The 120291-nt window shown below is 46.6% G+C and overlaps 8 protein-coding genes across 15 annotated transcripts in view; 4 read left to right on the forward strand and 4 right to left on the reverse strand.

Annotated features, from left to right (window-relative positions):
- Window positions 1-6526, forward strand: part of LOC311590936 (uncharacterized protein) — a gene marked incomplete at its 5' end in the record, with an annotated part of 12358 nt that extends 5832 nt beyond the window's left edge. The window contains 2 exons of the mRNA XM_084770228.1: window positions 531-626; window positions 4913-6526. Of these exons, the coding sequence (XP_084626354.1) occupies window positions 531-626; window positions 4913-5154 (338 nt within the window). The 3' untranslated portion in view covers window positions 5155-6526. The remainder of the gene's footprint in view (window positions 1-530; window positions 627-4912) is intronic.
- A 4351-nt stretch (window positions 6527-10877) lies between these two features.
- On the forward strand, window positions 10878-19519 carry AURKC (aurora kinase C). 2 transcript variants are annotated; one of them, XM_084770646.1, is made up of 7 exons: window positions 10878-10998; window positions 11616-11705; window positions 11959-12147; window positions 12483-12621; window positions 15187-15335; window positions 18841-19015; window positions 19223-19519. In XM_084770646.1, the coding sequence occupies exons 2-7, from the start codon at window positions 11683-11685 to the stop codon at window positions 19391-19393; spliced, it is 846 nt and encodes a 281-aa protein (XP_084626772.1). In that variant the 5' UTR covers window positions 10878-10998; window positions 11616-11682; the 3' UTR covers window positions 19394-19519. The 2 variants fall into 2 exon arrangements, with proteins under 2 accessions (XP_084626772.1, XP_084626773.1); XM_084770647.1 differs by lacking the exon at window positions 10878-10998 and adding an exon at window positions 11005-11161.
- A 121-nt stretch (window positions 19520-19640) lies between these two features.
- LOC311591212 (uncharacterized protein) lies at window positions 19641-36549 on the reverse strand. 3 transcript variants are annotated; one of them, XM_084770603.1, is made up of 4 exons: window positions 36281-36549; window positions 34856-34982; window positions 30912-32747; window positions 19641-22022 (listed from the first exon to the last, which is right to left on the reverse strand). In XM_084770603.1, exons 1-3 carry the CDS (start codon window positions 36293-36295, stop codon window positions 30919-30921), a joined length of 1971 nt encoding a protein of 656 aa, XP_084626729.1. In that variant the 5' UTR covers window positions 36296-36549; the 3' UTR covers window positions 19641-22022; window positions 30912-30918. The 3 variants fall into 3 exon arrangements, with proteins under 3 accessions (XP_084626729.1, XP_084626730.1, XP_084626728.1); XM_084770604.1 differs by lacking the exon at window positions 19641-22022 and having other exon boundaries at window positions 29141-32747; window positions 36241-36549; XM_084770602.1 differs by lacking the exon at window positions 19641-22022 and having other exon boundaries at window positions 29141-32747; window positions 36281-36548.
- Window positions 36550-47513: 10964 nt separating this feature from the next.
- LOC311590937 (vomeronasal type-1 receptor 4-like) lies at window positions 47514-49422 on the forward strand (the record flags this gene model as incomplete). The annotated part of the gene is made up of 2 exons (XM_084770229.1): window positions 47514-47534; window positions 47904-49422. The coding sequence occupies 2 exons, from the start codon at window positions 47514-47516 to the stop codon at window positions 48870-48872; spliced, it is 990 nt and encodes a 329-aa protein (XP_084626355.1). The 3' UTR covers window positions 48873-49422.
- A 12251-nt stretch (window positions 49423-61673) lies between these two features.
- Window positions 61674-72961, reverse strand: LOC311591218 (uncharacterized protein). Of its 2 annotated transcripts, none has more exons than XM_084770623.1 (4): window positions 71095-72961; window positions 65042-65168; window positions 64485-64571; window positions 61674-63703 (listed from the first exon to the last, which is right to left on the reverse strand). In XM_084770623.1, exons 2-4 carry the CDS (start codon window positions 65073-65075, stop codon window positions 62496-62498), a joined length of 1329 nt encoding a protein of 442 aa, XP_084626749.1. In that variant the 5' UTR covers window positions 65076-65168; window positions 71095-72961; the 3' UTR covers window positions 61674-62495. The 2 variants fall into 2 exon arrangements, with proteins under 2 accessions (XP_084626749.1, XP_084626748.1); XM_084770622.1 differs by having other exon boundaries at window positions 70304-72961.
- A 135-nt stretch (window positions 72962-73096) lies between these two features.
- Window positions 73097-80326, reverse strand: LOC311591222 (uncharacterized protein). The gene is made up of 5 exons (XM_084770632.1): window positions 79748-80326; window positions 77550-77588; window positions 76312-76438; window positions 75419-75517; window positions 73097-74768 (listed from the first exon to the last, which is right to left on the reverse strand). The coding sequence occupies exons 1-5, from the start codon at window positions 79823-79825 to the stop codon at window positions 73858-73860; spliced, it is 1254 nt and encodes a 417-aa protein (XP_084626758.1). The 5' UTR covers window positions 79826-80326; the 3' UTR covers window positions 73097-73857.
- A 9177-nt stretch (window positions 80327-89503) lies between these two features.
- LOC311591220 (uncharacterized protein) lies at window positions 89504-108237 on the reverse strand. Of its 4 annotated transcripts, XM_084770628.1 has the most exons (5): window positions 107958-108237; window positions 96857-97022; window positions 95010-95136; window positions 93058-93144; window positions 89504-91892 (listed from the first exon to the last, which is right to left on the reverse strand). In XM_084770628.1, exons 2-5 carry the CDS (start codon window positions 96920-96922, stop codon window positions 90883-90885), a joined length of 1290 nt encoding a protein of 429 aa, XP_084626754.1. In that variant the 5' UTR covers window positions 96923-97022; window positions 107958-108237; the 3' UTR covers window positions 89504-90882. The 4 variants fall into 4 exon arrangements, with proteins under 4 accessions (XP_084626754.1, XP_084626755.1, XP_084626756.1 ...); XM_084770629.1 differs by lacking the exons at window positions 96857-97022; window positions 107958-108237 and adding an exon at window positions 107499-107589; XM_084770630.1 differs by lacking the exons at window positions 96857-97022; window positions 107958-108237 and adding an exon at window positions 106232-106309.
- On the forward strand, window positions 107802-116391 carry LOC311591221 (uncharacterized protein). Its single transcript, XM_084770631.1, has 5 exons — window positions 107802-107930; window positions 111113-111151; window positions 112271-112397; window positions 113048-113146; window positions 113584-116391. The coding sequence occupies exons 1-5, from the start codon at window positions 107853-107855 to the stop codon at window positions 114507-114509; spliced, it is 1269 nt and encodes a 422-aa protein (XP_084626757.1). The 5' UTR covers window positions 107802-107852; the 3' UTR covers window positions 114510-116391.
- The last annotated feature ends 3900 nt before the right edge of the window (window positions 116392-120291 follow it).

The following is a 120291-nucleotide window of genomic DNA, read 5'->3' on the forward strand; positions in this document are numbered from 1 at the left end:
GGGCAGCCAGAGCTACATACTGAGACCCTGTCTTGAAAAGAAAAATTGTAGCCGGGTGGTAGTGGTGCATGCCTTTAATCTTAGTACTTGGGAGGCAGAGGCAGGCAGATCGCTGTAAGTTCGAGGTCAGCCTGGTCTACAAAGTTAGTCCAGGACAGCCAAGGCTGTTACATTTTGTAAAATTTTGCATGCACACGTGCACTTGCAGGCTGCAGCGTGGTGTGTTTGAAGGTCAGAGAACAAGTGGCGGGAGACGGCTCTCTTCATTCCACCCAGGAATCGAACTCAGGGCCTTCGTTTTGGCAGCAGGTGCTTTTACCTACTGCGGGATATTGACAGCCAAGTGTCAGTCTCTGATGGAGTGTTTTGTATAGCACCGTAAACTTAGTCTCTGGGTCGTGCGTCACCTTTCATGTGTGTGCGTTGATGGGAGCAGCTTCATTCCAAGGTCCTGACCAAATCCTGTGAGATTGAGGGTCTTTATTTTGTTTCACCAAAATCCCCACACGGTTTTTTTTTCTCCCTCAAAGGCATCCTGTTCCCAAACTGGAGCTGTTGTACCACCTGGAACAAGTGCAGGAACCCTGTGGACAGTGGCAGAGCTCCCTTTGAGATCACCTACTTAGGTAAGAGTCCACACATGACGACAGCGGCAGTGGTGGCGCACGCCTTTAATCCCAGCACTCGGGAGGCAGAGGCAGGCGGATCGCTGTGAGTTTGAGGCCAGCCTGATCTAAAAAGCGAGTCCAGGACAGCGAAGGCTACACAGGGAAACATTGTCTCAAAAAAAAATAAAAAATAAAAAATAAAAAATAAAAAAAGAGGCCACACATGTTTGGACTGGTGAGAGGGCCTGGAGGTTTGGACCACGGATCTCTTGGGAAGCTTTTTTTTTTTTAATTCCCTAAAGGTGTGATTTTATTTGTGTGTCTGTGGGTATATGCCACACATGTGTAGGTGCTCTCAGAGGCCACAAGAGTCTACTAGATAGAACCCCTATAGCTGAAGGTACCTTGAGTGCTGGGAACTGAACTCAGATCCTTTGAAACAGCAGCGTGTTGGCGCATGCCTTTAATCCTAGCACTCGAGAGGCAGAGGCAGGCGGATCGCTGTGAGTTCGAGGCCAGCCTGATCTACAAAGTGAGTCCAGGACAGCCAAGGCTACACAGAGAAACCCTGTCAAGAAAAACCAAAAAAAAAAAAAAAAAAAAGAGCAGCAAGGTTTTTTAAAAATTAGATTTATTTATTTATTTATTATGAATACAGCGCTCTGCCTGCATGTACACCTGCAGGCCAGAAGAGGACATCAGATCCCATTATAGATGATTGTGACCCACCATGTGGTTGTTGGGAATTGAACTCAGGACCTCTGGAAGAGCAGCCAGTGCTCTTAACCTCTGAACCATCTCTCCAGCCTGAGCAGCAAGTTCTTAACTGCTGCGCCATCTCTCCAGTCTCCTGGGACGCTTCTTTTTTTTTTTTTCTTTCCTTTTTTTTTCTCCTTTATTAATTTATTCTTGTTACATCTCAATGGTTATCCCATCCCTTGTATCCTCCCATTCCTCCCTCCCTCCCATTTTCCCCTTATTCCCCTCCCCTATGACTGTTCCTGAGGGGGATTACCTCCCCCTCTATATGATCATAGGGTATCAAGTCTCTTCTTGGTAACCTGCTGTCCTTCCTCTGAGTGCCACCAGGTTTGCCCCTCAGGGGACATGGTCAAAGGTGAGGCACCAGAGTATGTGAGAAAGTCATATCCCACTCTCCACTCTACTGTGGGGAGTGTTCTGCTGGGACGCTTCTTAGTGCATCACTTGAGGATTTGGAGCCCTGGAGCCCTGTGATCTCCGGGCTCTTTTGAGTCTCCCAGCCCCTCCCCCACCGTCACCGCTCCTGGGAAGGACTCAGGTTCATAAGCTACTGTCCCAGAAGGCCCTCCCTCCACCTGCGTGGGCTTGCAACCTGGCTTCCTTCGTCACCAGTTCTGTGGCTCTAGTGACGCTGAACGATACACTGGTGGTTGTAAGTGTATTCATTACTGTCCTACTGCTGTGCTAAAACACCATGACCGAGCGACTTATAGAAGGAAAGGGTCTATTTGGCTGACGGTTCATGAGGGATAAGAGTCCCTCATGGCAGGAAAGGAAGATGACAAGCAGCAGAATTGGCAGCTGGAGCAGCTCAAGTCTTGAACCACAATCCGGAAGCAGATAGCACACTGGGAATGAATGGCGCAAGGGCCTTGAAACCTCCAGGTGATGCGCTTCCTCCAGCCTTGTTATACCTCCTAAGCCTCCCTAAACAATGCCACCAGCTGGACACATGTTTTCAGATGCGTATGGGGCGGGGGTGGGGGTGGGGGGATGCTGTCATTCACACCACCACAGTAAGTGTGACTGAGCAGTAAGCGCCATGTCAGACTGCAGGCTCAGTGGCTCAGCATGTAACCTCTCCTCACCCGTTTCAGTGTCTGCGGACAGCTGAGAGCTTTGTGGCACACAGCTGCTCAGGGACTGTCACACCTTCTGTCGTCAGCCTGTTGCTGTAAGGTTGTCCTGCCATCTTCAGGCTGTCCAGAGACTGTGAGAGTAAGAGATGTCATGCACACTCCCAAGAACACCAGTTTTTTTTTTTTTTTTTTTTTTTTTTTTTGGTTTTTTGAGACAGGGTTTCTCTGTGTAGCCTTGGCTGTCCTGGACTCGCTTTGTAGACCAGGCTGGCCTCGAACTCACTGTGATCTGCCTGCCTCTGCCTCCCAAGTGCTGGGATTAAAGGCATGCGCCACCACGCCGGGCCTTTTTTTTTTTTTTTTTCTTCTCGCAGCAGTTTATTCAGGAACCTTGACTACCGGAGTGACCAAGAACATCAGTTCTATTCAGAGAGCATTTGCCCTTCCTGGGGCCCCCAGGGCTGCGGTATGTGTGTAGAGGAATGTTAAAACAGAACATGTACACCGGGCGGTGGTGGTGCACGCCTTTAATCCCAACACTCGGGAGGCAGAGGTAGGCGGATCACTGTGAGTTCGAGGCCAGCCTAGTCTACAAAGTTAGTCCAGGACAGGCAAGGTTACACAGAGAAACCTTGTCTCGAAAAACCAAAATAAATAAATAAATAAATAAATAAATAAAAATAAAACAGAACATGGCTGCTCTGGAAAGAGATCATATATCTAAAGACCTATGTCTATGTGATCTGGCTGGCAAGAGATATCACATCCAGGGGGGGCTGGAGAGATGGCTCAGTGGTTAAGAGCACTGCCTGCTCTTCCAAAGAACCCTGGTTCAATTCCCAGCACCCACATGGGAGCTCACAACTATCTGTAACTCCAAGACCTGACATCTCTACACCAACACATGCACATAAATTAAAATTAAATAAAATATTTAAAAAAGAGAGAGAGATCACATCCAGAGATCTAGGTCCGTGTGATCCAGTTGGAATACAAGCACGCCTTTAATCCAGGAGACAGAGGCAAGCAGATCTGAGATCAAGGCCAGCCTGGTATAGAGCCAGTATCAGGTAAAGAAAAGTTTAGATCCAGGCATAGTGATACATGCCTTTAATAAACAAAGGTAAAGTTAAGTTTGTAGGAGGAAGCACCCATGTTTGCAAGTGATGTCTAATTGAGTGGCAGAAAAAGAATCAGAGAAGATTTGACACAATAGGATACGCCCAACTCTCACTAGAAGAGAGAGGAAAGGGAAGCTACTTAAGAGGCTGTTCTACACAGAGAAGAGGCAGCAATAGAGATGGATTACAGAAAAACAACTCAGGTGAAGACGGAACAAGCCAGAATGAGAAGCCAGAAGATGAGAGCAGGTTGCTGAGTTAGTTTGAGGCCAAGCAGAGCAGTTCCAGGCCGAGAGAGAAGCCAGATTGAATAAGTCAGCTGGGAGAAGAGTTTGAGCCAGAACAGCTGAGCTGAACCAGGCAGCCCAGAGCTCAGCAAGAACAAGTAAAGGGTGAGCTTGCTAAGCAGTAAGTCTCAGGGGCTGAAAACATTCTAGGTCTAGATTACATTGTACAGAGGCTAGGAGCTTCCAGGACTAGGCCTAGGTTAGCAGAAGGAGGCAGTTAGCCTCCAAGACAACAACTGTTTTTTCGTTGTTCTTGTTGTTGTTGTTTTGGTTTTTTTGTTTTTGTTTGTTTCTTGAGACAGAGTTGTGTAGCCTTGGCTGTCCTGGACTCACTCTGTAGACCAGGCTGGCCTCAAACTCACAGAGATCCGCCTGCCTCTGCCTCCCAAGTGCTGGGATTAAAGGCCAGTGCCACCATGTCCGGCTCCGATAATGAATTTTAAAAGGAATTTTGGGCACCTCTGGTACTTGAAGGTTATTTCCTATGATGCTGGGCACTGTCTTTTGCCTGAGGTATTACATGTCTTCCATGGGGTATGGTATCAGGTTATTACCTAGAGGACTTCTACTCCAAGGTGTCTGTCACTCTGCCAGCCACAGCCAGCCTGTAAGTGTTAAAACAACTTCTTGAAAGGGCCCTCCTCAAAAACAAAACAACAACAACAACAAAAGAAAGGGCCCTCCTCTAGCTGCTAGCCCAGTCTCCCCCACAGCAAGTCCTTTACACAGTATTTATAGAGTCCAGAGAACAGGGCAAAAAGAGCCAGGCCTTTAATCCCAGCACTCAGGAGGCAGAGACAGGTGAATCTCTGAGTTCAAGGCCAAGTTCCAGGATAGCCAGGGCTACACAGAGAAACCATGTCTTGAAAAACAAACAAACAGATAAAAAAAAGAAAAGAAAGAAAAATGCTAACCTAGGCTGAGAAGATAATATAGCAGGCATCGAGGTACTATTTTTAGCTTCTTGGCGGATGTGTTTTCAATAGCACGATGGTTTTGGTGTTTTCTGTGTTATCTTTACTAACCATCCCTGTTGTGTGTTGAATCTGTTTTAGGTGGCAGTGGAAAGCCCCAGGCCACAAGACCCCCCACTTGTAAGGCCAAACTGTCCGAGGGACCCTCACTCCAGGGAGAGTTAACACCAAGAACCCCAGGAGGCTTGCAGTGGGTGCAAAGCAAAAGCCAAGATGGCCCATCAGAGGCTCAAAAAAGCCTTTTTAGACAAGAGACAGAGGGCTGGGGGGGACAAGCTCCCTGGGAAAACGAGTCCCGCACAGGGTGGTGTAGGGACAGCTGAGAAAACGCGCCCAGTGCTCGGTCAGGAGGAAGCGGAAACTATCTTCAAATGCAGTGACTGCGGGAAGGCATTTAATAAGAAACACCGCCTTGCCGGATACGGGAAGAACCACTCTGGAGGGAAGCCCCACGAGTGCCCGGAGTGTGGCAAGACCTTCAACCGCAGCTCACACCTCGCCCAGCACCTGCGGATCCACAGTGGCGAGACGCCTTCTCAGTGCAGGCGAATGCGGCACGTCCTTCCCCCATCGCTCCAATTTTGTCTTGCATAGCGGGAGACATACTGGAAGAGAAATCTTTCGAGCGTGCAGGATGCGGACAGGCCTTCCGACACAGGGGAGGCTTCCTCAGACATTACGTCATCCACGGTGGACAGAACCCGTATTATGAGCGCCTTGAGTGCGGATGGGTCTTCAAGCACAGGTCATTACCCGCTGTGGCACCAGCGGACTCCCACTGGGGAGCAGCAACCCTATGTGTGCAGCGAGTGTGGGGAAAGCGTTTTTGGAGGGAGGGCATCCCTGACCCACCACTATGTGATGCACACTGGGGAGCAGCCCTATGTGTGCGGGGAGTGTGGCTAAGCCCTCAACCACAGGTCATACCTCAAGAGGCACCAGCGCATTCACAGCGGGGAGCAGCCCTATGTGTGCGGGGAGTGTGGGAAGGCCTTTGCCCGCATGTCAGGTCTTACAAGGCATAAGCTGATTCATGGGGGCGCGCGGGGGGGGGGGGGGCGGGGGGAGCCTTTTGAATGTACCGAGTGTGGGAAATCCTTCTGCTGGGGCACGAACCTCACCCCGCCACGCCGTCACTCACACTGGGGAGAAGCCATGTAAGTGCAGTGCTTGTGGGAAGGCCTTCAGCCGCAGCTCATCCCTCCCTCAGCATCGAAAAATGCCCGGTGATGTCAGATGAGGGACGGCCTTTCCCAACCATGCGTGCCTCAGTTACCCTCCGAGAAGAGTTCTTGAGTGTAGCCACTGAGGGGAATCTGTTGTCACAAGAAACACCTTTCTCAGCATCCGATCGCTTATACCAAAGAGAAACTCCACAAGTATCTTGACTGTTAAAAACAAAAACAAAAACGAAGTGTCGCAGAATATTTTCTGTCATCTGAAGCGCAGCACTGGCAGCAGACCCAGCTTGTAGCCTTATTTCCCATCTCAAAATTCACCCATGAAATAGACTCGCGCTGGGCTGGAGAGAACGCTCAGTGGCTAAGAGCACCAACTGCTCTTCCAGAGGTCCTGAGTTCAATTCCCAGCAACCACATGGTGACTCACAACCATCTATAATATGATCTGATGTGCACAATATGCATAATAAATAAATCTTAATAGAAAGAAAGAAAGACTCGTACTTTGGAGGTTTGGGATTTTGTGTTGTTTTCACACAGGAAAAGCTTCAGCCAATCTCCTAGTTGACACTGCAGTGTTATCTCAGGGATTGTCTTACAAAGGGGCCAATGCAGAGAAAAAGAAAAGGTCAGGTCTCCTCAGACCTCCCTGCCGAACCAATGGCTCTTTGACATCGATTGCTCAGTAAATGTGGATTGCATATTTTATGTCCTAAGGTATTATTATTAATATATATATTTGGGGGGGGGTTCGAGACAGGGTCTCTCTGTGTATCCTTGGTTGTCCTGGACTCACTTTGTAGACCAGGCTGGCCTCAAACACACAACGATCCACCTGCCTCTGCCTCCCGAGTGCTGGGATTAAAGGCGTGCGCCACCACGCCCGGCTGTCCTAAGTATTCTTTATTCTTGAGACTAGTAGCTTTTATGAGGAATGGGGGCACTTGAGCCATGAAAATACTTCATATTGAAGGCACTAAGGATCCATATTTTGTCTAAGTATATCTGTACTCTTGCAAATCCCAACAGCCTTTTCCTGTTTTCCCTTCACCAAGAGGCACCTTGCTGTGTGTATATCTGCGCATGTGTGTAAGCGTGTGTGTAAGCTCTTATCTGATGAGTCATTTCTCCACCCCCTTAATCACATAAATATACAGCTTTCTCCATAACATAGAGCTGAAATTTTTGCCCTTCTTGGTGGGGTAAAAAAATCAGAACGCCCAGCCGGGCATGGTAGCGCACGCCTTTAATCCCAGCACTCAGGAGGCAGAGGTAGGTGGATCGCTGTGAGTTCGAGGCCAGCCTGGTCTTCAAAGTGAGTCCAGGACAGCCAAGGCTACACAGAGAGACTCTGTCTCGTAAAACCAAAAAAATAAAATAAAATAAAAAATCCAGAACGCCGCCGCCGGGTGTAGTGGTGCATGCCTTTAATTCCAGCACTCAGGAGGCAGAGGCAGGCGGATCGCTGTTTGTGGCCAGCCTGGTCTGCAAAGTGAGTCCAGGACAGCCAAGACTACACAGAGAAACCCTGTCTCAAAAAACCAAAAAAAAAAAAAAAAAAAAAAAAAATCAGAAAGCCTGTGCTTTCAGCTGACTCAAATATTTCTCAGGTTAAAAAAATGCAGGGGAGCCAGGTGACACAGGCCTTTAATGGGAGGCAGAAGCAGGATGATCTCTTGAGTTTGAGGCCAGCTTGCTCTACGGAGCGTTCCAGGACAGCCAGGGCCACACAGAGAAACCCTGTCTCAAAACAAAACAAACAAACAAACAAAAAATAAATAAAGGAAAAGAAAAACTGCAGCGGGGTAGGGGTGGGGTGGAGCACTCTGGTAAGGTGTAGCTCAGTGGTGCAGAGCATGGCTTCTCTTGAAGACCGGAATTCAGTTGCCAGGCACCATGTGGAGCAGCTGACAGTCTCCTGTGATCCCAGTTTCAGGGGCATCCCTACCACACGTGTTTGCACTCCTGCACAGAGGAAAAAAATGGCTCTGCCAGGTGTACCTGAGTAGTTTTTTTTTTTTTTTTTTTGGTTTTTCGAGACAGGGTCTCTCTGTGTAGCCTTGGCTGTCCTAGACTCACTTTGTAGACCAGGCTGGCCTCGAACTCACAGCGATCCGCCTGCCTCTGCCTCCCGAGTGCTGGGATTAAAGGCGTGCGCCACCACCGCCCGGCCCTACCTGAGTAGTTCTACAACACATCTTTTCTTTTTTCTTTTCTGAGACAAGGTCTGTCTGGACAGCCCTGTAGCTGAGCTAGCTCACGGTGTTATGAGAACTCGTTGGTCTTCCAGAGTCCTGGGTCTGGTTCCCGGCATCTGCACGGTGGCTCCCAACCACCCACAGCTCCCATTTGTAACTGACCTCGGTGGGTACCAGGCGCGCATGGAGTGCACATACATACATGCAAGCAAAACATTCAAACACACACAGAGGGGGAAAAAAAACCCCACCAAACTTTTTAAAAAAAGAAGCCAAATGTAAGGCTAGTCCCTGCCTCCAGGGAAAAAGAGGAAAAAGAAGTGACCAAGTGTAGTGGGGTGTGCCTACAGTATCAGCATTCAGGAGGCTGAGGCAGGAGGATTGTGTAATGTTGAGGCCAGCCTACTCTGCATAGTCCCTGGTATCCGTGGGCTACGTGATAAGACCTTGGCTTCAGCTGGGCGTGGTGGCACACGTCTTTAATCCCAGCACTGGAGAGGCAGAGGCAGGCAGATCGCTATGAGTTCGAGGCCAGCCTGGCTGACAGAATGAGTGCAGGACAGCCAAGGCTACACAGAGAAACCCTGTCTTGAGAAACCGTATCTCGAAAAACCAAAAAAAACCCAACAACAACAAAAAAAATTCTTGGCTTCACAGTAAATACCAGACCAACCTGAGCTATAGAGTGAGAAACAAAACCCTAAGCAATAAACATTAAAAATGGAAGGCTATACCCATTTTGCCTTAAGATATATCTCTTCTATTGGTGAGAAAAGTAGAGAAGAATGGGGAAATACAAGGAGGATCCAGAGGGTCCTAGAAACCTATAAGAAGACCATCATGACGGGTGGATCTGGACCCAGGGGGGTCTACTCAAACTACTGCACTAACCAAGGACAATACATGCAGTAAACATCAAACCCCTACTCACATCTACCCAACGGACAGTACATTCTCCACAGTTATGTGGAGAGCGGGGACTGACTCTGACATGAACTCTGGTGCCCCATATTTGACCACCCCCCCCCTTTGACCAGGTGGGGAGGCCTGGTGGCACTCACAGGAAGGATAAGCAGGCTACCAAGATGAGACTTGATAGCCTATGACCATATGGTGCAGGTGGAGTGGGAAGGGAGGGAGGAACAGGAGGATATAAGTGAGGGGGAAACAATTTAGCTGTAATCTGAATAAATTAATTTTTAAAAAGATATATCTCTTAGGTGGGTGGAGGGGGGGGAGGGGGACACACCTTTAATCCCAGTACTGGGGAGGCAGAGGCAGGTGGATGTCTCTGAGGTCAAGGCTTGGGAAGGCCAACACAATGGGACACAAGTGTACCTGTTTATTCTCACTCAGGTGATGGTCATTTTTTTCCCCCAGTGCCTGGGTGGGACCTCACAACATTGGCTAGTCTGAAAAGAGCAGAGAGTAGAGAAAGGGGAAAGGGTCAATGGGTGCTCCAGGCCATCAAATTCCTAGAAGAAAGCTGTGAGTCTTGGTGCCAACTAAAATCTTACTGGGCTGCCGGGCATGGTGGTGCACACCTTTAATCCCAGCACTCGGGAGGTGGAGGCAGGCGGATCTCTGTGAGTTCGAAGCCAGCCTGCTCTACAAAGCGAGTCCAGGACAGCCAAGGCTACACAGAGAAACCCTATCTCAAAAAACCAAAAATAAATAAATAAACAAATAAATAAATAAAATTTAAAAATTTCTGGGTAGGGAGGATTAGACACTTGGATTGGCCAGGTGTAGTGGAGCCAGTATAGTAATCCAACCAATGAGAACAGAGTAAGTGCACCACAAAGACACGTTCCTAAGGAAGACTCCTATCCCTAAATCCCAATTAGTGGGGAAATGTAACTGTAACCTGGCCCAGATGTTATGGATTTCGGGCTTAAATGCTGACATTATGGCTGGGGATAGGGGGTGGGGGTGGGTCACAGTTCAGGTCTGTTTTGTGGCCCTGATCAATCATTAATGGCCTGAGTACAATAAAATTTTTTGTCATCTACTTATGAATGCTCGAAGATGTAGTCAGCTCCCAAGTCTGGTTCAATAATTAAGATCTTGTTTTGGACTTTTGAACCCCAACAGTTTGTTTTTCCAGAGAGGTGTAGACCAGGCTGTCCTCAAACTTGGAGATCCGCCTCTACCCTCCTGAGTGCTGAGATTACAGGCCTGTGCTACCACCTTCCACTATGGGCTGGGTTTTAAAATTTTAGATCCTTCTTCTAATAAACACGAGTTTTGGCTATTTGATTGAAAGGGCGTATATTTACTATTTCTTTCTTTCTTTTAGATTTATTAATTTATTTATACAGTAGTCTGCAGGTGAGCCAGCAGGCCACAAGAGGGCACCAGATCTCGTGATTAGAGGATTATGCGCCCCCGTGTGGTCGCTGGGAATTGAACTCAAGACGAGTTGGAAGAACCTCTGAGCCATCTCTCCAGCCCCATATTTATTCATTCTTACAACGGGGTCCTTGAGGCTCACTGACAGCCATTTGTGCCCGGCACAAGCACACCACCGGGCGCTGACCTCATCTCGCTAAGTGCATTAACTTACTTACCTTTTCTGAGACTTTGGGCTTCCAGGGGCGGGCTGGTCCCGCCCCAACCATCCTATTGGCAGAACGCCCTCGTGGCGGAAGTTCTTGCTTCTCAAGCTACCCTATTGGGTGAGCCCTTGATTTCAGACAGCTCAACCAATGGTTATCAGCTGGAATCGGCTATTCCCGGGCGAGGCGCGGACTACAAAGCGGTGGAAAGCTGTTCTAGTGGCTTACCGGTGAGTGGGGTCGCGGGGTGGCACATCCTGGGCGGTTGGAGCCGTCTATCCCTTTCTAGGGGCCCCTGGACTCCAGCACCTAGCAGGACTTCAGCGTGCCTTCACCTCTTACGAGATTAGAGAAGACGGAGAACGCCCTGGGTCGCAGCTTCGCCCACGACAAGTAAGAGGGATGCAAACCGGTACCCAAACTCAGGGTGGTTGCCAGTGTGTTGTTAGCCCAGCAAGGAGGAGGTTAAGGCAGGAGGATGGGCGCAGTTAGAGGTCATCCTGGGCTACTGTGAAATCCTGTTTTAAACAGAAACTGGACACTAGCCAGAGGAGGGGCAGAACGTACTGGGATCTGCCGCCAGGGTGCAGTGCGTGGGCACTGAGGACTTCAGCCCCATCCTCTTGGGCACCATCCTCCTCCTAGGCTCTCTCTCCCATCCCTCCCTCTCCTCCTGCAGTACTTTTCTTTCTTTTTCGTCCTCCTCTCCAACGCCCCTCACTCCTCCTCCCTTCCCCCTACCCTCCCATCCTCCCTTAGTCTCTGTTAGGATCTCTTGTACCCTAAATGGACTTCAAAGTGGAGGATGACTTTGAACTTGTGATTCTCCTGCCTCCACCTCCCACAGACTGTGATTGCCAGCGGGGCATCGCCAACGCCCATTTTCCCTCCATCTCTGTTCAGCCACTGGCCAGATGGAGTCCAGCACTTTAACCAGGTGAGTGCCTTGCCATGGTATCCAAAAGAAGAAAGAAAACAGGACTCAGGTGTAGAGCAAAGTGGGCAAGTGGGGCGGGGCGGGGGTGGGGCGGGGCGGGGGGTGGGGCGGGGCTAATGGATCCAAGGTGCTATTTTCCCTGTGCAATGCTGGGATTGTGAGCAGAGTGAGTGAGGAAAGGGGGAGCTGGTGGGATCTGTAACTTCTTCCTAGTCTCCGAGATGAGATTATCTGTATGCCTTCTCTTTGGCAGGCGGTTCACCAAAGACGACTTTCAAATAGGGCGGCCTCTGGGCAAGGGGAAATTTGGGAACGTGTACCTGGCGCGGCTCAAGGAAAACCATTTCCTTGTGGCCCTGAAGGTCCTCTTCAAGTCCCAGATAGAGAAGGAGGGGTTGGAGCACCAGCTTCGCAGAGAAGTGGAGATCCAGGCGCACCTACAGTAAGCATGGTCAGCGTGGGACTGTCCCTGGCCGTCCTGTGGATCGGGCTGGTCTCGAACTCAGAGGTCCGCCTGCACTTGCCTCTGGAGTGGTGGGGGTTACATTTGCGCACCACCTCGGCCCAGCGTTTCCTTTTTTTATTTAATTAAGCGCCGGAGATGGCACAGGGGCCACATGCGAGTCACAGCCCACACGTGGAGGGCCGCTTGCGTGGAATTGGTTCTTCCCTTCCACAAACGGATTCTAGGGACGGGACTCAAGCTTGGCGGGCTTGGCAGCCAGTGTCTGCGTGCCGCGCCGCCTTTCCTGCCTTGACGCTCCCTTCCTTCTTCAGACACCCGAATATCCTCCGCCTGTACAACTACTTCTACGATGCTTCCCGGGTGTTCTTAATTCTGGAATACGCTCCACGGGGCGAGCTCTACAAGGAGCTCCAGAGAAACCACAGGTTAGACGAGCAGCGCACAGCCACGGTGAGGGGAACTCTAGGACCAAGGGTCCGCTATGCGATGGTGGTGGTGGTGGTGATGATGATGATAGTGATGACGATGAAGATGATGGCTGAGATTGTGGCTGCCATTGTCCTCTTCCCAACTCTTCTTAATGTACTATTATGTGTATATGTGTGTGATGTGTGTGGAGGGGGTTAGCATACATGCCACACTATGTAAGTGTGCACACATGTAAGTGTGCCCATGTAAGAGTCATGAGACAACTTGGGAGGAGTCTGTTTTTCTCCTTCACCCTTTATGTGGGCTACAGGGATGGGGCTCAGGCCACCAGGCTTGCACAGCAGGCTCCAACTTGAGACATCTTGCTGGCCTTCATTCTTTTTTTGTCTGAATCGAGGGACTCTTGCTATATAGCCCAGACTAGCCCAGAATTCCCTAGAGTCTCCAAGATGATGTGGAGCGTGTGAAATCCTGGGTGAGCCTCAGAAGTATTGGGATTGTAACACATGAGCCACCATGCCTGACTCGGGGTGCTGTATTCCCGCTAACCTCCCTCACCTCCCCCCTCCTCCTGCCCCCCCACCCCTCCCTGCTGAGGCAGAGTCTTTCTAAATGGCTGAGAATGAGTTGGAACTTCTGAATAGCCCAGGATGGCCTCTAATTTTTAAATTTTAAGGTGGCAGGCATGTGCCAACACACCCAGCTTTGGACTGTTTCTGTTAGCTTGCTCTTCCTTTTTTTTTCCCCCTCCTGGGGTGCCTAGATGTAACTCGGTGATCCAGTTGTTGTCCATTATGTGAGAGCGGCCTGTGGTTTGATTCCCCAGTGTAGCTCCAGAATATTAGCATTGATAAGATTTGATATTGTGTGTGTGAGAGAGAGACAGACAGACAGGGATAGTGTCTCCCTGTGTAGTCGTGGCTGACCTGGAACGATACATGTAGACCAGGCTGGCCTCAAATTCATAGATCTTAACCCTCTTGCCTCTGCTTCCTGAGTGCTGGCTGCCACATCATACCTGGTATTGTTTATATCAAACATACATCAGAGTCTAACGTATGCTGGAAGGGTGGCTCAGTGGGTAGTGCTGCTTGCTGCCAAGGCCGAACACCTGCCTCCTGGCACCCACAGAGCAGGAGGGAACAAATCCGGAAGGTTGTCCTTGGGCCTAAGCACATACTCATCTGTAGCCACAGAGAAGCAACAAATAAATGTAATAAAAATAGTATTTTTTATTTCTGCTACGCAGAAAAATGAAACCATCAGCATATGTTGGAAGGCGAGCTGGGTGGGGTGTTGCTGGCCTATAATCCCAGCACTTGGAAGACTGGGGCTGAAGGATCAGGAGTTCAAGGGCAGCTTGGTCTACATATCAAGTCCCAGGCCATAGGGTTACATAGTGAAACCCTGTCTCAAAAAGGGAAAGAAAGAAAGAAAGAAAAAAAAGCTACCTAGAAATTTACATGGCACTAAAAAGAAAGCCATAGCAGGCCAGGCTTTATCCCAGGGGCAGTACCCGGCTCCACTGCACAGCAAAAGGACTGACTCCTGTGCCTTCCCTCAGGATCCTTTACAGGGATGATCTGATTAGCTCAGCACAGGTTCTGTGTCTGGCTACTTCTTCTGCTAAGTCCACAAGGAGGACCTGCCTATTTTATTGTATATTGCAAAACTATAACAATGGGGCTATTTAAAGAGATCGGGCAAGCCGGAGGACATGGTGGAGCACACACTTAACCCTGTCCTCGAGGAGGCAGAGGCAGGCAGAGCTCATGAGTTCAAGGCTAACCTGGGCCATCCCGCCACACCCTGTGTTCAGAAGGACAAAGAGCCAGGTGGCGGCAGCAGCGGCTCACGCTTTTAATCCCAGCACTTGGCAGGATCTCTGTGAGTTCAAGGCCAGCCTGGTCTACAGAGTGAGTTCCAGGACAGTCAGGGCTACACAGAGAAACCCTGTATCAAAAACCAACCCTCTCCCCTCCAAAGAAACCCAACCCAACCCAAACAAACACAACAGAAAGACAAGGTGAGTGGACACTAAGGGACTGTCCACTGTGCTCCACACACACATGTGTACGCACATCAAGAGATGTTAAGAGTTATTGGTCAGCTGGGCATGGTGGCGCACGCCTATAATCCCAGCACTCGCGAGGCAGAGGCAGGTGGATTGCTGTGAGTTCGAGGCCAGCCTGGTCTACAAAATGAGTCCAGGATGGCCAAGGCTACACAGAGAAACCCTGTCTCGAAAAACCAAAAAAAAAAAAAAGTTATTGGTCAAGGGCCGGGCGTGGTGGCACACTCCTTTAATCCCAGCACTCGGGAGGCAGAGGCAGGCGGATCACTGAGTTCTTCGAGGCCAGCCTGGTCTACAAAGTGAGTCCAGGACAGCCAAGGCTACACAGAGAAACCCTGTCTCGAAAAAACCAAAAAAAAAAAAAAAAAAAAAAAAAAAAAAGTTATTGGTCAAGGAATGAGATTGCATTGCAGCCCTGGATTTCATAATGCCTGTTCTCCATCAAGGGGAAGCCATGAGAGTCTCCCTGCCCCCACCCCCCACCCCCAACCAGATTGCTTTCGTTCACACAGATCATGGAGGAATTGGCTGATGCCCTGACCTACTGTCATGAGAATAAGGTGATTCACAGGGACATCAAACCAGAGAACCTCCTGCTGGGCCTCAAGGGCGAGGTGAAGATAGCAGACTTCGGGTGGTCTGTGCACACCCCCTCTCTCAGGTATGTAGGTGGGATGGGGCTGGGTGGGCCCCTCACACCATTGAAGCTTTTCTTAGTGAAACCCATCTCACAAGTAAGACCCAGATACAAACTAGGGTTGGAGCCGGACGTGGTGGCGCAAGCCTTTTAACACCAGCACTCAGGGGATAGAGGCAGGCGGATCTCCGTGAGTTCGAGGCCAGCCTGGTCTCTAAGAGAGAAATAAGTGAAAAAGAGCTTGCCTTAGGTGGGTGTGGTGATGCATGCCTGTAATCCCAGCACACAGGAGGCAGAGGCAGGTGGATCGCTGGGAGTTTGAGGCCAGTCTGGTCTACAAAGCAAGTTCAGGACAGCCAAGAAGACACAGAGAAGCCCTGTCTCGAAAAAAAAAAAAACCCAAACAAACAAACAAACAAAAAACAAAAAAAACAAGCATGGCAGTGCACACCTGTAATCTCAGCACTCAGGAGGCAGAGGGAAGCAGGTCTTTGTGAGTTCGAGGCTAGCCTGGTCTACAAAGCGAGTCCAGGACAGCCAGGGCTACACAGAGAAACTTTTTTTTTTTTTTTAGAATGAGCCTGTCTCAAAATTTCATGGGCTCAGCAGTTAAGAGCGCTGTCTGTTCTTTTAGAGGTCTTGAGTTCAATTCCCAGCAACCACATGGTGGCTCACAACCATCTATAATCAGATCTGGTGCCCTCTTCTGGTATACATGCAGATAGAGCACTCATATGCATAAACTTTGGGGGGAGGGTTGTTTGTTTTTCAAGACAGGGTTTCTCTGTGTAACCTTGCCTCTGGACTCACTTTTGTAGACCAGGCTGGCCTTGAACTCACATCAGTCCTCCTGCCTCTGCCTCCCAAGTGCTGGGATTACAGGCGTGCGCCACCATGCCCGGCTTACAAAAACAATTTTTTTTTTAAAAAGAAAATTAAGCTGGGCGTGGTGGCGCAGGCCTTTAATCCCAGCACTCGGGAGGCAGAGGCAGGCGGATCTCTGTGAGTTTGAGGCCAGCCTGGTCTACAAAGCGAGTCCAGGACAGCCAAGGCTACACAGAGAAACCCTGTCTCAAAGAGCCAAAAAAAAAGAAAGAAAGAAAGAAAGAAAGAAAATTAAAATTTAAAAACGTCATTTGCAGATTGAAAGAATTTGGTGGGGCGACCACTCAGTGGGTCAGAGCCTTTCTTTGTAAGCACGAAAACTTAAGTTTAGATCGAAAGCACCTGTATAGAGACAGGACTGGGCTGGCCTTGAACTTACAGCGATCCACCTGCCTCTGCCTCCCAAATGCTACAAATTTCTTTAACCCTGCACTGAGGGGTGGAGACTGGCAGATCCTGGAAGCTGGCCTGACAGCCAGAAATGACTAAGGTGGAGAGCACTGAAGACACTGAATTCCTCCTCTGTCTCTGTGTGTGTGTGTCTGTGGGCATGCACACACACACACACACACACACACACACACACACACACACACACACACAGCCCAAACAGAGCTTTCCTTTTCTATCCTTTACTAGTATTTGCTTTTGCCAAAAAGATTCCACGTAAAATTGGTAAACATTCCAGGAATGAAAAGTGTCATGTAGATAAACTCCATTTTTCTCCCTCTCTCTCTCTCTCTCTCTCTCTCTCTCTCTCTCTCTCTCTCTCTCTACAGGGTTTCTCTGTGTAGCCCTGGCTGTCCTGGACTCTCTTTGTAGACCAGGCTGGCCTCGAACTCATAGAGATCCACCTGCCTCTGCCTCCCGAGTGCTAGGATTAAGGGCGTGCACCACCACCGCCCAGCTTTTTTTTTTTTGGTGGGGTTTGTTTGGGGTTTTTTGTTTGTTTGTTTTTTGTTTTAATATTTTTTATTTAATTTTAATTTATGTGTATTGGTGTGAGGGTGTCAGATCTTAGAGTTACAGACAGTTGTGAGCTGCCATGTGGGTGCTGGGAATTGAACCCCGGGTCCTTTGGAAGAGCAAGCAGTGCTCTTAACCGCTGAGCTATCTCTCCAGCCCAGGTTTTTGGTTTTTTGAGACAGGGTTTCTCTGTGTTACCTTGGCTATCCTGGACTCACTTTGTAGACCAAGCTGGCCTCGAACTCACAGAGATCCACCTGCCTCTGCCTCCCAAGTGCTGAGATTAAAGACCTGGGCCACCACTCCCGCCCAGCTCTGTTTTTAAAATTTTTATCTCATGCGTAGTGATGTATTGTGTACATGTAGCACTTGTACATCCTTTGTTCGCGCCTGGTGCTCTTGGAGGCCAAAAGAGGGCATCAGATCCCCTGGACCGGAGTTGTAGATGGATGTAAGATGCCAGGTGCAAAGTCTGTCTCCGGCCCTTTAGAAGAGCTGCCAGTGCTCATGACCACAGAGTCCTCACTGAGGCCCAGCCTTCCCTGATTGACAGGTTCTCACGTTATAGCCCTGCCTGGCCCAGAGTTCATTCTGGTGCAATCTGTGTGTTTATCCATGTGTGTGTATGTGTGTTCACGTTGTGTGGCTGCAGGCACACCTTTGTCGTGTGTGTGTGTGTGTGTGTGTGTGTGTGTGTGTGTGTGTGTGTACGAGGTGTCAGAGGACAGGTGTGGATCTTGACCTCTCACTTTTTTTTTTTTGAGACAGGGTCTCTCTGTGTAGCCTTGGCTATCCTGGACTCACTTTGTAGACCAGGCTGGCCTCGAACTCCCAGCGATCCAGCTGCCTCTGCCTCCCAAGTGCTGGGATTAAAGGCGTGTGCCACCACACCCGGCTCATCCTCCCACCTTCTTTGAGACGGGGTCCTTTGCTGCTTCATGGTTGCCTGGCTGGTCCACAGTCTATGGATTCTCCTGTGCCTCCCATCTCACTGGAGGAGTGCACCGAGCTCTATGTGGGTTCTGGACGTAGAACTTGGGTCCCCAGGGCATTCACTGCAAGTGCTTTACCCACCGAGGCACCTCACACAGCCCCTCTGATTTGTTTTGTTCTCTTTTGAAACAGGGTTTCTGTGTGTAGCCCTGGCTGACCTGGAACTCGCTTTGTAGACCAGCCTGGCCCCGAACTCAAGAGATCCTCCTGCCTCTGCCTCCCGGGTGCTGGAATTACCAGGCGTGAGCCACCACAACCGCCTCGCCCCTCTGAGTCTTGATCCATATTGACAGTTGGTGTTTCTGTTTATTTGGTTTGGATTTTTGAGACAGCGTTTCTCTCTCTCTCTCTCTCTCTCTTTTTTTTTTTTTTTGGTTTTTTGAGACAGGGTTTCTCTGTGTAACCTTGGCATCCTGGACTCACTTTGTAGACCAGGCTGGCCTCGAACTCACAGCGATCTGCCTGCCTCTGCCTCCCGAGTGCTGGGATTAAAGGCGTGCGCCACCATGCCCCAGCTGACAGTTGCTGTTTCTGAACCTCCCTCCCTCTCTCCCCCCACCACCCCCACCGGCTGCTCAGGAGGAGACTCTTAGCACGTCCCTGGATCTCCCATTTCCTCCAAACAGGGAGCCGTTCCCTCATTCGGAGCCTATTCAAAGTGCTTCCCTTCTGTGTCCTGCCGTAGGAGAAAGACGATGTGCGGCACTCTGGACTACTTGCCCCCAGAAATGATTGAGGGGAGAACATACGACGAGAAAGTGGACCTGTGGTGCATCGGGGTGCTCTGCTATGAGCTGCTGGTGGGAAATCCGCCCTTTGAGAGCAGCACTCACAATGAGACGTACAAGCGCATCGTTAAGGTGAGATGGCCGCACACAAGGGGCCACTTAGCAGGGAGCCGGGCGGTGGCGGCGGCTCCTGGGCCTTTGGGACCTGGAGTGTGTACAAAAGATGATCTGCTGCTAGCAGATGGTGGAGCCGATGCCCCAAAGAGACAGAAGAGGGAAACAGTTAACCAAAGAGATTAACTAGCTCCTCCTCCTCCTCCTCCTTCCCGGCCTCCTTAGGTGGATTTGCGGTTTCCACCATCAGTGCCTTCGGGGGCCCAGGACTTGATCTCCAAGCTTCTTAAGTACCGCCCCTCAGACCGCCTGACCCTGGCCCAGGTCCTGAAGCACCCCTGGGTCCGGGAGCACTCTCGGAGGGTGCTGCCTCCCTGCGCTCAGATGGCTTCCTGAGCCCAGTCTACCTCTGTTCCTAAGTGGTTTCTTCAGGGAGTTCTCCAGGGCTCGCTCTGTTCCTGCATCTGGTTTGCTTGTGGTCTCTTTTAAGATGCTAATTAAAAGTGATTAATTTAATGTTAATCTTTCCGCTAGTGCGTCATTGGGTATGTCGATTGTCCTGTGTGTGTGTGTGTGTGTGTGTGTGTGTGTGTGTGTGTGTGGTGGGGGTGGAGGCCAGGGGTCCACAGCAGGTGTCTTCCCTCGGTCGCTCTCCATGTCACGGTGTGAGCTGGTGGGTCTCTGAGCTGAACATGAGACCCACCGATTTGCCTGGGCTGCCTGGCCAGTGAACCACAGTGACCCGGTGGGAAGATCACAGGTGTGCTAGTGTGTGCCCGGGGATCACAAACTCAGTCCCCGCGTTTCCACTCATGGGCGGAGGCACACCCGTGCTCCCACACATACAAAGCAAGTAGTAAATGAAAGGGGGAAAGATGATATATGTGTAGGAGTTAGGGGTCCTGTAGAGCACCCAGTTTCACACACACACACACACACACACACACACACACACACCCCAAACCCCACTCTCCATTTTACATAGAATTGCAGTGTCACCCAGTGCCTGACTCCTCCAGAGCTGTGTGCACTGTTACTGGGTGGGGTCTGAAGTATTCAGAAGGCTGAGGCAGGAAAAATCTCAGTTTATGGCCAACCCAGCCAACTTACTGAGATTGTCTCAAAAACTAAAACAATTTCAAATAACAATAACAAATAGGTATATCTAAGGCATGACGTTGGCGCTGTCCTCTGTTTTAGACAGAGACTTAAAAACACTTGGCGGGGGGGCCTGGTGTTGCCAGCAGCAAAGAACTACGTTACCCAGAAGGCACAGCACATTAGTCATGTGGCCTGCTTGGCAAATGAAAGGCCTAAAGGGGCGCCCTCTAAGATCTTAGCTGAGTTCCCTATATCGCCTTGGAAGAGGAGGAGACAGGCAAATCCTGGACACTGGAACCGCTGGGCTCGTTGACCTGGGCACAGCAGTCATCAGCCAAGGCCACCTGTGAGGGTCTACCAAGCCCAGGGGGCCCCTCCTGGTCCACAGCCCGCAGGGTCGCAGAATGGAGTCAGCACTGATGGACTTGGGGCGGGGCAGGTGGTTTGGCGGAGATTTTGATGCCTCCTTGACTTGCAGAGCCTTTCCTTTTGTCTTTGTAATTGAGTTTATTTAGGAAAAGTGGCTCTGGATGGCCACCCAGTTTATCTCTAGTTTCATCCTTTTAAAAAAAAATTCTATTTATTATAACTTATATTACTTTAAGAAAATTGTACTTGTAATTTATTCCCATTACTAATGTGTCCCCTCAGATGCTCTCAGTTCTACAGGATAGCTTTGAGAGACATCTAGCTACCCTCACATTTTTAGTTGAGGCTTTGTATTTTTTTCATCCCTTTAAAAAAACGTTTTCCTTTTTGCGTGTTTGGGTATGCATGCACCACAGCATGCTTATGGAGATCAAGGGAGAGCGTGAGGGAATCAGTTCTTTCCTTTCCTTTTATGGTATCTGGGGACCCAAATCAGGGTATCAGGCGTGGCATCAGGTACTTGCTGAACCACCTCATTGGCCCCTTTTCATCAATTTATGATATCATATGCAAAGTCAGTTTCTCATGAATACCATATGTCTGAGCCTTCATATCCATTCTGTATCTTTATCTTTTGTTTTTTGTTTTGTTTTGTTTTGTCTTTGAGACAGGATCTCTCTGTGTAGCCTTGGCTATCCTGGACTCATTTTGTAGACCAGGCTGGCCTCGAACTCACAGCGATCCACCTGCCTCTGCTTTCCCAAGTATTGGGATTATAGGCTTGTTCCAGTGCACCAGGCCCACTATTTAGTTTTTTTTTTTTTTTTTTATTGAGGATGGGTGTTTTGCTTGTGCGTATGTCTCTGCCTCGAGTGCATGCAGTGCCCTCGGAGACCAGAAGACGTCTACAGATCCTTTGGGACTGGAGTTTCTGTCCCTAGCCACCATGTGGGTACGAGGCACCGAACCTTGGTGCTCGGATAGAAAGTTACGTAGAAGAATAGAAGGTCTGTGGTGAATTTATGGAAATACAGATTAGCACATTGCTGCAATCTGCCTGTCAAACTCTGTCTGTTTCCTCCTCCGTTGTCAAGCACACATGCTCTTTGCACCTGGGCTGTGTTGTGTCGTTTCCTTCCTTGTCTTTCCTTCCTTTTATCCCACAGACATTTCATGATTTTTTTTTTTAAATCACTATCACTAAAATTAGCAGAGGTCCCGTTTGACCTCCCAACTCCCTTTTATTTTGGGGCCTATATTTTGCCAACAACCTCCCTGCCTTAAAGGTATTTTTCTGACTTTTGTCGGGTCTTGTCTTTATTCTGTAAAGGCAGTATGCCTTTCACCCATGAAGCAGGTATAGTCCCTAGTGCTTTCCCGGCCATGGGTTGTTTAAGTTTTTGTTCACGTGGGAGCTGTTCCATCTCAGGGTGTTTGCTTTTGGTGACATGTCAGGTTTCTCTGAGTGCAGCCTTTCTCTCGTCCATGGTCACTGTCCATCCTTTGGCCTGTTCTGTGTGATCACACCTCCTGTGCCTGGGTGTGGGGGTCCACCCTGTGGCCACGAAGAGTAAGGCTGAGTAAACCAGTGGTATAATCATCAAGCAAATGTTCAGCTCTTGGGTATCCTGCGCCCTCTTCTGGCTGCTGAGAGCACTGCACTTGCGAGCAAATCCGTACACTAGCTCACACGTATGTATACACCTGGTTAAAAAAAAATACAATCTGGGGCAGGAAAGATGGCTCAGTGGATAAGAGTACTGGCTGCCCAGCACTCGGGAGGCAGAGGCAGGCAGATTGCTGTGAGTTTGAGGCCAGCCTCATCTACAAGGCAAGTCCAGGATAGCCAAGGCTACACAGAGAAACCCTGTCTCGAAAAAAAAACCAAAACAAAACAAAAACAAAAACAAAAAAAGTGCTGGCTGCTCTTCCGAGGGCCTGGTTTCAATTCCTAGTACCCTCAGACTGACTCCCAATCATCTGTGATTCCAGTTTAAAGGAACACACGGCCTCTGTGGCTTCTACCTGCACCAGCACGGAAGTGATGCATAGCCATACATTCAGGCAAACACCCAAATACGATCAACCAACCAACCAACCAACCAACCAATCAATCAATATTTTTTATAAACAAAATAAATCCTGGCTGGTGTGGTGACACATACCTTTAATTCGAGCACCTGGGAGGCAGAGGAAGGTGGGTTTCTGAGTACAAGGCCAGCCCAGCCCAGCCTATACAGTGAGTTTGAGAACAGCCACTACTGTGGGGAGAGACCTTTTCTCAGAAAAGAAAATTCAAAATTTTTTACGCATTTTGACCTATTGAACATATTCCTGTGAACAACAAAAAATGCCTTGCTTTCTCTATTTGATAGAAGAATGTGAAAATGTATTTTTTCCAAGACAGGGTTTCTCTGTGTAGCCTTGGCTGTCCTGGACTCACTTTGTAGACCAGGCTGGCCTTGAACTCAGCGATCTGCCTGCCTCTGCCTCCCAAGTGCTGGGACTAAAGGCGTGTGCCACCACCGCCCTGCTGTGAAAACCTTTTAAAAAGTAATATTTTGATACATTTGTGACTATTTTCTTTTTCTTTTCTTTCTTTTTTTTGTTTTTTGTTTTTGTTTTTGTTTTGAGACAGGGTGTCTCTGTGTGGTCCTTTCCTGGATTCACTTTGTAAACTAGGCTGGCTTCACAGTGATCCACCTGCCTCTGCCTCTTCCTCCTGAGTGCTGGGATTAATGGCATGTGCCACCACACCCGGCACCAAGTTGTTGTTGTTTACATTTATTTATTTATTCATACAGTGTTCTGCATATATGTATAACTGCAGGCCAGGAGAGGGCCTCAGATCTCACTACAGATGGTTGTGAGCCACCATGTGGTTGCTGGGAATTGAACTCAGGACCTCTGGAGGAGCAGTCAGTGCTCTTAACCTCTGAGCCATCTGTCCAGCCCAGATTTATTTCATTTTGTGTGTATGAGTGCTTTGTTTGCATGCATGTTTGTGCCACGTATATGCCTAGTACTTATGAAGTGGTGAGCCTCCATGTGGTTGCTGTGACTCAAACTCAGGTTCTTTGCAAGAGCAAGTACTCTTCACCATTGATCCAACTCTCCAGACCCCTATTTGGCCTTTATGTAAATATGTCTTTTAATAGCATCAAAGTAATTTCTTTGGTTAAGTTATTTGCCTAGTAATGCCATTAAGTCATGTTTGTGCTTTGATTACTAAAGCTTAATGTTTTAAATAAAAAGTTCTACACTCTCCAAACATCTTTTTTTTTTAAAAAAGGATTTTGTTGTTTATTTTTTATTTTGAGTTTTTTGAGACAGAGTCTTACTTTGTAGAGCTGACTGGCCTGAACTCATGTGTACACCAGGCTGGACCGGAATTCATAGTGATTCGCTGGCCTGCTGAGATTAAATTGTGTACCAACAAGATTTATTTTTATGATAATTTTATTTTTTATTTTAATTTATTTATTTATTTATTTATTTTGGTTTTTCGAGACAGGGTTTCTCCATGTATCTCTGGCTGTCCTGGACTCCATTTGTAGACCAGGCTGGCCTTGAACTCACAGAGATCCACCTGCCTCTCCCTCCCAAGTGCCGGGATTAAAGGTGTGCGCCACCACACTCAGCTGCATCTCGGTTTTTAAATCATTAAAATTGGTGCCAAAACTCAAAGGGCGATTCCATCATCTCCACAGTGGAATCCCTCCCTCTTTACTGTCTACAACAAATTCCTCTAAGTCTACCGCTCTACTTTTGCTGCGGGCTCTGTCTAACCCAGCTGCACTTGGCTCATACCACCTGTGAGGCCTCCTTCCCGACATGAGCTGTTTTGCAACGATCCAGCTCTTCAAGATTGCCACTGAGGCACACGGATGCCCTCTTTTTCTAGGTTTGCGCCCATGCCTGCAGCCTAGACTCAGCCCCTAGGAGCACTCAGGCACTGGGCTTCCTTGCCCCTACTGAGCTCATAAAATAGAGGACCATTTTACTCTGATACAAAGGCCCCAAGAGTGAAGTCTATTAGGTTTTGAAGAACTAAAACCTTCCGCCCCAGGACTGGTAGATGCAAAGCAGCTCTCCCTGGACCCCAGAAGCAGGAAGTGAAAAGAATAAGCCATGTGCTGGCGACCTCTGAGACTTGGCATTAACCCAAGTGGCCAGAAGGAGTCAGAATCACAATAAGGCTGGGTACAGGGAAGAAACTACATTACCCACAATCCTATCCCAAAGGCGGTACTGGACAAAGCTGTACTTCCTAAGCCACAATTATGAGGTCTGGACTCTTGGTGGCTCTGTTCAAACTGGTTTAGGAGTCTGGGGCCAGGTCACTTCCCACCAGCGCAGACTAGCAAGAGGATATGAGATCACAGGACCTTTCCCCACGCTCATGGGACAGCCTAGAGTTCCTCTTCCGGCAGTACCTAGAGTCAGTCACCTAAGCTTTGTAGGAGTTTCTGCACCGGACAGGCTAAGGGTACCCCAAGTGTGGGTTTGTATGTGAGCCCCGAGCTGCCCACCAACATGCCTGCTTCACTGATGGACCGCGCGCAGGTGATTAGACGTTCCCTCAGCTTCTCGCCCACACACAGCGGTTTGTGTGTCCCGGACGCCTTGCTTTCGTTGCTCCATCCTCCTAAGTGTCGGCACCCAGTGGACGGTCCAGGGAACTACAGGTCCCCTTCTTAGCTAAGGCAGGGTGAAACATGGAAGGCTTTCAAAGGCAGCAGTGCTTGGATGTAAGAGGGAGTTAGGAGAGTTCCAGAAAGCTCAAGTGCTTGTGTCTGACCGGAACTGAGAGCAGGGGAATCAGGTTCCAGAAGAGAACCGCAGCCTGAGGAGCTGAGTTTCCTTCCTGAGGTTGAGAGGAGCCTGGGACATTTAGTGCAGAGATGGACGAGCCAAGGCACGGGTTTCACGGGAGGGAGGGAGAGAGGGAGAGGGAGAGGGAGAGGGAGAGGGAGAGGGAGAGGGAGAGGGAGAGGGAGAGGGAGAGGGAGAGAGAGAGAGAGAGAGAGAGAGAGAGAGAGAGAGAGAGAGAGAGAGAGAGAGAGAGAGATGCTCTAAGCCATCTCACCAGCCAAGGCACGGGTTTCATGGGAGGGAGGGAGGGAGGGAGGGAGAGGGAGAGAGAGAGAGAGAGAGAGAGAGAGAGAGAGAGAGAGAGAGAGAGAGAGATATGCTCCAAGCCATCTCACCAGCCCTGACCATCTTTCAACCTTACTATGTGTGTGTATGTAAGTATGCATCTACACTTGTGTACCAAGATATGTGCATCACAGAATGCATATGGAAGTCGGAGGAGAACTGAGCAGGATTGGGTCTGTCCACCTTTATTGCAGAGTCTAGGGATTGAACTCAGATCCTCAGGCTTGCAAGGTGAGAGCTTTGCCCACTGAGCCCTATCTACTGTCTAGAAGTCGGCACTCTCATGCCCCTGGTCGTATAAGGCAGAACTGGGGTTTGGCAGGGAAGGAGGTCTAGGATGTAAACAAATCCGTGAGAACTGAGTGCTAGGCCGGGCGTGGTGGCGCACGCCTTTAATCCCAGCACTCGGGAGGCAGAGGCAGGCGGATCGCTGTGAGTTCGAGGCCAGCCTGGTCTACAAAGTGAGTCCAGGACAGCCTAGGCTACACAGAGAAACCCTGTCTCGAAAAACAAAAACAAAAACAAAAACAAAGAGAGAGAGAGAGAGAGAGAACTGAGTGCTAGGGGAGTGTTTGAGAGCTTTCATGCCAGACTGTATTTAAATAGATTTAATTATTTTCCCTGTGTGTGGGGGTGGGGGTGGAGCTGGGGCTGGAGGGGGGGGGGGATGCATGTGCCCTGATGCATAAGTGGAGGTCAGAGAACACCCTGTAGGATGTGGGGTTGTTGAAGAGCTTTTCTCATTCTGTGGGCGGCCATTCTGTCCTATTGGCAATTTTTTGCTTTATAGACGCTTTCTAGTTACCAGTTGTTGATCTCAGAGCCTAAGCTGTTGGCGCTCTGTTCAGGAAGTTGTCTGCTGTGCCAATGAGTTCAAGGCTCTTCCCCACTTTCTCTGTTAGATTTAGTGTATCTGTTTTGTTTTGCTTTGTTTTTTGTTTTGTTTTTGTTTTTGTTTTTTTGAGGGGGGAGTGTGTTTAGAGACACGATTTCTCTGTGTGATAGCCCTAGCTGTCCTGGACTCACATTGTAGACCAGGATGGCTTTGAACTGCCTTTGCCTCCTAAGTGCTGGGGTTACAGGTTGTGTGCCACCATGCCCGGCTGTGCATGCAGTTTGATACTGAGATATTTGATCCATAAATCTACAAAACAAACAGAAATAAATAAAGAACGACAGAAAGAAGGAAGGAAAGAAAGAAAGAAAGAAAACATCAGACAAGATAAACTCTCACAGCTGGGATCCCACTACTCAGGACACTAAGACAGGAGGGCTGTTTCAAGTTCAAAGCCAGCCTGGGTTATGTAGTATCAGACCTGCCAGGTCTACATATCAGGACACTATCAAAAAACAAAAAAAGAGAAATCCAAAAACTTTCACTGCTGGCATATCACGAACTTTTAAACATTACAGACAAAAGACATGAATATAGCTCAACTGAAAGGACGGATTATGAACGGTTCAATTGGTAGCAGATCGCTAATCAGAAACCATAGAGGAGAAAAGGAGTGGAAGGGATGGGCTGGTGCTGACCAGGCTTGCCCACACTGCATCCTATGTACCATAAAAACTGCACCCAAGAAAGAGGGGCACCCTTGGATGCAAGAAAACGAGAATGCCACCAGCCTAACACAGACAAAATTCACTCGTTAGATAGGAAATATTAACAGCGTTTTTTTCAAGATGATAAAACAAGCAATGGAAGGGGAACAGGTCAAAGTGAAGGAAGCAAGGTGCCTGTACACCACAGTGTTAAAAGTTAAACTATGCTGGGCTGGAGAGATGGCTCAGTGGTTAAGAGCACTGTCTGCTCTTCTAGAGGTCCTGAGTTCAATTCCCAGCAACCACATGTTGGCTCACGACCATCTGTAATGAGATCTGGTGCCCTCTTCTGACAGGGCAGGCACACATGGAGGCAGAACACTATACATAATGAAACAAATCTTTAAAAAAAAAAAAAAGTTATACTATGCTAAGGCAGGGGTCGGTTTGGTTAATGGGACGCAATCTAGCCTCGCCTACGGAGGGAGGTTCAGCGAAGGGCTGTGTACGTCACGTTGGCCTGTTGGCATGTCTGTGAGCAATCACCTTCATTATAGTGACTCGAGTGAGAAGACCTGCACATTATGGGCGGCACCATACCCCATATATAGGGAATTCTGGATTGTGCCAGAGTGGAAAAAGGGCGTGAGAGAGATGGCTCAGCATTGGAGAGTGCGTGTTATTCTTGCAGAGGACCAAGGTTCAGTGTCTCGTCCCCGCATGGTGGCTAGTGACAGAAACTCCAGCTCCAGAGGATGTGAATCTTCTGGTCTCCAAGGCCACTGCATGCACACAGGGCAGAGGCATGCGCACAGGCAAAACACCCATGGCCGTAAAAATCTAAGAGTGCAGTGAGCAGACCACATACCTAGTTCACTGGTTTCTGCCCTTTCCTGTGGATGTAATGTGGTCAGGCACTTAATGGTCACTTCAAGTTCCTGCCATCCTGCCTGCCTGCAGTGAGGCACTGCATCATGAGACAATAAAACCTTTATTCCCTTAAGTTGCTTTTGGCAAAGTATTTTATCACAGCAATGGTGGGGAGAAACCCAAAATATAGGATAAATATATATATACATTTTTTACATATGTGTATGTATGTATACTCACATATGTGTATATATATAGGTATGTATGTGTCTATATATACACACATTAATAAAGCAATGATTAAAAATTTAAAATACAAACAAAACAGATATATAAAATGGAATCCTAAAAATTGTTCATGTAAATCCACAGGAATAAAATGAATGATAGAAACAGCAAAAACTCGCATGATAAATGGCAACCCTAGATGCCATGACATGTCAATGTTTTGGGTTTTTGAGACAGGGTTTGTCTGTGTAGCAGAGCCCTGGATGACCTGGACTCGCATTGTAGACTAGACTGTCCTTGAACTCAAGGACACCACCTGCCTCTGCGTCTCAGAGTGCTGGGATTAAAGGTGTGTGCCACCGCACCTGGCGTGATGATGTGTAAAAATGATGATAAAGGGCCAGTGAGATGATTCAGGAGGCACAAGCCACCTGCTGCCAGGCCTGATGACCTGATTCTCGTCCCCATGAGAGGAAAGAACTGATCCTCTCAAGCGCTCCCTTCATCATCACATACACGCCATAGTGCATGCATATGCAAATACACAGAGCAGGATAAAAAATATAAAGCATCGCCTAAAAATGCAAGGGTCGCTGGATGCCTATCAGAGCTATCCTGCAGAGCTGAGAGTATTTAAGGGGACACAAAAGGATATACCAAATGTGCAAACACACCAGGAAGTCTTAGCAAACATACAGGTCTATGTACCAAAAACAGAGGAGGGGTTGTGTGAAGGAAAACCAATGGAGGCAGAGGCAGGCTGATCACTGTGAGTTCAAGGCCAGCCTGGTCTACAAAGCGAGTCCAGGACAGCCAAGGCTACACAGAGAGACCCTGTCTCGAAAAACAAAAAACAAAAAACAAAACAAAAACAAAAACAAAAACAAAAAAAGGAAAACCAATGGAACTTGTAAGCAGGGACAGATTAGTCCATATATCTTTCACCAACTGACAGACCATCACCACGAACACAAAAATGTCAGAGTAGTTGGGGCTGGAGAGATGGCTCAGTGGTTAAGAGCACTGCTTGCTCTTCCAGAGGTCATGAGTTCAATTCCCAGCAACCACATGATGGCTCACAACCATCTGTAATGTGATCTGATGCCCTCTTCTGGCCTGCAGGTGCACATGCAGGCAGAGCTCTGTGTATGCAATAAATAAATAAATAAATCTTAAAAAAAAAATGTCAGAGTACCACAACAAACAGCCACATGGCCACTCACAGAAATTCCACCAGTGACCACACAACACACATGCTTTGCAAGCAGCACCCCAGGCTGGGGGAAGTGGTGGGAGGTGGGGGGGGGGGGAAGTGGGGGAGGAAGTTCTAATACAGCAAAGCAAAATAACAACAAACAGCAAAAAATACTCTGACCCCCAGAAACTGAACAACACATCCCTAAGTAGCCTGTGAGTTAAGAGGAGAAATCAGGATGCTTCATAGGTGAACGCAACAGAGTTAAGACACAGTGAACTTGGATGGCGGTAACAATATTGTGACATGCCAGGCGGTGGTGGCACATGCCTTTAATCCCAGCACTCGGGAGGCAGAGGCAGGTGGATCGATGTGAGTTCGAGGCCAGCCCTGTATACAAAGTGAGTCCAGGACAGCCAAGGCTACACAGAGAAACCTTGTCTTGAAAAACCAAAAAAACCCAACCAACCAAACAAAAAAAACCAACAACAACAAAAAAACAAAACAAAACAAAAAAACCAATATTGTGACATTATTAACTTTCTTTAATAATGTTGTGATATTGGTTTTTTGTTGTTGTTTGTTTGTTTTGTTTTTTCGAGACAGGGTCTCTGTGTGATATTTTTAATACCTTCATACATTAGAAAAAAAAATGTCAAAAATCAAGTCTAAACCTCATACTCCAGCAATGTCTAAGAGCCAAGCACAATAAATCAAGTAAAAGAAAGAATAGAACACAGACCAAAGCAAGAATCAATAAAATTGGGAACAGACAAAGGAAGGTGGTGGTGAGGAATCTGTGGCAGAAGATTCAGATTAATTTGAATTGACCAAGAAAATTAACAAATGTTTTACTTTTTTTTTTTTTTAAACAAACAACTGAATGACTATATTTCTAAAATGAGGACTAAAGCTACATTTGAGTATAGATCCTGTGGTGATGGAAGGTTAGTAAGAAAATATGTTAGGGCCAGTAATTCCAGCACTTGGGAGGCAGAGGCTGGTGGATCTCTGGGAGCTCTAGGCTAGCCTGGACTACACAGTGAGTTCCTGAACAGCCAGAGCTACATACTGAGACCCTACCCAGAAACAAAACAAAACAAACTGCAGGATGATGGTTGCTCCATAAACAATACTCACTTAGCTTTGTGTTGGTGTCGCTTGAAAACATTAACAGATTTCCCCCTTTTTTTTTTTTTTTTTTTCCCTCTGAGACAAGGTTTCTCTGGGTAGCCTTGGCTGTCCTGGACTCGCTTTGTAGACCAGGCTGGCCTCGAACTCACAGCGATCCGCCTGCCTCTGCCTCCCTGAGTACTGGGATTAAAGGCGTGCGCCACCACCGCCCGGCTTCCCCTCTTTCATAAAAGGCTTTTTCTCTAGGATAATTTTTCTTTGTGTGAGACACATTTAAGAGATACCGCCAAACGGCCCGCGTCCTATGGCACTCACGAAGACTTTATTCCGTATGTGCTCTCTGATGCCGCCCAAGGTTAGAACTATCTGCGTAGGCTTTTCCACACTCCGCGCAGACGTAAGGCTTTTCTCCGGTGTGAACTCGGCGGTGAATGACGAGGCTAGACTTTCGACTGAAGGATTTCCCGCACTCACTACACATATAGGGCTTTGCTCCAGTGTGAAGTCTTTGATGGAGAGCGAGGCTGGAGCTGTGACCGAAGCATCTCGCGCATTCACTGCACTCGTAAGGTTTGGCTCCTGAGTGAATTCTCTCATGTTCAAGAAGGTTGTACCTCCGCCCGAAGAATTTCCCACACTCGCTGCATCCGTAGGGCCTTTCCCCGGTGTGGATTTTCTGGTGCTTCGTCAGTGTGCCCTTGCGGCTGAAGGCCTTCCCACACTCGCTGCACCCATAAGGCCTTGCACCAGTGTGAATTTTCTTGTGCTGAATAAGGCGGGAACTGGTAATGTAGGTCTTCCCACACTCGCCACACACGTAAGGTTTGGCCCCTGAATGAGTTCTCTGATGCTCACCAAGGTCGTATCTGTTTCTGAAGGATTTCCCACACTCACCGCATCCGTAAGGCCTTTCTCCGGTGTGGATTTTCTGGTGATTCGCGAGCGTGTCTCTGCGGTTGAAGGCCTTCCCACACTGACCACACTCATAAGGCCTTGTGCCGGTGTGAGTTACCTGGTGCCTAACCAGGGTTTCTTTGGAGCCAAAGGCTTTCCCGCACTTGCTACAGACGTAGGTCCGAGCTCCGGAATGGGACCTCTGGTGTCTTAGAAGGCTGGGTCTATGGCTAAAGAATTTCTGACACTCAGTACATTCGTAAGGCCTGCTTCCAGTACGAGTTCTCCGGTGCCCAAGACGGTGTGAACGTTGACTAAAGATCTTCCCACATTCACTGTACTGATAAGGTCTTTCCCCAGCATGGAATCTTTGATGCTGGGCGAGTGTGTCTTTACAGCTGAAGGCTTTGGCACATCCACTGCACTTAAAAGGTCTCTCCTCCGCAAGAACTTCCTGGTACTGGATCAATTTGCCTTGGGGGAGGAAGATCTTGCCACACTCGGGACATGCGGGGTGTCTTTTCCGAGTGTGAAATTTCTGGTGCCTCCTCAGATGGGATTGGTGGGTGAAGGCCTTCCCACACTCCTTACGCGCAGGAGATGGCTCTCTGGTGTGGATGTTTCTGTGGCTGAGAAGAGCTGAGATCTTGGACGCATGTCCACCTGGACGGCGCCTCAAGGGTTTCCCCTCAGGAAGAGGTGGCAGATTGTCAAGAAAAGCAAAGGTGTCCAGGGAGGCGTTCCCATTACCCATGACTTTGAGCGTCATCCCATCACTCTCTGCCTGGTGTTTCCCAAGACTGGGAGAGGCACGTGTGAGAGGCTCCAGGCGCTCAGTTTTTTCATGTAGATTTACCACACTGTGTGCTCTGCGTTGTGTCTGGCCCAGGTGAGGGCTAGAGCTGCTCAGCAGACCCGTCTCTTCTCCTCTGCGTGGCAACGGTGTCTCTAACACATGAAGTGCACTCTTCAGGAGTGGGTCCTCTCCTCCCTCACCCCATCCACAGAGATGTTGCCTGTGAGGCGGCGAAGGCTCTGCGGCGAGCAAGAAGCCCCTCCTGTGGAGCCCGCCTCCGTGCAGCTCAGGGCAGGAGCCACCGTGTCCAGCCAGGTGCAAAATGATCTTCAGGAGTGGGTCCGACCCCTCACGAGGGCGTGCTTTTGGCATCGGGAGACCCGAGTCGGCAGTTCCGGTCCGTGGCGTTCCTTGGACTGAGACACAGTGTAGCTCCTCGCTATCTTCTTCACGCCAGCGACCTGAAGGCAGAGAAAGCGGAAGAAGCTGTCCCCACATCCTAATGACAGCCTAGCGGGTTATCAGGGTTGTCTGAGGAGCAAGGGTCAGTGTACGAGGTGGTAGTTAGTACTGGGCATTGAAGGGTTATAGAATGGGGAAATTTTAACACTGAGTAGCGGTCTAATAACGGTAAGTGGGTACAGAAAAAGGGGGAAATCACTAATTCTCATGGGGGGACGGGGCTACGAAATGGTTTTTGCAGGATGTAGGCTTGCTCCGTAGAAGGGTGACTCCCACTCAATGAAAACCTGCCTCCAAACAAAGTTTTCTCAAATACCCAAAGCTCTTTCCCATTAAGGCAGGACAGTGTTGTAAAACGACATAGGTAAAAGAGTACCTGAGGGGCCGGGCGGTGGTGGCGCACACCTTTGATCCCAGCACACGGGAGGCAGAGGCAGGCTCATCGCTGTGAGTTCGAGGCTAGCCTGGTCTACAAAGTGAGTCTAGGACAGCCAAGGCTACACAGAGAAACCCTGTCTCAAAAACAAAACAAAACAACAAAAACAAGTACCTGAGAACCACAGAACAAGAAAGGGGACAATAACTAAGGGATGCATGACAGGAGAGAGGGACAATTGGGCAAAGGGCCAGGAATGGGGAAGAAAGAACACAGGTCATATAATACGCTGCAACGGCAGGAAATAAGGCTGAGGTTTCATCTGAATCCAGTTCCAGTGACACCCCCTGCAGCTCTGAGCCTTGTGAGCGGAACCTTCTCCAGGCCTATCCCGCTGTGACTAAGGTAACTGGTACCCTGCCACACTGTCCTTCTCCAAATAAGCAAATACATGAGGTCTTTAAGAAAAAAGCTCCACCCTGGTCTACAAAGCGAGTCCGGGACAGTCAAGGCTACACAGAGAAACCCTGTCTCGAAACCCTCCCCCCCCCAAAGAAAAAACAAAACCAAACAAACAAAAAACAAAAACCCAGGATTGGTGGTGTACATCTTTAATCCCAGAACTCAGGAGCCAGAGGCAGGAGGATCTCTCAGTTCCAAGCCAGTGTGTTGTATAAAGTGAGTTCCAGAACAGCCAAGGTTCCATAGAGAAACCCTGTCTTGAAAGGGGGGGGGGGGGGGAAGGTATCTCCTTTGTTTGTATGTCCCTGCCTGAGTATATGTGTGTCCACCATCTGCATCCAGGTACTTGGCAAGGTCAGAAGAGAGTGTCAGCTGGGACTGCAATTACAGGTGGTGGTGAACCACACCGGCTGTGGGTGCTAGAAACTGAACCTAGGCCCTCTGGAGAAAAATCAAGTGTTTTTTTTTTTACTGCTCGGACTTCTCTCCAGCTGCAACAATTGTTTTTTTTTTTCCCCCACTAAGAGACTTGGAAACAAAAAGACTATTATGTTACCTACAGAAGGGACATGACTAGATATTTAAGATATTAAAGTGAGCTTCATGACAGGATAGCATTGAAACAGGACAGGAAGAGCTCTATAGAGCTGTAGAGAATCCCTGTGTGGGGGGCTGGAGAGATGGCTCAGTGGTTAAGAGCACCGTCTGCTCTTCTGAAGGTCCCGAGTTCAATTCCCAGCAACCACATGGTGGCTCACAACCATCTGTAATGAGATCTGGTGTCTTCTTGAGGTGGGCAGGCACACGTGTGGGCAGAATACTGTGTAAATAATAAATAAATCTTAAAAAAAAAAAAGAGAATCCCTGTGTGTCAAATACACACACACACACACACACACACACACACACACACACACACCACACCCTATCCCTGAGATATGAGCAAACACTGACCAAGTTGGTATGAAGGCCTGTGGATGGCAGCCTGAAAATGGCATTTCATCTTGGAGGTCATCCCTCAGTTACCTGCTAGAACGGAAGTCACCTTCCATGTTCTGGGAAATCATGCCCCCTGTTCAACAACCACATCCTCGTGAGCAGATCCTTCCATGACGGCAGAGGTCTGCCTGACAGCTGGACCGAAATCCCCTGAGGCTCTTGAGCAAGCAGTGCCCACAATCCAGAGGCATTAGCACGGATCGATAACCTTTCAGTGTATTAAACCATTGCATCTGGAGTCTGCCAGGTAGCAATGAGCCAGACACTTACCGAGTGTGGCCACAAGGGCAAAGTTCTCCAGCATCACTCGGAGGTACAGGAGCCTCTGAAGATCGTCAAGGAGTTCCCACTCCTCCCAGGAGAAGTTGACGAACACATCCTTGAAGGTCACACAGCCCTAGCATGACAAGGGAAGAGTTAGGCCCACCAGAAGCATCCCCAATAGGGCACACCCTTTGGTCTGTCTCACATATCTACATCTCTTATTCCCCCTCCTCCCGAAGCCATGAGGCCACTGATGCTCACTCTTTAACCAGGATGCTCACTCCAGTGTCCGGACCCCAGAAGAACTGTCACGTGCAAAAAGGTATCATCTACACATAGGGTCTTAGCCCAGAGGGATGGTCTGCCTTGTAAGCCCGATGACCTGAGTGCCCAGAACATGGAAAAGTGAAAGAACACCAACTCCACAAATCTGGTCCTCCCCCCCCTGCCCCCCCCACACACATACAGTGAAAATAATTAAATCTACTTAAACACACTCTGGCATGAAAGCTCTCAAAGACTCTCCAAACACTCACTTCTCTTAGATTTGTCTACACTATAGATCCCTTCCCACCAAAACAAAACAAAACAAAACATAACAAACAAACGGAAACCCTCAGCTTTGCCTTCTCCTAGCCGCCAACAATACTAGGGAAGTTAAGATGATCAATTTCTAGATAGTAGATATGGCTCAGGGGACAAAGAAAGCCTCGTGACCTGAGTTCAATCCCTGGAATCTGCATAAAGGAGGGCAAGACCCTTTCTGGGGCATGCACGTGCCTTGGTACACATAGGTAGACGCACACTTACTTACATACACACAATTTGAAATGACTGTCGGGGCTGGAGAGATGGTTCGGTGCTTAAGACCCTGTATTGCTTGTGCAAAGTGCCTGAGTTCAGTTCCCAGCACCCACATCGCGCAGCTCACAGGCATCTAGATGCGGGGGTGGGGGTGGGGTGGGGGGAGGAATCTGACACCCTGTTCTGGCATCTGCACTTAAATATACACCCACACCCACCCCCACCCATTTGCCCCCCCCCCCCCCCGACTCTAGGGAACTGATGTGAAACCTGTGCCATGGCTCCTCCAACTCTGCACTAAATGTCCCAGGCTCCTCTCAACCTCAGGAGGGAAACTCAGCTCCTCAGGCTGCGGTTCTCTTCTGGAACCTGATCCCCTGCTCTCAGTTCCGATCAGACACAAGCACTTGAGCTTTCTGGAACTCTCCTAACTCCCTCTTACATCCAAGCACTGCCGCCTTTGAAAGCCTTCCATGTTTCACCCTGCCTTAGCTAAGAAGGGGACCTGTAGTTCCCTGGACCGTCCACTGGGTGCCGACACTTAGGAGGATGGAGCAACGAAAGCAAGGCGTCCGGGACACACAAACCTCTGTGTGTGGGCGAGAAGCTGAGGGAACGTCTAATCACCTGCGCGCGGTCCATCAGTGAAGCCGCCAAGTTGGCAGGCAGCTCGGGGCTCACATATATACCCTCCTGTGGGGTACCTTCAGCCCGCTCGGTACAGAATCTAGGTAAGGCCAGGAGAGGAACTGCCAGCTGTCACACGAGAGAGGAGAAAGGTCCTGTGGTCTTGTTATCTTTCCTCTTAGATTCCGCCTGTGAGAAGTCATGTGGCTTGCAGACTCCTAAAACCAGTGTGAATTTAGAGGACACAAGCTCAAACGTCACAAGTATGGCGACAGAAACCCTGCTTTTTCCATCGGTGCCCTTGGCATAGGATTGTGGGTAATGTAGTTTCTTCCCTGTACCCAGCCGTGTTGTGATTCCCGACTCCTTCCCGCCACTGTGGAAGGGAAGAAAGATAAAGAAAACAGTATTTAAGCCCACCGCCCTCACATTATGTGGAATTCACTCTAGTTTATCAGGCCACTGGGGTTAATGCCAAGTCTCAGAGGTCGCCAGCACATCGCTTATTCTTTTAACTTCCTGCTTCTGGGGCTCAGGGAGAGCTGCTTTGCATCTAGCAGTCTTGGGGCTGGAAGATTTAGTTCTTCAAAACCTTCATCTTGGGGCCTTTGTGTATCAGAGTGAAACGGTCCTCTATTTCATGAGATCCAAATTTGGGTATCTTAGTCGACAGAGTCAGCATGATGTCCAGTTGCTTATGCCAGTTCTGAGGACGTGGAGCTCGCTTAGGGGCTAAGAACACTTGCTCTTGGTGAAGATTCAAGTTGAATTCCCACCTTCCAGCAATACTAAGGGTTGCTCAGCCACCTGAAAACTTCAAATCCGGGGGGGTCCCTGATGCCCTCTTCTGGCATCTGAAGGCATTGCACTCATGTGTACAGACCCACAGACAGAAAGACATAATTTAAAAAACAATCACTAAAAAGAAATCTTGAAAGCCAGGCATGCTGGGACATGACTTTAATCTCAGCAGGCAGGCAGGCAGATTGCTATGAATTTCAGTCTAGCCTGGTTTACACCGCAAGTGCCAGGCCTGACAGGACTGCAAAGTAAGACCCTGTCTCAAAAAAGTAAAAAAAAAACCAAACAACCAAAAACCTTCAATAAACAACCTTTACAAGTTTAAGCTTTAGTGATAGGAAGTCCAATGTTATAAATGTGACATGACTTGCCAATTTTATTAGAGAAAATAATTTAGCTGAAGAAAATGACGCTGATGGCATTAAAAGATACAAGTAAATAAAATGACTTATTGGAACCAGGGATTGGCTCAGTGGTGAAAAGCACTTTTTCTGCAAAGACCCCAAGTTTGATTGCCAGCAGCCACATGCAAACTCACCACTTTCATATATATATATATATATATATATATATATATATATATATATATATATAGTTTATCAAATGAGCATGGGGGGAGAGGAAAAGGGGAGAGGGGTACCCCCAGAGAGAGAAGCTAGAGAGAGGAGAGGAAGTAGAAAGATAGAGAGGAGAGAGACAGAGAGAGAGAGAGACAGAGAGAGAGAGAGAGAGAGAGAGAGAGAGCAAACTCACCACTTTCATAGGCACCAGGCATGCATGTGACACAGATACATACAAAATAAAACAAATCAAAAAACATTTTAAAATACACATATTTATATAAAGGCGGAAAAAAAATGTTCCAGTGTTTTTCTTCGCCCATTGGCTCCGTATCTGTCATAGTTACTGACAGTGCCCTGTTTGTGGTAGGTAGAAAAGAGAGACTTGTAAACCTTACAGAAAATAAGGACACACTCATAGGCCTTCTCCCCAGTGTGGCCGCTAAAGTGGGTCAGATGAATCCTTTCTTCCTTCAAACGCTTGTGCCAGGAAATCTTATCACAGCCATAGGAAGCAAAGCTGAGACAAGGCATGATATGTCAGGGTGAAGGGCAGAAGGCTTCTCTGCAGGAACTTTAGAAAGTAGCAGACAAAGAACACAAACTGGGTTGTGACAAATTCTGTCTGGGACTTCACAGGAATGACAAAATAGTGATAATGGCAATCGAACCAAGACCAATAATGTTAAGCACAGTAATTCATGTTTTTTTGTGTTGTTGTTGTTTTTTGGGTTTTTTTGTTGTTGTTGTTGTTTTGTTTTTTGTTTGTTTGTTTGGTTTAGTTTTTGGAGACAGGTTTTCTCTGTGTAGTCTTGGCTATCTGGACTTGCTTTGTAGGCGAGACTGGTCTCTTGAAATCACAGAGATCTGCCTGCCTCTGCCTCCCAGGTGCCCGGATTAAAGGTGTGCACCACCATGCCCGTCTTGAGAAAAGCAGTTCTTGAGCATCGTTGGTCCAGCTTGTTTCCTGCCCAAGTAGAAAGCTTCACAGGTCCTCGGTTCTCAAGTCAGTCTCCTACAGTTTCAATCCAGACTCCTGAAACGACCACTGGTTCTGGGCCACAGAACAGCCTGGGGGAGCTGAACTGTGTCAGCAAGGCAGAATGTTGCCAACTTTTTGAGCCTGAAATCTATAACATCTGTGCCAAGTTACACCTACGTCTTCTCGCCAGTCAGGATTTAGGGATAGGGGACTTCCTGCAGAACACATCTTTGTGGTCTATTTATCCTGTTCCCGTGGGTTGGGTTATTGAAATGTGGTAAGGTGACTTGCCTTAGCATTTATGTCTCAACTTGCCAACCATGATGTCAGTTACTCAGGGAGGTCTTAGGAGCTTAAACTTTATTTGACCCCCTATTCAAAATGGAAGTTGTATTCAAAATGGCTTCAGTTTGGTTCCTTCCTACAAAACAAACGAAAAGTTCCACTTTTACACCTACCTTGTAAAAAGACCTTTGGGGGAGTATTTTTGTTTCTTTTTATTTGCCATTTCACCTCCTCCTAGTCCTGCCCCCTCCACCCCTCCCCCCCCCATCTCCCAAAAAGGATCTCGGTTTTTGTTTTTGTTTTTTGTATTTCTGGCTGTCCTGATAATCATTATGTAGATCAGGCTGGTTTCCAGTTCACACAGAGATCTTCCTGCCTTTGCCTCCCTAATGCTGGGATCAAAAGACTGTGCTCCACTACAACTGGCCAATCTAAGTGTTTAATCTTCCCTACCTGGTAAAATTTTAGTTGGCACCAAGGCTCACGGCTTTCTTCTAGGAATTTGATGGCCTGGAGCACCCACCTGGAGCACTGACCCTTTCCTCTTCCTCTACTCCCTGTTCTTTTCAGACTAGCCAAGGTTGTGAGGTCCCACCCAGCCCCTGAGAAGAACCACAACCGTCACCTGAGTGAGAATATACAAGTACACTTGACGCTCATTGTGTTGACTTTTCCAAGCCTAGAACTCAGAGACATCCACCTGCCTCTGTCTCCCCACTGTTGGGATTAAAGGCGTACCCCCACTTCTACTCAGCTAAGAGATATATCTTAAGACTGTTAAACTGTGCTTAAGCCAAAATGGCTATAGCCTTCCATTTTTAATGTTTATTGCTTGAGATTTTATTTTTCTTTAGAGTTAGTTTGTTTTTTTTGACAGTGTCTCACTCTGGAGACCCTGGATTTTACTATAGAGCCAAGGTCTTGTTATGTAGCCCATGGACACCTCCTGAATGCTGGCATTGTAGTGACACCAGACTACACTTGGTGGCTTCATTTTCCTCTTCATTTTATTCTGGGGGCAGAGTCTCACTATGTGGCCCCAGCTGGCCTGGACTTCAAAGATCCAGCTGTTTCTACTTTTGTGTGTGTGTGTGTGTGTGTGTGTGTGTGTGTGTGTGTGTGTGTGTTTGTTTTTTGTTTTTTCTAGACAGGGTTTTTCTATGTAGCCTTGGCTATCCTGGACTCGCTTTGTAGACCAGGCTGGCCTCGAACTCACAGAGATCCACCTGCCTCTGCCTCCCAAGTGCTGGGATTAAAGGCTTGTGCCACTGGCTGGAGAGCTGGCCCAAGTTCTTAAGGATCCAGGTTCAATTCCCAGCACCCACTAAGAAAAACAAAAAACAAAACAAAACCAAAAGTTGAGCCAGGCGTGGTGGCATACGCCTTTAATCCCAGCATTTGGGAGGCAGAGGCAGGCAGATTGCTGTGAGTTCGAGGCTAGCCTGGTCTACAAAACGAATCCAGGACAGCCAAGGCTACACAGAGAGACCCTGTCTTTAAAAAAAAGAAAGAGGGCTGGAGAGATGGCTCAGTGGTTAAGAGCAGACATGTCTGCTCTTCCAGAGGTCCTGAGTTCATTTCCCAGCAACCACATGGTGGCTCACAACCATCTATAATGTAATCCTATGCCCTCTTCTGGACTGTAGTTGTACAAGCAGGCAGAGCACTTTATACATAATAAATAAATACATAAATAAATAAATATTTTTTAAAAATGAAAAAGAAAAAACACCAACAAAAACAAAAAAACCAAGAGTGCAAATTTCCTAAGGTTCAATGTATTGTATGACCACAATTCCTTAGAAATTTAGATGATGTCTATGGCACTATCCATCACAAAAAACAAGGACTTGGAGCTCCATCCTCAGGTCCCAGCAACATCCAGGTTAGATCCCTCTGCAAGGGCCCTGCAAGGAATATTCAGATCTCCCTGGGGCACAGTCAACAGAGCAGAGCAGTGCCTTTTTCCCTGAGCTCATTGTCAGGCTAATGGATCAGCCTGCCTCAGGAGCTTTCAGCCAACTCCAGGGACAACCAGATAGCTAATCACCAGTGTAAACATACAATCAACAAGAGGCAGGGCAATATGGCATCTTCAGAGCCCAGCTGTCCTAACTACAGCAATCCCTAGATAGTCAAACACAACTGACACAGAAGATGACCTTAAATCCCATCTCATTAAGATGATAGAGGTCTTTAAAGGGGAAATGATGCACGCCTTTAATCCCAGCATTTAGGAGGCAGAGGCAGGTGGATCGCTATGAGTTCTTGGCCAGCCTGGTCTATAAAGCGAGTCCAGGACAGCCATGGCTACACAGAGAAACCCTGTCTCAAAACACAAAACAAAACAAAACAAAAAACAAACGAAAGCAAAGCAAAACAAACAAACAATTAAACAGGTGAAGGAAATGAATAAATCTGTTCAGAACCTGAAAGTGGAAATAGAAACCGTAAAGAAAAACAAACCATGGGAATCTCAGAAATGGAAAACAAACAGAAACTGCAGACACAGAGGTCACCAACAGAACACAAGAGATAGAAGAGAAAATCTCAGGCACTGACAATATGAATGAAGAAACTGTTAACATCACTTAAAGAAAATGTTAAATCTAAAAAGTTCCTGACACAAAACATCCAAGAAATCAAGGACACTATGAAAAGACGAAACCTAAGAATAATAGAAATAGAAGAAAGAGAAGATTCCCGGCTTCCAAAATCATACAAGAAAAATTCCAAAACCTAAAGAAAAGGATGCCTGTATACGTGCATGAAGCTTACAGAACACCAAATAGATTGTACCAGAAAAGAAAATTATTCTGACACATAATAATCAAAACACTGAATCTACAGAACAGTGACAGAATATTAAAAGCTGCAGTGGGGGAGGGGGGAAATGGAAGGCTAAGTAACATATAAAGGCAGACCTATCAGAATCACACCTGATGTCTCAACAGAGTCTCTAAAAGCCAGAAGGGGCTAGGAAGATGTTTTTCAGACCCTAAGAGATCAGAGCTGTCAGTCCAGACTACTATACCCAGCAAAACTTTGAATCACCCTAGATATAGAAAACAAGATTTTCCATGACAAAACCAAAGTTAAGCAATATATATCAACAAATACAGCCCTAGAGAGGATACCAAGGAGAACTGCAACCCAAGGAGGTTAACTACAACTAGGAAAACACAGGAAACCAATAACTCCACTCAGCAAAATAAAATAACTGAAGCATACACACACAGAGACACATACACACACACAGATACACACAATACCACTATCAACATGAAAATAACAGGAAATAATAGTCATTGGTTATTAATATCTATCGACATCAATGGACTCAATTCCCCAATTAAAAAAAAAAAACACCAGCTACCTGAATGAAACCATAAATAGGATCTATTGTTTTACTGCCTACAAGAAACACACCTCAGCAACAAAAGTAGACATTACTCAGGGTAAAGGGCTGGAATGTGTATTAAAACAGACATTCAACCAAAATTAATTAAAAGAGATGAGGAAGGACACTATGAAGTGTAATCACCAAGAGGATATCTCAGTTCTGAACATCTATGCCCCAAATACAAAGTCACTCACAACTGTAAAAGAAACATTGCTAAAGCTTAAACCACACATTGAACCACACACATTAGTAGTGGGAGACTTCAGCCTGGTGTGATGGAACGTGCCTTTAATCCCAGCACTTGGGAGGCAGAGGCAGGTGGATCTCTGTGGGTTTGAGGCTAGTCTGGTCTACAAAGTGAGTCCAGGATAGCCACAGCTCTTGCTACAAAGAAGATCCTGTCTTGAAAAAACAAACAAACAAACAAACAAACAAACAAACAAACAAAAATAGTGGGAAGCTTCAACACCCCATTCTCAGCAATGCACAGGTCATCAAGATAGAAACTAAAGAAATAACGAAACTAACAGATGTCGTGAATCAAGTGGACTTAACAAATATCTACGTAACTTTTCACTCAAATGAAAAAGAATATAGCTTCTTTTCAGCACTTTACAAAACCTCCAAAATTGACCATACAGTTAGTCACAAAGAAAGCTTCAAAAGATGTAAGAAGTTGGAAAAACAAAAAACAAAAAAAACAACCCCTGGATCTTATCAGATCACCATGGATTAAAGCTGGACTTCAACAACAGAAACAAGAGAAAGCCTACAAATTCATGGTAACTTAACAACTCCCTACTCAAGGACTACTGGGCCACAGAGGAAATGAAGAAATTAAAGACTTTCCAGATTTCATTAAAAATGAAGGCACAACACACCCACCCTTATGAGACACAATGAAATCAGCGCTAAGAGGAAAGTTCATAGCACTAAGTTTCTACATAAAGAAATTGGAGTTTTCTCATACCAGCAACTTAACAGCACACCTGAAAGATCTTGAGCAAAAAAGAAGTAAACACACCTCAGAGGTCAAAATGGCAGGAAATAATCAAACTTCGGGCTGAGCTCAATAAATTAAAAACAAAGAGAATAATAATAATAATAATAATAATAATAATAATAATAATAATAATAATAGTAATAATAATAACAATAATAATAATAATAATAATAATAAAACCAAGAGCCTGATCTTTGAGAAAATCAATGAGATAGACAAACCCATGCAAAACTAACTAAAAAGCAAAGAGACAATATGCAAATTAAAAAAAATCAGAAATGAAAAGGGAGCATTACAATAGACACTGAAGAAATACAAAGAATAATTAGGTCCTAATTTAAAAGGCTGTACTCATCAAAATTAGAAAATCTAAATGAAACTGATGTTTTTCTTGATAGATTCCCATGTACCAAAGATAAATGAAGATCAGGTAAGACATTTAAAGAATCCTATAACCCCTAAGGTAATGGAAGCAGCCATCAAAATTGCTAGCAAAGATGTGGAGATCTCCTCTGTAATGTCTTTCCATCCCCCCAGAATAATTTAAATCTCTATACCCCATTATCCCCTTTAATAATTTTGAATGGCTGTGTTCTAGCAAACACCCTTTAACTCTACATTTTTAACTTAACTCCTGACCTGTATATTCAAAGTGAAACACAAGTAACTCAAGATTCAAAGCTGTCTACCAACTAGGGAAAATGGGCAATGTTTGTCTAAACTTGTGGGTTACCACGTGCGGAACGACTTGCTTCTCAGCCATCCATTTGCCTACGAACTTCATATTTCATTTTGCTTAACAGATAAATAAGAAATACCCTATGGTATAAACGTCCGTTATCCATTCATCACCCGATGGGCATTTAAGCCGTTTCTATTTCATGGCTGTTGTGTGTACAGCAGCAATGAACGTAGGGGGTTCTCCATAGTAGTAAATAGTAGTTAAGTTTGCCCAACTCATATCCTTGTCGGCATGTATGGAATTATATACTTATAGATTTCTTATACAAAACAGCACAGTCTATTATACTTCTGATAAGGCTCCAAGAGCATCTCAGAAAACGAGTCATGATCTGTATCAAAGCAAATGACATTGGGATAACCCAAGGACTCATGGGAGAAGAAACACTGGCTTCAGTTGTTTGTTAGATTAAAAATCTCCTTGTCCACACATGGGACAATACAAGGCTCCAGATCACAAACGGAACGGTCTTTGTGGAAGGACTTGGTGTCAGCGTGATTTTTCAAGACTGAAAAAGTATGATGTAACGCACCCGCCCCCTCCTGGAAATACACATAACTAATCCCTTGATCTCCCTTGGAGTGCACCTCTCCACACCTGATGACATCACCAGTTCAGAACTTAGATTCTACCAAAGGAAAGAAGGAAAATTTCTCCCAACTCCTGCTCCGTTTACTCATTAAAATCTAACACACGCTTGGGCATCATCATAAATTACCACAAAGTGAAAATGGTGATTTGCTCTGGGGATAAATTTTTTTTTTCTGTCAGTAGAGGTTTTCTGGCACCCCCATAAGGACATAATCAGTGACACCACAGATGACATAGTAATGGACTCTCTGGGGCATGTCAAGCCCGAGAACCGTCCCTTTATGAGGTCTGGTGTCTGGCTGCACTCAGTGATGTGCACAGCACTTCCTGGACAATATGGGAGAGGTAGGCATTTTTTTTTTCTATCCTGTCTGAGGAAATAGATGCCCAGGGAGGGGAAATCGGAGCTCTGTTTCTGCAGCAACTGTTCAGGAGCTGGCCTTCATCCCTGTAAGCAACCCCATCCTTGATGGGACTGGGCAGGTGAGATTTCCCTGCAACAGTAGATTTCTGTTTGAAGGTCTCTTCTCCCTCCCACAATCCACAGTGTCCTTTGAAGCCATTAGAACAGCTCCATTTCTGTCTCAGTGATGTACTGAATTATGTCAAGGATTTCATCAACCTAAAGAAATTTCCATTTCATGGCTCAGCACTCATCTAAAAATGTCCTTTAATGTGACATCCGTATGTGCAATGACAGGTTTTTTTAGCTGTTGGATGGAGTTGATTGTTCCCTTGGAAAAAACAAAATAAACCAAGTAAGTTGCAGACTAAACAGGAGCTTTCAAAAACTGAGTCTCAAATAACCTGTGTGTGTGTGTGTGTGTGTGTGAAGACTTTCATGATGACGGTGTTAATGGTTTTGTTGTTGTTGTTGTTGTTTTGTTTTTTTGTGGGTGACAAAATCTGGAGATGAATCAAGTGTGTGTCCAGCACCAGATTCTTTAGAAAAACAGGTAAAACTCAGAAAATTAAGAATCAATGATATGCTTGGGTCCCTTGCATATCTACTAGATGGTAAATGTTTAAATCAAGGCTTTTCTGTGTAAACAGAAAACTAGTGACTTTTTCAAAAATATTTTGGATTCTATCACGACGATGAGTAGTTTAAAAATATATCAACCCTAGATGGCTTATTTGGCGGGGGCTGGGGCACAAACTTCAATCACGTTCTTTGGTAAAGTATAAAATCTTAAATTATATCATATTTTTAAAAATATTTATTTAGGACTGGAGAGATGGCTCAGAGGTTAAGATCACATTGGCTGCTCTTCCAAACGTCATGAGTTCAATTCCCAGCAACCACATGGTGGTTCACAATCGTCTATAATGAGATCTGGTGGTCTCTTCTGGAGTGCAGGTGTACATGCAGGCAGAGCACTGTATACCTAATAAATCTTTAAAAAATATTTATGTTTATAGTATGTGCATCGGTGTTTTGCCTTCATGCTTAACTGTCAAGGTACTGGATCCCCTAGAATAGGGGTTACAGAGAGTTGTGAGCTGCCATGTGGGTGCTGGAAATTGAACTCGGGTCTTCTGGACGAGCAGGCAGTGCATTTAACTGTTGAACCATCTCTCCAGCCCTGTATTATGTATGTATGTATATATATATATATATATATATATATATATATATATATATATATATATATATTCTGTTTTACTTTTTAAAAATTTATTTATTTTCAACTTATTCACTTTACATCCCTATTGTAGCCTCCTCCCTTGTCTCCTCCCCGTCTCACCTTCCCTCCTTCTTCCCACTTCCTCCCTTCCCCTAGCCCTCAGAAAGAGGAAGCACTTCTTACTTACCCATCTGACCCCAGCCTCATCTGGACCATCCGACCCCAGCCTGTCAAGTCTCATCTGGACTGCCTGTATCCTTTTCCTCTGTGGCCTGGCAAGACCGCCCTGCCACGGGGAAGTGATCGATGAGTGGGCGCCAGAGTCCGTGTCAGAGGTAGCCTCTACTCCCCATATTATGGGAACCACAAGTAGACTGTGCTGCATATTGGCTACATCTGAGCGGAGGATCTAGGTCCTCTCCGTGCATGGTCCTTGCTTGGTCCATCAGTCTTCTGCAGGTCCCCCTGGGCCCAGATTTGTTGCCTGTGCTGTTCTCCTTGTGGGGTTTCTGTCCCCTATCAGGTCCTTCTATCCCCCAACTCTTTCACAAGACTCCCCTATGCTCCGCCCTGAAGTTTGCCTGTGAGTTTCAGCATCTGTTTCCATCATCCCCTGCTGGGTGGAATCTTTCAGAGGACCTCTATGGTAGGGTCCAGTCCTGTCCCCTCTCTTCAAGCACTTCCAGTGTCTGTTCTATTTGCCCTGCTGGATGAGGATTACGTTTTCTCTCTAGGGTCCTCCTTATTATTTAGCTTCTTTTGGGTCTACGGATTGTAGCTTTGTTATTCAGTATTATACAGCTGATATCCACTTATAAGTGAGTATGTACCACGTATGTCTTTCTGGGCCTGGGTTACCTCCCTCAGGATGCTCTTTTCTTATTCCGTCCATTTGCCTGAACATTTCAAGATTTGTTTGTTTTTTAATAGCTGCGCAGTATCCCATTGTGTAACTGTACCACAATCTCTTTATCCATTCTTCAGTCGAGGGACGTCTAGGTTGTTTCCAGATCCTGGCTATTACAAATAAAGCTGCTATGAACATAGTTGAGCAAAGGTCCTTGTTGTGTGGTGGAGCATCTTTTGGGTGTGGTGATCAGGAGTAGCATCACTATTGCCAACTTCCTGAGAAAGCTCCAGATTGGTTTCCAAGGTGATTGGACCGGTTTGTTCTCCCACCACCTGTATTGTATTTTTATGTGTATGACTGTTTTGCTTGCACGTGTGTCTGGAAAAACATGGCGTTCGGTGCCACAAAGGCAAATAGAGGGCATTAGATCCAGAGCCACTTCTGTAACACCAAATTTCTATCTCTTAACATTGTTATAACCTGAAGAAAAACTCTCGTCTGTTAATGTTAAATGTATAAATATGCAGAACCCATGCGGTGTTTGAAATGTGTGTCATGTTTTTTGAGCACCTAAGGTACAGTTGCATCACACACACACACACACACACACACACAGTTCCATCACGAGGCAAGAGAAAGTCAATAAGTGTAAAATCAGATACTCTGGAGTGTTTTCCAGGCAAATTCGTGTAGTGTGCTAAAGTAGTGTTGCCCTTCTTGGGAAAAGAAGACTCCAAAAATCATTGAAAAGTCCAGACAATTGAGAAGACTGTTATAGACCAAACAGGTCAACAAGATCATTACTACACTGGCCAATGAAACTTTCTCCATTTTGTGTCAGAATGAAGCCCTGAAAACGACAGCGGAAGTGGCTCTTCAGATCTTCTTGCTCTGCCAGCTTGGGGTTGGGACTGTGGCCAACGTCCTTCTGTTTGTGCATAATTTCTCTCCTATCTTGACTGGCTCTCACCCGAGGCCCATACAGGTCCTTTTCACCAACTTAGCTGTGGCCAACGCCTTGATTCTCCTCATCTTGGCGTTCCCAAGCAATGTGACTGTTGTTGTTCCAAGGGAGCCCCCAACTGACCTCAAATGTAAACTTGGGTACTTCCTCCATGTGGTGGCTCGAAGCACCGACTTGTGCTCCACCTGTGTCTTAAGCATTTATCAGTTTATCACTCTCGTTCCTCGTAACTGGGGTAGAGTGATGCTCAGAGTACTAGCACCTAAGATTGTGAGCTATTCTTGTTACAGTTGTTGGCTGTTCGGTGTCTTAAATAATGCTTACATCCCAATGACCATCACTGGTCCACAGGATACAGGCAATGACACTGGTTCCCAAAGCAAGTGGGTCTGCTCCACCCCTGCTTTCAGTGTAGGCATGGGTATCTTGCGGTGTACCCATGACACAGTGTTCATCAGCATCATGGTCTGGGCCTGTGTCTCCATGGTGATTCTTCTGAACAGACACCACCAGAGACTGCAGCACATTCATACCCCTAACAGGAACCACAGAGGCTATGCTGAGATCAGAGCAGCCCACACCATCTTGATGCTGGTGGTCACATTTGTGAGCATGTATATTCTAGACTGTATTAGTGCTTTCTTTCATGCTTTTTTTGTGGACTCTCGTCTCTGGTTTAGGCGTATCAATGTCGTTTTAGCTGCAAGCTTTCCTACCATTTCTCCCTTGCTGCTGATCATTAGGGATCCTAGGACTCTTTGTTCTGTGCTTTTCAGCGGATGAAAAAAAAAAATCACAGTCCAGATGATAAAAGCCGATGATAGCTTTGGTGACAAAAGCACATGATTGCTTTGCTGACAGCCGCCAATATCCTATTCTATAAGAATATGTTGAAGATCGACCTTTATGAACCAAGTATGGTGCCTCACTACTATTATCTCAGCACTATGGAGGTTGAGGTAGGTAGACTCCGATGCAATCTATGGCAGCTCATACTAAGAAAAGAAACCGGGGGAAAAAAAAAGTAAGAAAGCTAGTCGTCTCAAAAAATTCTAATTATTTTAAGGAAGTAATTGCTTTATAAGAATAAATGTGTTAGAGGACCAAATATACTCCAGACATCCATATGCTTTAGAGTGTTTTCTTCCGCTACTGTGCCTGTCCGAACCAAATTGTTCTTATTATTTGAAGAATTTCCAGAAAAATTTACCTCAAATCTATGAGTCTAATAAACCATATGCAATTGTCAGTTGGTCGATACAAGTTTCAGTGGAAAACAAGGATGTGTGCTTATCATAGAGCAGTATAAGATACCTGATCAATAAACGATATGCTATCCTCTTTTTGTGTGCTATTTCCACATATATTAATCACAAATGACGGCATGTTGACTATAAAATGTGCCGTGCAACAAGAGCTTGGTCTTCACCATCCAGGCTCACTGCTTTTGCCTTAGAAAGACTTGCTGCAGGTTAGAATGTCAGCGAAGGCATAAAAGCTTCATTTCTTGACTTTATCTCATGAGTTTTTACTTTTCGTTATTGAAAATCAAAACGAAGTTCCTAGCTTTCTATTAGATCTATTTGCCTTTCCTTGTCTATTCTGGATTTCTCTTCATGGGATTTTAGCTTTGTCTTGTTTTGGCATACAATATAATTTTTGGTATTATAATTGTTAAAAAAAATTTATTATGTATATAATGTCCTGCCTGCATGTATGCATGCCTGCCAGAAGAGGGCACCAGATCTCATTATAGATGGTTATGAGCCGCCATGTGGTTGCTGGAAATTGAACTCAGAATCTTTGGAAGAACATCCAGTACTCTTAACCTCTGAGCCATCTCTCCAGCCTGGTATTATAATTTTTTTTAAAAAAAATTGTGATATTTGGATATTTTTTTCATATTTGACATGAGAAATGAAAGAGTACTCTAGACACTGGCCAGAGAAGCAGCCAGACTAATTACACACCTTCACCTCTCCTTCTGCTCCTCCAAATCAAATCCCTGAGGTTCATCCCCAGAACTGCAGCACAATGCCTGCTCCAGCTTTTCTTTCCCTCATTGCCACTATTACCAGTGGATCACACAGATCTTCCCCCTCCTGACCACCCCCCCCCCATACAGATGCTTTGTTCCAAATGACTACTCCAGCAAGCACTCCCTGGGAACCCACAGACCACTCCTGACAGAAAAAGTGGGTAAGTTAACTACAGAGCTCAAATCTCCCTTCATTCCTCCAAGTAGAACTGCCCTGTCACATCTCAGAATACCTGCTGCAGCCTCTCTACCCTTCCGCACCTGTCTTCATGGGTTAACACAGGGCTTTCACGTCAATTTTCCTTCCCCTCACTATTTGCTTGGTACAATCCCCCAACTCCAGGAGGCACTCCTAAGAACCATACAGGTCAACAGAATCCAAGGAACCAAACTCACACTCAACAAAGGTAAGATCAGATATCAGCACCTAGAATTACAAACTTGCCAGTGTCACATGCCTAGGTGACAGAATAAAAACAAAATACACAACAGCAAAGAGCGCCACTAGAGCTCAGAAACCCTACCACAACAGGTCGTGAATATTCCGACATAACTGAAGCACAGGGAAAAGACTTTGTAAGAAATTTTAGGAATATGATAGAGGCTCTCAAGAGGAAATAAATAAACTCCATAAAGAAATCTATGAAAGGGGCTGGCGAGTGGTGCCTTTAATCTCAGCACTTGGGAAGCAGAGGCAGGTGGATCTCTGGGAGCTCGAGGCCAGCCTGGTCTACAAAGTGAGTCCTGAACACTCAAGGCTACACAGAGAGACCCTGTCTCGAAAAAAACCAAACCAAAACAGCAGCCTATAGACTGGGAGAAGAACTTCACCAACCCTACATCTGACAAAGGGATAATATCCAAAATATATAAAGAGCTAAAGAAATTAAACACCACCAAACCAAATAACCCAATTACAAAATGGAGTTCAGAGCTACACAGAGAATTCTCAACAGAGGAATATTGAATGGCTGAGAAACACTTAAAGAAATGGTCAAGTTCTTAGTCATTGGGGAAATAAATCAAAATGACTCTGAGATAATTACATCTTACACCTATCAGAATGGCTAAGATCAAAACTCAAGTTATGGCACATGCTGGCGAGGATGTGAAGAAAGGGGAACACTCCTTCATTGTGGTGGGAGTGCAAACTTGTACAACCACTTTGGAAATCAATATGGTGCTTTCTCAGAAAATTGGGAATAGTGCTAACACAAGACCCAGGTATACCTCTCCTGGGGATATACCTGAAAGATGCTCCACCATACAACAAAGACATTTGCTCAACTATGTTCATAGCAGCTTTATTTGTAATAACCAGAATCTGGAAACAACCTAGATGTCCCTCAACTGAAGAATGGATAAAGAAATTGTGGTAAATTTACACAATGGAATACTACTCAGCTATTAAAAACAGGGAAATCATGAAATTTGCAGGCAAATGGATGGAAGTAGAAATGATCATCCTGAGTGAGGTAACCCAGACCCAGAACGACACACATGGTATGTACTCACTTATAAGTGGATATTAGCCATATAGTACAGGATAACTATAGGGAATCTGCCACTGCCATCAGTGGTGGCCAGATAAAAGCAACCACAGTGGCCCCGCTACCACAACCCACTATATCACCACCCCCAAAAGTTATCTAGTCCTTGAGCAGCAGACCACTAAATTATTTTTTATTTGTTTGTTTGTTTGAAGACAGAGTTTCTCTGTGTAGCCTTGCCTGTCCTAGACTCACCTTGTAGACCAGTCCAGCCTCGATCTCACAGCAATCAGCCTGCCTCGGCCTCCGGAGTGCTGGGATTAAAGGCGTGCGCCACCAAGCCCGGCTCCTGGGCCACTAAACTTTAGTGTCTCCCTGCCAGTCTTCCTTCCCTCCCCGGAGTAGTCAGTCCCTCCTTCCTGCTAGAGAGAAAATGGCAGCCTCCTCTCCCACCCCACCCCTACCCCCACCCCCACCCCCGCTCAGCACCACCCCCTCCCCGCCCCGCCTCAGCGCCTCAGCAGGAGCTGTCCATGGTGACTATAAAATCTGCTTCAGCTGTGTTAACATCTTTCCTGCCTCCTCCACGGGAGCTGTCCATGGTGATTATTCCTGCTTCAGCCAACTCCTCTATGAAAACCGGACATCTTTCCTGCCTCAGACAGCCTTCCACTTCCGCCATGCCCTGTAGCAGACTGATGGATGCTGAGAGAACCTGGGGGCCCCGGGGCTGCTTTGATAATATTAAACAGGCACCTCAGCCACTTGTCTAGTGTTTGAAACTTAACCATGGCCCCGGCCTGTGGGGTTTGACTAAAACTCGGGAGGAAGGTCACCTGTTGAAAATGTAAGACACAAAGAAGGAGAGCAAGTCTGACTGATCAAACTCCCAAACTTTATCTTCAGGCAGCAGCTTTTATAAGTCAGAAGGCCTGGGAGCATGTTGCTATGGCAACCGAACTGCAGGCCTTTTTCAAAGCATAGGGGATTCCAGGTAGGGCCATAATGTCCTGCCACACAGGGCGTCTTATTCTGTCTTCATCTGCTTTATTCTAACTGCTGACACACAACAGGGTCGCTCCATGTCTATCTGTCTTTAGTCTAACTGCTGACTCACAACAGGGCCAGCTAGTTTCTGGTGAAAGGCAAGCTCTGGGAAAGACAGAGACTTAAAGGTGCAGACGTGGACAAGATGGCCGAACATTGGCCATATGGCCTATTGTCCCCAGCAAACCATTTCTATCTCACCCTCCTAACCTAAGGCTTCAAAAGCCCGGCAGGTCAAAACCAAAGCCTTGTGGGATAGTTTTCTCCTCAGTCAGTCCCTGCTGGTGGACTGTCTCCACAAATTCAAGACCAGATGATCAGGATGTGCTTAAGCAAAATGTTGTGGGCTAATGAGTCATGTTTCTTTCTTCGAACGGATCAGCTTGAAGTTAGGGGAGGAAGTGGGCAGACTAAAGTTATGTTTTTTTTTCTGTTTTTTTTTTGTTTGTTTGTTTGTTTTTTCGAGACAGGGTTTCTCTGTGTAGCCTTGACTGTCCTGGACTCACTTTGTAGACCAGGCTGGCCTCCAACTCACAGCGATCCGCCTGCCTCTGCCTCCCGAGTGTAAAGTTATGTTTTAAGTTTAAATTGCTGTGCTGCTTAAACACGTCTATCCTATCGGTAACTTCCCGGAAGTCGGTAACTTCCTGGAAGGCCGGAGGCTGTTGTTCACGTAAGATCACAAGCCAACGTGTTTTTCGTTCTGTGAATCAAGCTTGGTTGCTCTAGTTGCACAGGATGGGCTTGATCACACACACATAGGAAGGAGATAGTCAGGAGGTATGCTCGCCCCCAATTGGATGAAGGCGAGAAGCATGTGGCCTTGTGGGTTTTACCTTCGTAACGCCTCTGCCTGATGTAATTTGGTGTCATACTCTGGGAGTCGTGGGTATGAATCTAGCCAGTGTCCATTGTCCGGGCTAGTATTTAACAAAGCTTGTTTAGAATCTGCCTCAAAGACTGTGGTAGTGGTCTTAGTCTCATCCAGTAGAATTAATAGAAGACCCTTCAAATACCTTTTTTTTTCCTGTTTTTTTTTTTGTTTTTTTGTTTTTGTTTTTGTTTTTTGTTTTTGTTTTTCAAGACAGGGTTTCTCTGTGTAGCCTTGGCTGTCCTAGACCCACTTTGTAGACCAGGCTGGCCTTGAACTCACAGCGATCCACCTGCCTCTGCCTCCCGAGTGCTGGGATTACAGGCGTTTGCCACCGTGCCCAGCTCCTTTGAAGACATTAAAAAAGAAGAAGAAGAAGAAGAAAAGAAATAAAGAAGAGAAAAGAAAGAAGAAATATCCCTCAAGGCGAGGCTGGGCTTCAGTTCCCAGAGCCCCCTACCCCCCACCTCTTCTGCGTGCTTGACGTATGTGTGTCTGTCCTCACCCCTATCCCAGGCCTTTCTTGACAGACTGAATGCTCATCCCTGCTGTGTTTGAGATTTTCCCTGGAAATTTTTCCTGCCTTTAATGAGCAGAGAGAACAAACCTGATCCATACCTCTGGACCAGTGGGTTCTCAACCCTCCTAATGCTGGGACCCTTGAGCCCCAAAATAAAATGATTTTTGTCGCTCCCCATAAATGTGATTTTGCTACTTGTGAATTGTATGTAAAATATCTATTGTTGATGATCTAAGGTAATTTTCAGTGGTCTAAGATAAATTAAAGTTAAAGACAATTAAGAGCTACAAGTTAATGGTCAGTCGTGCTGAGTACAAATATGGTTTATTTACAGAGACCAGCTTGGAGGGAATGTCCAATTTTCACCTCCCATTATATAGCATTCTGTATATGTTGTCAAAGTTAAACCTGAAATAAGTAAGTAAAAGAAAAAAATTTAAAGTAAACTTAAAGTTTGTTTAATGTAGGGCTGGAGAGATGGCAAAGAGGTTGAGAGCCCTGTCTGCTCTTCCAAAGGTCCTGCGTTCAATTCCCAGCAACCACATGGTAGCTCACAACCATTCCATAATGAGATCTGGTGCCTTCTTCTGTCATGCAGGCCTACATTATGAAAATCACATTCATAAAATTGGTTATAAAATTGAAGTTTTATATAAGGCTATGGGAGACTGAATGCGTGAGTGAAAGAGTTGAATTTACAATACATTTTCATGGAAATCTCCAGGCTTAACTAGTGCTCTTGGATGGAGCCCAAGTTCCCTTGGATGGAGAATCATCCCAGCAGAGGAAGTTGTGAACTAGCCTCATTATAGGACAAGGATGCACGGGAAATAAGTCTGAGGCTTTTGCTTGTGGTTGTGCAGGCTTGAACAGCCCTGGCCATGTAAGCCAAAACAAACAGACAAATAAAAAACAAACAACAACAAAAACCAACCCACATTTTATCTACAGAAAAGGTGAATTCTTACTAATGTCTCACATACCCAAAGGAAGATCTCAAGAGTCTACACATACATCCTAAATATCTCAAACAACAGAGAGGCAGATAGACGCTCCTATGCCGGGGAGCTGGAGAGATGGCTCAGAGGTTAAGAGCACTGGCTGCTCTTCCAAGGGTCCTGAGTTCAATTCCCAGCAACCACATGGTGGCTCACAGCCATCTGTAATGAGATCTGGTGCCCTCTTCTGGTGTGCATGCATGCAAAACCACTGTGTATATATGAAAAATAAATAAATAAATAAATAAATAATAAATAAATAAATAAATAAATAAGTTCCTATGCCCACCATGTCTACCACAAACTGTCATATGAGGATGCGGTGAACAAGGAATTTTATACATAAGCCTACCTACCAGGAGAGTGGCATAAGGCTTGCATGTTGGTTCAACTGGCCATGCCTTTACCCTGGCATTCAATTCTTCCTCTTAGCAAGAGCTAATTCTAGGATCTATATCATAACCATCCAGGCTCCCTCATAAAAGGAGGATGCCAGATACTCAGATATCAAACTCATAGCTCTGTAAAGTTATTCATAACATCTAAGCTCTGTCCTTGACAATTGGTTTTGTTCTGCTGAATCAACAAATGATTGTCTTAAGTGATATCCCAAGCTTTTAGATTCTCCAGGAGGTAATGTCTTAGATGAAGGAGATCCTTTCCAACCTGGGTTCACCTGTGGTGCTTTGAGAATACAATCTATTTTCGGTTGTGAGCCTAATCTGTCATGGCTGAGCAGGACAGGGCAGAGGTAGCTGGATCTCTGTGAATTTGAGGCCAGCCTGGTCTATGGAGTCGATTCCAGGACACCCAGGGCTACCCAGAGACACCCAGCCTTGAAAAACAAAAACAAACAAAAATTAACCCGAGTAAAATGCAATTCTACAACTGGCTGGACCATGTACCCCAGCTCTGTAGAAGGACGAGGTGCCTGTAATTAGCTGTCTGTTTACTTCAGTCTCCTGCATATGGAACAGGCACATGCAGCCTTTGTTAAATAAGTCAGTTAAAACTCAGCATCTAAGAAATGTGTCTGAACAGAAAGGACCTAAGTGACAATTCTTGATTCCACATACGATACATGTTAGGTTTCAAACCCTGGGAGAGATGGCTGAGATGCCTATCAAATTGGACATGGCTGCCAGGTTCTCCCAGCATCCCTCAGTCCCTACCTGTTACAGGGTATTGCTGGCATACCCCACCCTCTACCCTGAACTCTTCAGCCCAGGGCCTGGGCTGCTTTTCCTCCAGAGGGTCTCCCTATATTATGTAGCCATTTTGGTTAGCCACCCCTGTTATTTGCGTTTTGCCTTTTTTGGATGGTGCACCTGGTCCCCTTCCCTCCCCTCTCCTCCCCCACCCCTGCCCCCAACATGGCTCAGGATCATGTTCACCCTGGATTTTTCCAGATGTCTCTGTCTTTGGCTATATTCTCCCTTTTTTAGACATAAAGATTGATTGATTGATGTATATGATTGCTCTGTCTGCATGTACACCTGTGTGTCAGAAGAGGGCATCAGATCCTAGCGCAGAGATGGTTGTGAGACACCATGTGGTTGCTTGGAATTGAACTCAGGACCTCTGGAAGGACAGGAAATGCTCTTAACCACTGAGCCATATCTCCATCCTTATGCTCTCCCTCTTTATCTACAAAAAACTTCCTCTTCCACCATACCTTGGAGGAGGAGGAGGAGGAGGAGGAGGAGGAGGAAGAGGAGGAGGATATAATGTAGTCTCTATCAAAATAGAGAGTTTCAGGCTTAGTGTCTATACTCTTAACTTGAATCTTTTTTTTTTCTTTTCTTGAGACAGAGTCTCTCTGTGTAGCCTTGGCTGTCCTGGACTCCCTTTGTAGACCAGGCTGGCCTCGAACTTACAGAGATCCACCAGCCTCTGCCTCCCAAATGCTGAGATTAAAGGCGTGCACCACCACTGCCCGGCTTAAAGGCTCTGACAATGCTGTTTCTGGATATTTTCCCAGAAATTTCAAATGTCTAAAACTCATTTAAATTGGCTAGCTTGCTTTACAAATTATACCTCTCCCCTATGAGCATATAAAGGGGGAGGAAATCCCCCTCAGTCACAGTCATAGGGGAGGGGAGTAAGGAGAAAATGGGAGGGAGGGAGGAATGGGAGGATACAAGGGATGGGATAACCATTGCGATGTAATAAGGATAAATTAATAAAAATAAAATTAAAAGGAACAAATTATGCCTCTCTCTATACCAACAAATCTACTTTTAAATAGAAGAATGTCAAGAAATACGCTTACTGCTATTAGTATGTGAGATTTGTCCATGGACAAAAGGAACAGAGCTGGCATTAGCTTTCTTGTTTAACTCAGTCAATGTCACATGTAAATTAGTTATCATAGATGATAAGACTGACTGCCAGGGGCTGGAGAGATGGCTCAGCGGTTAAGAGCACTGTCTGCTCTTCCAGAGGTCCTGAGTTCAATTCCCAGCAACCACACGGTGGCTCACGACCGTCTATACTGGCATGATGCCTTCTTCTGACCTGCAGGTGTACATGCAGATAGAACACACACACACATAAAATAAATAAACAAATATTTAAAAAAAAAGACTGACTGCTTTCATTACTCACCTGTTGGTTGAATATACAGAATGAAACTGTTGTAAAGAATTTTAAAACATTTTGTTAATAGGGCTAATTTTAGAAAACCATAAATCAAGCCATTTGCTCTTGACATGGTAGTCACACTGAGTCTGATAGAAACATAGTAACTTAGGATGTTCCAGAATGTTCTAGAGAAGTGCCTGTTGAAGAGAAAGCAAGGCCATCACTGTCTCTGGGAGTATTTCTAAATTGGAAAACATTAAAAGTCAATTCTTTTTTGGAAATACAACTTAGAATTAAATTGTCTCCTGCAGTGTAGAGTATAACAACTTGATTTTTATCAAAAATATGTACTAAGCCATGTTTTCAAATAATAGATATGGTCATTTAATGTAATATTCTAACCAAAATTGTGTTTTACTTGGGATGTTCTGGTTTTGTTCATTAAATAGTAGCTGATGTTGCTCATATTTGAAACAAATATACAAAGTGTATTGAGTGAAAAAATAGACAAAAAGGAAAGGGTATGGCTACTTCTAAGTGTGGTGGAAGAGAAAGTTTGTTGTAGATAAAAAGGGAAAGCAAAGCCGGGCGGTGGTGGCGCACGCCTTTAATCCTAGCACTCGGGAGGCAGAGGCAGGCGGATCACTGTGAGTTCGAGGCCAGCCTGGTCTACAAAGCGAGTCCAGGGCAGCCAAGGCTAACACAAAGAGACCTTGTCTTGAAAAATCCAAAAACAACAACAACAAAAAAAAACAAAACAAAAGGGAAAGCATAGGGGCTGGAGAGATGGCTCAGTGGTTAAGACCACTGTGTGTTCTTCCAGAGGCCCCTGAGTTCAATTCCCAGCAACCACATGGTGGCTCACAACCATCTATAATGAGACCTGGTGCCCTCTTCTGGCTTGCCTGTGTACATGCAGGCAGATTGTTGTATATATGGTAAATAAATACATCTTTAAGAAAAAAGTATACTTATCCATGAGTCCTTTTATTTCCACTTGCTTGCTTTTTATTTCCACATCCTTTTATTTGGATGTCTTTCTGGTGAAACTGTTAACTATAACTGTTAACTATAAAAACAACTGGGTGTTGTCTTAAACCCAGTCAGCTATTACTTGACATCTAATTAGCTAATTTAGACTATCAGGGTAATTACTGGAAGATATTTAATAATTGTGGTAAGTTTTTTGTTTACTCTTACACTTGGTCGGATTATCTGATCATTTCTTTCTTCTGTATTACAGTGTTTGCCGGGTCAGTTGAGTTGAACACGATGGACTCTTTCCTCGTTTTCATTTGTTCTTCTAACACCTTGTAATCTTTTTTCAAACTTGTTAGTTTCATATGTATGCTTTGACTGTATGTGTGTGTGTATGTTTCTATGGAGTCAAGAGAGCATGAGATACCCTGAGGCTGAAGTTATGGATGGGTTTAAGTTACCACGTGGGGGCCAGGTGGTGGTGGCGCACACCTTTAATCCCAGCGCTCGGGAGGCAGAGGCAGGCTGATCGCTGTGAGTTCGAGGCCAGCCTGGTCTACAAAGTGAGTCCAGGCCAGCCAAAAAAAAAAAGAAAGAAAGAAAGGAAAAAAAAAAGTTACCACGTGGCTGCTGGGAACTGAACTCAGGTCTCTGGGGAAAGTAACAAGTGCTCTTCACCATCTCTCTACTTCTGAGAAATGTCTTTTTTCCTGTACTGTAATGGATTACACTTTTTCAGAGGGCCCATAGTGGTGCAGGGATGTAATCCCAGCCACTTGGAGTGGAGAAAGGAGGAATAGGTGTTTAAAGCCAGTTTTTAGAATGAACGACATTACACCTTGTATTAAATAGTCAAGCGTCACGTTTTATGGTGGTGTACCATGGACCAAACCTAAGGCAGGATGTATGCAAGGCAAGCACTCTCCCAACTGAGCCACAGCTACTCTGAAGTTTTGGCATCATGATGTGTGTGTGTACCACTATCTGACACACCTTCCTACTATCTCATGATGTTTTTTTTTTATAGCCGGTAATGCTTGAAGTACCACTCAAGTGAAATACAGTGCAAATCAGTTTTTGCACACACACAGGTAGACGATGCGGCCAACAAATTCCTCCTCGGCTCTGAATTTCTCTGCTGGGCTAGGAAATTCTCATCTACTCTTGTGATACACAAAGTACTGGACCTATCTTAGTTTACTCTTCAGTTTCATTCTATTTTCTCTCTTTCTATATCATGAGACCTGCTTGTTGCTAAGCTACATTTACAAAAAAAAGTATATATTCACTATAACATGACTTAGATCTTTCCCCCAGAAAACACTCAACTGTCAGCTAGTCCTGGTGCATTCATGACAGAAATACAGGGCTTTCAATGTCTGGAATCACGTCAAAGGCCTCTGAAGATCTGGGAAGCAGGAATGGGCAGAAGCATGTGTAGGTACCAGAACTTTCCACATCACATCTCTTTGTTCTGATGTCAGGAACAACATAGGCTTAGATTTTTTTTCTTTTTTTCACAGTCTACTTTATTTACGATTTCTTAAAGCACATCAACCTCACTTCTAAGCCACAGACCGGAAAAAGGGGAGAACGTTAACAGGAAAAGGGGGTTGCAGATAATCAGTTTAGACACAGTTCCTTGGGCCACTTACGCTCTGTGCCGTCACGATACCAGCGGTCCAGTCCAACGGCCAACACCAAACAGCCGCACGAGTCTGTAGTGGCCGCACAACCCAGCAGAAGCCGCAAGGGTCTGCCGGATAAGCACAAGTCAGTGGAAGCAGCCAGAAGCAGCCAGCGTACCACGAGAAGTTCTCTGGAACATTTCTCTCTGCAAAGCGAAGATCAGCGAAGACCAGCAAAGACCGGGGAAGTGCTGCTCGGCGCAGAAATGCCAAAAGCGCTGTTCCACCGTCGTCCATGGTTGCTTTCATAGCCCTCCCACTGTCGTGTGTAATCTCTCGTGTCTGCTCCCAGCAAAGCATCGCAATGCCCTCTCGCGAGACATCTTCTCACAAGACAGCTTTCAGCAAAACGCCACGCGGTGCAACTGAGCCTCCAAAGAAACCAGAAACTTCTCCTTCAGAGCACTGCCGTATTAGATGTGAATATGGTTGAGAGAAATAACCATGAGTCACAAAGGCCAGAGAAAGGCCTTGACAGATCAAGAAACAGTGGTGAGAACTGAAAACAGCCGGGCGTGTGGATGCACATACAACCCTAGTGTTCAGAGGACCAAAGTATGAACATCAAGAGTTTGAGTCACAGGAAGTAGAGGCACACGCCTTTAATCCCAGCACTTGGAGGTGGAGGTAGGCAGATGTGAGTTTTGAGGCCAGTCTGGTCTACATAGGGAGATCCAGGCCAGCCATGTCTACATACTGAAAACCTATGTAAAAATAACAAGCAAAGAAGAAAAATTTCAAAATAATAATATGAACCTAGTCTTTTATTTATTTATTTATTTATTTATTTTATTTCTTTGTGGAGCCTTGGCTGTTCTAGACTCGCTTTGTAGACCAGGCTGGTCTCGAGCTCACAACGCTCTGTCTTCCTTTGCCTCCCGAGTGCTGGGATTAAAGGTGTGTGCCACCATTCCCAGCTCTGAACCTAGTCTTAAAAAAAAAAAAGCACATACAAAAAGAAATGACCCAAAATAAATAAGCACAAAATTTGGAGACATACATCCTTCAAGAAAATGTGTATGATGGGGCTAGAGAGATGGCTTATTGGTTAAGAGTGGTTGGTTTCTAGCAGAGGACTGGCTTTCACTTGAATAACACGCATGGTGGCTCTCAAGGATATGTAACTCCACTTGCAGGGCATCTAACAACCTTGACAACGTCCTCCAGCACCAGGCATGCACTGGATGTCCATACGCACATGCAGGCAAAAGCTCACATGACATGAAGGAAGTAAATACACCCTTTTAAACTAATCCTTTGGAAATTTCATACACATATACATGTATCTTTTTTTTTTAATCTGTTTTTTATAGAATGTAGTCTGATCACATTCTGATCCCCCCCACCCCACCCCACCCCTTGCTAGGCTCTTCTGACCTTTCTACCCAACCAACTTCATGGTCTTTCTTTCTCTGAAAACAACAACAGCAACAACAACAACAAAAAACCCCTATTAAGATTAAAACAAAAACGAACAACAAACAACAACAACAAAATTCAAAAGTATGCACAACACACACACATACACACACACACACACACACACCAAAGCAAAAACCAACAAGAAAACCCCAAGGCATCTGTTTTCAGCTGGCCAACTACTCCTGGCCATAAGGCCTGCTCTAGAGTATGCTTGGCAGACTTAGCGACAGTCCGTGGGAGAAAACTTGATTTTTCCCCCCTTTCCCAGCAGGTATTGATCTCTTCTTGGTTAGAAGTGGGACTGTGTGCGCATTTCCTCTTCTCAGTACTAAGAGTTTGTCTGGGTTGAACCTGCGTTGTATATGCTGCCCCAGTCTCTGTGAGTTAGTTCATAGGCTTATCAGTCCGGCTGCGTATAGACAGCTAGGCGTCATCCACCACTTCCGGCTTGTAAGATCTTCCTGCTTTCCTGTCACAGAGATCGCTGAGCCCTGAAGGGAGGGGTTTGGAGATGACATCCTATTCAGGGCTGAGTGATCCAAAGTCTTTCACCCTCTGCACCATCCAGCGGGTGGTTCTCTGAGTTAATCACCAACAAGAAGCTTCTCTAATGAGAATTGCACTGTGTGTGTGTGCGCGCGCGTGTCTGGGAGAACTCCCTCCCCACACTTGAAGCATTCACGTTTGTTTGTTTGTCTTTTCCAGTGTAGTTTCGGTGTTTAACTTAGACGGCTAAGGGACTTCCTACGTTCGCTGCTCCTCCTCCGCTCTCTACTTATTGTGAACCTTCCGATGCTTATAGAGGCCAGAGCTGTAGCAGTACACCTTGTCACATTCCTCGCACTCATACTGCTTTCCCGCGACGTGGACTATCTTATGTCTACTGAGGCTGTAACCCGAAGTGAAGACGCTCCCGCACTCGTCGCACACGAAAGGCTTGCTGTGAACTTTCTGGTGTTTCACAAGGTGAGAATTTTGGATGAAGCACTTGCCGCACTCGCTGCACGGGAAAGGCCTTTCCCCGTTGTGCACTCGGCCGTGATAAAAAAGACTGGATTTTTCCTTAAACGTCTTCCCGCACTTGGCGCATTTGTACGGCTTTTCGCCGGTGTGAAACCGATAATGACTTGCGAGGCTGACTCTGTTTCTGTATGACTCCCCACACTCACTGCACTCAAAGGGCTTTTCTCCCGTGTGGACTCTAAGGTGGCACGTTAAGCTGGATTTGTTCCTGTACAGTTTCCCGCATTCCTTGCACTTATAAGGCATTTCCCCTTTGTGGGCATTCATGTGATGAACGAGGGAGCTTTTGTAATTGAAGGCTTTCCCACATTCGCTGCACTTGAAACGCTTCTCGCCGGTGTGAATTCTCAAGTGCACGATGAGATGCGCGTTTTGGCGGAAGGACCCCCCGCACTCGCTGCACTTGAACGGCCTTTCTCCGGTGTGGGTTTTCTCGTGGCGGATGAGCCGGAACTTATGAATAAAGGTTTTGCCGCAGTCAGGGCATTTGTAATTTCCTTTCTTGGAGGGAACGGACTCCGCCTTCTCAGAGCCTCTCTGCGGCTTCTCGGTGCTGGGAGTCACCTGAGACTCGAGGCTTGAGGAGTCCTCCAAGTCCTTCTCCTTGTCTGTGCTTTGTGACGTCTTCTCTGCCGTCTTCTCTGCCGTCTTCTCTGCTGTGTTCTCTGCCGTCTTCTCTGCCGTCTTCTCTACTGTCTTCTCTACCGTCTTCCCTACCGTCTTCTCTACCGTCTTCTCTGCCGTGTTCTCTGCCGTCTTCTCTACCGTCTTCTCTGCTGTCTTCTCTACCGTCTTCTCTGCGGTCTTCTCTGCCGGTGGCTCCCTTCCCCTGGTCTTCTTCGTAGCTGCGATCCTGACCCGCTTTTTCTGTGGGGGTTTCTCAGCACGCCTCAGCTTCTGCCGTCCACTCTGCTTGGTGGGTGATGTCTCACCCTCCTTCTCTCTGTTCCAGCGTCCTGAACAGAGAAATACCCATGAATGGCAGGATTGACAGACAACACATACCGCTAACAGCGATCTGAGGCTCGTCACGGAACAGGGGGGCTAGTTCGGGGAGTTAAGGGCCCATTTACCACGCCGGGATTGTCGAGATCATCGTCTCTAGGGACCTTAGGGGCAGCAAGAGCTCAAGCATGGAGCAAAGCACGGGACGAGTGGCGCAGACCATGACAAACTCCTCATAGAATGTGTTTTGTTTTGTTTTGTTTTTTATTTTTGTTTTTGCAAGCCTCGGCTGCTGGAGATGCAGGCCACAGGGCAAGGGGCTGTCTAGGCCGGTAAGACATGATAACCGTAGAAGCTGCAATTCAGGGACTGCTCAGGGCACACCACCCACTAACAACACAGTAAAGGAAATCCTGCATCTCACGGGACCGTTGTAAAGACGGATACAAGAGGAACAGCTCTGGTTCAGGATAACAGGAAAGAACGGAGTCTGGGGGGCTGGAGAGATGGCTCAGAGGGTAAGAGCACTGTCTGCTCTTCCAGAGGTCCTGAGTTTAATTCCCAGCAACCACGTGGTGGCTCACAGCCATCTATAGTTGAGATCTGGTGCCCCCTTCTGGTGTGCAGGTGTACATGCAGGCACAACGTTGTATACACAATAAATTAATGAATAAATCTTAAAAAAAAAAAAGAACAGAGTCTGCCATTATCTTTCCACAAAATATACTTATTTGAACCCATCCAGAGTGCATATATCAGCAACATACACCCACCAAGTACCTGCCCACATACCTGGAGTCAGGAATCTCAGTGCCGGGGTTAAGGGATCTCCTAAAGACTCCAGCTGAGTGATGTCACGGATCCCAGAAGGTAAAAGTCCTGAAATTAAAAAAAAAAAAAAGTGAACATTGCATACTAGAACAGAGTGGTGTAAACCAACAAGCAATGGTCACATCAGCGCAACATCACAAAGGCACACCCGATGCATGCCACTTAGAGAAAGACAGCAGTGCCTGGGTCAGAGGGATGCCATGTAATTTACAGTGTCACCAGGCCACGAGAGCCATGAAGATGATCTCTGTTATGCTCACTGTATGGCTCCTTGTCCCATGCTGCTTTCCGTACTTGAGAGAGAGGGAAGGCTGTATTGTTCCATGTCCAGGATTATCAGCCATATTCTGTGCTCCAGGACGGTGGGAAATGGTTCAGCGAGCACAGGGCAGCATTGGAAGGATCCATCCCACCACAGAAAAGATGCTAAGTAAACCCTGTCTCAAAAAAGCCAAAAAAAAAAAAAAAAAAAGCCAAGCCCACCCCAGACATGCTCTGACCAGACAGGATGCCCTTACCCAAGGAAGCCATGAGGTCAAAGATGTCCGTCATCACATTGCGGTACAGAAGCCTCTGAGAGTCATCAAGGAGCCTCCATTCCTCCTCTGAGAAGCAGATAGCCACATCCTTAAACGCCACACCGCCCTGCCACAGATAGGAGGATATCTGAGTTCACGTGAAGCCTCCTTCTGCGGCACTCTAGGCATCTCCAAGACAGCCGTTCCCACTTAGCTTGCTCCCTCAGAGGGTACCAGACTCTGAAGCCACGGAAATCCAATCTCTCCTCAAGGTTTCTTTGACCATGATGCTCCAGCAGTCTAAATGCAGCAGGTAGGTGGACGGAAGGAGTCCATCCATTCTTCCACTATGACACTGAAAACCCCTTTGTTTCTTCCGGACAATTCACGTGGGCTCCTCTAGATGATCTTAGCACATATGACCACATTTGTGCCATTGCACTCCACCATGCAAAGGCACGTGGCCTGGGAGGCAGTCAATGCACACTCCCAGTGTGCACTTCACTCTTTCTTTCACTGCACCTGCATTTCTAGTCAGGATTTTAGGCCCAGGTGCTTAGCTGCTGAGCCAGGCACGCCTCTTGTCTGTCACCAAATCCAAAAATAAAGACTATGCACACCCGAGGATTTCTGAGCATTGTCAAACCATCTCAGTTCCAGGCATCCCATAACAATCATCACTAGAATTTTATTTATTTATATCTTCTGTTTTGTTTTGTTTTGAGACAGGGGTTTCTCTATGTTCTCTTGGCTGTCCTGGACTCACTTTGTAGACCAGGCTGGCCTCGAATTTACAGTAATCCGCCTGCCTCTGCCTCCCGAGTGCTGGGATTAAAGGCATGCGCCACCACCGCCCAGCTTATCACTAGAATTTTAAATGCCTCTGGATTTTAAGACAGTAAGTGGGGACCTGTGCTGGTGAAGTCTTTTGTCTACTTGATGCACAAATTAGAGTTATCTGAAAGAAAGGAATCTCAAATTGGGAAGATGCCTCCCTAAGATTTGGCTGTAAGGAATTTTCTTAACTAGGGGTTGATGGGAGAGGGCCCAGCCCATCATGACTGGTTCCCATGCCTGGGCTGGCAGTCTTGGGTTCTATAAGAAAGCAGGCTGAGCTGGGCATGGTGGCGCATGCCTTTAATGCCAGCACTCAGGAGGCAGAGGCAGGCAGATTGCTGTGAGTTCGAGGCCAGCCTGGTCTACAAAGCGAGTCCAGGACAGCCAGGGTTAACACAGAGAGACCTTGTCTCAAAACAAAAACAAAAACAAAAAACAAACAAACAAAAAAAGAAAGCAGGCTGAGCAAGCCAGGGGAAGCAAGCCAGGAAGCAGCATCCTTCCATGGCCTCTGCCTCAGCTCTCAGGTTTCTGTCCTGTTTGAGCTCCTGTCTTGACTTCTTTGATGATGAAGAGCAAAATGGAAGTGGAGAGCAAAAGAAACCCTTTCCTCCCCAACTTGCTTTCTCATCACAGCGAGAGAAATCCTAACTAAGCCAGGACCTCTCCGTAAAATCCCTGTTCTGGACTCAGGGACCTTATATTTAGTAATCATCTTCCCTGGCAGGTAGACGGAGGAATAGGAGAGCATTACAAGCTCAGAGATCACTTAAAGGGGGGCACAAAACAGGGTGCGCCAAGGGGGCCGCTGTCCACTTTACGGGTGTCCTAGCTCATTGGTAGGTGTCACTGGACCAGGAGGAGCCTGTGAAATAACAAAGCTGCCAGTCACAAGCACAACTGTTGTTGGTATCCCCAAGGCTCACCTAAGCTGTCTCTCAAATCTACAATAAGGTACGCCCAACTGCTACCTAGACAACCACTTAAGAACATATTCTAGGGGACCTTTGCCCTGTCCCCCTCCTTGGGACGCAGCCGGTTCCTCTTGTCATTGATTGTCACATCTTTCACTCTAGAGTGAGCTCTGAAGACTATGTGGAGCTGTGTCCCCTCCCCCTGACTGAGAGGGCCTGAAGAACCAGCCTAAGGTGGCACTGGACCTCACGGTGTGATCGTACCTGCCCAGTGATCCTCGGTGTCTGGTGAGAGCAAGCCCTTTCTCCTGTCTGTGGGTTTTCTTGCTGCAAGAGCTGAGGCTGGGTGGCTTTTCACTACACAGTCCACAGTGTCAGTGAACACGAGCCTGCAAGCCACATGTGTCAACCAGACCACTCCACCTGCACTGCTGGCAGTGCACCAGAGCACTTGAACATGTAGACAATGTGATGAAGGCTTATCCCTCCCCTAAAATGTTTATACAGCACTGTAGCTTGGAAGTGTCTAGTTTTCTCTGGAAGTTTAATAAAGTATTTAAAAAAAAAAAAAGAACATATACTAGTCTCCGATCCTCAATGGGATATCTTGCTGTGTGTACTTAGGCAAGGAAGCAATGTCTATTGGAACATAAGAAGGATGGTACCCATGTTGCACAGCTTTACTTCCAGCCATGGGAAGGAGTAGGAAGGCATATCTCTGAGTACAAGAGCAGTGTGTAGCAGGTTCAAGGCTGGTGGGGGGCTACATAGGGCATGGGATTGCACACCTGTAACCCAGCACTTGGGAGGCAGAGACAGGAAGATCTTTGTGAGTTCAAGGCCAGCCTGGTCTACAGAATGAGTCCAAAACAGCCAAGGCTACACAGAGAAACCTTGTCTCAAAAAACAAAAACAAAAACAAAAACACAAAGCCGGGCGTGGTGGCCCAGGCCTTTAATCCCAGCACTCGGGAGGCAGAGGCAGGTGGATCTTTGTGAGTTCGAGGACAGCCTGGTCTACAGAGTGAGTCTAGGACAGCCAAGGCTACACAGAGAGACCCTGTCTCGAAAAACAACCAAAACAAAACAACAACAACAAAAACCCCAAATCAAACAAAACCCCCAAAAGCAAGTTTCAAAACAAAAACACCCAAAACCAAAAGCAAGATACCCATGCATATATGAATATTATTAGTTTAAACTCAGCACAGTGTGTGAAGTATTCAGCAAAGGTGCTTCCAACACATATAAATAAATTTATTAAGTGGTTTAGCACAAAGCCAAGTGTGGTAGCATATATACCTTTATCTTAGCACTTGGGAGGCAGAGGCAGGTGGATGTCTGTGAGTTTAAAGCCAGCCTTGCCTACATAATGAGTTCCAGGCCAGCCAGGGCTACATGGTGCCACTCTGTGTCAGAACAAACAACAATAGGGCCAGGACAAACACTTGCATATGCTCTCAGAATGTATCACTTTATTTACACACTTGTTTACTACATTTAATAAAGAATAACACTTCGCCAGGCATAGTGGCACAGCCTTTAATCATAGCACTTCAGAAGCTGAGACAGGTGGAACTCCGTGAATTGAAGCCAGCCTGGTCTACATAACGAGTGCTAGATCAGCCAGGGCTTATCTGAGGGGTAGAGCTGGGTGGGGTAACAAACAAATATGATAATCAACCCATTAGACCTTAATGAAACATTGTATATTTTCTTTTTTTTTTTTCTTTTTCTTTTTTTCTACAGACAGGGTCTTTCTGTGTTAGGCTTGGCTGTCCTGGACTGGCTTGGTAGACCAGGCTAGCCTTGAACTCATAGGATCGTCAGCCTGCCTCTGCCTCCCAGAGTGCTGGGATTAAAGGCGTGCACCAAGAAGCTCGGCTTGAAACATTGTATATGTTCTTAAGCAATTGTTAGATGTTTACAATAATGTTATATCCATTATATATATATTATATGTAATATATATTTATAGCTTTTTGTTTTGTTTTTTGAGACAGGGTTTCTCTGTATAGCCTTGGCTGCCCTGGACTCGCTTTGTAGACCTGGCTGGCCTCGAACTCACAGAGATCTGACTGCCTCTGCCTCCCAGAGTGCTGGGATTAAAGGCGTGCGCCACCCCGCCCGGCCAGCAATGCTGGGTTTTTTTTTATTGTTTTTATTTGTTTGTTTTTTGAAACAGGGTTTCTCTGTGTAGCCTTGGCTGTCTTGGACTCGCTTTGTAGACCAGGCTGGCCTCGAACTCACAGCGATCCGCCTGCCTCTACCTCCCGAGTGCTGGGATTAAAGGCCTGCGCCACCACGCCCGGCAGCAATGCTGTTTTTATTGCCACTGTATGGATCTTGACCAGATCCTGTTGAAATGAATACCTTTTTATTTGATAAATTCCACAGTTCAGAATCCTACACTTCACCTCTGTACGGAACCCGACCCAGTGGAGGCAATCCTAACTCCAGGTCCATCTGTCTTCTCCTTCACCTGAGATCCCACCTCGGGAAGACTTTCTGTTTATTTTGTTTTGTTTTCAGAGACAAGGTCGCTCTCTCCTTAGGCCTTGGCTGACCTCAAACTCACAGTGAGCCTCCTGCCTCTACCCTCAGAGGGCTGGGGTTAACGGTGTGCAGCACCACACCCTATTTATAGAAGGCTCTTTAATATTCTCCTTCCCAAATATCAGCCCAGGCTTTGTGTTGGCACTGGTGTCCAGTGACCTCCTGAATTTATCCCCAGCTCACACCCTTCCCCAGAACCCCAGGAGTGAATGAGCAAGCTGCCCAGATAACACTCTTTTTTATTTCTTTTACCTTCCCGCCTCCCCCCCCCCCCCCCCCGCCCCCCTTCAAGACATGGTTTCTCTGTGTAGCCCTGGCTGTGCTGGAACTTGCTCAGGAACACTGAGACCCACCCACCTCTGTCCTCATCCTTCCAGATGGTCAGAGAAAAACAAAAACAAAAACAAAACCACACAGGAAAACTAGAACAGTCCTTTATCTTTATTTGCTTGGCGCAGCAGGGTATCCTGATAGCTCAGATTTTAAGATCCGTCAAGAGATCCGGCTCTCTCTTCCCCACCTCCATGGCCCACACTACCCCTGCATCACAGGTCTCTCCGCGTCTCCACCCACAACACTCCGATTCATCCAGGAGGCTTGAAAGCTCTGAGGAAAAAGATCCAACGTCTCCTCCGTTGCAAACCTGTAGGCAGCGGCCTCTTTTACAAATCGAGCCGTTTGCCGTTCTGTAACTCAGGAGAGAGCTCAGGCCTGCCTGCAAACCTGTGTGCTCGCTCCATCTAGGTGAGTCAGAATCCCTCCGCGGCACACAGACTGTCAGATAGCATCTCAGTAGTGCACAATAGAGCCAGTGTACAACACAATCGAGCATCCCCCGCCTCGCCTAGCCCTGCCCTGCCCAGCAGGCTCCTGACCTCAGGGCTATCCCACCCCCACCCCGACCCCTGCCTCAGAGCTTTTGCATTCAGGTAGACCCCGGAACACATGATACTTACCAGGGTCTGGGGTCCTTGCTCAGCGGCCGCCATCAGACTCTGCCTGCTAGCAGGGGATGGGGACACTGACATCACTGAATCAAGCAAGCAGCCGGCCACACAAAGGTGCCACTGACTTCAGACACACCTTGGGTACCAGAGGACAAGGCTCTTCTCCTTTGGCAATTTCCTCTCCTGGAATACCCAGTGTGATAGCAATATTCCGTGGAATTGGGAAAAATCTAACCAGGAACTTTGAAAATAATCTTTTGCCGGCAACGCTAAAGGCCCCGCCCAACACGTTTTGTAACAATAGAAGCGTCCATCTTGATTGGCTGAGCTTAGAAAAAAAAGGGGGGGTTTTCACCACACCCCAGCCTTGGATATACCGCAGCCAATAGTAAGCCTCATGCTCAGGAATAATTGGACTACACAAAAAGGATTCGGTGGGATTTTGTTGTTGTTGATGGTGGTAGTGGTATTGTGTATTTGTACGCCCGGTTTTTTTTTTTTTTTCCTTAAATAAAACAAAGAAAGATGGATGGGGGTGAGATCTGGGAGGAGCTGGTGGAGGGGAAAGAATATGGCCAATGTATTGTAAGACAATTAAAAATTAAATGTGTTCAGCCAGTGAATCTGGGTGTCTCAGTGACTAAAAATAGTGTCAGATCAGACTTCGTGTGTTGCCTGCGGGAGATTGTTTTCAAGATTCCTGCATGGGTTGGTCAGGTCTGCACAAACTGTTTTTTAATACCCTGTATTGACCAGGGCAGGAAGGTAGTAGAAGAGAAAATCCGAGACAACCTACTGACCTGTTGAAGCCTTGGCTAGGGAGCGCCTCGTTCTTCTGTCTCGCTCTCCAAAAGCACCTCACTGCAGAAGCGTGTCAAGGATGCTTGTACCACGTTAATTCCCAGTAACCCCTGACCTGATCCCTTGGCTGTCCCAAGGCCTCTGGAAGGCAGGGCCGTGATTCCATAAACGGATCCAGCCTGTTAGCTGAGAAAGGGTGAACTTCAACTCTGCCACTCTTTAGGACGGAGATTTTAGTCCACAGGCGAAGATTCCTAGCCTGCATTGAGGCCCATTAAGGCAAAGCTTCCTCCTCTTGGCTGGGAGGTTGGGGGGACTACAATCTAAACTCTGGTTGTGGGTGTAGAATTGATATTCTCTGTTATTGTTTTGTGTTTTGTTTTCTGAGACAGGGTTTCTCTGTGTAGCCCCGGCTGTCTGGAATTTGCTCTGTAGATCAGGCTAGCCTTGATCTCCCATAGATCTGCCTGCCTCTGCCCACCAAGTGCCAAAATTAAAGGCATACACCACCAAGCCCAGCCAGCACACCAGAAGAGGGCACCAGATCTGATTACAGATGGTTGTGAGCCACCATGTGGTTGTTGGGAATTGAGCTCAGGACCTTTGGAAGAGCAGACAGTGCTCTTAACTTCTGAGCTATCTCTCCAGCCCCAAGGAGCCTCCCTTCTTACCCAGACAAATATCCCCTTATCCACTACCTGCCAAAACCTGGTTATACTTTTCCCATCACTTTGTCTTTTCTCATTGGTTCTCCAAACCATACCGCTTCCGGCACTAAGTTCCTGCCTTCATGAACTTGTGTCCCGATCTCGCTAGCCGAACAGGTCAGCCCCACTCAGACTCAAACATGGCTTCCCATGTGTTTTCTCCCTTTGCCTGCTAAGTGTTACAGCTTGTCTTGTCTGCTTAGGTGTTTGTTTTTCCTTATAGATGCTGGGGAAATTGGCTTGGAGTTTTCTTTCCAGTCCATTTCATGATTAATTTAAAAAAATTTTTTTTTTACTTTTTTTTTTGTGTGTGTTTTGTTTATGTATGTTCACGTTTGGGAATGGAGGTCAGAGGAATTGCTTATCTTCTAGAATGAAGGTTGTCAGGCTCGGCGGCCAGCACATTTATCTCCTGAACCACCTCACAAGCCCCTAAGCACACACCTCCACCCCACCCCCCAATAGATTTTAATTTTGTTTACATGGCTATTTATGAACAAGCGCGTGGGCATGAATAAGCATGTTTACCTCCAGGGGCAACAGGAATTGGGATACCCAGAAGTCAACATTACTGGCCACTGTGAGCTACCATGACTGGGTGCTGGGAGCCTAACTTTGTCTCCAGAAGAGAAAAAAAGCACTCCTAACCACTGGGCTATCTCTTTAGTCATGGCCCAACTGTGATTATCTATCTATTTATCTATCTACCTACCTACCTATCTATCTATCTATGACTGGGCCTAACAACACAACGCCCCCCCCCAAAAAAAACAAAAACCTGCTGTCTTGTAGAGGACCTAGGGTCCATCCCCAGCATGCACAGCGCAGCTCACAGGCATACAATGTTAACTCCAGTCCCAGGAGATGCAATGACTCACTTCCTTAGGCACTACACACACACTCAGGACTCAACACATACACACAGGTAAACACATAAAACATTTGGACCATGGAGCTGTTCCCCATCAAAACTAATGAAAATCAGGGGCTAGAGAGACGGCTCAGCGGTTAGGGGCACAAGTCACTGTTTCAGAGCACAGAGGGTTTGTTTGCCAGCATCGACACTGTGGCTCACAACCACATCTGCACCTCTAGTTCCAGGGAAAAACTACGTCCTCTTCTGATGCTTGTGGGTACCAGCAAGCATGTGGTATATACACACAGACATAAGTTTTTAGCAGACATATGCAATCAAACACTCATACACGAAAATAACGAGTCTAACAAAACGAAACAAAATGCACCGAAACTCAGAAGCACAGCAGAAAAGCCTCTCTGAAGAGTCACGCTACTATAGAGAGGAAAACCACATTTATTCAGGGCACTGTAACACACAGTAAAAAGAGAAATCACGCCTCCTCCTTAAACCAAGGCCACTCTGTTCCTCTGCCATCCAAACTCAGTAACATGGAAATCCCACTCCACGCCAGTGCGGTCAAGAACACAGAGCTCACTCGGGAGGCAGAGGCAGGTGGGTCTCTGTGAGTTCGAGGCCAGCCTGGTCTTCAAAGCGAGCCCAGGACAGCTACAGGGCTACACAGAGAAACCCTGTCTCAAAGGAAAAAAACAAACAAACCTCAAAACCAAAACCCCATAAAGCCCCGTCACTGAGCTCCCTGGCGTCGACACCTTGGGAACAGAGAGATGACAACTGTCCTCATTGTGTCCCAATATGCCTATCCAAGGAGGACGATTCAGCGGCTGTGTCCCTCAAAAGGCTAGTCTCAAAGCTTAGCTTTGAGGTCAGGTTCAGTCCTAGGGCTGAAGGTTTGCCAGCGGCTGAAGCTGCTCCCTACCATCTCAGATTGACTCAGACACCTACATGGGGGTGTGCACGGCGCTCTGAGAGATCACTTTTGCTCAGAGGTGTTCAGAGCCTATCTCAGAACTCTAAGAGTTCATGATGGAGCCTAGTCCAATGACGGCTCTACTTTCAGGGGCTGGAGGCGTGGCCGCCTGATGCCACCGTCTGCTCTGAAGCGTTCACTGCTGAGGTTTTAGGGGTTCCCTTGGGTGACTGAGAGACTCCTTGCCTTCGCTGCTCTACTCGGGTATTTATCTAGTGTGAACCTTCCGGTGTTTGTACAGGCTGGAGCTACTGCAGTACACCTTGTCACACTCCCTGCACGCGTACTGCTTTGCCACGATGTGCACTTTCATGTGCCTAACAAAGTTGTAACTTGAATTAAAGACTCTTCCGCACTCACTGCACTTGAAAGGCTTGCCGTGGGCGGTCAGATGCTCCATGAGCTCAGAGTTTTGGGTAAAGTACTCCCCACATTCACTGCAGCCGAACGGCTTTTCGGCCGTGTGACTGTAGAAGTGATTGAGAAGGCCTTCTCTGCTCCGGTAGGATTTCCCACACTCGCTGCACTCGAAGGGCATTTCTCCAGTGTGAAATCGATTGTGAACCTTCAGGCCTTCTCGACTCCTGTACGACTTCCCGCATTCGGCGCACTTAAAAGGCATTTCGCCCGTGTGCAGCCCCTGGTGAGAAACCAGGGAGATATTGTGCTTGAAAGCTTTGCCACACTCTCTGCACCTATAAGGCTTTTCTCCGGTGTGCATCCTGAAGTGCTTAATGAGAAAGGCTTTTTGGCTGAAGGATTTCCCGCACTCGCTGCACTGGAACGGTTTCTCTCCCGTGTGAATCTTCCAGTGCCGGTTAAGGTGAGATATGCTTGTAAAGATTTTGCCACAGTAAGTGCATTTGCAGTTCCTCTTCTCACCATGCCCGGTGGCCTCTCCGCCCTCGGTGCTCTTGGTGGCCGGCTCCCCAACAGTGTAAGTCACCTGATGCCTGAGAAGACTTGAGGGAGTCTGGAGGATCGTCACACTGTCTGTGCTAAGGAGGGGTGTGTCGGCACAGCTCAGCATTTGCTCTTGGAGCCTGGATGAGGCGAGGTCTCCTGCAGACAGACTCGGCTCAGAATGGGACCCTTCACCCTCCACTTTGATCCAGCAACCTGAACACAAGAGAAACACCGATGAGCGGCATGCAGACTGTGGAGTGGCAGGCGACAGCACATATTCCTAACAGTCATCTGAGGTTGCTCACACAATAAGGGGGCCAGTTCAGGGCAGTAAGGGCCCCGTTGCCTAGCTGAATTTGTCAAGTTCATAGGCTCTAGGGACCCCAGGGGCAGCAAGACCACAGGCACGGAGCGAAATCATAGGGAGGAATGCTAGGAACCATAACCCTGCCCTCAGCAAGTGGCTCTCTGCAAGCCTCCACCTGCTGCAGATGCAGGATGCAGTGCAGAAGGCTGTCCAGGCCCATCAGACGTGGTACCTGAAGACCCTGCGTTCCAGTACTGGCCCGGGAAGAACCACACTAACGCAATAAAGGACAGCCCGTGTCTCACGTGTTGTCAGGGACCAGGCAAAACATACCTGTCCAGCTGGGTGTGGTGGCACATGCCTTTAATCCCAGCACTTGTGAGGCAGAGACAGGCAGATAGATCCCTAGGGGTTCGAGGCCAACATGGTCTACAAAGCAAGTCTAGGACAGGCAAGGCTACATAGAGAAACCTTGTCTCGAAAAACCAAAAACCAAACCAAACCAAAACAAAAACCACCCAAGAAAGAAAAACCAAAACAACAACAACAAAAATACCTGTCCATAAACATGGAGTCAGGAATCTCAGTGCAGGCACAGAGAGATCTCCACAAGACCCAGCCTCGGTTACGTCAGGAATCCCAGAAAGTTCAAGCCCTAAAATAAAACAACAGAAGAAGATTTTCGTACAAAGATTGACTTATCTTCCAACCCATAATAACCCCAAGTAAAGAATTCTAGTTACAACAATCCTCATAAGAGCGTCTTGCAAGAAAAACACCAAATAATGAGCCAACCAAATGCCACAACTCCTGTCATATGTAGGCACAGGACATGTCGCCTTGAAGTGAGGCGTACGTGGGTCACAGAAATGTTGTATATTTACAGTGTCAGCATGTCAGGGAGAGGTGGTCTCTGTGAAGACTCTGGACCATTAATGTACATGGAAGGCAGCAAAGCAGGAGGATTCTTGGGAATTTCAGCCAGCGAGGTCAAGACAGTGAGTTCCAGGAGAGCTCGCCTCAACCCAGCTCCCAAACAATAGTCACCTGTTTGACTTTACTGTACTTTTTTCTTAAAGACTTATCTACTATCTATTATCATGTATATAATACTCTCCCTGCATGTACCTCTGCAGGCCAGAAGAAGGCATCAGATCACATTATAGATGGCTGTGACTCATCATGTGGTTGCTGGGAATTGAACTCAGGACTTCCGGAAGAGTAGTCGGTGCACTTAACCTCAGAGCCATCTCCCTAGCCCATCTTTACTGTAATTAAGAGCTAAAAGGTGATCGTAGAACAAGCCTGCATCTATAACTTGTATTTTCAACTACAGGAGTTGGGAAAAAGACTGGGAGTTTATAGCCTAACTTTAAGATGACTATGTCTCCCTGTAGAAAAAAGGTCAAGTCCACACAGACACGCCCTAAAAGGACATGAGGTCCTTACTCAGTGAGGACACGAGTGTGAAGATGTCCGTCATCACCGTCTGGTACAGGAGCCTCTGAGAGTCATCAAGCAGTGTCCATTCCTCCCAGGAGAAGTACACAGCCACATCCTCAAAGGACACACAGTCCTGCACAATGAGGAAAAGCTGAGTTTGTATGTGGTCCCTTGTCAGGGACTCTTGCCATCCTCAAGACAGTCCCTCCCGCTTAGCCTCCTACCTCAGATGGTAACAGGCTCTGAAGCTATTGATACCCAGTCTGTCCGCAAGGTCCCACCGACCTCTGTGTGCAGCATTCAGCACAACAGGTGAGTGGACATGGTGCCTTAGTTACGTTTCTATTATGGTGAAGAGACACCACGACCAAGGGGCCTTATAGAACAAAGGGTTTATGGGGCTTACACTGAAGAGGGTAAGTTCTTGACCCTAACAGCTGCAGGCATGCACAACGGCAGGCCATGCACTGCACTGGAGCAGCAGCTGAGAATTTACATCCTGATCCACAGGTACCAGGAAGAAAGAAAGCTAACTGGGAAAGGCAAGGGCTTTCGAAACTTACAAGCCCAACCCCAGGGACATCCCTCCTCTAGCAAGGCTGTACCTCAAATCTCCCCAAACTGGTCCATCAATGGGGACCAAGGATTCAAACCTGGGGGGGGTGGGCATGCGCATTGAGACCACCACAGCTGGAGTCAATCCAAGCTGGAAGGATTCAGAGAATTCACATGGGCTCCTCCCAACCATCTGTCTCACACAGACCATATCCTGGTCACTGTTGCCCACTGTGTCCCTGGCACGAAGGCCAGGAAGCCATCCACACAGCAGCATACTCGTCAGTCAGCACACTGAACCTCCATTTCCATCTCCCTATGCGGGCCCCGCCCTCAGCCACCTTGCTCCCCCACCTCCCACCTGCCACTAACTCCAGTGGTCCTAATGCACCCCTGAGCATCTTTCAGCATTCCCAACCCACCTCACTTCCAGGCATCCCTCCCCTCATGTCATCACAGGAACCTCAAGACCTCTGCATCTTAAGCCTGGAGCTGCCACAGATGGGAACCTGGCCATGTCATCATCCCTGCCCTGGGTGTGGGGACCTTTCATTCTGAGCACCTGCCAGGAAACCCAATGGAGGACAGAGAGACTCCCAAGCTAAGAGTCCCAGGACACCACAAAATCTCAGGGGTCACTTAGGTGCCAACTGAGGAGTGTGATTCCTGGTCCCCCTCCCTCTGCTTACCTCTTCCTGGTTGGCAGGTTTCACTGAATACTGGGAAACCTGTAGAAAAACAAGGCTGTGAGGAACAAGCAAGGGTGTTGGGGTCCCCAAGGTTCATCCAAGTCCCGCCTCATACATGCAGTCAGGTACACCCAACTGCCCCCCTGGTCTCCATCCCTTAATCGTGTCTTTTACTAGGTAACCTTGGACAATAGTCATCATCATCATCATCATCATCATCATCATCATCATCACCATCATCTCTTCAGTTTTCTGTCTGAAGATAACAGTCTTTGACTACTGTTTTATTGCTGTGAAGAGACGCCATGACCAAGGCAACTCTTATAAAAGCACTTAAGTGTGGCTTGCTTATAGTATTAAACGGTCGGTCTACTTTTATCATGGTGGGAAGCAGGCAGGCATATCCCTGGTGGAAGAGCTGAGATTTTTACATCCTGATATTGATTTGGAAGGTGGGGACAGACCAATACCGGCGGCCTTGGCAGATTCTCCCAGCTACACAGTTCCTCCAACAAGGCCGTACCTCCTCATCTTTCTCAAACAGTGCCACTCCCTAGTGACTAAGCATTTCAACACAGGAGCCTACGAGCTTCGCTCTCACTCAAATCACACCATGTACAGTCCTACCTTGAAAGGAAATTTACTGTATCAAACTGAGCCCCGTGTGTCAAGTACTAAGTACAGGCTTTTCCTGTGCACATGAGGAAATGTTTGTCTCAGGAGTTTCACAAACACACAATGGTTTCAGTATTGTATGGTTTGATGTACATACTAAGATTTAACACGCATCTAGTTAAATAAATGTTAATGCATTTATTTAAGAATTTCACCACCTGTCTTCCCATTCAATCCTACACAGAGAAAGCCTGTCTCAAAAAAAAAAAAAACCCAAAAAGGATTGGGGGGGGCAGTGGTGGTGCACCCATTTAATCCCAGCACTTGGGAGGCAGAGGCAGGTGAATCTGTGTGAGTTTGAGGCCAGCTTGGTCTACTGAGTGAGTTCCAGGACAGACAGGGCTACACAGAGAAAGCTCATCTCAAAAAAAAAAAAAGAAAGAAAAAAAGAAAAAAAAAAAAAAGAAAAAACAAGCCAGAAAGAAAGAAAGAAAAGTATTTGGTATTACTCAGGCATGGTGGTGTACCACGTTAATTACAACACTTGGAAGGCAAAGGAAGGCAGATCTCTGTGAGACTGAGGTGATCATAGGCTATCTAGGCCAGCCAGAATCACATGGTGAGTCCAAGGGGGGAAAAAAAACAGTGATAGCTAACACTGTAGACTTTACTCAAATGGTTCATGCTTTCACATATAAATCAATAAATAATAAAAAGAAAAAGAAAAGAAAGGGCTGCTTTAAAATCAGAGAGGCCTGAAGTGGATGGTTATGTCTGTTTGTTTTTATTTATTTATTTTGGTTTTTCCCAGATAGGGGTTTCTCTGTGTAGCCTTGGCTATCATGGTACCCCCTCTGTAGACCAGACTGGCCTGAAACTCACAGAGATCCACCTGCTTCTGCCTCCTGAGTGCTGGGATTAAAGGGGTGGGCCACCACCACCCCGTGGAGGTCAGGTATTTAATCTAATCACTATAGAGGATCATTGTGAGTTTGAGGCCATGGTCGTCTACATAGCAAGTACTACTGTCTGAAATATAGATAGATGAATTAGTAAATAAATAAAAATTCAGATAGATAGATAGATGGATTAATAAATACATAATATTCAGATATATGAAGACCTCTATGGTCTACACCCCCAACTCCCGCATTAGTCCACGGTATTTACCGAAGGGTTCAGACGTCTCTGTCTCCATCCACATAATTTCATCCCTGCCCAATATTCCCCGGGAATGCTTAGGGAAACTTTGACTGGATCAAGTCTCTTCTCTGTCCCAATCTTCCATGGCCCCCAGTGTCTCCCTGGGTGCACTGAGCCCTTCCCCCGCCCCCCCCCCACAATGCCAGCAGGGGTCACTCCAGGGCTCCGGTGTCTGAGCTCAGGCCCGCCCACAAGCCTGGGGAGGGACAGCCCACCAGATGCGGTGAGTCAGAGGGGACTGCTCAGATGTCAAGAACCATTATCTCGTCCACTTGGCATCCTACAGTCGGGGGGTGACATGGGCGCCTGCCCTGTTGGGCTCCCGACCCACATCTCAGCGCTCTAAAACTCAGGTAGGTGGGCGATCGCGAGGCACTCACCTGGGGCAGGGCTCCACCCGCAGCCTCCACAATCACCATCGGACTCCACAGGATCGTGGGGCCCTGGGACGCCGCCATCCCTGCTCGAAGAAGCCTGGATCAGATCACACGGGTCGTCGCAAACGTCAGATCGGTCTCCCTGACGGGGGACAAACGCTTCTAACGTTCTGGTTTTTCTCCCATAGCCAACGCAGATGAAACCTGTTTTCGGTGAACCATACTGACGGGTCCAGGAAGTTACAAAGAACCTCCTGCAGGCAAAGCCAAAAAGTCCCGCCCAATGGTTTTTTTACAGTCACTGAAATGCCCATTTTCATTGGCTGACGTTGGTGCAATGTTTTCTGGGCAATGTAGTTCAAACAGGATCAAATGTCTGCGATCTGGACACAACTGCCCAGATGGAAAAGGAGTCCGTCTCCGTGGACTTTATGGGACTGGTGTGGACACTATTGTAATTACAGATATGCCAGTATTTACCACCTTAGGCGAGTTGACTGTGGATTATAAACAGTAGAGGCTGAGCTTTAAGGCCAGGCTTGCTGGAACTCCTTTTCTTTTTAAAAATTTTTATTTAAATACTTCATTCAGATTACATCTCAGTTCTTAATCCCTCACTTGTATCTTCCCATTTCCTCTCCCCCCCCCCCCTTTCACCCGATTCCCTTCCCCTAGGTCTGTGACAGAAGGGGATCTCACAGCCTATCAGGTCTCATCTTGGTAGCCTGCTTCCCCTTCCTCTGAGAGCCACCAGGCCTCCCCACCAAGGGGAAGTGGTCAAATAAGGGGCACCAGAGTCCATGTCAGAGTCAGTCCCCGCTCTCCAAACAACTGTGGAGAACACACTGTCCATTGGCTAGATCTCAATAGGGGGTCTAGGTTTACTGCACACATTGTCCTTGGTTGATACAGTAGTTTGTGCAGACACCTCTGGGTCCAGATGCACCAGCCTTGATGGTCTTCTGCTAGGTTTCTAGGACCTTCTGGATCCTTCTATTTCCCCATTCTTCCATACCTCTCTCACCTGGAGTCCCAGTAAGAAGTCCCAGCATCTATCCCATTCTCCTGCTAAGTGAAGGCTTTCAGGGGACATCCCTGTTGGGCTAGTGTGCAATTATGTGTGAGTGTATACCATCTCTCTGGGTCTGGGTTAACTCACTCAGGATGATGCTGGAACTCTTTTAAATGACAGAACTGCACGCAGAACCAGGTGAGATCTCTGTGTTTTAGAAGCTAGCCTGTCATAGTGTGTTCCAGGAAAGGCAGGGCCACATAGTGAGACCTTTTGGTTTTATTTAATGTCTAGAAATGCACAAAACAGGCAAACTTGCCTTTTTTTTTTTTTGAGACAGGGTTTCTTTGTGTAGCCTTGACTGTCCTGGACTCACTTTGTAGACCAGGCTGGCCTCGAACTCACAGCGATCCGCCTGCCTCTGCCTCCCAAGTGCTGGGATTAAAGGCGTGTGCCACCATGCCCAGCTTTACTTCTTTATTTGAGACTTTTTCCTCGTGTGAAATGGTGCTTGCCGGGTCAGAGGAAAGAGGTCTCAAGCCAGAACAAAGTGCCCATGGTGGGTGATAAAGCCTGGTTTCTGCACAAAGGCTGAAATAGCATCCAGTGCTCTGAACTGCTGAGCCCTCGCTCCAACCCCTCTTGGGTTTTGTCTGTTTGTTTTTGTTACCCACTGTTAAGCCATGGGCATGAGTGTGACCATCTATGTAAAGTTATTTACTGGAGCTTGTTGGGCTCCACAGTGAGTAGTCAACCAAAAGCAATAACGCCACTTCCCCCCAAATCTATCATAGCCAGCTCTCCAGTGAGAAGCAGGCATTCCCCGAAAAACTCCCCCATCCACTCATATTTGTGGGCCTGTTTGTTGTTGTTGTTGGGTTTTTGTTTGTTTTTTGTTTTGTGTTTTGGTTTTTCTAGACAGGGTTTCTCTGTGTAGCCTTGGCTGTCCTAGACTCACTTTGCCCAGGCTGACCCTGAACTCACAGCGATCTGCCTGCCTCTGCCTCCCAAGTTCTGGGATACAAGGCATGCGCCACCATGCAGGCCTGGGCTGTGTTTTCTGTTTGTTGTTTTAATTGAAAATCCCAAGTGTCAGGCGTGGTGGCGCACACCTTTAATCCCAGCACTTGAGAGGCAGATGCAGGAGAATAGATGTGAGTTCAAGGTCAGCCTGGTCAACAAAGTGAGTCTAGGACAGTTAAGGGTACACAGAGAAACCCTGTCTCGAAAAACAAAACAAACAAAGAAAAGAAAAAGAAGATCCCAAACAACGTTCTATTTTACCAATAAAGACTCAGGAACACAATGCTGAGGTGGAAAATCTGCTAGCTCAGAGAGGCAGGGAAAGCACCCAGCTGAACTTCCTACTTAGCTCTCGTCCCAAAGGAAAAGGCCCAAAAGGCTGACAGCTCAGGAGGAGAGGAAAAGGCCAAAAAACCCAAGGGCAAAGTCTTCCTGGTTCAAGGCCCAAAAAGCCAAAGTCCAAGGAGCTGAGGAGCTCAAGAGCTAAGAGCTAAAATCCCAAAAGCTGAAGCACCAAAGACCCCTTGTACTACTACACGCTGTCTTAAATACCTCTCAACTCAAAGCCCCTCCTACTCTTTAATCCCTGTGAGCTGGTTTCTTGCTCTGCCTCTTGACCTAGGGTTAACTATTAAACCCTGTGTACAGATAGCTCTTGGATTAAAGGTGTGTGTGGGAGCTCAAGCACGGCGAACAAAAGGCAGGATTTTACACGGATCGCGCTGAGATCAAATATCCTGCAACACTTGTTCCTGTACAAAGACTGTGTAGACAACAGAAGATGGTGTGGCTTTGCCCTTGGGGACATCGTGTCTTGCCTAGATGACACATTCCACAGGCCTTCCAATCTCCTATCACTTACATTCTGTCTCCTCTTCTTTGGTGTCCCTTACCTTCCTGGGAATAGGGTAAGTACCTGCCTAGGGCTGAGCATTCAACTGTAACTTATTGTCAGCACCTTAAGCAAACAAGAGCCTCCTCATTTATTTGCATTCACTCCCTAGGAGGGCCTTCTCTGAGCTGGGCGTGGTCTGGGCATGCCTTTAATCCCAGGATTTGGGAAGGCAGAGGCAGGTGGATCGATGTGAGTTCGAGGCCAGCCTGGTCTACAAAACGAGTCCAGGACAGCCAAGGCTACACAAACTTTTGTCTTGAAAAACCAAAAAGAAGAAGAAGAAGAAGAAGAAGAAGGAGGAGGAGGAGGAGGAGGAGGAGGAGGAGGAGGAGGAGGAGGAGAAGAAGGGCTTCTCTGATTAAGACAGACAGTAGCATTTGTCCATGGATACAGACACGTGTTTAGTAGCCAGCTCTATGCTCTATTAGCTAAACAACAGGATTAAGACCTGTGACCTCCCCGACTATGGCTTTTGACTGTGTTAACAGTGCCAGGCACGGCTTTCCTCCTTGGTGGATGAGGTTCCCTCAAATCCTATCACAGAGTGGTTGGCTACTCCCAAGTCATGCCAGTGCTGCACAAGGGTGCATATCTTGCCTGCAGGAAGCAATAGGTTATTAAAGAAAAGTCCCAGTACTGGATGTGAGATACCTCCTTTCGAACTGTGTAGCCTGGAAGCCCCAGAGGTATCCAAAAACTTACGAGCATCCCCCACCCCTCTTGGTTGCTCACCAGCGCTAGAGGATAGGCCAGTATTGCTGAAGACAGCGCACACACCTTTGATTGCAGGGTATCCCTTTAGGCTGTGCTTTGTTTGTTTTGGTTTTTTTGAGACTGAATTTCTCCGTGTAGCCCTGGCTATCCTGGAATTAATTTGGTAGACCAGGTTGGCCTTGAACTCAGATATCCTCCTGCCACTGCCTCCGGGGTGCTGAGATTAGTCATGGACCAACAACACCTAACCCAGCTGTTTGTTTTTGAGACAAGGTCTCTCTCTCTCTCTCTCTGCCGTCCTGGCTGGATCGAACACATGTACACCAGGCTGGCCTCAAATTCATTTTTATTTTATTTTTATGGTTTTTAGAGGCACAGTTTCTCTGTGTAACAGCTCTGGCTGTCCTAGACTCACTTTGTAGAACAGCCTGGCCTTGAACTCACAGAGATCCACCTGCCTCTGCCTCTCATGTGCTGGGAATATAAGTTTGAGCCACATTGTCCTCTGTAAGTGGCATTATCATTTACATTTGACTTTAAGAATTAAAAATTTTTCCTCCTGATTTATTCAATAATCCACTGATCACTCAGGAACAGTGTCCAATTGCCTTTTCTTTGCGTGGTTTCTATATTTTCTTTTACTATTGACATTCAGTTTTATTTCACTGTGAAATGGGTAGATAGAAGTAATAATACTGTGCTGTATTTCTTGTTTATTCATTTGAGACAGGTTTGTAGACCAAACTCTCATCGATCTGCCTGCCTGTGCCTCCTGAGTTCTGGGATTAAAAGTGTGTACCAACAAACACGGCCTTGTGTTGTATTTTTTAAAGATATCTTCTACACATTTTTAAAAGATTTATTTATTTATTTATTTATTAAGTATATGGTGTTTTGCCTGCATGTACACCAGAAAAGGGCACCAGATCTCATTATAGATGGTTGTGAGCCACCATGTGGTTGCTGGGAATTGAACTCAGGACCCTTCGAGGAGCAAGCAGCACTCTTAACCTCTGAGATATCTTTCCAGCCTTTACACATATTCTTAAAGATATCTTTCATACCTTTAATACCAGTATGTGGGAGACAGCAGCAGTTGAATCTCTGAGTCGGAGGCAAGCCTAGTCTATAAAACGAGTTCCAGGCCAGCCAGGGCTGTTACGCAGAGAAACCCTGTTTCAAAAAACCCAAATGAAACCAAAGGCATCATTTATAGTCTACAATGTGAACTATGTTAGCACAAGTTCCATGTGCTGTTGACAATGTCTTCAGTAGTTGTTGCTTTAAATATTCTTTCTTAAAATTTCAGTATGTATAGGTGTTTTGTCTATCTATGCACCACCCCTAACTCTCCAGCCCATTTGCAATAGTCTGGAGATCACTTGCAATTTAATTCCTCACTTTTGCTTTTGAATTTTTTTTTTCCTTTAACTCTAGGTGACTGATGTTCTGATGATAATGAGGTAATGAAGCCACCCACTATTAAAGTGTCTGTACTTATTTATCTGTTCATGTCTTGCTGTGTTTATTTTAGAAAATCAAGTACCTTAATTGGTGCGTACATGGTTATTACTCCAAGTCCTTAACAGATCGTTCTTCCATTGATATGTTGTAGCGTGTTTTATCTAATCCAATCTTAGGTAAAGCGTAATTTACCAGATGGAAGTCTACCTGCTCAGGGTTAGTTTTGTCTTCCATGTGCTGTGTATACCATGTTACGTCTCTAATTTTCAACCTCTTTGTCAGTGACCTATTTACTGAGGACAAAAATCAGTCAACCCGCCAGGTGGCGGTGGCGGCACACGCCTTTTGGGAGGCAGAGACAGGAGGATTGCATTGAGTTCAAGGCCTGTGTGGTCTACAAAGCGAGTCCAGGACAGTCAAGGCTACACAGAGAGACCCTGTCTCAAAACCAAAACCAAAAACCAAACCAACCCCCCCTCAACCCCTCACCCCCAAAAATCCCAAAACAAAACAAAACAAAAAAATCAGTCAACCCAAGTCCTTGGTCTTTTGCTTTATAATTAGAGAAGCTCAGACTCTCAGGAGATCGGTTAATTACTGGGGGCTTTTGTTGGTTGTTTATGTTTTATTGGACTGTTTCTTCATTTTCTCCTGTTTCTTTTTGGGCTTTGCTGGTTTCATGAGTTGGACATGATTGACTTTTTCCTGGTTCTCTTTAACTTATGTATTCCTCTTCTTTTTTTTATTTTTTTATTCGTTTATTATGTATACAATGTTCTGCCTGCACATATACCCGCAGGCCAGAAGAGGGCACCGGATCTCATTACAGATGGTTATGAACCACCATGTGGTTGCTGGGAATTGAACTCAGGACCTTCAGAACAGCAGTCAGTGCTCTAAACCTGAGAGCCATCTCTCCAGCCCTGTATTCTTTTTAATACACTCAGGATTCAGAATGCCTTTCTTCTAACAGAGCATGTTGATGCAAGGCTGTTACCCCCCAAACTTGGCATTTGAAAGAGGACCCCATGTTCAAGGTCATCTGCAACCGGAACTATGTTAGATGAGGCCTCAAGACATCACCTGCTGCCGGGCGTGGTGGCGCATGCCTTTAATCCCAGCACTTGGGAGGCAGTGACAGGTGGATTGCTGTGAGTTTGAGGCCAACCTGGTCTACAAAGTAAGTCCAGGATGGCTAAGGCTACACAGAGAAACCCTGTCTCGAAGAAAAAAAAAAAGAAAAAAGAAAAAAAAGACTTCACCTGCTGTGGGCAGCCAAGACAGCTCAGGAGTGAAAGGTGGTCACTGCCAAGCCTGAGGAGCTGAGTTCAATCCTCAAGGTCAAAAGGCGGAAGGAGAAAGCCAACTCCACCGGTTCTCCTCTGACACCCACATGCACACCATGGCTTGCACGTCACACACACACACACACACACACACACACACACACACACACGCACGCACACTCAATACATAAAGTCTAAGAGTGGGTAGGGTTCTTCGAGTGTCTTCTACATGCCTGGTTGATGGTCATGAGTTGCCTATGCTGACACGCTTTTGTTTACCTGTGAAGTTGACAAGGTGAAACCGCTGAGCACGTAGTCTCGGTTAGCAGCTGTGCTCACTCAACGCCAGACACGTATCATTTCGTGGTTGTCTGAGAGCTGTGATAAAGGGCGGAGATGCCCCCCCCCCCTTTCTCTGGGAATTGGCGCTTTCCACCAGTGTCTTTTATCACTGATCTTCACTTTGTCATTTCTACATTTGGACAATGATGAATCACAAAGATTCTGCTCTTGTCACTTAAGGTTCTAAACCCCTCCTGTGCTTGCATGTCCATTTCTTTCCTTAGATTCGTAAAAGTATATGCTACCATTTCATGGAATGGCTTTTCTATTCCTTTAGATTTCCCTTTTTTGTTAGCGTGTTGGGGGTTTACTTATTTCATGTGCATGACTGTTTTGTGTGTGTGTGTACGCCTCGTGTGCTGCATTTTGGGTGGTGGTGGTTAGCCACGGTGTGGTGGGTGCTGGAAACGGAACCTGGGTCCTCTGCAAGGACAGCAGGCCATCGTAACTGCTGAGCCATCTCTCCAGCCCTCCCTTAGGTTTTATGTCATTTACTCTTCCTATTCTTTAGATCCATAGGTGAATCTTGCTCGTGTCCCCTCTTGTTCATGAAGGTGGTGATTGTTGTGGTTGTTGTTGTTTTGGTCTGGTTGTGTTTCTGATCCTGAGATATGGTCTTACTTACTATGCAGTGCTGGCTGGTCTGGAAATCACTATGTAGACCATGCTAGCATATAACTCACAAAGATCTATTTGCCTCTGTCTCCCAATGGGTGAGATTAAAGGCTTGCACAACCACACATGGACCCTGCCTGCCTCATTTAATTTTTGTTTTTGGTTTTGTTTTGTTTTTTGAGGAGACAGGGCTTCTCTGGGTAGCCTTGGCTGTCCTAGACTCACTTTGTAGACCAGGTGATCCTCGTGCCTCTGCCTCCCGAGTTCTGGGATTAAAGACGTGATGCCCGGCATTTAATTAATTTTTTTTTTAAAGACAGGTTTCTATGTACTACACTGGCTTCCGCCTTTGTATCTCAGGATGACTTTGATGATGAGATTAAAGGCTTGTACAGCACCACATGGACCCTGCCCCATTTTATTTTTTTAATACAGGTCTCTATGGACTAGGCTGGCCTCCACCTTTGTATCTCAGGATGACTTTGATGATGAGATTAAAGGTTTGTACAACACCACATGGACCCTGCCCCGTTTTATTTTTTAATACAGGTCTCTATGGACTAGGCTGGCCTCCACTTTTATAGCTCAGGATGACTTTGATATTCTGGTCCACCTGCCTTCACTCCTGAAGGTGTAGCCACCACCTCTGGATTATATGCTGCCATGAAGCCAACCCAGGACCATGTGCATAGTGCACATGCCCTCTCCCAACTGAGGCACAACCTCAGCACTCTCACATTTTGACCTCACCATTATGTTGTCCTAGTTATTAAAAAAATAATAATAAATTTTAAAGACGTTACACCATTAGGGAGTTGGCTCAGCAGCTAAGAGTACATTTTGCTCTTTCAGAGGACAAGTTGAGTCTCAGCATCCACCAGGGATCTTACAATCACTTGCATTTGGATGTCTATGTGTCTGTCTGTGCACATGTCTGTTTTACCAATGACCGATACACCCATCCTCTATCTCAGGCAGAATTTTAACAATGTAATTGAAATAATCAGGCGTAATAATTTGTACATGTACTGTGATGATGAAGTCTAATAAATTTCCCTTTAGGTCTCATTCTCTCTGCTGGTTGTAGGAAGGATTCAGCTATTCATGATCTGTGTGATGCATAGTGTCCTATAAACAAGAGGTTGTCATTGCCTGATGAGAAGGTCAGTGATGTACTAATGCGCCTAAGTGCAGTGGTTCTCAACCTGTGGGTCTCGACCCCTTTGTGGCTGTATTGTGGCTGTATCACATTACCTGTATTCATCAGCAAACCCAGATCCTTACGTTATGATTCATAACAGTAGCAAAGTCATAGTTACGAAGTAGGAATGAAGACAATTTGTGATTGCGGTCACCACAACAGGAGGAATTGTATTAAAGGGTGCAAACATTAAGAAGACTGAGAACCACTCCCTTAGTGCTATTTTATTTTCTTTTATACGCCACAAGGCCTGCTTGTCGCTAGGCTTTACACACTCAAATGTCTCATTTTCACTTGCTGTCCCTGGGAAGCACACAAGTTCAGGTAAAGGCCAGCGTACCCCAGGCCAAAATGCAAGGGCACGACCCTTCAGTCTGGGAAAGCGTGAATGGGCAGAAATCTGTGCAGACACTGTGAGATCCTACGTCACAGGCCTCTGCTCATGAGCATGATCATATTCCTTATAGCGGGTATGCATGTGGATATGCCTTTATGGTTAGAGACTTTTCATCTTTTGAGAGAGAGAGAGAGAGAGAGAGAGAGAGAGAGAGAGAGAGAGAGAGAGACAGACGACAGACTATGCAGAATTGGAATTCAGTATATAGACCAAGCTGTACTCGAACTCAGAACTCACAGATCCACCTGTCTGTGTTTCCTCAGTTCTTGGGTTGAAGCCATGTGCCTCTTCTCTTCTACTTGGCAGCTAGGTTTTGTTTTTGTTTTTTTGATGTGTATGTGTGTTGTTGTTGTTGTTGTTGTTGTTCTGCTCATTTGTTTAGTAAGCACACATTCAGAGAGGAGGGGGTAAAAAGGTAATAATGAAAGAAAATTAGCAAAAAATAAAAAGTGCTTGGTAGCTGTGATAGCATTTGAGAGGCAGGGGCAGGTGGACCTCTGTGAGTACTAAGCCAGGCTGGTCTAAACAGGGAGTTCCAGGCCAGTTAGGACTACAGAGTGAGATTACATGTCGAAAAGGAAGGAGGGAAAGAAAGAGCGAAGGAAGAAAGAGAGAGAAAACATGGAGGAGGAGGAGGAGCACAGAGAAGTGACTCACAGGCTGAGATCAGCTGCTGTTCTGGCAGATAACCTTGGTTTCATTCCCACTGATCTACCCAGACATTCACAGGGACCTGCAAGGGGAACACACACACACACACACACACACACACACACACACACACACACGGAGGCGCTAACACAAACCCACACAATTAAACGCATCTTTACAATAATATATGAATATAATGAAAAATCAACACTACAGTTCTAGGCTACAGCGCAGCTATTACAACGATTCGAGTGAACACCTCACGACTTACAAAGTGTCAGGAAGGATGTGGCGGGCTGGCATCTGAAATACTCCAGGGGGGGAAATGTGAGACGCACAGGAGCTTAGAGCAGAAACCCGGTTAACTCCTTAAAAACTTCAAACGTGGGCTGCAGGGAAGGCTTAGCTCTTGCAGAGGACCTGGGCTCCGTTTCTACAAAACACACTGGGTCATGACCATCTGGAATTCCAGTTCCAGGGATCCAATACCATTTTTTTTTTTTGAGCCTTCATAGCCACCAGGCATGGACTCTGTGTATATACGTATATGCATAACAAAATGTTCACACCTGAAAAAACAGCAAATATCTAAGTCATACGGGCTGCACTCCTACACAGGAACGTGAGATGCTACACAGAGCTGGTCCCCAACGAGACTTAGGCACACAACGATCATGAAGACCTTATAACAATCATTTATCCCAGGAACTGCAACATCCACTGGGAAAGAAAAAAAAAAAAGAAAAGAAAAGAAAAAAAAAGGCAAGAAAGCAAGCAACCAAACAACAACGACAACAAAAAATATGTGTTATTTAAACTGTGGCCACTCTGTTTCCTCCCACAGTCAGACTCAGTAACATGGAAATTCCACTCCACACTGGTGCAGCCAAAAACACGGGGCCTGCTCTTCTTGTTAAGTTCCCCAGAAAGCATTAACTTCTTAGGACTTGCAAGGTGGCATCTTGTCACAGTGATCTTACTTGATGGGTAATTTGCCAATGACTGGCTCCCTCACCATGGCCATCCTTGGGACTTCTGCTCAAAGTCAGGTTCACAGGGGCTGGAGAGATGGCTCAGTGGTTAAGAGCGCCGCCTGCTCTTCCAAAGGTCCTGAGTTCAATTCCCAGCAAACCACATGGTGGCTTACAACCATCTGTAATAGGATGGCCAGGCGTGGTGGCAGGTGGATCACTGTGAGTTCCAGGCCAGGCTGGTCTACAAAGCGAGTCCAGGACAGCCAAGCCTAACATAGAGAGACCTTGTCTCGAAAAACCAAAAAAGAAAGTCAGGTTTACTCTTATGGCTGAACAAGACTGGCCGATGGCTGCAGCTTTCTCTCCCGCCTCTGCATTCACAAACCTATCTGGGTTGTGTGTTTGTGGCTAAGAGGAACAGACCTTTGCTCATAGGCTCTCCCACAATCCTTCCTGGGTCCACGATGCCTCCCGGCACAGCGGCCTCCTCCGTTAAACACGGTGGAAGTGTGGAGGAAGGCTCCCCAACACTAGCGAACATTTTCTTGCGTGCAGACGGGAAGATCACGAAAGAGATTTCTCACGTTCACTGCACTCGGGACTTCTTTCAGTGTGAATCTTCCGGTGCCTAGAGAGTCCGGTCCTATAGCAGAACACTCTCCCGCATTCCTTGCACTCATGATGCTTGGCTGCCGTGTGGAATCTCCGATGTTTAAGGAGGCTGTACCTCACAGTGAAGACTCTCCCACACACCTTACACTTAAAAGGTCTTCCTATGCTGTGAACTCTTCGGTGCTTCACGAGGTGCGAGTTTTTTTTGAAACACTTCTTACATTCGCCGCACTTAAAGGGTCTTTCTCCAGTGTGTGCCCGGGCGTGATACACGAGGCTGGATTGTTCCTTAAATGATCTTCCACATTCGCTGCACTTGTAAGGCTTCTCCCCAGTATGAACTCGATAGTGACGTATGAGGCTGCATTTGTTCATGTAGGAGTCCCCACAGCGGCTGCATTTGTAAGGTCTTTCTCCAGTGTGAAGTCTTTGATGCCCGACAAGGGACCGGTTATGTTTGAATGCTTTGCCACAGTCACGGCACTTAAAGGGCTTTTCTCCAGTGTGAACCCTGACGTGTTGGTTCAGGTCCGCCTTTTGGATGAAGGACTTGCCGCACTCGTTGCACTTAAAGGGCTTTTCTCCGGTGTGTATCCTCTGGTGTCGGAGAAGCAGAGACTTACAGCTGAAGGATTTGCCGCAGTCACCGCATTGGCACTTTCTCTTCTCGCCGGGACGGGCCACCTCTCCTCTCTTGGTGCTCCTGGGTGGCTCCCCAGGACGGCGAGTCACAGGATGCCCAAGAAGACTTGAGGGAGTCTGGCGGTTCATTGAGTTGTCTGTGCTTTGTAAAGCCGCCTCTGAGAGGTCCTTTCTGTTGCTCTTCGTACCCGGGACCCTGCGCTCTGCTCTCCCTAAAGGTTTCTCGGCGCAGCTCAACTGTTGCTGCCGGAGCGCGGTTGCGTTAGGCACTTCTCCCGTCAGAATCCTCTGCTCACGGGCTGTCTTTGCAACCTCAACTCCTGTGCGGCACCACGGAAACACAGAGAAATAACGTTAAGGGACCTAGAGACTTTGAATGGGAACCAACGCGGGCACCCAGGATTTCTCACAGACATTTCAAGACAGGATGAAGGGCCTGCGACAAAGATTCCTGTCCCAGTTAACATGACCGGCAACAACATGAGAACGGCATGTAGCACAGAGGCGTGGTGGGGGACCTAAACTCCTTCCTCAGAAAATGGCTTTCTGCAGAGCCTCAACCGTTGGACACTGTCCTGATTAGATTTTTTTTTCCTTTCTACTTGACAACAAGTTAGGGTGATATGACAACAGAGAACATCAATTGAAAAAGTGGCCTCCATAAAATAATCAAGAGTCATTTTCTCGATTAATGATTGATGTGGGTGAGCCCAGCTCATGATGGGTGGTGCCACCCCTGGCCAGAAGGTGAGCTTGGCTGAGGATCAAGCCAGTAAGCAGTTCTTGCCTTGAGTTTCTGCCTTGAATTATTCTTGACGATGGGCTGTTAGCCCTAAATTGCTTTTGATCATGGTTTTATTACAGCGAGAAAAACCTCAAAGACGGAGATGTGCGACACAGTGCAGAAGGCTGTGTCTAAGCCCATAAAATACGATACCCGAAGAATCCGCCCATATTCAAGGTCTGCTCAGGGAACTTGTGCACACTAACAACATAAGCAAGGAAAGTCTGTGTGTGTGTGTGTGTGTGTGTGTGTGTGTGTGTGTGTGTGTGTGTTTTAATAAATGAAGATTTATTTATTTATTATGTATATAGTATTCTGTCCACATGTGTGCCTGCAGGCCAGAAGAGGGCACCAGACCTCATTATAGATGGTTGTGAGCCACCATGTGGTTGCTGGGAATTGAACTCAGGACCTCTGGGAGAGCAGCCAGTGCTCTTAACCTCTGAGCCATCTCTCCAGCCACCCGAAAGTCTGTTTTACAGTGTCACAGGGGATCAGGCAAAACACACAGGACTCATAGGTGAGAGGTAGCCCTGGCTCAGAAACAATGGCAATGAATGGTAGGCAGACATATGGACTCTGCTATGATCATTTGTCCCAGCAGCAAAACATCACAACCAACAGAAGGACACATCATAGGACGGACCCATCTAGAGTACAGACAGCAGCAACCTTCACCCTCCAGATACCCGTCCACTTACTTGGAGTCAAGAATCTCAGCGCAGGGATGAAGGGATCTCCTGAAGACTCCATCTGAGTGATGTCAAGGGTCCCAGTAGGTATGAGCCCTAAAGTAAAACGTGGGAAAGGTTAACGCTACAGAGCATTACCGAGTGCTTTAACTCACAGCAAATCCACAGGAAAGACACCTACTGACAGAGACGCCTTCTGGTAGTCTGAATAAAAATGTCCCCCATCAACTCATATCAGAGGTGAGGCCTTGTGTGGGTGTGGTCTTATTGGAGGAAGTGTGTCACTGGGGGGAGGGGGGATGGGTCTCGAGGTCTCAGATGCTCAAGCCAGGCCCGGTGTCTCGCTCTCTTCCTGCTGCCTTCAGCTCTGGACAGAGAACTCTCAGCTAACTTCTCCAGAGCCCATGTCTGCGTGCACGCTGCCACGCTTCTCACCATGATGGCAGTAGATTAAACCTCCGGACTGTTGCCAGCCCCCAACCACATGCTCGCTTCCGTAAGAGTTGCCATGGTCACAGTGTCTCTTCACAGCAATGGAAACTCTGAAGACACCCCTGGAGAGGTTTTGTAAGAAAACCCACCAAATCACGTCACAATTCCTGCCACAGGCAGACCCAATTCACCTACAGGGCGAGAACAGTAACCGGGTCATAGGAATGACAGAGTATTTACAATGTCACCAGCCATGGAGAGGCCACCGGTGTGAACTCTGTTACAATACTATAAGATTTCTCATGCCAGGCTGCTTCCTGTGTGCCTTTGCTGTACTTAAGAGAAGATAATACGTACAGGAAACTTCAAACCCCTACCCAGATCTAGCCAATGGACAGGACATTCTCCACAGATGAGTGGAGAGTGGGGTCTGACTTTCACATGAACTCTGGTGCCCCATATTTGACCACATCCCCTTGATGGGGAGGCCTGGTGGCACTCAGAGGAAGGATAGCAGGCTACCAAGAAGAGACTTGATACCCTATGAGCATATACAGGGGGAGGAGGTCCCCCTCAGTCACAGTCATAGGGGAGCGGAGTAAGGAGAAAGCGGGAGGGAGGGTGGAATGGGAGGATACAAGTGTGGGAAAGATTAAGCTTTGTCACTAGTGGAAGCAGTCTTGGCGGGCTTTACCCTTGGGGCACACCATGAATACCTTGTGAGAGACTGTTTGGAGCCTTCCTGGGCTTGAAATTCAGAAAGCCTACCTGGGAACCACACCGTGGCTATTGTTTTCCTAATTGACCCTCAAAGGGAGAAGGAGACCGCCCTTTGCATGTGACTGGGAAGGTGGTGGGAAGAAAAACAAGAGGTTAAGAAAAAAAAAAAGAGCGCAGAGAGGAGCGAGCGGCCAGACCAACACGCTGGACGGAGAAACACCTAAGGACCCATCCTGTGGAACGGATACCGGATACCGGAAGGTTCATTCTTCTGTCCCTTTAACCTTTTTTTTTTCCTTCTTGTGTATGCTAGTTGGGTTGTACAATAAAGTTTAATTGTTAATAAACAGAGCCAACATACAAGGGATGGGATAACCATTGAGATGTAATAAGAATAGATTAATAAAATATATTAGGGGGCTGGAGAGATGGCTCAGTGGTTAAGAGCACTGCCTGCTCTTCCAAAGGACCCGGGTTCAATTCCCAGCACCCACATGGCAGCTCACAACTGTCTGTAACTCCAAGATCTGAAACCAACGCACATAAATTAAAATTAAATAAAAAGTATTTAAAAATATTTGAGAGAGAGAGAGAGAGAGAGAGAGAGAGAGAGAGAGAGAGAGAGAATGGTGGTGTGCCTTGTCCAAGTCTCTCACCAGTATTTCCTACTCCAGGACAATGGGCAAAGAGTCAATGTTCATGGGCATGTTTCTAGAGAGACACATCTCTCTAGAAAAGAAGCCACGCCCATCCAGATGGATGTGTGTGTAGGGGGGGTGAGGGTGGAAGAGGGAGCCCCAGATCCTTACCCAATGAGGACATGAGGACGAAGACTTCCATCATCACCTGGTGGTATAGATGCCTCTGAGAGTCATCAAGTAGTGTCCATTCCTCCCTCAAGAAGTAGATAGCCACGTCGCTAAAGGCCATGCGACCCTATCGCAACAGAGAGCACGGTGTTAACAAGGAAAAGTCTGGTGTGGTGGCGCCCACCTTTGATCCCAGCACTTTGGAGGCAGAGGCAGGCGGATCGATGTGAGTTTGAGGCCAGCCTGGTCTACCAAGTGAGTCTAGGTTGGCCAAGGCTACACAGAGAGACCCTGTCTCCTCTCCTCGGGCTTTTGACATCCCAGAGACAGTCACTCCCATTTAGCTTCCTTCTTCAGAGGGCACAAGGATCTTCGTCTGTTGACCCTCAACTGTACTCAAAGTTGCAATGGTCACTATATTCAGCACCAGCCACGGACTGGTAGATAGACAAATGAAACTGATTCAGTCTTGATATTTGACATTGACATGGAAATTCCACCTTTCTACCAGACAATCCATATAGATTTCTCCTCATCATACCAACCAGATATGTCCAGATGCGAGTCACCGTTCCCCACCATACCCCTGGGACACGTGCTTGGAGTCTATCTCTTTTCTTTCTTTTTCTTTCTTTTTTTTTTTTTAAAGATTTCTTTATTTATTATGTATGCAATATCCTGCCTGTAAGCCAGAAGAGGACACCAGATCTCATTATAGATGGTTGTGAGCCACCATGTGGTTGCTGGGAATCGAACTCATGACCTTTGGAAGAGCAGTAGGTGCTCTTAACCTCTGAGCCATCTCTCCAGCCCATGGAGTCCATCTCTTTATACTTCCTGTCATCGTACACATCGCCGTTCACAATGTCCCTCCATTTTCACGTTAGCGTTCAGGCCTACAGCCTCTCATCTAGGGTACCACTCCCGCTTGCTGCCTTCCACCACATCCAGCAGATCTCCAGCGCACCGGCGGGCTTCTGAGCATCCCTCCTCCGTCTCATTTCCCGGCATTTTCCTCACAGTCATCACTGGAACTTAAAATGCCTCTGGATCCTAAGGGAGTGGATGCCATAAACGGAACCTGCTCCGTATAACTCCTGCTCCGGACTTAGAGACCTTTATATTCTATACTCATTTTCCATGGAAGGAGAGGAGTCCCAAAGCACTGTTACCCCAGACATCACTTATGTGAGTCCCTGTGGCATCCTCCACTTACCTCTTCATAGTCCTTGCACTTACTGCAACCTGTGAATAAAGAAGGCTGTGAGGGCTGGAGAGATGGCTCAGAGGTTAGGAGCACAGACTGCTCTTCCAGAGGTCCTGAGTTCAAATCCCAGCAACCACATGGTGGCTCACAACCATCTATAATGAGATCTGTATACATAATAAATAAATCTTTAAAAAGAAGAAGAAGAAGAAGGAGAAGAAGAAGAAGAAGAAGAAGAAGAAGAAGAAGAAGAAGAAGAAGAAGAAGAAGAAGAAGAAGAAGAAGAAGGCGGCTCCCAGTGAAAAGCCTTCCTTGACCTGATCAGGTCTTACACTCAACAGAGCTTCCCAGGCTCCTTAGGGGATGTTTCTAGAACCCTATGCCATTGGAAAATTCCAACTAACATCCCAGCCCTAGCTGCACTTTAAGACTGGGGTCCGAGCCGGGCAGTGGTGGCGCATGCCTTTAATCTCAGCACTTGGGAGGCAGAGGCAGGTGGATCACGGTGAGTTCGGGGCCAGCCTGGACTACAGAGCGAGTTCCAGGACAGCCAAGGTTACACAGAGAGACCCTGTCTCGAAAACACAAAAAACAAACAAACAAACAAAAAGATTGGGGGCTGTGATTACGTGGTACGCACCTGTGCCTGGGCACCCTGCCCAGCAACCGCAGTCTGACTCTGCTGGACAGCTGGGTCCTTGGACATGGCTGTCCTCCCCTGGCCAGCAGCCAGTCAAACGGGATGGTCGCAGACTTCAAACCCGTCTCACTAGTAGAGGACAAAGCCTCGCTCCTCTCGCGCCTTCCTGGACAACGAGGTGTAAAAACCAGTTCTCCATTGATCTGACGCGAGCATCCAGGAAATCACTTGCCCCAACCACTGAATCCCATTGCTTTTCCCCGCCCCGCTCCTTTCTTTTTCTTTTTTCTTTTTTTCCTTTTTGTTAAAGCCCACGAAGACGCCAGTTTTCATTGGCTGAGCCTTTCTGCGCTGTCTCCTCTGGGTAATGTAGTTCAGAAAGCATGCACCCTGGAAACCTGGTCAGACATGTAAGCTGAAGAAGCGGTATGCAAGGAGTTAAAGAGACTCCCGCAGACATCGCTTTGTCTATAGACGCACCAGTGTTTCCATTTCTGGATCATGAAAACCGCAGTAAGATGGATTCCTGGATCTGAATCCAGTATGCATCTCCAAATTTCCCTTTGCAGGGGGGATGCTTAACTTAAAAGCCAATGGTGATAATGCCATATCTAATGTGTAAAAATGTGAAAACAGTCCGAAGTCTAGAAATATATCTCCGCAATTCCCATTCTCCTCCTCCTGTATTCCTGCCTTTTCTCATGGGCCCAGCAGGTGTCTGTCCAACGTGGCAGGGCAAAAACCCAAACACACACACACACATACACACACACACACACACACACACACACACCCCTGCATCCTTTCCTTTCCCATTTTCTCACTACCCCACTGTTTCTGTATTCAGAACCAAGTCCCTACAGGTGGGCAGGAAGTGAATAGAAAAGATGCTAAGCCTTCACAGTATGTTATTCTGTAGCCTTTTTGCCCACTATCATTTTTTCTTCTTTCCCCAACTCTCATCTCTTCACAGAGTAATGATAAACTTCCACAGGCTTAAGGAGTCCCCAGAAGACAAGAGATAACGAAATATTTCTGCCCATTCTGAAACATTCCAGAACTGGATGGTGAGTGTTGATTCTGGAAAAGGTGGGAATCAGCATTGCTACTGACCGTGTCTAACATTTTTGTCATTTCACGCAGTGAATGAAGAAGAGGTGGTGATGAGGTGCGATTTTAATAGTAAAACTTTACTTCTTAACTGAAGAACAGGAGATAAATCATAAAGCTTTGTATAGTGGCACAGGTCTAATCCTAGCACTCAGAGGAGGCAGAGGCGGGCAGATCGCTGTGAGTTTGAGGCCAGCCTAGTGCTCTACACAGTGAGTTTCCAGGCCAGGGCTGTATAGAAAGATCATGTCTCAAAAACCCAAATAATAAATATAAAAAAAAATAATGACAACAGTAATAACAACAACAACTAATAATAATAATAATAATAATAATAATAATAATAATGATAATAATAGCTGTTCAGCAGTAGTGATGGTAGTACACATCCCTAATTTGAGCACTCAGGAGATGGAGGCCAGCCTGGTCTATAGAATGTCTTTCAGGCCAGTGAGGGATATACAGGAAAACATTGTGTCAAAAACTAAAATAATAATAATATAATAATAATAGTAACAACAACAATAATGATAGCTGGGTTGTGGTGGCACATACCCTTAATCCCAGCACTTGGGAGGTAGAGGCAAGCAGATCTTTGTGAGTTCGAGGCCAGCCTGATCTACAGAGCAAGTTCCAGGACATCCAAGGCTACATAGAGAAACTCTGTCTTGAAAAACAAAAACAATAATAACGACAAAAAATAGATAAATCATTGTCTTGAAATATATTAGAAAAGTAGACTCTAGACTATTCTTCTAAGACGAGCCATAAAGTGGAGCCGGCCACACATAGTATAAAATATGGCCATAGCAAAATTCATAGAGCATATAGTAAAATCTACAGGAAATTCAGAATCTGGGGATAAGAGGGTATTGCCTAGAGAGGTCAACATAGATAGTAAAGGAAGCTATAAAGACATCAGTGGATTGACCATAAAATGTCAAATGAGTCTGTTTCTAGAGAGTTCTTCAGGTATGTGAGGTAACACAAAACAGCATAGGGATCTGCTGTATTCCAAGTGGCGGAACCTGAAGGCTGCTAACTAAAAATATCAGTGTGAGCTGGGCGGTGGTGGCGCACGCCTGTAATCCCAGCACTTGGGAGGCATAGGCAGGTGGATCGCTGTGAGTTCGAGGCCAGCCTGGTCTACAAAGCAACTCCAGGACAGCCAAGGCTACACAGAGAGATGCTGTCTTGAAAAACCAAAACCCAAAACAAAACAAAAACAAACAAACAAAAAACAATGTGTAGGAAGGTGGGGAGTTGGTGCAGAGGTTAAGAACACTTGCTGAGCTGGGTGTGGTGGTGCACGCCTTTTATCTCAACACTCAGGGAAGCAGAGGCAGGTGGATCGCTGTGAGTTGGAGACCATCCTAGTCTACAAGGTAAGTCCAGGACAGCCAAGGTGCACAGAGGAACCCTGTTTCAAAAAACCCAAACCAAAACAAGCAAGCAAAGAAAAAAACACTTGCTGATCTTGCAGAGGGTCCCAGATTGATTCTCAGCACCCACAAAGTGGCCCATAACTATCTGGAACTCCAGTTCCAAGGAGATTCAACGTCCTCTTCTAACCTCTGAGGGCACCAAGGAACCAGCCACGTGCATGGTGCATATACAATATCTATGTGCACGTAAAACATTCAGACACATGAAATGATTAGTAAATCTAAAAAAACATTAATACAATGTACAAACTTCAGCTGGGCAGTGGTGGCGCACACCTTTAATGCCAGCACCCGGGAGGCAGAGGCAGGCAGATCGCTGTGTGTTCGAGGTCAGCCTGGTCTACAAAGTTAGTCCAGGACAGCCAAGGCTACACAGAGGAACCTTGCCTAAAAAACAAAAAACAAAACCCAAAAAACCCAAAACCAAACCAAAACAAAAAACAACAACAATAACAACAAAAAACCTGTCTCTAAAAAAAGAACCAAAACAGAGTACAGATAACAAACTATTTATTTTCTTCATTGTTTTGCTTATATAAAGTTATTTCCTTGTTAAATTCACTTATCTCTCACTGAATTTGCACAATAAATTCTGGGATGACAGGCTTAAACAACAACAAATTGGGTTGAATATGTTCAATGAGGTTTTTTGTTTTGTTTTGTTTTTTTGAGACAGGGTTTCTCTGTGTAGCCTTGGCTGCCCTAGACTCGCTTTTGTAGTCCAGGCTGGCCTCGAACTCACAGCGATCAACCTGCCTCTGCCTCCCGAGTGCTGGGATTAAAGGTGTGCGCCACCAAGCCCGGCTACGAGTTTTTTTTGTTTGTTTGTTTTTGTTTGTTTTTTTTTTTAATAAACCCTGGTGTCCTTCAGATTTTATTTAGACTGCCCTTGTGAGGGGGACCCCGCAGGTAGTCGCTGCAAGTTTAGATTGACATTGTCAACCTGGATCAAGACCGTCAGGGACTCTGATCTCAGGTGCGGCACAGTCATACCCACAGCTGCTTGACACAGCTCCAGCAAAGCTGAGAGGATTACTACCACTTTTCTTCTATCTGTAACTTTTGGGTTTTGGTCTCTGCATGTTGCATTATTGGGGACTTTCTGTATTATGGTTCAATTATGTCTTTTCCTGAAGGGAAGAAAATATGTCTGAGTCTTTTTAGGAAAATCATAAAATTAACTTTATCTGGCCACTATTTGGAAATCTTCCTTTTGCCCTGGAGATCATTATGCACAGATCAGTACATAGGCAGATGAGGCTCCAGGAATTTTCCTGGGTTACCTGCTCCTGAGCTAACTCAAACAGCATTATTAGTTCAGGGTAAACAGAGACAACTGACAAACTTTGACTGGCCAGAAGAATAGGTTATAGATTCAAGGCCTCTTTTTATTATAGCCTTACAGCTCTCTGAAAATGTAGCTTAAAAATAGGGGATCATACGGGGTATACCCCTAGAGGAATAAAATTCTGTAAATAAGATATATTGACTAAAATTAACTTTTCTACTTTATAGTGTAGAAACATAGTGAAATAAGTTAGGTATTAAATATTTGCTATCCATAAAAAGACCTGTTCAGCTACATTCTGTTTGTCTGGAGTGCTCTCAGACAGTAAACCATACCAGCCTAAAATTGGGTTGTCATATACTAAATGTGCTTGCTTTGGGGGAGACATTCTGTTGTGGAAGTTTTAGTTTCTTTAACAACTCAGTTATGTTATGTAAATATGTTTTTGTTTTAATCCCATGTGTGGGATATGGAACTGCCTTAGTTTATCCACAGGTGATAATTGCCTCCTGCATCTTGGAGAGGGGTGTGGTCTTTGCCAGCTGGAGATAGTTTAATTTTGAGGACTTGGAGAGGGTATAAAATGAGATCCCAGAGAGAAAGGGGGGGGGGGGCAAGGGCTTTGAGGAGACTGACAGAGAAGGAAGAAGGATGCTCATTGTTCCTGCTTCTGCATTTGCCATCTACTATTGCTGGACTGCTAGATATCTTAAGATTGGTATTTTCCCAGAGAACCTAATGACCCTAACCAGCAGAAATTAAATCTAAAGAGATCTACATCCCCTTTTCCCTTCTAACCTTCTCTCTCTCCTACCTAGGGTTGGGGGTAGGGAGTGGGGTAGGGGTTTGGAAGGGAGGTAGAGGCTTAAGACACTCCAAATGAAATAGGTTTAAAAATCAGTGTCTTCACCATTCTTTAGATACTTTGAATTGGAGTTATAGGGATGATAATAATAATAATAATAATAATAATAATAATAATAATAATAATAATATCTGTTCTGTTTGTATTGTCTAATTGTAACTGAACCTTTAACCCTGGACATGTAATAAAAAATTAAACACATACTCTGTACCACTTGGGAAACTAAGTCTGTTTTTGTTCTGGAAAACTTATATAAATAAAGAAGCACTTGACTGCTAGAAGTCAGAGCCACAAAAGCAGCCTGATTGCTAGACAGTCAGAGCTGCTAAATTCCCTTGACCATCGCCTGACTCACTCTCTCCCAATGCCAACTCCTTATCTCTTCTTTGGGCAACCCTGTTGGCAAAGACCCTCCTACTGTCCGTGCCAGGGATGGCCCCAGCACAGTTGGCTCATTCCCAACAAATCTAAACACTATAATTTTGAGGGGAAAAGTTCTGCTGCTGGTGTGATATAATCCCCAGTGTACAAGGAAGTGTAATTATATCGGAGTACATGTCATTTCTTCTGAGAAATAGATTACCTGTACTAGCTTAAGGCTCTGGCGAAGGCTCTGGCCTGGTCTTGGCCGTACAGATAGTGTAGAGGTCATTTGGGCTATTAACCACCTGTGGTCCTGGTTGTGGGAGCTTGATATTTCCCTGGCCTGATGGATAACTCAGATCACCAGGTTGTTAATCACTTCCAATTCCCAGCTTTCTGGAAAAACAAGTTATAAGTCCTTCCCTTTGAAGGGACAACCCTGGGTGTTTCATAGTCTTGGTTTCCCTGGAGATCGGTGGGTACAAGGGCCTTCATGTTGCCGACACCCTTGAACTCTTTCTTAATCTATCCCTTCTCTCTCTCTCTCTCTCTCTCTCTCTCTCTCTCTCTCTCTCTCTCTCTGTGTGTGTGTGTGTGTGTGTAATTGTTATTATTTTTAAACAAGGTCACAAGTAGCCTTGGGTCAAGGTCAATCTAACTTGGGGTCAATCTAACTTTGTAGCTAAGGATGAATTTGAACTTCTGATGGACTGGCCTCTACTTCTTGAGTGTGTGGCCCACTACTTAGGGCTGGTGTTGATAGGTCTCAAACTCTTAGCAAGCTGTGTACTCCAGGCAAACATCCTACCAGATCATCCTACCATTCCAGCCGCTCTCAGTAGGCTTCGGCATCACCATCATGTTGGACTATCCTTCAGGTGTTTTGTTTATTGATTTATCAAGGAGCTGATGTGTGTGTGTGTGTGTGTGTGTGTGTGTGTGTGTGTGTGTGTGCGCGTCCATGCGTTTGTACCTCTGAGTTTGGTTGTGCATAATGGGAGACAGAACAAGGTTTCGGATCCTTCAGAACTGGAGTAGCAGGTTTAGATGAAGCCAAGATTGTGATGCGGGTACTGGGATGTAAACTCCAGGCATCTTGGTTGCTAAACAGACACTTCAGGCTTACCTTCCTACATCCGAGGGGACCAGGGCCCTGGGACCATTGATACCCAGTTTCTACTTAAGGTCCGACTGACCATTGTGCTCAGCATTGAGCAACAACAACAACCAAAAAAAAAAAAAAAAAAAAAAAAGAAAAGAAAAGAAAAGTTGACAAGCCGGGTGATGGTGGTGCATGCCTTTAATCTAGCGCTGGGGAGGCAGAGGCAGACGGATCTCTGAGTTCCTGGACAGCCAGGGCTAAACAGAGAAACCCTGTCTCAGACAAATGAACGAACAAGCCAGCAAACAAACAAAAAGGTGGACAGATGGACTTGGATGTTTGACCTGGAGAGTCACAGAGTCGCTCCTCATAACCAGCTAAAACCCATGAGGCTCTCTACAACATGCTGCCCAGTTATAACCAGATTTCACTTACCACTCTCTATGACCCCAGAGGCCATGTGCACATACTCAACTCTTCAACTTGCACATTTACTTCCATCTTGGTGTAGAAGGTCCAACGGCTCAGGCTACTGTTCCACTCTTAATCTATGCTTTCCAGTTTTTGTTTTCCCCCCCCCCCCCCCACATAATGGACACCTAGCATTGGTCTGAGCATCCCCAATTCGTCACTTCCAGGCATTTAAAAAAGTTCACCAGGGAGCGGTGGTACATGCCTGAAATCCTAGCACTCGGGGTGGCAGAGCCAGGCTGATCTCTGTGAGTTCAAGGCCAGGCTGGTCCACGAAGTGAATCCAGTATAGTCGAGGCTACACAGAAGCAGCCTGTCTCAACAAACCAAAATAAATAGATAAATAAATAAATAAATAAATAAAGTTCAGAGCAGGAACTTTATTTATTTATTTATTTGGTTTTTTGAGACACGGTTTCTCTGTGTAGCCTTGGCTGTCCTGGACTCACTTTTGTAGACCAGGCTGGACTCGAACTCCCAGCAATCTGCCTGCCTCTGCCTCCTGAGTGCTGGGATTAAAGGCATGCGCCACCACCACCCGGATACCACAGGAACTTTAATACCTATGAATCTCAAGACAGGAGTTGCTGTAAATGGGAACCACTCCATACAATTCCCTGCTGTGACTGACTGGCCTTACACTTTGTGATTGATTTCCATGGAAATCAGATGAAAAAACAGGGAGAATAGCACACAGAGAGCAACAGGACACGGTAGCACACAGAGGTAACTTAAGTGGAAACTGAGGAGTGTGGGTTCCTGGGGGGTACCCTCCTCTTGTCTCTTCATGGCTGGTAAGTGTCTTTGCATTAAAAGGAACCTGTGGTAGCCGGGCGTGGTGGTGGCACATCCTTTAATCCCAGCACTCAGGAGGCAGAGGCAGGCGGATCGCTGCGAGTTCGAGGCCAGCCTGGTCTACAAAGGGAGTCCAGGACAGTCAAGGCTAACACAGAGAAACCCTGTTTTGAAAACAACAACAACAACAACAACAACAACAACAAAGGAACCTGTGATAAAATAAGGCTGTGAATAACCAAAGACCATCCAAGCCCTTTCTCATCCATGCAGGCTGATACAGCTAAGTGAGGCCTCTTGCTGTGTGCTTTTTGAATAAGGCAGCAGACCCTCCTTCCATGTTATCCTCTGGAACACAGGGCTAAAAATGTCACGCCTGCCCTAAAAGAAGTATCCGTGTGTCAGACTCAGTCCCATGTGTCAGGTACTTGGTAAGTGAACGAAAAGAAAGAAATAGGAAAGGATGCTCATTGTTCTTGGGATGGTGGAGGAAAAAAGGTTTATTTGTAGATTTGTAGGGGAGCATAGCCAGAGACAGGGACATCTGGGAGAGGCCAGAGTGAGCACTAGTCTGAGCCACAGGATTCTTCGGTAGGGGTAAGGGGACCATCCTTCCTCTGTGTAAGGCTCAGGAGGCACAGATAGGCTGCTCTCACTGTTTGACTGGCCTTGGAAAGGCTATGAAGGCCTGCTGAGCCAATAGCCAGGTCTCCATAGGCGCACTCCAGAATCCTCATACTCTGAACCCACCAATCAGAACTACCTATAAAGATGTCTACGCCAGTGGGCGATGTCCTACCTGTACCAGGTCCTCCCTCTCCTCTCATTCCTCTCAGGGCCAACGGGAGCAAACAAAAACAGAGCAGGTCTTAATATTTATTTTGATTTTTATACGTATGGGTGTCAGCCTGCGCGTATGCATACGCGGCACGTGCACGGGGGATCTGCGGAAGCCAGGAAAAGGCATCAGATGCCATGGAACTGGAATGTGACAAATGGTGTGCACTCCAAGTGAACATCCTCTGCAAGAGCAGCTAGTTGGGTTTGGGGGTGTGGTGGTGCACGCCCTTAATCCCAGAATTCTACAAGCAGAAGGAAAAAAAAGAAGAAGAAGAAGAAGAAATGACTAAGCTGGGTGTGGTGGCTCACCTCTTTACCAGCACCCTCAAGTTACACACACACACACACACACACACACACACACACACACACACACACACTCTGAAGTGAGTGAAAGCTCATGAATTTATTATTTTCGTAACAAAATCAGATTAGAACTAGACCATTTTTGCCTTCCTCTCCTCTCCTCTCCTCCCCTCCTCTCCCTTTCCCTCCCCTCCCTCTCTCTGGTCTCTCAAACAGGGTTTCTGTGTGTATCCCTGGATATCCTGAAATTCCCTCTGTAGTCTAGGGTAGCTTTGAACTGGGAGATCTGCCAGAAACTACAACGCGGGTGCTGGGGTTAAAGATGTGGGCTGCCACTGCCTGGCTGAAAATGCAATCTTTTTGTTTTGTTTTGCTTTTGAGACAAGGTCTCCCTGTGTAGGCTTGGCTGTCCTGGACTCATTTTGCAGACCAGGCTGGGCTCGAACTCACAGAGATCCCTCTGCCTCTGCCTCCCTGAGTGTGGTAGGTGTGCATCACCGAGCCTGGCTTGCAAATGCAATCTTTAAGATTTTATTTATTGTATACGAGTGCTTTATCTGCCAAAGAAGGCATCAAATCACATTACAGATGGTTGTGAGCCACCATGTGGTTGCTGGGAATTGAACTCAGGACCTCTGGAAAAGCAGGCGGTGCTCTTAACCACTGAGCCATCTCTCCAACCCCAGCAAACGCAATCTTTAAAAGAGAAAAATTAATAAATAAAAATGGAACCATGCAAGACTGGATCGCTATTAGGAACATTAGCTCTATATCCAGGTTCAAGACCCACCCCAGGGTGCTGCAACAATCAGGTAGGCCAGGGATTATGTGTCACCTTATTCAGAGTCCCCAGCACAGCTGACTTGACTGCCCCAAAGAGGTCCATTAACAGGGAGGTTTCTACCCACGGCAGAGAACCAGACACACCACACCTGTCTAGGTGCTATCTCTGGAAACCTTCCTTTTTTTCCTTCTCTTTTTTGAGTCAGGTTTTTTTCTGTGTTGCTTTGGTTGTACTAGACCGTAGACCAAGCTAGCCACAAACTTGAAGATCCACTGGGGTTAAAAGGCATGCACCAACGCCTCCCATCAACTTTCCTGCCTTTCTGCCCAGTCTGTTCTGGGTAATGTAGTTCAGACAAGCCGTCACGGAGATCGGGACAGTTGCAGAGATGGAAGGCCGAATCAGCATGTAAGGAGTTAACGGGAAGGGACTCCTTGCAGACAGGGTCACGGCGACCTATGCACGAGTGTCCACATTTCCCTGGGAAGCTGCGGCTCGAGTCGAGCCACTCCTTCTGAAGCGCACCCTCAATGCCACAGTAAGGTGGTTTCCTGAGCTGAATGAATCCTGTTTTGCAACTCCAAATTCCCTTAGCATGGGGGTGCACAACAAAGAAGTTACCTGTGACGACGTTATAGCCAACGTGTAAAACAAACAAACAAACAAACAAAAAAACCCGAAAAGAGTGAATTCTAGAGATCAGTGGCGAAAAGAATGCTCGATTATAAATGTCCTTTCTTCCTCCAAAGTAACTCCTGCATTTTATTTACAAAAAGAACCGGCAAGAAGGATTCACACAAAGACCAAGGGCTGAGGTGTTCATTAACATGTCAAAGCGGACACTGGCCGCTAAGCTCTCCCAGCATCCCCTCTGTCTCCACAGTTACGGGGCCCTGCTGGCTGGCGTACCACGCCCCCTTTTCCCTGAGCTCTCAAGCCCAGCTTGGCTTTCCTCTTCCCAGCTCCTCTGGCCCTTATGTAACTCAGCCATTTTTGGCTATGCCAGTCTCTTGGCCCCAGGCCGCCCCTCTTGGTAGGTGGCTTCTCTCCCTTTTTTCCTGCCCCCTTCTCCTTACAATGGCTCATCTTAGGGTCTCGTTTACTCTAGACTCTCCCCAGTGTTTTCTGCCTGGCCTGGAACTCACTATGACAAGCTGGGTTCTAATCCCAGGGATTCACTTGCCTTTGCCTCTGCCTGCAGTTCTGCAATTTAGGATTGGGTCAGCAAGTCCGGCGTTGTAGAGCAAGGAAATGTTGGTACATCTATACTTACAACATTCTTCCCACCAATCTGAGTCTCCTGCTCTCTTTGGGCAGGTGCGCCCATTTCCTGGCGCTGGATCCCGTCTGAAACTACATTGTCCAGAAGACATTGCACCAAGCTCAGCCAATGAAATGGGCGTTTTGGTGACGACAAAGGGACGCTGGGCGGGACTTTTGGCTTATGCTTGCAGGAGCTTCTTTGAAACTTTCTGGATCTGTCAGTCTGGTTCACAGAAAACTGGCTTCATCTGCGTTGGCCATGGGAGGAAACCCGGAACGTTAGAAGCATTTGTCCCCCGTCAGGGAGACCGATCTGACGTTTGCGACGACCCGTGTGATCTGATCCAGGCTTCTTCGAGCAGGGATGGCGGCGTCCCAGGGCCCCACGATCCTGTGGAGTCCGATGGTGATTGTGGAGGCTGCGGGTGGAGCCCTGCCCCAGGTGAGTGCCTCGCGATCGCCCACCTACCTGAGTTCTAGAGCGCTGAGATGTGGGTCGGGAGCCCAACAGGGCAGGCGCCCATGTCCCCCCCGACTGCAGGATGCCAAGTGGAGGAGATAATGGTTCTTGACATCTGAGCAGTCCCCTCTGACTCACCGCGTCTGGTGGGCTGTCCCTCCCCAGGCTTGTGGGCGGGCCTGAGCTCAGAGACCGGAGCCCTGGAGTGACCCCTGCTGGCATTGTATTGGGGAAAAGGGCTCAGTGCACCCAGGGTGCTGAGTTTTGTTTGTGGAGACACCTAGGGTGCTGAGTTTTGTTTGTGGAGACTGCTGGTGGCCCTGGAAGATTTGAACAGAGGAGAGATTCTATCTATTCGGGTTTCCAAGCGTCCCCGGGAAATATTGAGATGGAGTGGGATAAGATGGATGTAGATAGAGACTTAAGAATCCTTGGGTAAGCCCCCTGGCGGTGGTGGCGCACGCCTTTAATCCCAGCACTCGGGAGGCAGAGGCAGGCGGATCGCTGTGAGTTCGAGGCCAGCCTGGTCAAAAAAGTGAGTCCAGGACAGCTAAGGCTACACAGAGAGACCCTGTCTCGAAAAACTAAAAAACAAAACAAAACAAAGAATCCTTGGGTAAATCCTGTGGACTCATGCAAGGGTTGGAGTGTTCAAATCTTTTTTCATTTTTTCTTTCCTCCTCTTCGTCCTGCCCCCCCTCCTCCACGCCTCCCCTCTAGAACAAGGTCTCTCAATATAGCCACGGCTGTCCTGGAACTCTGTGTATACCGGGCTGTCCTCAAATTCAAAGTGATCCTTCTACCTCAGAGTCCTGAGTGATGAGATTAAAGGGGCTTTTTTTTTTTCATTTTCATTTTATTTTATTTCATTTATTTTTAGTCGTGGCTGGAATTCACTGTTTAGACCAGGCTGGCCTCAGATTCACAGGGATCTGCCTTCTTGTGCGTTCTCCTTGGGGCTAAGGGCTGCCAACTGAACTCTGGTTGTCTGTTAAAGGAGGAAGTGCCCTAAACAGTTGAGCCAACTCTCCTGCCTTTCCAATGAATTTTAAAAACTCAGCCGTCAGAACTTGCTGCTGAGCCAAGTGTAGCTGTGAAGAAAAATTAAAAGTAAATAAATAAATAGACCCTTGGGGAGTGTCTGTGGAGGGCATGGATTAAAAAATATATATTACTTAAAGTACTTTACAGTTATGTATTGGCATTTGGCATTTGAGTGAAGTCTACTGTGCTAGCTATCAGGTCCCATCCATACTCCCGCACTGAAACTCATGTGACTCTAAGCTGGCCTGTGTAGGCCATGTTGGCCTCAAATTCACATAGGTCGGCTTGCTTCTGCTTTGCAGATGTTGTATAAAGGCTTGCGCCATCATGCCTGGCTAATACCAAAGTCTTAATTAAATGTGGGTAGATAAACCCATATATTTTGAAAACGTGTGTTTGTGAAACTTTTGACAGGAGCATTAGTCACATTCACAAGGAAGAGCTCCCTCCTACCAAGTACTGAACACACAGGACTGGGTTTGATACTATGCTTCTCTTTTTGGAGTAGGGAGTTGTGTTGCTTTGAATGAGAGTGGCTCCCTTAGACTCAAATATTTGACCGCTTACACACCTGGGAGTGGGACTGTTTGAGAAGGATTAAAAGGATTAGGAGACATGGTACTGTTGGAGGAAGGGTGTGGCTTGGAGTGAACTTTGAGGTGTCAGAAGCCCACACCAGATCCAGCGTGTGTGTGTGTGTTTGTGTGTGTGTATGTCTGTGTATGTGTGTGTGTATGTCTGTGTATGTATGTGTGTGTGTGTGTATGTCTGTGTATGTGTGTGTGTGTGTGTATGTCTGTGTATGTGTGTGTGTGTTTGTGTGTGTGTATGTCTGTGTATGTGTGTGTGTGTATGTCAGTGTATGTGTGTGTGTGTGTGTATGTCTGTGTATGTGTGTGTGTGTGTGTGTATGTCTGTGTATGTGTGTGTGTGTTTGTGTGTGTGTATGTCTGTGTATGTGTCTGTGTGTCTGTGTGTGTGTGTATGTCTGTGTATGTGTGTGTGTGTGTTTGTGTGTGTGTATGTCTGTGTATGTATGTGTGTGTGTGCATGTGTTTGTGCCTGTATTTGTGTTTGTGTGTGTGTATGTCTGTGTATGTGTGTGTGTGTGCATGTGTTTGTGCCTGTGTTTGTGTGTGTGTGTGTATGTGTGTGTGTGCATGTGTTTGTGTGTGTGTGTGTGTATGTCTGTGTATGTGTGTGTGTGCATGTGTTTGTGCCTGTGTTTGTGTTTGTGTGTGTGTATGTGTGTGTGTGCATGTGTTTGTGTGTGTGTGTGTGTGTCTGCTGCCTATAGATCAGAATGCAAAGTTCTCAGGTATTATTGCCCCAGGGTCATGCCTGTCTACATCCCACCATGATGATCATGGACTATAGACAAGGGTTTTCTGTAACTTTGTGTTTTTACCCATGCCCTGGTTCCCAGAAATAGTGACTGAGGCTTAGATATATTTACAAAAGCCTAGGCCAATATAGCCAAGCATGTTCCCTGACCTGCTCATAACTAATATCCCGTTTACTCTGTTCTGAGTTTTGCCACGTGGCTGGGTTACCTCTATTCAGTTTCATACATCCATCTTCTTCAGAATCCTGGGGAGGATCTTCCACCTCTATCTCTAGAGTTCATCTTTCTCTCTCTCTCCTCCCTCCTTCCCCCTCCCCCCCCCCCCGAAGTACCACCTCCTTACTTCCTGCCTCAGCTGACAGGCTGTTAGCATTTTATTGACAGGTGATGCTTCCATACAGACATAGGATTCCTACTACAATGGACAAACACTCCAAAATTAAGCTAGGCACCAGCTAAATGCTTTCTTTTATATTATAAGAGTTGCCTTGGTCATGGCGTCTCTTCACAGCAATAAAATAGTAGTCAAAGACAGGCTGCCATTCTTATCCTCAAGCAGAAAACTGAAGAGATGATGGTGATGATGATGATGATGATGATGATGATGATGATGATGATGACTGTTGTCCAAGGTTACCTAGTAAAAGACACGATTAAGGGATGGAGACCAGGGGGGCAGTTGGGTGTACCTGTCTGCATGTATGAGGCAGAACTTGGATGAACCTTGGGGAACTCAACACCCTTGCTTGTTCCTCACAGCCTTGTTTTTCTACAGGTTTCCAAGTATTCAGTGAAACCTGCCAACCAGGAAGAGGTAAGCGGAGGGAGGGGCCCAGGAATCACACTCCTCAGTTGGCACCTAAGTGACCCCTGAGATTTTGTGGTGTCCTGGGACTCTTGGCTTGGCAGTCTCTCTGTCCTCCATTGGATTCCCTGGCAGGTGCTCAGAATGAAAGGTCCCCACACCCAGGGCAGGGAATGATGACATGGCCAGGTTCCCATCTGTGGCAGCTCCTGGCTTAAGATGCAGAGGTCTTGAGGTTCCTGTGATGACATGAGGGGAGGGATGCCAGGAAGTGGGATGGGTTGGGAATGCTGAAAGATCCTCAGAGGTGCATGAGGACCACTGGAGTTAGTGGCAGGTGGGAGGTGGGGGAGCAAGGTGGCTGAGGGCGGGGCCCGTATAGGGAGATGGAAATGGAGGTTCAGTGTGCTGACTGACGAGTATGCTGCTGTGTGGATGGCTTCCTGGCCTTCGTGCCAGGGACACAGTGGGCAACAGTGACCAGGATATGGTCTGTGTGAGACAGATGGTTGGGAGGAGCCCATGTGAATTCTCTGAATCCTTCCAGCTTGGATTGACTCCAGCTGTGGTGGTCTCAATGCGCATGCCCACCCCCCCAGGTTTGAATCCTTGGTCCCCATTGATGGACCAGTTTGGGGAGATTTGAGGTACAGCATTGCTGGAGGAGGGGTGTCCCTGGGGTTGGGCTTGTAAGTTTCGAAAGCCCTTGCCTTTCCCAGTTAGCTTTCTTTCCTCCTGGTACCTGTGGATCAGGATTCTCAGCTGCTGCTCTAGTGCAGTGCATGGCCTGCAGCCATGCATGCCTGCGGCTGTGCATGCCTGTAGCTGTGAGGGTCATGAACTCACCCTCTGCAGTGTAAGCCCCATAAACTCTTTGTTCTATAAGGCCTCTTGGTCGTGGTGTCTCTTCACCATAATAGAAACATAACTAAGGCACCGTGTCCACTTGCCTGTTGTGCTGAGTGCTGCACACAGAGGTTGGTGGGACCTCAAGGACAGACTGGGTATCAATAGCTTCAGAGGCTGGTACCCTCTGAGGTAGGAGGCTAAGTGGGAGGGGCTGTCTTGAGGATGGCAAGAGTCCCTGACAAGGGACCACATACAAACTCATCTTTCCTCATTGTGCAGGACTGTGTGTCCTTTGAGGATGTGGCTGTGTACTTCTCCTGGGAGGAATGGGCACTGCTTGATGATTCTCAGAGGCTCCTGTACCAGACGGTGATGACGGACATCTTCACACTCGTGTCCTCACTGGGTAAGCATTCCCCAACCCCCGCTAGAGCTTTCTTGTTTTCTAGAGAGCTGCATCCTTCTCAAAGCTGGCCCCTGAACACCACGTCTTTCTTCCCCTGTCCTGGAGTATAAAATACAGGTTCACAACAGCCTTGTCTCACCGTAGCCCTGACTCTCTCAATTGCAGCAAAAACCACACAGTCTGGGCTTCGGGTTTTTCTGGGGGGTTGTGTGTACTTTGAGACAAGGTCTATCTAAGAGCCCTAGCTGTGTCCGACTCTCTATGTAGGCCTGGCTCTCCCATTAACTCGAGAAGACGGTCCTGCTCTGTTTTCTGAGTGCCGTGATTAAAAGGCTTGCACAACCATGCCCGGCCTAGAGTCAGCAGTCTTAATCCTGAGGGCTTCTCTGTGACTGGATGACACTGTAAATCCTTGGCACTGTTGTGACTCTGGTACTTCTAGGTGATACAGGTTGTGTCCGCATGTGGCAGTAATTGTGGCACTGGTGGGTGTGCTCACTATTGGGTGGGATTTTGTTGTTGTTGTTTTGTTTTGTTTTCAAGACACTTTAGCAGCGTTATTCCCTTTAAGCCTTGTTCCTGCCCATTGTGTGCGTTGCATCACTCAGTCCAAGTACAGAGCTCATAATTTTTTTATCCTTTTACTTTAGGACTTATAACTTCTGGGATTCCTGATGTAACCGAGGCTGGGTCTTGTGGAGATCTCTCTGTGCCTGCACTGAGATTCCTGACTCCATGTTTATGGACAGGTACATTTTTTTTTTTTGCCTGTTCCCTGGCAACACTGTGAGGCGGGGGCTATCCTTTATTGCGTTAGTGTGGCTCTTCCCAGGGCAGTCCTGGAATGCAGTGTCTTCAGGTACCACGTCTGATGGGCCTGGACAGCCTTCTGCACTGCGTCCTGCATCTGCAGCAGGTGGAGGCTTGCAGAGAGCCACTTGCTGAGGGCAGGGTTATGGTTCCTAGCATTCCTCCCCTATGATTTCACTCCGTGCCTGTGGTCTTGCTGCCCCTGAGGTCCCTAGAGCCTATGAACTTGACAAATTCAGCTTGGCAACGGGGCCCTTACCGCCCCGAACTGGCCCCCTTATTGTGTGAGAAACCTCAGATGACTGTTAGGAATATGTGCTGTCGCCTGCCACTTGACAGTCTGCATGCCGTTCATCGGTGTTTCTCTTGTGTTCAGGTTGCTGGATCAAAGTGGAGGGTGAAGTGTCCCCTTCTGAGCAGAGTCTGTCTGCAGGAGACCTCCCCTCATCCGGGCTCCAAGAGCAAACGCTGAGCTGTGCCGACACACCCCTCCTTAGCACAGACAGTGTGACGATCCTCCAGACTCCCTCAAGTCTTCTCAGGCATCAGGTGACTTACACTGTTGGGGAGCCGGCCACCAAGAGCACCGAGGGCGGAGAGGCCTCCGCGCATGGTGAGAAGAGGAACTGCAAATGCACTTACTGTGGCAAAACTTTTACTAGCACGTCTCACCTTAATCGGCACCGGATGATACACACGGGAGAGAAGCCGTTCCAGTGCAGCGAGTGTGGGATGTCCTTCAGCCAAAAAGCCTTCCTCACTAAGCATTTCAGAATCCACACCGGAGAAAAGCCTTTCAGGTGCAGCGAGTGCGGCAAAGCTTTCAAACATAATATCTCCCTGGTTTCTCACCAGCGAGTTCACACAGGAGAAACCCCCTTCACGTGCAGCGAGTGTGGGAAATCCTATATGACCAGATCGAACCTTACGCGCCATTTCCAAGTTCATACCGGAGAGAAGCCTTACAGTTGCGGCGAGTGTGGAAAAGCGTTTAAGGAAAAATCCAGCCTCGTCTACCACGCCCGGGTGCACACTCGCGAAAGGCCGTTTGAGTGCAGCGAGTGTGGGAAATCCTTCAGCCAAAAGACCTTTCTCGTTAAGCATTTCAGGGTCCACACGGGAGAAAAGCCTTTCAGGTGCAGCGAGTGTGGCAAAACTTTCAGGCATAACTGCTTCCTCGTTGCTCACCAGCGGGTTCACACAGGAGAAACGCCTTTTACGTGCAGTGAGTGCGGGAAATCGTACATGAACCGGTCCAGCCTTTTATATCATTATAGGGTTCACACTGGAGAAAAGCCATAGAAGTATAGGGGTTAAAAAAAAAAATACACACACACACACACACACACACACACACACTGGGGAAAGACCTTCTGAATGTCATGAATCTGGGAAGTGTTGTTTTAAAAACAAACAAACAAACAAACAAAAAACAACTTGCCTCCTGTGACAGACCAGTAAGTTAGCAACCGAGGAAAAGCCTTTAAGTGTAGTAATGTGTGTGGGAGAGTCTTCACTGTGAGGTACAGCCTCCTTAAACATCGGAGATTCCACACGGCAGCCAAGCATCATGAGTGCAAGGAATGCGGGAGAGTGTTCTGCTATAGGACCGGACTCTCTAGGCACCGGAAGATTCACACTGAAAGAAGTCCTGAGTGCAGTGAACGTGAGAAATCTCTTTCGTGATCTTCCCGTCTGCACGCAAGAAAATGTTCGCTAGTGTGGGGGAGCCTTCCTCCACACTTCCACCGTGTTTAACGGAGGAGGCCGCAGTGCCGGGAGGCATCGTGGACCCAGGAAGAATTGTGGGAGAGCCTGTGAGCTAAGTCTGTTCCTCTTAGCCACAAACACACAACCCAGATAGGTTTGTGAATGCAGAGACGGGAGAGAAAGCTGCGGCCATCAGCCAGTCTTGTTCAGCCATAAGAGTAAACCTGACTTTCTTTTTTGGTTTTTCGAGACAAGGTCTCTCTATGTTAGGCTTGGCTGTCCTGGACTCGCTTTGTAGACCTGCCTGGCCTGGAACTCACAGTGATCCACCTGCCACCACGCCTGGCCATCCTATTACAGATGGTTGTGAACAGATGGTTTGCTGGGAATTGAACTCAGGACCTTTGGAAGAGTAGGCGGCGCTCTTAACCACTGAGCCATCTCTCTAGCCCCTGTGAACCTGACTTTGGACAGAAGTCCCGAGGGTGGCCATGGTGAGGGAGCCAGTCATTGGCAAATTACTCATTAAGTAAGATCACTTCGACAAGATGAGGATTATTGCCACTTTCCAAGTCCTAAGAAGTTAATGCTTTCTGGGGAACTTAACAAGAAGAACAGGCCCCGTGTTCTTGGCTGCACCAGTGTGGAGTGGAATTTCCATGTTACTGAGTTTGAATGGGAGAGGATCAAAGTGTCCTTGATTAAAAAATCAGACATTTTCTTTTCTTTTCTTTTCACTGCGTGTTGCTGTACAGTCTTCATGACCATCATGTGCCTAAGTGTCCCTTGTTTTGTGGAGGACAAACTCTGTGTAGCACCTTATGCTCTCATGTAGGAGTGCAGCCTGTATGTTTTAGGTGTTTGGTTCTTCTTCTTCTTCTTCTTCTTCTTCTTCTTCTTCTTCTTCTTCTTCTTCTTCTTCTTCTTCTTCTTTTTTTAAAAAAAAGATTTATTTATTTATTATTATGTATGCAGTGCTCTGTCTGCATGTACACCTGCAGGCCAGAAGAGGGCATCAGATCACATTGTAGATGCTTATGAGCCACCATGTGGTTGCTGGGAATTGAACTCATTTCTCCAGCCCCCCCCCTTTTTTAAAAAATGTGTGAGTATTTTGGCTGCACATATAAATGTATACTAGGTGCATACTAGATGCCTATGGGGCCCCCCAAAAAGGGCTTTGGATCCCTGGAACAGGAGTTACAGATGGTTATATGAACCACAGTGTTTTTCTGGGAATGGAACCCGGGTTCTCTGCAAGAGCAGCATGTGGTCTCCCTCCCATCTTGACATCTTTAAGTCATGAGGTGTTCCTTTTTAACAATTTTAATAATCATGTTGGCTTGGGCGTGGTGGCACAGGCCTTTAATACCAGCACTCAGGAGGCAGAGGCATCCTGATGTCTGTGAGTCCAAGGGCAGCCCGGTTTACATAGGGAGTTCCCGGACTACATAGAGATAACCTGTCTCAAAAACAAACAAACAAACAAACAAACAAAAAACCAAAAAAACAAAACAAACAAAACAAAAAACAACCCCCCCCAAAAAAACCAACCAAAAACCAAAAACCAAAACCAAAACCAAAACAAAACCAAAAAGAGCAACACACCATCAATTAAGCAAATCGGAAACAGCAACAAAAATGTAGTAGCATATAATTTTCATTTTGTGTTATCTTCATATATTATTGTAGGGATTTACTTACTCTGTGAGTTTGTGTTATTTTGCACCGTACGTACATCTGATCATCGGGAAGAGCAGAGCAGGCCAGAGAGTCGCTGGGGTGGAGTTCCAGATCACTGTGAACCTCTGTGTGGAAGCTGGGAAGGGAACCAAGGTTATCTGCAAGAACAAAAGTGCAGTTAGCCAGCGAGCCGTTCCTCTTGCCCTGTCACCGTGTTTTCTTCGTTGTTTGTTTAGACGCAACAAGCCTTACTGTGTAGGCTTGGCTAGCTTGGAACTCTCTATGTAAAGACCAGGATGTCCTAGCACTCATAGAGACCTACCTTCTGTGCTCTGAGTGTTGGTATTAAAGGCACAGTGCCCCTCTCAGGACCAAAGGGAAGGGACAAGTGGCTACCTGTGGTGTCTATTTAGCATACCAAAGCACAGGGCTGGCTTGCTTTCTTAGCCTTGCTAGCGCCTGTTACAGAGTTCCTGCTGGTGTCCTAACTCCTCTCAGCTCTTTTCTTTTCTCTTCTTCTTTTTTTTTTTTTTAGATTTATTTATTATGTATACAGGGCTCTGGTTGCAAGTACACCGGCAGGCCAGAAGAGGGCTATTACTCAACAGTGACGTCACCTTCACTTTATGGTTGTTAGCTTGGCATTTCTGTGGGACTCTTTTTATTTTTTTTTTTAAAGATTTATTTATTTATTATGTATGTAGAAATGACAAAGTGAAGATCAGTGATAAAAGACACTGGTGGAAAGCGCCAATTCCCAGAGGAAGGGGGGAGGGGGCTCTCCGCCCTTTATCACAGCTCTCAGACAACCACGAAATGATACGTGTCTGGCATTGAGTGAGCACAGCTGCTAACCGAGACTACGTGCCCAGCCGTTTCACCTTGTCAACTTCACAGGGAAACAAAAGCATGTCAGCATAGGCAACTCATGACCATCAACCAGGCACGTAGAAGACACTCGAAGAACCCTACCTACTCTTAGACTTTATGTATTGAGTGTGTGTGTGTGTGTGTGTGTGACATGCAAGCCATGGTCGGCTCTCTCTTCCCACCGTTTGACCTTGAGGATTGAACTCAGCTCCTCAGGCTTGGCAGCGACCATCTTTTCCCCGCTGAGCCGTCTCAGCTGCCCACAGCAGGTGAAGTCCTGAGGCCTCATCTAGTGTAGTTCCGGTTGGAGATGACCTTGAACATGGGGTCCTCCTTCACATGCCAAGTTTGGGGGGGGGGTTACAGCCTTGCATCAACATGCTCTGTTGGAAGGAAGGCATTCTTTTTTCTTTCTAAATGTTTTTCGATACAGGTTTTCTCCATGTAGCCCTGGCTATCCTGGAACTTGCTCTGTAAACCAGGCCGGCCTCATACTCAGAAGTCTGCCTGTCTCTGTCTCCTGGCATTAAAGGCACGAGACACTACCATTTGGCAAGAAAGGCATTCTTAATCATGAATGTATAAAAAAAGGTTGAATACATGAGTAAAAGAGAACCAGGTAGGAGTAAGTTATGCCCAGCAAATCTCAAGCAAACAAACAAATAAATTAACAAAAAAATGAAGAAACAATGTGAATAAACACAAACAACCAACAAAAGTATCAAAGTCAACAAGCAGGTCTCCAGCAATTAACCTATGTTATTCTGAGCTCTCTAATTATAAACCAATGGCCAATTGCTTGGGTTAAAAGCAAGGTTCAACTGACTTTTGTCTCCTGCGAATAAAGCCACCGATAAAGAGATTGAAAAGAAAAGATGTGGGCTAGAGAGATTGCTCAGTAGTTAAGAGCACTGGCTGCTCTTTCAGAGGTCCTGAGTTCAATTCCCAGCAATCACAGGGTGGTTCATGACCATCTATAATGAGATCTGGTGCCCTCTTCTGGTCTGCCTGTGTGCATGCAGACAGAATACTATGTACATAATAAAGTAAATAAACCTTAAAAAAAGAGAAGATATAAGACAATGTACAAAATACATGGACTACATTTGGTAAATTACACTTTACCTAAGATTGGATTAGATAAAACATGCTACAGCATATTAATAAGAGGAACAACCTGCTGAGAACCTGGAGTAATAAACATGTATGCACCAATTAAGGTACTTGATTTTCTAAAATAAACATAGCTAGACATGAATAAATAAATAAGTACAGACACATTAATAGTGGGTGGCTTCGTTACCTCGTTGTCATCAGAACATCAGTCACCTAGAGTTTAAAAAAAAAAATTAAAAACGAAAGTGAAGAGCTAAATTGTAATAGATCTGCAGACTGTTGCAAATGGGCTGAAGAGATGACTCTGTAGTTAGGATTAGGGGGTCTCTCAGAGGACCTGGGTTCAATTCCTGTTACCCACATGACAACTAACAGTGTTCCCGTAATTTAAATGCCAAGGGGATCCAGCGCCCTCTTCTGGCCACTATGGGTACTACATGTGGGTGGTGCACAGACATAAGCTAAATTTATACCCATGCACATAAAAAAATATTGCAAGCAACAACCATTGATGACATCTTTCAGTAGCCCACAGAGTGTTTTACATAATATATCACATCATAGGCTGTAAATTATGTCTTAGCAAATATAAAAGGTTCAAACTACCTCTATCTAGTCATATCATTTTGAAGGAAAATGTCAATGGCAAATGACAATCTAGAAACTGCCTGGCTGTGGTGGCTCAGGCCCTTAATCTCAGCACTTGGGAGGCAGAGGCAGGTGCTTTGAGACCAGCATGCAGTATGAGTTCTAGGACAGCCAGGGGTGCTATACAGAGAAACCCCATTTTTACCCCCTCTCAGCCCCGCAAAAAAGAAAATCTAGAAACTATAGGGGGGAGAAAAGGTGACTGGACACTTCTAGAGTGACCAGCGGGTCATTGAAGAAATCAAGAGGAAAATTTATAAATTCTTAAAATCAAATGGAAACGAAAATATCAGTTATTTCCGGGGGCAATATGACTCAAGCTTTTATCCCGAGCACTTGGGAGGCAGAGGCAGGCAGATCTCTGTGACTGTGAGGCCAACCTGCTGATCTACCTGGAGTTCCAGGACAGCCAAGGGAACATAGAGAAACCTTGTATTAAAAAAAAAAAAAAAAGAAAAGAAGTGAGGGACTGGAGAGATGGCTCAGACGTTAAGAGCACTGGCTGTTCTTCCAGAGGTTCTGAGTTCAATTCCCAGCAACCACATGGTGGCTCACAACCATCTATAATGGGATCTGGCGCCCTCTTCTGGTATGCAGGTGTACGTGCTGGCAGAGCATTGTATACATAATAAATAAATTTAAAAAAAAAAGTGGGCAGAAAACGAAAATGGAAAATACCTAGACAGTTGGGCTATAATAGACACAGTTCAAAGGAGGTCTGATAGCTATGAGGGCTGTATTAAGTACCTTTCTCGTTGATGCGGCATAATATTTAATATATGCAACACAGGGGACTTGGCATTTCTACTGTCTGGCTTATGTTTCAGGGCAGGGGGTCTATGTTGGTGAAGAAGGCACTGCTGTGGGAGCAGGTTTGTACATCCAGATGCCGTTCATGCACACATACACACAGATTAATATATATTTTTATTTTTTTAAAATATACATTATTTTATTACAAATAAACAAAACAAAACAAAACAAAACAAAAAAACCCAAAGCAACATCCTAAAAATTTTTTTTACTGGTAATAAAAATTCCTATGAAGTTTTTTTTC

This window comes from Acomys minous (assembly GCF_964271855.1).
Source record: "Acomys minous genome assembly, chromosome: 20".
Taxonomy (NCBI): domain Eukaryota; kingdom Metazoa; phylum Chordata; class Mammalia; order Rodentia; family Muridae; genus Acomys; species Acomys minous.

Excerpts from the sequence above, each read along its gene's own strand:
- AURKC (XM_084770646.1), top strand. The coding sequence starts at position 11,683 with ATGGAGTCCAGCACTTTAACCAG. Across the intron at positions 15,336-18,840 it reads GTGCACACCCCCTCTCTCAG|GAGAAAGACGATGTGCGGCA; the intron begins GTATGTAGGTGG and ends GTCCTGCCGTAG. Across the intron at positions 19,016-19,222 it reads CGTACAAGCGCATCGTTAAG|GTGGATTTGCGGTTTCCACC; the intron begins GTGAGATGGCCG and ends CGGCCTCCTTAG.
- LOC311591220 (XM_084770628.1), bottom strand. The coding sequence starts at position 96,922 with ATGTCCAAGGACCCAGCTGTCCAGCAGAGTCAGACTGCGGTTGCTGGG. Across the intron at positions 95,137-96,856 it reads GGCAGGGTGCCCAGGCACAG|GGTCGCATGGCCTTTAGCGA; the intron begins GTGCGTACCACG and ends CTGTTGCGATAG. Across the intron at positions 93,145-95,009 it reads CGTCCTCATGTCCTCATTGG|GGCTCATACCTACTGGGACC; the intron begins GTAAGGATCTGG and ends GTTTTACTTTAG.
- LOC311591218 (XM_084770622.1), bottom strand. The coding sequence starts at position 70,375 with ATGTCAGTGTCCCCATCCCCTGCTAGCAGGCAGAGTCTGATGGCGGCC. Across the intron at positions 65,169-70,303 it reads AGCAAGGACCCCAGACCCTG|GGCGGTGTGGCGTTTAAGGA; the intron begins GTAAGTATCATG and ends TATCTGTGGCAG. Across the intron at positions 64,572-65,041 it reads TGACCTCATGGCTTCCTTGG|GACTTTTACCTTCTGGGATC; the intron begins GTAAGGGCATCC and ends TTTTAATTTCAG.
- LOC311591221 (XM_084770631.1), top strand. The coding sequence starts at position 107,853 with ATGGCGGCGTCCCAGGGCCCCACGATCCTGTGGAGTCCGATGGTGATT. Across the intron at positions 112,398-113,047 it reads CACACTCGTGTCCTCACTGG|GACTTATAACTTCTGGGATT; the intron begins GTAAGCATTCCC and ends CTTTTACTTTAG. Across the intron at positions 113,147-113,583 it reads GACTCCATGTTTATGGACAG|GTTGCTGGATCAAAGTGGAG; the intron begins GTACATTTTTTT and ends TCTTGTGTTCAG.
- LOC311591222 (XM_084770632.1), bottom strand. The coding sequence starts at position 79,825 with ATGGCGGCGTCCCAGGGCCCCACGATCCTGTGGAGTCCGATGGTGATT. Across the intron at positions 77,589-79,747 it reads CGGGTGGAGCCCTGCCCCAG|GTTTCCCAGTATTCAGTGAA; the intron begins GTGAGTGCCTCG and ends GTTTTTCTACAG. Across the intron at positions 75,518-76,311 it reads CACACTCGTGTCCTCACTGA|GGCTTGAACTTTCTGGGATT; the intron begins GTAAGGACCTCA and ends GTTTTATTTTAG.
- LOC311591212 (XM_084770603.1), bottom strand. Across the intron at positions 32,748-34,855 it reads TGCCCTTGTGGCCACACTCG|GTCGCTGGCGTGAAGAAGAT; the intron begins GTAAGTGTCTGG and ends CTCTGCCTTCAG.